Genomic DNA, 144,179 nt, shown 5'->3' on the forward strand with positions numbered 1-144,179 from the left:
TCCCATAGGGTGTAAGAAAAGCCAGTCTGTTTATAACAGGAGGCTTGAGGATATTTAAAGAATACAAATCATCCCCGCACCAGCATGATTACCATTCAGTACATCCCTCTAGTCTAGCACCAGATTGCATACCATTTTGATTCTTGCCTTTTTCTCGCTGGTATTTGACTGGTGTTCCCTCCTGTGTGTGCTGATGTCTTTTGACTGCGGCCTTGCGTGTGCCCTTTGTTGGGCACTCCCCTCCAGCCTGGTGGGTGGTAAAAGTCACTGGTTTGGGCAGATTCCTCCTATTCAGGCCCTTGTCTTTTCTCTTCCCTGTCCGTTTGTCCAACTACCCTCCTTTTTCTCCTGTCCCTCTGTTTCAAAGGCCTTTTTTTTTTTTTTTTTTTTTTTTTGGCCAACTAATCTTGATGTAAACCAACAAAGCCCTCCCCCTCGTTACTTTGGTCGTTTTGTGGGGTTTCCTCCCAAAATGCCAGATACGAAGATCCCATGGGCTCTAAAAAGCAGCCGGGCTGAGGAGGGGTGGTGAGACCACCAGCATGGCTTGGCTGTGAGACATCAGGAGAGGCCGGCACACAGGTTGGTGGTCCTGAACAGATAGATGGTAACCAGCACTGCATGGTACTGTGTGGTACTAGCGCAGCAGGGGATACCCTTGCTTCTCCCCTTGTCTCGCCGACAGGTCTCCACGTAATGATGTGTCCTCCTCTCTCTTGCAGGGTGACGGCTGGGTATACTTCAATCCGCTTTGGAAGGCACACTAATGGGTGGAGATGCAGAGCTTTCAGAAATGGTCCTGTTTTTGTAGGAATTAAAGTGGTACAGTATCAAGGTTCTTCTGGTATTCCCTGAGACCTCTTGCATTCAAGACATGGTACCTGAGAGGGAAATTATGTACTGTGAAAAATGCACCCCCAGACTCTACTATGGGATTGAATTTATTCAAGAGCCATTTGGGGCATGCGTGTGCACACGCGTCTGTGTGCAAGCTCTCGGCACACTGTTTGTTCACACGCATGCGCTATGTCTGCTGGATATTATTACACATGTAAATAGTGCACTTAACAATATTGAAGTGGGTAATTATGAGCTCCTTTTTATCAACGAGGTTTGAAGTTTTCTACTTTTCACTTTGCCAAATACTTTTGCACTCACAAAGTATTCTCCAGTTGACAACTCTTGTTCAAACAGAGGTGAACTGGCGTGGCCCTACTGCTGTCCATCTGGTGGAAGGTGGCTGTCATTTCAGAGTAATCGCTGTGCTTCCCATTCCCCTCGCAAGTCAACATTTGTTTGTCCGTATGTAAGACACATCAACTGCCATTTCCTGCTGGATGGGGAGCGGGCAGGAAGCTGTTAAAGGTTTATGCTGGAGCCTTCCAGGATGGAGCACCCCTGGGAGAGCCTAGAGCCAGGCCTACCTTGGAACGTTCCTCCCACCTCCTCGCCCCAGAAGCTTTCTGATAATTTCTCATGCTCAAAGCTCTAGTCATACAATTTTCAGAAGCTGCTTCTTTCATGGTAGAAAAAAGTCATATGGAGACTGCACTACTTTTATCTTGAAAAAAGGGCTTTAGAAATGAAATACACGCGTTGCAAACATGCAGTGTTTGCAAATATGCACCACCACAGCCTCAATCTTATATGTTTCGTTTGGGGAAAGAGAAAAGAATACCCTGTGGATTTTTTTTTAAAGTGCACCTCTTGTTTGACCCGAATTCTGCAAGGAAACCACTGTGATTAAAACATCCATAAAGCCTGCGTCAGTGTTTCATGGTTTCAGTTCAGTTTCAGTCTGCAGCCTTTACAAATGAGGTCAAGACATGACCAGAATTTAATAAAGCAAGGAGAAAATGAAGTATTTGATCTTTGCTCAATGCTTTATTTATTTTTTACTGTGCCACTCTAATGAGAATATTTATACAATCCAGTAGCATGAATGCTTCTCTGTAGTAATACTAATTTTGTGCCTTTTGTCTGCTTTCTTAAGACCAGTTGTTCACACTTTGTAGATATTAGACAAATATATTTCGATTAAATACTATACTTATCTGTGTGTCTGTATTTTATTTTTAGGGATTCCTAAGTTCTGTTGGAATTGGTGGCTCTGAGTGAACTCAAATTTTATTGATTAGTATTAATTTGATGTGAACAGCAATGATATTTTCATCAAAACATCATGTATGGATATTTTGTGACAAGGTCATAAGGTCACATCTAGTGAATAGTCTTGTTTTGAGAGAAGTGACTTACCAGGCAAAACCATAATGTAGGCTTGTTCTAGTCCATCGTCTTAAAACAGCCAGGAGAGTAAAGTGTTTGGAACCATTTTATTTCTGAGAGGGAAAGTGGAATAGGTGCTATTTTGAGAAGAAAATCCTCAGTGAGAAGACCGAAAAGTAATCACTGTGGTGTTTTTAGATTTTCCAGTCTTATACCAGAGTATAAACCATCTGGGTAGTAAAAAATGGAGAAGGCTCACATTTTTCTTTTGAGGGGGGGTTCATTTTGCCTTTTTAAAAATTGTGAAATATATAAAAAAGATGTACACGAAACATAATACTGTTCAAGAATAATTATAAACACCCATGTACCCACTGCTTAGGGAAAGAGACCTGTCTGTTCATACCTTCAGAGCCACCTTAATTGTGCCCCGACAAAATTCTGCTCCTGGACCCCAGAGGTAACACTGTCTTGACTCCTGGAGTAATCATCCTCTTGGCTTTTTTTTTTTTAATTTTTGAATTTTATTTACTTTTTACACAGCAGGTTCTTATTAGTTATCCATTTTCTACATATTAGTGTATAATATGTCAATCCCAATCTCCCAATTCACCACACACACACACACACACACACACACATACACACACACACCGCCAGTTTCCCGCCTTGGTGTCCATACGTTTGTTCTCTACATCTGTGTCTCTATTTCTGCCCTGCAAACTGGTTCAACTGTACCATTTTTCTAGGTTCCACGTACATGCGTTAATATACGGTATTTGTTTTTCTCTTTCTGACTTACTTCAGTCTGTATGACAGTCTCTAGGTCCATCCACGTCTCTACAAATGACCCAATTTCGTTCCTTATGGCTGATTGTATATATTGTAAATATTGCATTGTATATTTGTACCACATCTTTATCCATTCGTCTGTCAGTGGGCATTTATGTTGCTTCCATGACCTGGCTATTGTAAATAGTACTGCAATGAACATTGGGGTACATGCGTCTTTTTGAATTATGGTTTTCTCAGGGTATATGCCCAGTAGTGGGATTGCTGGGTCATATGGTAGTTCTAGTTTTAGTTTTTAAGGAACCTCCATACTGTTCTCCATAGCGGCTGTATCAATTTACATTCCCACCAACAGTGCAAGAGGGTTCCCTTTTCTCCACACCCTCTCCAGCATTTGTTGTTTGTAGATTTTCTAATGAAGCCCATTCTAACTGGTGTGAGGTGATACCTCATGGTAGTTTTGATTTGCATTTCTCTAATAGTGATGTTGAGCAGCTTTTCATGTGCTTCTTGGCCATCTGTATGTCTTCTTTGGAGAAATGTCTGTTTAGGTCTTCTGCCCATTTTTGGATTGGGTTGTTTGTTTTTTTAATATTGAGCTGCCTGAGCTGTCTACACATTTTGGAGATTAATCCGTTATCCGTTGATTCGTTTGTATTTTTTCCCATTCTGAGGGTGTCGTCTTGTTTGTAGTTTCCTTTGCTTTGCAAAAGCTTTTACGTTTCAGTAGGTCCCATTTGTTTATTTTTATTTCCATTACTCTAGGAAGTGGATCAAAAAAGATCTTGCTGTGATTTATGTCAGAGTGTTCTTCCTATGTTTTCCTCTAAGAGGAATACACACACACACGCACATACACACACACCACATTTTGTTTACCTGTCGATGAACATTTGGGTGGTTTCCATCTTTTGGCTATTGTGAATAATGCTGCAGTGTGCATGGGAGTGCAAGTATCTCTGAGTCCCTGCTTTTAATTCTTTCAGGGCTGTGTGTGTGTGTGTGTGTGTATAGTGTTGTATGAATATTCCATGTTTAATTTTTTGAGGACCTGCCATACTGTTTTCTACAGTGAGTACACCATTTGGCAATCCCACCAGCAATGCACAAGGGTTTGATTTTTTCCATATCCTCCCCAACACTTGTTATTTTCTCTTTTTTGTTTGTTTTTACAACAATCATCCTAATGGGTGTGAAAAGCTATCTCATTGTGGCTTTAATTTGCATTCCTCTAATGATTAGTGATGTGTTTATTGGCCATTTGTATATCTTCTTTGGAGAATGTCTATTCAAGTCCTTTGCACATTTTCTAATTGGGTTGCTTTATGTGTTGAGTTGTAGGAGTTCCATATATATATATATGATTTGCAGATTATTTTCTCCCATTCTGTGGGTTGCTTTTTCACTGTTGATAGTGTCCTTTGATATACAAAAATACTTAACTTTGATGAAGTCCATTCTTTTTAATAGCTTGCGCTTTTGTTGTCATATCCAAGAAATTATTGCCAAATCTAATTTCATGGAGCTTTGCCCCTATGTTTTCTTTGAAGAGTTTCAGTTTTAGCTCTGATATTTAGGTTTTTGATCCAGTTTAAGTGAATTTTTGTATATGGTGTTAGGTAAGTGTCCAACTTTATTACTCTGCATATCGATATACTGTTTTCCTAGGACCATTTGTTGAAAAGACTCTTTTCCCCATTGAATGGTTGTCTTATCAAAAACCATTTGACAATTCCTGGACTCCCTAGTCTATTCCATTGGTCTACTATGTGTGATTTTTGCCAGTACCACCGTTTTGATTACTTTTGCAGTAAGTTTTGAAATCAGGAAGTGTGAGACTTTGTTTTCTCTACTTTATTTACCTCTATGCTAATCTTTTTTTATTTCCTTCTGTTAGCTGTGGGTTTAGTTTTGTTTAGCTCATTTGTTTCTTAAGGTTCAAAGGTTGCTGATTTGTGAGCTTTGCAAATGTAAGTAATTATAGCTATATATTTCCCCGTAACACTGCTTTTTACAGCATCCCGTACATTTTGGTATGTGTTTTTATTTTCATTTGTCTTTAGATACGTTCTAACTTCTCTTGTGATTTCTTCTTTGATCCATTGGTTAAGAGTATGTTGTTTAATTTCCACATATCAGTGGATTTCTCAGTTTTCCTTACACTATTGATTTCTAATTTAATTGCACTGTGATTGGAAAAAGTACTTTGTATGATTTCAGTCTTAAAATTTACTGTTCTATGGGCTAACATAGGGTCTGTCCTGGAGAATGTCCCATGCACACTTGAGAAAAATGTGTATTCTGCTGCTGTGTGGTGGAGTGATCTGTGTGTGTATGTTAAGTCCAGTTGGCCTACAGTGATGTTCATGTCTTCTATTTCCTTATTGATCCTGTCTTGTTGTTTTTATTTGTTGATAGTGGGGTATTGAAATCTCCTACTATTATTGTAGAGCTATTTCCCCTTCAATTCTGTAAATGTTTGCTTCATACATTTTGGAGCTTTGATGTTTGGTGGATGTATGGTTATAATAGTTATATCTTAGTGAATTGATTCTTTTATCAATATATACTGTCCTTGCGTCTTGTAAGTTTTTGAGTTAAAGTTTAGTTTGCCTGGTATTAGTATAATCACCCTTGCTCTCCTTGGTCACTCTGCATGAAATATTTTCCCCATCCTTTGACTTTGAATGTACACCGTGTTCTTAGATCTAAAGTGAGTCTCTTATAGAGAGCATACAGTTGGACCTTGTTTTAAAATCCATTCTGCCAGTTTATGTCTTTTGATTGGAGAATTTAATCTATTTACATTTAAAGTAATTACTGATAAGGACTTACTTTTGCCATTTTATTTGTTTGCTGTGTGTCTTATAGCTTTATTGTCCTGCATTTCCTTCATTATAATCTTCCTTTGAATTTAGTTGATTTTTTTCTACATTTTGATTCCCTCTCATTTTCTTGTGTCTTTATTCTATAACCGTTTCACTTGTGGTTATTAGAGAGATTACACGTAACATCCTAAAGTTATAACAATCTATTTTAAATTAATACCAACTTAACTTCAATCACGTAAAAAAAACTAATCCTTTACAGCTTCACCCCCCCGCCTTTTTTTTTTTTTTTGCGGTACGCGGGTCTCTCACTGCTGTGGCCTCTCCCGTTGCAGAGCACAGGCTCTGGACGCGCAGGCTCAGCGGCCATGGCTCACGAGACCAGCCGCTCCGCGGCATGTGGAATCTTCCCAGACGGGGGGGCACAAACCCATGTCCCCTGAATCGGCAGGCGGACTCTCAACTACTGCGCCACCACGGAAGCCCTCACCTCTTTTTATTGATGTCACAAATTACATTTTTATATATTGTGTACCCATTAACAGGTCTATGGTTATTTTTATGTGCCTGTCTTTTAAATCATATAGAATAAGTTATAAAATTATACAAAATTGTATTGGTTTACATATTTCTCCGTGTATTTACCTTTATATTTTTATAGCTTTGAGTTATTGTCTAAAGCATTTCATTTTAACTTAAAGAATGACTTTGTGTAGTGGTAATGAACTCTCTCAGCTTTTGTTTATCCGGAAAGCTCTTAATTTCTCCTTCATTTTTGAAGGGCAGTGTTGAAAGGTATAGAATTCTTGGTTTACATTTTTTCTTTCTTTCAGCACTTCAAATGTATATTCCTACTGCCTCATGGCCTTCAATATTTCTGAGAAATCCACTGATAATCTTATTGAGGATGGCTTTTATGTGACAAGTCACTTTTCTCTTGCTGCTTTCAAGATTTTCTTAGCTTTTGGCTTTCAACAGTTTGATTATAAGGTGTCTCAATGTGGTCTGTGGGTTCCTTTGGGTTTAACATACTTGACATTTGTTGAGTTCCTTGAATTTGTAGTCATGTCTTTCATCAAATTTAGGAAGTTTTCTGCCATTATTTCTTCAAATCACATGGGCCATTTCTCTCTCTTCCTTCTGGGACTCCCATAATGTATATCAGTCCATTTAATGGTGTCCTGTGGGCTCTTTTCACATTTCTGCAGTGTTTTGTTTTTTTGTCTCTTGAGAGCTAATAACTTCAGTTGACCTGTCTTCATGACTTTTTCTTCCTGTTAAAGCACTCTACCCAAGTTTTCATCTTGTTTCAGTTCCAGAATTTGATTTTTTTCTGAAAAGATAATTTCTTAGTTGATACTCTAATTGTGTGTTTTCTTGAGTTACTTTAGTCCTTTGTGTTTTCCTTTATTTCTGTGAGCATATTTAAGACAGTTGGTTTAAAGTTTTTGTCTAATACATCTGATGCCTATTTCTTAAGGACAGTTGCTGTTACATTATTTTCTTCCTCTGCATGGGCCATGTTTTTGTTTTTTTGTTTTTGTATGCCTTGTGATATTTTGTTGGACATCAGGCATTTGAAAAAATAACCATCTCTCCCAGTGTTTTCATTGCTGCACCCCAGGGAAGACCTTCACTGATGTGCAAGGTGTCTGAGCCTTGGGATCAGCCCAGCGTGGAGGCTTCAGTTCCTCTCAGGTCTTTTCTGGACATGTGTCTTGCCTGGGGCTGTGTGCCGTTTTTTGATCCCCCCTTACACATGACTATTTTTTACATATCTTAATTCTTCAGCGAGTTTCCCTTCTGCTTCTTCTCAGGACCTTAGATATTCTCTTGTTCCTCTATCCATAATTTCTTGCCCAGGCATCTCCAGGTCTGTAGTCTCCCTGCAGCCTTCTTCTTCTTCTTTTTAATTGGAGTTTAGTTGATTAATAATGTTGTGTTAGTTTCAGGTGTACAGCAAAGTGATTCAGTTATACATATATCTATTCCTTTTCAAATTCTTTTCCCATCTAGATTACTATACAACATCTAGCAGAGTTCCTTTGCTGTGAAGTAGGTCCCCGGTGGTCATCCCTTCTAAATATAGTAGTGTGTATCTGTCAATCCCAAACTCCCAATTTATCCCCCCTGCTTCTTCCCTTTGGTAACCATAATTTTGTTTTCTAAGTCTGTGAATCTGTTTCATACAGAAGTTCATTTATGTTTTTCATATAAGCGGTATCATATGATATTTGTCTTTTTCTGGCTTCCTTCGCTTAGTATGATCATCTCCAGGTCCATCCATGTTGCTGCAAATGGCATTATTTCATTCTTTTTTATGGCTGAGTAGTATTCCATTGTATACCACATCTTCTTTATGAACATTGGGGTGCATGTATCTTTTTGAATTAGAGTTTTCTCTGGATATATGACCAGGAGTGGGATTGCTGGATCATATGGCAACTCTATTTTTAGTTTTTTGAGGAACCTTCTTCTCCATAGTGGTTGTACCAATTTACATTCCCACCAACACTGTAGGAAGGTTCCCTTTTCTCCATATTCTCTTCAGCATTTATTGTTTGTAGACTTTTTGATGATGGCCATTCTGACTGGTGTGAGGTGATATTGTAGTTTTGATTTGCATTTCTCTAATAATTAGCGATGTTGAGTATATTTTCATGTGCCTCTTGGCCATCTGTATGTCTTCTGTGCAGAAGTGTCTATTTAGGTCTTTTGCCCATTTTTTGATTGTGTTGTTTTGTTGATATTGAGCTGCATGGGCTGTTTGTAGATTTTGGAGATTAATCTCACATCATTTTCAAGTATTTTCTCCCATTCTGGGTGTTGTCTTTTCGTTTTGTTTATGGCTTCCTTTGCTGTGCAAAAGCTTTCGAGTTTAATTAGGTCCCATTTGTTTATTTTTGTTTTTATTTCCATTACTCTAGGAGATGGCTTGAAAAAGATATTGTTGCGATTTATGTCAGAGTGTTCTTCCTATGTTTTCCTCTCAGTTGTATAGTATCAGGTCTTTCTTACATTTAGAGCTTTAATCCATTTTGAGTTTATTTTTGTGTATGGTGTTAAAGAATGTTCTAATTTTATTGTTTTACATGTAGCTGTCCAGTTTTCCCAGCACCATTTAATAGAGAGACTGTCATTGTGTAGCCTTGCCTCCTTTGTCGTAGATTAATTGACCATAGATGCATGGGTTTATTTCTGGGCTTTCTATTCTGTTCCATTTATATTTGTGTTTTTGTGCCAGTACCATACTGTTTTGATGACTAGCTTTGTAGTATAGTCTGAAGTCAGGGAGCCTGATTCCTCCAGCTCTATTTTTCTTTCTCAAGATTGCTTTGGCTATTCGGGGTCTTTTGTGTCTCCATACAAATTTAAACATTTTTTGTTTTAATTTTATGAGCAGTGCTTCCCTCTTTCTGTAGCTTTCCCCAGCTATACTACTTTTCCCTGAGACTAAGTTAGGCGAAAAGTTTTTTTTTTCCCTTCAGGCAGCCCTAGACACATCAGAATTTTGCAGGTGAGTTCTGCTTTGTTCCCTCCTATTTAGGAGAGGTCATTGAGAGCTGGGCTGCTGCTTTCTCTCAACCATGCCACTGTGGAGAGGTGGGGCCAAGGGAAAAGCACTGTGAGATTTCATACTATTTTTTTTTTGTTTGTTTGTTTGTTTGTTTTGTTTTCTGTGGTACGCGGGCCTCTCACTGTTGTGGCCTCTCCCGTTGCGGAGCACAGGCTCCGGACGCGCAGGCTCAGCGGCCATGGCTCACGGGCATAGCCACTCCGCGGCATGTGGGATCCTCCCGAACCGGGGCACAAACCCGTGTCCCCTGCATCGGCAGGCGGACTCTCAACCACTGCGCCACCAGGGAAGCCCTCATACTATTTTTAATGTGACTTTTTCTTGATTGGGCACTCGATCAGTGCTATAGACCAGTGATTGTTTTCCAGAGCCCTTATAATGGTATTCTAGCCAGTCTCTAGTTTGTTATTTTGAGTGTTTCCATGAAGGAATGATGGCCTGGAGCTTCCTAGTCTGCAACTTTGCTCTCACGTGTGTGGTATAAGCACAGTGCAAAAATCTAGTGTGCAGTGTAATGAATTATTTTAAAGTAGAAGCAGACACATGTAACCACAATCCAACTCCAAAGAAACATTGCTATCATCACTCCAAAACGTTCTTACATGTTCCTAGTCAAATTCCCCATTATTCTCCCTCTACCCCCACAAAGTTGACCATTAATCCAAATTTGTGGGTGAATCACAGCCTGGTTTGCTTTATAGCTTTAACACTATGTATACATCCCTAAATGATACATAGTTGCCTGTTTTTGAACTGTATATAACTGGAATCATGTTATATATCCTTTGGTCTGGCTTTTTAACTCATTGTTTTTAAGATCACCAATGTTATTCCTTATGAATGTAGGTCATTCTTTTTCCTTCAATACTATTCCATTATATGAACATACTGCTATCAATGTTTATCTTAGCTGCTTCTGACAGACTTAGAATTGCTGGGACATGGGGATATGCATCTTCACTTGCATCAGCCAATGCTGAGCAGTTAAGTTCTCACCAGCAATATACACGTTTTTGTACATCCTCTCACGTATTTGCACATTTTAGCTAACCCTGGTGGGTATGTTCCTTTTCATATATTTATTTCCTATTTGGTTTCTTAAGGACTAATCAAAATCATCTCTGTTTTTTCCTAAGCGTTCTTTACCCAGTCTGGATATTAATCCTATGTCAGCTGCAGGTTGGGTGACAACACATCCTCGTTTGCCCAAGATACCCAGTGTATGCCTGTGGTCTCAGGGTAAATATTAAAAGTCACTGAACAAAGGTGTAGAACTCACATTACCCGAGTTGAGTTCAAGACTTACTGAAAAGCTACAGTTAATCAGTGTGATATTGGTGTTGAGGACACACACAGATCGATGAAACAAAATAAGAGAATTTTGGTCAGTTTATTTTCTACAAAGGCCAATTAAATGGGAGAAATAGGTCTTTTCTACAAATGGTGTTGGCCCAACTGGATATATAAAACTCACACCTCATCATACACAAAAATTAAATCAACAGATTACAGACCTAAAAGTTAATTCTGTGTAGACCAAAGATGATACGAAATGGGAGGTTTGCCCACTGACAAGTGTGTTTTTCATATTCCTGGCAGAAGGGAGGTGACAGAAGCTTGACTAGTGCCCACCTTCCTCATAAATAGCTAGGGCCATAAAAACATTAAAAAAACATAGATTATATGTTTATATATAATATATATTAAAAGATACAAAGTATTATTTTTTCCTTCAGCAGGATACAAGCCTGAGCTCTCTGATTCATGTTAATCTAGTTTTGTTAGAAGAGAGAGATGATGTTTCATCTATTTATCTGGCTTGTTTGAATAATTATGATAGTGTGCTGAGGTTACAATGCACTGTTGTCAGTCAGTCTGGCTGCAACTTGATCTTGAGTTTTCATTCAATCTCATTAGCTTCAGCTTTCACTGAAATCCAATTCAACAAAAGCAGACACTTGGTATTCTAATCAACCTGTCACCAGGATTTTAAAATAAGACGGCTCTCCAAGAATATTCCATATTCTCCAAGTAAATAAAATACTGAGATTGTGACTATGGGATGCACAAAATTTGGATGGCCAAAGTCTAGCTGTTACACAGCAAGACAGAGGTGAAAATGTTAAGAAACAAATACTATATCTGTTTTAGGATCCAAAAGACCACAGGTAACTTTGTTTCTAATATTCAACTTCTGACAGTAGTGGACTGGGGGAGTTTGGACCAACTCTTTGGCTAAGGACAAGTAGTAAAGCTGGACAAGAAATAACACCTGTTTTAAGACTTCACAGAACCAAGACATTATCACCACGCTAGAACCCAGGAGAAGATGCAAATCCTGAGAGAAAAGCTTGGCATTTGAAGCCATTTTCCCCTGGAAATTGGCAGAGACTGAACTGCAATTTCAGTAACCTTGCAGAACTAGGAGGACAAATGTTGGTATTGAAACCCGCATATGGATGAAGTCCTGGCAGGGTTTCAGCCTAGAAGTAATGAACCAGCCCTCACAGCGACGGCAGGCTAGCTCTGTGTATCATATAGCATCCCTTAAATTCGATTAATGTGACTCTGGCTTGCTAGTTTCACTAGGTACCTAGCAGAAACAAAATCTTCTAGAAAGGAAAATATCCTAGGCCTAAACTTACTTAAACAATTTCTTAAATATGTGTCCAGAGCACACAATCTGCCCCCTCTCTCCTCCACACATTAGGAGGAAACACACACCAGAAACAAAACCCACAAGAGCTGAGTTAGTGGATTATCAAACACACTTTAAAATAACTATGCTCATTGTGTTAAATAAAGGACTGTCAGTGGGCCAGCTGTAAACCATAAAAAGAAACAGCAGATTTGGCATGGTAAAAAAGATAAACTCCAAAATTGAAAAACAATAAGTAAAAAGAACTCAATGGATGGGTTTAAGAACAGATTAGCCAAAACTGATGAGAGAGCTGCGTCGAGAAAATACACAGAATGGAGAGGCAAAAGGAGAGAGCCAATAAAGAAGGCTTAATTAACTATGTTCAATTGGAGTCTTGGAGAGCAAAGAGCATGTGGGGCAGAAACAAGATTTAAAGAGATGATTTGGGAACTTAGAAAAAATGACGAAAACCAACAAGCTACAAGGCTGAAAGCCCAACAAATCCAAAATAGGGTACACTACAAGGATTAAAAAGATACATCATGCAAACATCTTAAGAATGTTGATATATTACTTACTAATCAGACAAAATAGGCTTTAACAAAAAGCATTACTGAAAATAAATCCTGATATTTCCAAAAAAATTGAAGCTTCAATTTACCAATAAAAGTTCTAAATATATATACACCTAATAATCTGGGTTCAAACAAAAAAAAATCAACAGTTCAAAGAAGTATAGGCAAACCTATAACAGTATACAATTTCAATACATCCTTCTCAGAAAATAACAGAACAAGCTTCAGGAAGATTTTACACACAAACACTTTGGACCACAGAGCAAATTGCAAACATCTTCAAAGGATTAAAATCAGAGTATCTGATTACAATACAATTAAGGTAGAAACTGGTAATAAAAGGATAACTAAAAAACCACCATATTTGAAAATCAAGAAATGTACATCTATATAACCCATGGTTCAAAGAAAGTACACAAATTATGCATTAAACTCAATGACAGTTCACATCAAAACTTGGGAGAATGAAACAGACTATGATTGGAGTAAATTTATAACTAAATTCATGTATCACATTAAGGTAAAAAAAACAACTCTCTTGCAAGCAAAGAGAAGTAAATTAACACTAATGAAATAAAAACACTGTAGAAAATGTCAACAAAGCCATAAGCTGGTCTTTGATAAAAAACTAAAGGAAAATGAGAAGCAAGGTAATGAGAGAGACAGAAATAGGGATGCAACAAGAAAAAAGAAAACCAGAAATAATTACTCCAGGAATGCAAATTTAGTTCAACAATGTAAACACAAAGTCTCTGTAATTCACTATTAACAGAATAAAGGAGAAAAATCAGAATCATCTTAATAAACAAAGGAAAAAATCACCTGATAAAACAGCACTCATTCATGATAACTCAGGAAATTGGGACAGGTATGTACTCAATCCGATCAAAGATACCTAAAGAAAACTACAGTAAACATATTTAAAGGAAAAATATTGAAAACTTTCTGTGTGAGACAGGAGCAAGACAAACATGTTACCTTTTCTATGCAGTACTATGCTGGATATCCCGACCAGTGCAGCAAAGGCAAGAAAATCAAATGTATAACCACCAGAAAAGGAGAAATAAAACTGCCATTATTCCCTAATTATGATGGCATATGTTTATAATAATCTGAATTATTAGGATGAGTTTAACAGGTTGTTCAGTACAACACATAAAACCGAATGTTCTATAACTGACAACTGGAAAATAAGTTTATAATATAGACAGTATGTATCAAAAAATATACCTTGTAATAAAACTTATGAAAATGTGCAAGACCTATTGAAAAACTACAATGCAGACATTAAAGATGACCCAGACCTATATAAATTGAAGGATATGCCATGTTCACAGACAGAAGACTCAGTATGTCAAAGGTGTTAATTTTTCCTAAATTCATCTATAATTTCAATGCCTAATGCCCAGTCAAGAGCCCAACAAGGTTTTTCTTTTTTTTCTTTTTTGGTGTTATTTAATAAACTGGTTCTAAAATTTATATGGAGAAACAAAGGGCCAGAAATAACCAAGCAAAGTCTGAGAAGGTGGGGATGGGAGACATTACCTTATTATCTTAAAGGACATTAAATCAATACAAAAAGGTAAGAAATCTATGGAATATAACATACAGCCCAGAAATAGATTCATGTATGGATTTACTGCAAAAGGAGAACTGCAGAACTTTAGGAAAAGGACAGTCTTTTCAATAAATGGTGCACAATTAGATTTGCATATGGAAAAAAAACAACCAAAAACCTAATGAACCCAAAACAAAACCCAAACAATTCACACTGTACTCAACAAATGAATTCCGGGCAGACTGCAAACCTAAATATAAAAGATAAAACAATATATTTCCTGGAAGAGAATACAAGAGACTATCTTCACACCACAGATTAGGAAAACATTATTAAAAAGGGTACACAGAAAGCTACAGTCACATGGAAGACTGAAAAATACAACAGTAAAATAATGAATTCCTAGGCAGTTTGCAACACAAATGATGAAGAGGTTATATACAGGATATGTAAACAACTCCTACTAATACAATTAAAAAAAAATAAAACCAAATCCTCATAAAAAGGGGATTGCCAAATGACCAACCTCATTAGCAACCTGGAAATGGCAAACTAAACCACAATGGAAAACCATCATTCACCCACCATAAAGGCAACATTAAAAAGCCTGACAAGGGCTGATTAGGATGTGGGAGTAACAAGAACCTTCATACCCTACCCAGCAATTCTACTTTATTAGGTAAATACCCACTAAAATGTGTGCATGTAAGCTCCATGTGAGGTGTAAAAGAAAATTCCTATAGCCTTAACTGTAATATCCTCCAACTGGAAACAACACAAATATCTATCAATAGAATGGTGTGTGTGTGTGTGAGATACACACACACAGGAATACTATATACCTCAATGAAAATAAATCTACAGCTGCATGCAACATTTGGAATTTCATAAAAGCTAAGCAAAAGCAGCTATATAAAAAAATACATACTTTGATTCCATTTTATTGTTCAAAGAACATGTACAATTAAATATGTTTAGAAACAGAAATTACTGTAAAACCCAGGAGACTGATTACCTCCTAGAGGGGCAAGTAGGACAGGCCGGTGACCAAGTGGGAGCATGAGGAAGCTTCTGGAGTCCTGGCAGTGTTGTTCTCTTGATCTGAGTTGTGGTTACAAAGTTGCTTGTCTTGTGGTAATTTGCTAAGATGTACATTTTTGTCTTCCCGGTGTCACACCTCACACCAAAAGAAGGATTACTTTTTCATTTCAGACACCTGCCATTTCTAACAGACAGCTGTTTCTACATTCATTCATGACCACCTACCTCAGTGAGGCCTGGGTAACAAGGCAGGGGGTCTGACAGCACCCACAACATCCAGCAGCACCCATTCCAAAGGAGGAAATTCGGAGAGGGTTGCACAACAACGTGAATGTACTCAACACTACTGAACTGTACATCTTTAAAATGGTTAAGATGGTAAATTTTATGTTATATATTTTACTACCATTTTAAAAAAGTGTGCAGAGGCTCCAGATTTCATCATCTTATGACCTTAAGCTATGGAAACGATAATACCCTATAGGCTGCTTTTACACCATCTAGTTCTCTGGCCTTTTGGTCATGGCCTGGGGACTCAAAGTTAAAACTCTACAAATGCAAACTCAAGTAAGTAGATAAACACGTTACGTTTGAAAAATAAACTTTATCTTTGGACTTGCTGCCTCACTGCCTTATTTATACTACAAAGCACTCAGCTTGTTCAATTCTAAGATGTGGAATAAAAATAAAAGCTGTTTTACTGTCTATAATTTCACTTTTCTGCTACAGTAAAATCTCAAGTGTGGTTACAATATAGTTTTTGCTGAGGCAATCCACTGAACCAAAATGGGGTTCCCTAAAACTGGAAAAGGTGAGAGATCATTCCTGCTCTTAATGAGAAAATTATACAAGACTTGGCTGATTAAATATCGGAACTTACAGAGCAGGGCTTTTTTGTTAGAGTCCTAGCCTCATTTACATGGAGATTAAATTCTTATTTGGCTAGGTGTCTTCCCCTCACTCATCCATAAAAAGTCAAAATGAAATTTTCACTCTGGGGTGGAAAGGAAGGCAAAATAAATAATAGATTAGTTCAACTTAGACCTTAGACCTAAGTTGAACTAATCTAGCACTTTTCCTACACGTGTTCTCTAAAACCTTTGTAAAAGTGAACAAGAAGGAAGTATGTGTTCAATACTGTTAGTCCTTTCAAAAATAAAAGATGTATAAAAGACAACACTTAACACAAAATTTGAATTAACTTTATTTTCCCTACAGTCAACAACTTCTCTGCACTGAATTTTAAAGCAACAAAGTAAAATAAAATCCTCCAAATGACAAGGTATCAGAAATCCAGATTTAGTTACACTTTTATTGTGAAAAGGTTCAACCATTTTATTGGTATGTAAAAGAACCATCATCTGGGTCAAAAATGGATTCTATAAATCAAAGAATATTCTACACTTTGGAAAAGAAAAAATCAGCAGTAACATTCTCAATGAATATTGTAAATTACACTTTTCTTCATAAAAGTTACATACTATTCTGCACTTTTCCACCAAAAGCAGTGGTGTAAATTATACTTGTTTATATAAAAAAAAGATATCCTGTGGCAGGAAAAACCCTTTCTCTTTCACTTTTACTAAACAGGAGAAAATTTTCAAGTCTATATAAAGTTGCCTATGAGACGGAAAGTGAACATGTTCAATCTCCATTTATATTTTAGTGCATTTTTTGGACAACTGTCACATTTTTAATAAAAATAAGAAATGCATATAGCATTAAAGAGTGTTTCATCAAATGCCTAAGGGATTAACAAAATATGTAGCAGAGGACAAAATCACTGTGACGGATGAAACTGTTATAAAAATGAGAGAAATCCAGGCGAACTTTACAAATCCTTTGTCATTTTGAAGAATCACACAAAATGAACTTTGGCTATCTGTCCACTTTAAGGGTTTCTTCCTTAATCTTTTGCATGTAAACAAAGTGCTAACCTCAGGACTAAGATACCAAACCCCATCCTGGTAATTAGCAACATCCCGTGCAGTTGCCATGATTTCCAAAGGATATAAATTTAGCCCTTGAATGAACAACGTATGAGATCTGCTCTGTAAGTACCTGGTGAAAACAACTGCTAACAGCAGCAATAACGTTTCAACATAAAAAAAAAAAAAAAAAACTATTTGAATCGATTAGTTACAGGTCCATCTTTGAAACAGCAGCTTCTTCTCAGAGCAAACAGTAAGCAATAGAAAATGTACATTTGATGAAACATTCTTTGCACTGGAGAAACATGAAAATAAATATAGCTCAAGGAAGTATAATTATTTTTCTAATACCTCTTTCTCAGACCGTACTAGTTTACTGGTTCAAGAAGCTTGCATCACATTTTGTCATTCGTATTTTACGTATTGCTATCTGGGTAATTCAAATAAAATCTTGTAAAAGAATAAAAACATTGACAAGTATGCATGTGCCAGGGACCAAATTAGAGGGTTCTTTGGTGCCATTAGTCCAAATTCTCAGATTTGAAGGATAACATGTACCAGTAAAAAAAAAATCTGCTGTTAGACATTTACAGCAGTGCTCTGTCTTGCTTCACATTACAAATCAAAAACAGCTGTTCTCAGTAAGCCAATTTTATTTTTTAAATCAGGCATTGCCAGAAAGTTTTGTACATTAACCTGGACCAGTGATGGTTCCAGTGATGGTTCTGTACCCTCCGTCGCTGTGAAACATGACATGAGCTAAAGGCAAAGACCGGTTCTCACAAGGACATCTGCTTCAAGTTAGGAACCAGAACAGTATATTTAAACAGTCTTCTTAGATATTTTCTTGCCTTTCTTAAAAACTAGTTTATTCTTAATGTAGCCACGCTTCCTTTTCGCAGTCTAAAAAGAAAACAGAACACATGGTGTTAGTGCAGGTTCCCTACGGATTAAAACTACAGATACACACATGGTTTACTGCAGAATGATGAAGACTGTCTTTATAATCCCTCAGATCTTCCTAGGGCTGGACTCCTTGAAACAGTCAATGAGCATCATGAACTGCTCTATGCCAAGGATGCTGAGATCCAAGATGAACTGGACTAGGTCCTCACCTTTAAGATGAAGGACGACCACAGCAGTCCTCAAATGCCTGTCATACATTCCTCACCATGAAGTGAATGAATCCCCATCTCCCCTCTCAACCACTAAATGCTCAGGTGTAATAATTACTCACATTTCCAGGCATGACAGAATATGTAACTAGACTAAGGATTCAGAAAATGTTAATGGTGCTCCTAGTTTAGTTTCCAAGAATTAGCTGTGTCAGAAATACAAATTAACTTAGTAACTCCTGGAGCCCCGATTTTCTTCTCTGTAAAAAAGGAGGATGAGTGTGTACCTATCTACAAAGATACAGAGAAACAAGGTCACTTGGCACGTTCTCCAATTTAGTAGGAAAATAAGCACCTAAATATTAAAACAAAACCCAAACACCAAGAAAAAAACAACCCATAACATTCCTTGAGCATCACAGGCCTTTAAAAAACTAAGGTATTTTTCATTTTTCTTAACACTTCAGGATTCCACTTAAAATACTGTCAACTGATGTCTGTGGTGTAAGAAATAAATTACTACAAATGTGGTGGTAGAAATTACTGCAAAAATGTTTGCTATTTTAGAGTCTCACAAAGATAAATCAATATAGGACATGGATCTGACAATCTGACATATTCACAGATACTGAAAAAAGCAAATTTCTTGGAAATTAGTACTTTCAGGCGTCAGTCAAAGCACTGGGTTAGCAGCAGGTCAAGACTCAGGAGATTGACCCCTCAATTCAATTCTCACATTTAAATACAACTTTTGGAGGTTTCAGAAACTCTGGCAAATGCTATGTCGTGTACCTATATTATGATGTTCAGTTTAAAACAATTGATAATTTTTTTCTAACAGTGACAAAAATACAAGGCAGAATGCAATCCTTCTTAAGGTCACAAAAATTAGCTATTGCTAACTTGCCCATGATATATGTTACCTTATTATTAACTTATTTTATTAGGGCAAAAAGTAAAGAATTTCAGAGGGCACAATCTGTAAAAATTCAAACCAGGCCAAGGAGTTGGTTTCTTTATCATCATCACCTACATTATTTCTAACTTGAAACCTTTTCTATGAGATCCTGTAAAATGCCCCAGGTCTCTGCACGTATGTATCTAGGTCCTCAGGGTGTTTTCTCTCTAGGAGCAGGTGAGCCATGCAGCCCTGGACTACAATTCCCAGTGTCTCAGCCATGTCAGCTTGGCAGTGGCAGGAAGTGGCTGCTGTACTCACTCACACCCCCTTCAACCCCCAAAATAAAAAATGGGCTGGAGAGAGGAAAGCAAAACAAATAAAAAGCATTCCTGCTAGTACAAAACTGTATAAAGCCATGGAAACCAGAAATACTAGATCCAGGTTGTTGGCTAATAGAATATGTTTTTGGCATACAAGACAGATGGATTTTTATTTATCCATTCACTTATTTGGGGGAAATGATGAGAAGACAAAGAGGTCAGATTAAGAAACTTCACTATCAACAGTTATACAGCAAGTTCAATGCCTTGTTTTCATAACTGGGCCATGTCTTAGGAGTGACTGCCTTCAGACTGGCAGCATTTGTTCTGACTTCTGCGCTGATGTGACTCATCAGTTTCTCCTACCACGTGCCTATGAGACACCAGATCACTTGATCTCTGTGACTTATTTAAATACGTTAGTCTAGATATGGTAACCTATTCCTGGCACAGAAAGTATTCAGTTAAAGTTTCTATTTACATACCATACAGTTAATATTCAGCACTTTATAGTACAAATTGAAATGATCTGTATTCTGAATATATCTGTAGTATATTTTAAGTAATACAAAGGGATAAGACAATTCCTTCAATGATTTAAAATAACTTATCTGAGCAATGTAAACCTAAGTATCTTTCAAGATTTAAGACTGAGATCAGTCTAATAACAATTAATATTATAAGGGTAGTACCTTAAAATACAATCTTAATATTTCTTCTAACTGCTCATTATTTTCCATCTCCCACAGAGGGCAAACCATATAAATACTCATTTTTCAGTAGCTTTTATAGCAAAGATTATATCTATTTGGCTTAAGTGAGCCATAATGACCTCCAATAGAAGACTTCATATCTTATTAAATATTTATTACAAAAGGACTGCCAATAGTCTCATCATAATTCTACCTACAAGCTTTGTCATGACAATTACATTTAAAAATAATTATCTTAAGATAAATGATTTTTTTTCATTCAAGACTCAAACCAACTCAAGTTTATTTTTTATTCAATGAATAATATAGTAACATCGTACTAGAACGGAACATGAAAATGCTATATAAATTTGCTTTGACCCAAAGATGATGAACGAATCACAACTGTTATTACCTGTTTGGCATTTTTACTTTCACAAAGGTTCAGAAGCCACAGACACATCTCACTTTACAAACACGTCTTACTAATGGGAGTGGCACAAGCTAAAGCCAGAATGCCGCTGGAAAATCTTAGCTTGGTTCACTGATAACCACTCTTCCCTATCGAGAACTATCCAGAACAGTTGCTGCTTGGGGTACCTGAAGTGCTCAGTTTGCAAGGACTGCCCTCAGCAGGTTGGCTTTATATCTACTTTGTATATAAGCCTTGGTCTTTATTCATCTGGCAAATGAAAATTTATTCGCAATTTTCAGTAATTATTTATCAGTCAAACCAACCAATCTTGAGTTACCCTTTTTTTCTTTTTTTTGAATTTTATTTATTTTTTTATACAGCAGGTTCTTATTAGTTATTCCTTTTATACATACTAGTGTATATATGGAGTTACCCTTTCATAAACATGACTTCATTTGGCACCCACCTTCTTTGACAAATACTTCTGTTTTGGGAAAATGTTGGTTACTCGAGGTTTGTGGTCTAGTGTCTCCCTGTTATCAGGTGCTTTCACTTTATATATCCTTACAAGCCAGTGCTCTGATGTAAAGGCCTCCTCCAAATGCTTGAATTTAATGTCCTTGTTTCCAATCTCAGCATTACGTGTTCGATCAAAACCTGGGGGTGTACGGAAATCCAACTGCAAAAGTGACATTAGTATTGGATGTTAACCATATTGGAAAGCTTGCAATATTAGAAGGTAGTAAATGTTAGCAGCAGAGTAAAACTTTCTCCTTTTAAACTAGGAAAACACAATCAGAGCAATATATTGTAACAGTTCTTATATGTTGCTAACCAGATAGGAAAAACTCTGCAAGAGAGAAACTAAATACATCAGAATTAGAGTTTCAATGAACCCTTAGAGTGGATGAACAGCCCACAGGCATAAAAAAACCAAAATAGCAAGATAAAATCCATTAAAGCCCTTCTTACACGTATTCAGAGAAAACACACAGAAGGGCCTGCTTTTCTGCCCCAGGGCCTTGCACTATACTATCTACTCTTTCAACCTCGAAGTTCTTCATTCAGTGATTTTGCATGGCTGGTCCCCTTTCTATCCTTTGGTCTCAGCCCAAATACCATCCCTTCAGGAAAATATTTTCTTGAGATTGATGGTTGCGAAGTCTCCTCCACTGATTCCTTATTCTTTTACTCTACAGTGTTTGCTGCTAAGGTTTTTATTTATCTTTAAAATTACCTATATCCTCCAACAGGATGTAAGCTGCATGATGACTTTACCTTATTCGGTGTGGCTCTATCTCACCAGCATTACTTGTTAAATCAATGCACAAGTAAAGCAGTGATGCTAACCAACCTGAAATTGGGAACTACAAAGGAAGTCAGACAAGCCAAACCATGGGAAGATTAACCAAGAATGAAAGGAGGAAAAAATGGAGGGACGGGAGAAGATTTTAAGAAATTCTCAGACTAAGTTTATATGTTGCCACACAGAACTTAAATGAATTCAACTTAAAAATAAATCCAAAAACCAAATCTCCTCCAGTGCGAGAATAACTTGCTATTGCACATCTATACAAGAGCAAAGTTATATACTTCATGTCTTAAACATATTATTCTCGAGTAGGGAAAGGCATCAAAATGAATGCATGCTACAGGCATGGCTTGGAGCTCTTGATAAACGTGACAGGAAAAAAAAGTCCTTCAATGCTCTCATTAGTGAACAGAGAAACTAATCTTTCACCCATTTTCTGAGGTAGCTAATTATTATGGCTTAAGTTGCTTCTTTCTTAGCATGAGTTTAGAGACCAGGCAGTGGCCTTCAAAGAAAACACAAACAAAAACCTAAATCTGGTAGTAAAAGTTTTGTCTGTTTTTTCAGAGTCACCTGTAGAGTAATTTCAAGCGAATAATGCCGAAACATTATCTCGATCCCTGGTATTTGTATAAAATTAAACAAGCAATTTTTCCTCTGCCATTGATGTAACCTTAGTATGAAGGTGTAACTTGGTATGACAGTCATGCAATCTGAGCGCTATGAAGAATCATAGAAGCCATCAGTCCAACCCCCATTATACACAGACAAGGAAAAAAACAAGTCCAGAGAGAATGTGACTTGGCCAAGGGTTATGTAACCTGACAGAGCCAGATCTGGAACCCAGGTGTTGTGACAGTCCATTATCTGTTCTTTTTGCCACGATGCCTCTTTGCCCATTCACTCATTTTTGTCGACTCTTAATCTTTTGTACCATATCATTCCAATTTTCTGGGAAAACTCTGACCCAGAGAGTCCTAGCTCTCTGTGGTAATGGAGAACAGGGAAACAGTGAATATATGAAGTGACTAAATAATTCATCTCTTTAATTTCAGGCTTTCCCCCACTAGGCAGTGAAGTTAAACTACTTAAGATCACACTGCTTCCCAGCTGGAAGACCTCTCCCTGGTCTTCCAAAAGCATGAAGTCGAAAAGTGAGATGGCAAGCAAAGAATGGATTTGAGCCTATGTTAATTAACAATTTTGGAAGGAAATCTTCGATCTAAAAAATACTTCCTCGTTTTTTACATACAAGTTTCAGAAATTAAATAGAGAAAAGAATCTTTAGATGAGCACATTTTTCTTTACAGCGCAACCAAAACATCATTATCCTGTTTTTTCGAGTCAAACAAGGCTACTTAATATTCCTTTGAATAAAGATTATAGAAAAATTGATGTAACTAACCTGCATTTCTCCAAATCTGTAGTATGACATTTTATACATAAGGCAATTCAACAAAGTAGGGGATCCTGCTTTGTCTACACGGAATTCTCCTTGTGGGGTGAAATAGTCACTTTCCTACAGGAAAGAATCCAGAAGTTTGTGTCAGTTTAATATAACCAATTCAAAGCTACAGGTTCCCCTTTTCATTTCCCCATAAGAACTAACTTTTGAGGTATCTTCATAAAGCCATATTTAGTTACATCTCAAAAAAACATAGTATCAGAAGATGAATTTATAAATTTAATGTCATCTCTTAAAAAACCCACAAAACTATCATGGGTGTTTTTTAAAGCTCAGTATAGAAATCATTTATAGGAAATAAACAAGAGTATCCAAAACACAGAGAAAAAGAACAATAGTCTGTTAGAGTGAGGGAGGGCGATTATTAATTAATTCTACCAGGTTTTAAACCATGTTATAATAAAACCTCAATAATTTAAGAAAAAAAAAGGTACCAATACCATGATTTAATATCAGGTAGGCCAACTAAATTTGTTTATTTTTCCATATGAACTTTTAAAATCAGTTCTTTAGTTCAGAGGGGAATGTTTAGAAAACTTCTGTAGGAATTTTTATTGGGAGTTCATCAAATTTATGAATTAACCTCTAAGAGGGCTAATCTGACACCATCGACAGAAATTCCTCATCTAGGAATTTATCCTACAGAGATGCTTATACGTGGGCAAAATGATGAGTGTACAAAGTTATTTATCGCACCACTGTTTATGAGATTAAAAAACTGGAATCAACCTAAATGTCCATTAACAGGGACAGGTTAAATGAATCATGGTGCACACACACAATGGAAGACACTATGCAGATATAAAAAAAAAGGAATTAAGAAGCATCCCCATAAGACCTCCATAATATATTGTGAAGTAAAAAAAGCAAGAACAAGGTGTATATTTTGCTACTAGTTACCTGCTTCAATAAGAATCATAAGAAAATAGTAAGAGACTACCATGGACTTTTTTCTTTTCCTTTTCTTGGGGTGGAGGGTGTAAACTTTTACTGTATATCCCTTTATATTTTATTTTTTGAACCATGTGAATGTGTAAATTACCTATTCACAAAGCATAGGAACTTAGGATTTTTCTCTATATAAATGGTTCAAAGCATATATCTGGATCTACCACATCAGTTTTAACACTGCTAAAGCAAATGCACAAATGAAAATTATATACTAGGAGGATTAAATTAAGACCCATTTAACACAAGGTAATACTGTTTATTAATCGTAGTTAAGGGGAAATGTCACAACATTTACATTTAAACAAGAAATCTGGGGCTTTACTCGACTTCATTCCTGTCACGTAAAACATATTCATACATTTTCCCAAAAGGTTCTTTTATTCTGGATCAGCTGTGAATCTTACTCTCATCTTTTGTGCCTTCACCACGTAAACCACAGTGCTGGGTGCCCAACCTCTCTGAGCTCACAGCTGAGTGGGAGAGATACAACAGAATCTACCTACAAACCATGCTGGATGTGATCTGGTAATGCACCAGAGAAGGGCTTCTGGAGAGGGGACTAATCTGTGGTAGGGAAGGTACTCCAAGAAGAAAACAGTACAAACACGTGTGTCAGATGAGCCAAGGAAAGAAACCACGCGGCAAGTTTCATGGGCTAGAGTAGATCGACAGAGTGGAAAAAGGTGATAGAAGGACAAGAGGCCAGCAAAGGAAAGTGAAGTATTAAGGGGTTGTGCATTCTGAGCTAAAGCGTTTGGATTTCATACCACTGCTTCATTATTTCAATCATCATTATGATTATTTCAAACCAGCCACTAGGCTGAGGCTTCATCTATGTTACTATAAGTTCTCATAACAGCAGTACAAATGAATTATTCCTGGCATCTGTTAGTGATCAACTGAAACAGCCGTAATCACAATTATAACACTAGAACCTAGAACAAGACCTAGTGCTCAAAGCATATAATGCTGACTGGCTGAAAAACAACTTGCCCATAGCACCAAGCTGACAGCGGCAGGGTTTAGTTCCAACTCATGTCTGTCTGGTTTCAAGGCCCCTTTCCTTAAACTAATGAAGGCTTAAAAAAAATTAAAAAAAAAAAAGCTGGAAAGTTACATGATCAATGTCATGTTAGACTGGGAGAGGGAACAAGACTAAGGCAAAGATAGCAAGTTCACGGCTACTGTCCTATTTCAGGTTTACGAGCATAGGGGTCAATGCCAGAGCGGAAGCAATGAAAATGGAAGGAACGGGCAGAAGTGACAGGCTGTAAGGAGTAAAGGCAAGAATTTTGACAAGGGATTGCTTTGTAGGGGAGAATGGAAGTACCAGGTATGAGTTTCCAAAGTTTTAAACCTGGGAAAATGCTTATGGTATCTTTAATAAACAGTAAAGTCAGACTGAAGAACTAATTTGGGGGATAGGATAATGAAAACAAACACAATGCAATTAACAAGGTAAGAGGGCTACTGGGAGCTGTCTTTCACACACCGAGAACGACCTAGTTTCTTACCCGAATGTCTTTTGGATGTTCCCCTTCAGCTATCCTAACCATCCAGAGAAATTTGTTGATATCATCACCAGAATACCCAATAACCCCTCCAAAAATAACCAAAACATAATCTACATCCAGACTCCTCATGATTTTATAGGCTGCTGTTTCATTTGAAGACATGGCTTTTCCCACCTACAGAATAAAAAATGAGAATGTGTGTACTTAGTCCCAAAATACACTAAAAATAAAAATGGACGCACATTTTTACTTTAAGATGGAATGCATCTCAAGAGTTTGATTTACATGGAATTCTTTTTATAAGAATGATTTGCTATGAATTCAACAGATTTACTGAGATTTATAAGCACCTCACTTACTACAACCAATTATAGCAGAAATGTCAAAATCAGAAATACATGCTCTAATATTTTGCTAATAATTAGGTCTCATGAAATTAACATTTTAATATGAAAGCAGGCAAGCTTAAAAGAAGCAGAACTTCTCATAACCTCAGGCCGAGGATGACCATCCATCTAGCTAGCACAAATACATTCTTCTCTTCAGTTTACTAAACATCTAATGATTAGTTACAACACTAATATAAAGAGAATTCATTTGGCTAATGCCCAGTTATCTATTTAAAATCTTTAAAGAACAGAGAGGTGATTACTTTAACGTAAATTAGTTATTTAATAGCTAGAGTGAACATAATTTGCATGCCCATAAAACACAGTGCATTTGTTATACATATTTGCAAATACTTTTCTTAACTTATGAAATGGAAAATACAAGACAAATATAATATTTTAAGTTTCAGATTTTGCCTACTCTCCAGCAAACAGCCTACAATTCTGAATGATACTTAAATTCTATTCTTAAAAGCAAAATAAGCATACCTTGAACTCACTTTATTGAATAAATATGTAGAGAAGTATGTTCAAAATTCAGCAAGCAAAGAGTACTTTCACCCACATTTTTCCTACTTAATCACAAGTGAAGTCTGATTGCTAAGTAGTGAATAAAGGTTTGTAACTTTTGATCTTTTGTTGATCAAATTCTTACCAGTGCTATGTGGCTGTTATTCCAGGTGTTATTATCCACCAAAGTAGTTCTATTAGCCATCCCAGCTATTTGATAGCCATAATCCCACCAAGACATCACTCGGGCATGTTCATCTGTATTTTGCCTCAGCCAAAAGTAAGCTTCTCTAAAATCATCTAAGATATTCCTGGTGCTGAAAACAATCACAATATTCTTTTAAATGATATTTTAGAAGTGTGAAGATGGTAACTTAAAACCTTGAGGTGCCAGGCCACTAAGTAATTTCATATTTTAAGGATGGTAGTTAAAAGCCTCCATGGCAGGGAGAAAAAAAAAAAAAAAAAAATCAATGAAGAGCTAGACTAGTGCTTCTTAGACTTTAATATGCATACAAACCACCAGGCCATCTTGTAAAAAAGCAAATTCTGGTTTAGTAGTTCTGGTGTGGAGCCTGATACTGGGCAAGTCTAATGAGCACCCAAGTGAAGCAGAAGCTGGAGTGGGAATGCAGGGTTGCAGTACATAAACCAGCTGTTCTTAAACTGTAGCTGTATCAGAATCACCAGGGGGGCTTATTAAACCACAGATCACTGAGTCTCACCCTCAGGTTTCTCATTCACACACTGAGGTGGGGTCAAGAATTTACATTTCAAAAGGATTTCCTGGTAATGATGATGCTCTGTGTCCAAGCACAACACTTTGAGAAAGACTAATGTGTATGTTATATATGCAAAGATATTTTGGAAAAGAGCATGAAATACAATGATTATTACCTACTTCTACCAAAGGGGACGGGCAGGGGAAAGGTCACAAGAAAAGCACAGCAGATTCAAATGCAGAGCCTCACAAACATCTTTGAATTCTATCTTTTGAGACAGGAAAAAAGGGTAGGTATAAAATCCTCTTGTAGTCAAGTTGTCTTCTTACCCGTCATGATTGTAAGAGGCCAGGACCACACTTGGGCTGGAGTAGGCATTGCTTGTGACCCAGGTACAGTGGACTGCAAACATCATCAACAGCATCAGCATCAACATGGTAACAATGCTTTTTATATTGGGACCTAATCCCTCTTCAGTTTTTTCCTGTTCAGTTACATGCTTCCTCACTTTACCTGCCTGAAAATGCAAATAAAACTGATGAGACAAATTCATCATTTGACTTGCTTTCATTAAGACACTCAAAAGGGAGAAGGTTGGGAGAATGCTATCTATCAATTTAATTCTTTCAGAAGGAAAATGTATAACCATCAGGAATTCTCGTGTGGGTCATACAACATTTTCTAAAAATTATCAAGGTGAATTCCAAAGTCAAATGTGAATGAGAAGGCTTCCTGGAACTAAACCCAATCCAGGAGCAGATTGCAGAGTAAAAAATCTCCAGTAAGAAGCTGCTTTCAAACTCAACTGTCCTTATGTTTTATGTAAATACAAAGGAGATAACCAAATGGTCTCATGCTGGCCACCCTTTTCTTATAAAAAATCTTAATTCCTCACCGTGAAAACAGCAATATCCAGCTATAATCCAGACCATGTAGGATTTTAGTATAGGAAAAAACTGCATTATCAGAATCAGTTTTCTAATTTCCAAACCCCAAACCAACAGACTTGTTAAAATCAAGATTACATTTTTGAAAACAAAACAAAAACCTCACCGAACAGAGAACAGGTCAGAGGTTCTAAATTGCAAGGCTAGTTATTAAGAAACCACAAAACAAAACAAAACAAACACAAAAGCAGGTATGTGCCTTATTAGCACTAATCTGCATGAATAATACTGGACCTATCATAGTAAAGAAAGAAAATTTCAAAATTAATACGTATACTGCGAAGCTCTTCATTGCTTATTGCTACTTAAAAATCTAGTTAATAAAGTTTACTATGTCATCCAAGACAAGTGCTCTGATTCTGAGTCTTTTCCACACTTGCACCAAATATAATCCTGCTCTGTTAGCTGAGAAGTTAAAAGTGAATTACATTATTATATGGGCCAGCCACCTAGTGCTAACGAACTGGAGACTTTTTTTTTAAGGCACTTATTCCCCTCGTGAATTACTATTCAGTCAACCAAATATTTTTAAAGTTTACAGTGAATATGGACCTCAAGGATAAGCACTTTGCACATTGTTTCAGAAGGATTTATAGCGCTAAATTTTATGTAATTTAGTAGAGCACCAGCTTTCTGAGTGAAAAGACCAACCAGGATTCAAAATTTGAGGCAAGCAGTAAAGACCAACTAGAAATGTCATAGTTTGCCTAAATTCTTGTTTAATCACCCTTCATAATATATATGTTCTTACTGTGGTGGAAAAATAAAACACGTAAAAATTTTAAAGGCCTTACTTTAGATTTCCCACCTTATCATACAAATTTCCTGGGTTTCTCTTGTCATCCTCATCACTGCTGTCCTCCACAGGTGGGTTTTCCCTTTTCATGTCATCCCCCAAATAATGCTCAAAAACATTTGAGAATGCAATTGCAGACAGCATACAAACGACTGGAGTCAAGGTCAACATCAGCCGCACCATCACGCCAGCAAAGTAGACAGCACTGATGGCATACAGAGCAACTGCAAAGACAAGTTCTCTCGTAACACTTCAGAAGAGAAAAGGGTCCCTGGAAACTCTACTGACTATTTAAAACTGTTTAAAACAAAATCTAAAAACAGACAAACATCTCATAAAAGGGCTGTTTTATTTATTTATTTACTTAAAGAGGAACTTTTAAAAAAAAATAAATTTATTTTATTTATTTTGTTTTTGGCTGTGTTTGGTCTTTTTGTTGTTGCATGCAGGCTTTCTCTAGTTGTGGCGAGCCGGGGCTACTCTTTGTTGCAGTGCACAGGCTTCTCACTGCGTTGGCTTCTCTTGCTGCAGAGCACAGGCTCTAGGTGCGTGTGCTTCAGTAGTTGTGGCACGTGGGCTCAGTAGTTGTGGAGCATGGGCTTAGTTGCTCCACGGCATGTGGGATCTTCCTAGACCATGGCTCAAACCCGTGTCCCCTGCATTGGCAGGCGTATTCTTAACCACTGTGCCATCAGGGAAGCCCTAATTGTTTTTAAATTGATAATGCTAACCAATTTAAAAGTCATATTTAGAAATTATAACTAGTGTTGACAAAATAAACACTGCATATCAACAGTTTAGAGAAGCATATCATGTTTCAAGTTTAATTATAGCTACTATGGGGAATGAGACAATTATTTGTCAACAGCATCACATATTAGAAAAATACGTTAACTGACAGATGAAAACATGTTTGGTGAATTGTATTATTAGGCACAGTAAGTTTTATAGAATCAAAGTCTATGAAAAGTCTGTGCCAGTATCTGGCATAAAGCCTGCTTTAAAGTAAGAATGGGATGAGAAGAATATAATTTATTACCAAAGGAGGAACTTATAAAGTTATTGCCAAGAAACTTAAAAAAAAAAAAAAAATTGGAAGTGATTTCCAATAGTCAAAGCTTTCCAGATAATGTGCTCACCACAAGGAAAGACTATCATTTCTGGCTAGAGGCTATATGACTTTACAAAGTTAATGAGTCATTTGAGTGCCTATCTCATTTGAAGCTAATTCACATTTTTTTCCTGACTAAAAAATACATTTATTATACCATATTGTTTATCTCAATGGATTTTTATATACGCACACACCTATGTAATTACCACCCATATCGAAATACAGAACATCTGTATACCTCCTCAGGAGAATCCCTCATGCCTCTTCCCAGTCAATAACTGCTCCCCTCACCCCCCACCCTTTTTTACCTTGAAAGTCCAAAAAGGTAATCACTATTTGGACTTTTAAAGCAATAATTTAGTTTTCCTTAAACTTCATAGTAATGAAATTATATAAAAATGTTCTCTTTTGTACTGGTTTCTTTTAATTACCCATGCTATTCTTTTATTAATTGTTGTGTTGTATTCTACTGTACAAATACATAAAAATCTCCTTATCCTACTGCTGATAACCTTTGGAATGTTTCTAATTCGGGGATATTATGGATAAAGTTGCTATGTATATACTCTTAAACATGTCCTTTATGGGACACACACACTTACTTCTCTTGGGTATATACCTAGGATTGGGACTGCTAAGTCATGAGTGGGCAATACGTCTAAGCTAAAATCTTTTTGAATGATGCAATATTAACATGGCCTTATCCAGAGTCCAGTGACCTATAGAAACCAGAAAAGAAGGAGTGTCATCCTTTGGTTAGAACCTATGCAGATGCTATTTTATCTCTCCTGACTTCACTCTGGAACAGTAACTTTTGAGTGTCTCTAATGGTCCAGGACCCATACTTGCACAAACTATTTGCTTATGTGACCCTGTGCATATTACAAAGCTTTTTCAGTTTCAGGTTTTATCAAATGCAAAACAGCCACAGCATACTTCTTGTGATGACTGAATTACATAAAAGTGTTTGGTATCTGTTTATTTTGTCCATTTATATTTTGAATGTCAGATCCTAAACACTGGCTTTAAAATAGTTTGTATATCTAAGTCTTTTAAGTTGGAAATTACACAAATTAGTCAAGAGGGTGTTACTTAAAGGTGATTCATATTCCATTACAAAATGTACTTTTGCACTGAAATTTGGATCATGGATGCCCCTGCAAACTTCTTCCTACTTGATTGGATTTAACTGAGAAAATAAAGTCAAGTCTATTCTGTCAACAGTTATAATTTCCAATTCTCAGCCACAGACTATAATTACATTAACCTCTCAGAAAACAATAAATTGAATGAAAAATTTATATACTAGTCCAAAATGAAAAGTTGTATATATAATGCAAATTCACTGAATTTTTCTTGGTTAAGCACTTATGCAAAGTAAGAGAGGAAAGTTTATCTTAAATATGCATAGAGTCAAGCAAAGAAAAACAAAACTTTAAAGTGTAGTGATAATCTCAACAAAAATAAATAAATCAAAGTATTTATTAAAAATCTCTTACCAAATACTCTTTCATCGTTGATATTTTTAATGCAGAACCACAGGCCTGCTGGGAAGGTACACACAAGAATATGTAGATCAAAGAAGAAAGATACCCAAGTTGTAGGTTGATGCTCAGACACTGATGCAATAATTGGAATGTGTATTTTTGCGTACCTGGTATTAAAAAAAGTTAACATTATTTAAAAGTAAATGATAAAACAGGAGTTCCTTTTAGATGACTAAACTTTCTCTGATTGTAGATATGGTTCCTATCCCTACCTCTTCTTGCTTAAAAGTATACTCCAATGTAACCAGCTAGAGTGGAAATAAATCTGATACACACTGGTAAAACCAAAACCAATATGCCCCTCCTAAAATCAGAATTATCTAAGGCCAGTTATAAAAGTGTTGGCTCTGACTTCTAACACAAAAATCTTTGCTCAAATAGGAGTTTGTTTTGCAGTTTTAACTTAGTACTTTTCTAAGTTTGCATCAACGAGTTTCACTATCTTCTGGACTTATTACTAGCAGAAATACCTTATCCGATAACATATCATATTGCCACAATACCTTTCTTAACAAGGAGATGGCACAGAGGCTGGTGAGGGAAATGGAAAAGACAGGACAAATTTTCCCTGAAATTCCAAAGTGGTCAGTTAAAGTCTGAAAGCAAGAATAAGTATGACTAAGAAAAATTTAACCTAGGATTTTAACCTAATCAGAAAAACTAACTTCTACAACTGGGGTTTTCCCTCAAACTCTGGTGATGCAAAGGCTATCTCTGGAAGTTTGTGTCTGTTAGCTTCAGCCATTCATACATAATTTGCTTATGCCCTTTAATTAGTCATGGGCAGGAGCCCTTTTGGTATCACACCAAAGGGCAGGCCTGTTCAATAAATTGTGGTAGGTTTTTTATTCGGCCACATGGAGAGTAACAAAAAAGATGGAATAGCAGAATCAAGGGAGAGAAGTAAATTATCACCAAGAGATATTTTCTTATCCTTAGGAAAACATTTCTAGAGATAAAAAATTATTGAGCTAATTTAAAACTAAATTTTTTTTACTAACTCTTTTTATAATAGCACTCTTAAAAAGCACAACAAATATTCTCTAGTATATTTGATAGGTTAAAAAATATCAAGAAACTTAGATAATGTGGTATTAAAAAGAAAGTTAAATTTTTCTTCATATCTACGGCATGCAGATGCTATAACATAGCATCTATCCTTAATGATTAAAAATTAAACATTACTAACAGATGGAAACTTTGAATACATTGGTAAAAACAAAAATCAATTACTAAAATGGTACACGTTACCTGAAATGTTTTAACAAATAAAACTAAAATAAGGAGTTGCCCATGAAGAGAAATGTGACTTACATAATCACACTAAAGATGAATTCCAAACAGGTATTATAACAGACAAAATACAACATTTACTGAACTAGTACATGCTAGATACTTTAGAAATGTTGCCCAGGTATTGACAGAGATACTAACAATAAAGAACAGACAACAAAAGGAAAATAACATGAGGGCAAATAACTTATCTGCACTTACCCAGTATCCCACAATGAGTAAAACCTGCCACTCCACGGTGCAATGTAACCTTGGAAGGAAAAATGTAGAGGAAATTATTCTGCCTTTTCACTGTTTTTATGTTTATTGATTATTATGGATTAATTTAAGCTAATATTAAAAGAATTCTTGTTTTTTAAAAAATAGGTAACAACGTATTTCACACAGCTGGCAGTCAGATAAAATAAAGTTAGGGATCAAATAAAAAAAATATCCACGGACATTACATTTTCAGAGAAATACAACAAGTTGACAGATAAAATTGTAGAATGTTTTCCAATTCTCTCTTAAACCTCTAGTTGACTAGTAAAATAAAGCTAAGGTATTAAGATAGCATTGGATAATTTTAAAAAGTGAGAGGTGTCCAGTATGCCAAATTTAGATAAATTACAATGATGATTTTAATTTTTAAAAAAATTTATCTTTTATTTATTTTTGGCTGCATTGGATTTCCATTGCTGCGCATGGGCTTTCTCTAGCTGCATCGAGCGGGGGCTAATCCTTGTCGCGGTACACAGGCTTCTCATTGCGGTGGCTTCTCTTGTTGTGGAGCATGGGCTCTAGGCACAAGGGCTTCATTAGTTGTGGCTCGCAGGCTCCAGAGTGCAGGCTCAGTAGTTGTGGCACATGGGCTTAGTTGCTCCACGGCATGTGGTATCTTCCTGGACCAGGGCTTGAACTTGTGTCCCCTGCATTGGCAGGTGTACTCCCAACTACTGTGCCACCAGGGCAGTCCACAAAGATGATTTTAAACATTCGTCCCTTTTATTCCTGTCAATTAATTCTTCATGATTTTATGACGTAGGCTGGTACATTAATTTGACATACCTTCAGAAAGAATTTGACTTATTTCTAGGGACTAATAAAGTCAGGATTAGAAAGTAACTCAGAATCCAGAAGCAGACTGAAACTGATCTGGTTGACTGTTTAAAATCAGGAGATAGAGTATATGTAAACAAGGGAGGGTAAACCTGCACTGTTAATACTGGAGGCTTTGAATTTTATACATTTTGGGCCTATTCATCCATCAAGAGAAGGATGTTTGAAAGTGGATTTATCAGAACCTGAAGCAGCAAAATTAAGATACTGTTAAAAAAAAAAAATCAAAATTTGTACTGCTATTCACATTTTAGAACCTTTGACTATTATTTTCATACAGTTTGTAAAGAAACCACAATATTTGACCTACTAGGATAAATGCAACATGTACAAAATTTGAAAAAGAATTACCTTTTGCAATAACCTAGAGACAAGATTCATATCCTACAGGTGATGACACCTACCTGTATAAGTCAAATAGATGACACTAAGGAACACAGCACCTGCAGCTAGTGATACACCCAAAAAGAACAGGGTCTGGAACTCTTGTTTTGTTAATCGGTCTCTCAGATACTGCAAGAAAGCATAAGCTTGCAGCAATGCAAAGACACCTAATTAAAGAAAAGGTTCATATAAGTAATCAACAAAGCATTTTTACTAAGGACATTTACAAACGTTAATTTGGAAGACCTTCTTAGAATACCTTGTACCATTCATATATCAGAGACTAGTCATTTGATCTGACATTTCCTTTGTCAAGTGACAGTTAACCAATTAATACATCCCAAAAATTCTGTTACATGTTTTTTTCAAAATGATCAGACTCCCCATACATGGACCAGGCAAGAAAAATCTCATTTCAGTAACTGAAGCCTATTCAGCACATTAAATTCCACCCTTTGTCCCATATTTTAGCAACATGTTTTCTAGGGAAAAAAATTTTTTAAATAAAGAAACATCATTAAAAAAATAATTCTCAGATTTACTGAAGGATACAACTGACCTGGATGAGAAGAATCCTGATATATGGTTACTGTTTATAGTTGGGTGGGGGATGGAGATGGTTCAAGATTCTTACTGAGAATCTGATGATAAAAGCTATGGAACATCATCTTAGAAAGTTAAATATACTGATATTTATAAAATGCTACAAACAAAATAACTACCCACAGACTTCCTATGGATCATGCACCTTGTGTGTAGAATCTCTGATAAAGTTTTATTCACAGATCTCCCACTGTATCTTGTTATTTGTGACCGAGATTAATGATGGCAAAATGCTCTGCTTTAGGGAGAGAAATTATATGACCTTATAATCAATATGAAAGCCATTAATTCCAGTTAGTAGATATGGATAAAATATTTTAGTGAGATGTATGGAACATAAAAATGAAATGTTCCATCTAAATTTGGTAAAATGAAAACTCAGTGATACAGTAACTCAGTGTACAGATACACTATTTAATTTATACAAAGCAAATGTTATTTAGTGGTTGCAAAAAAGGATGTTTTGCTTTTTCAAAACAGTCACAGCTGGCAAGATAAGCACTTTTAGGCGTACAACATCAGAAAGTCTCTATAAACTCTATGATATTCATATTTTATAGTGGTGATGTTTTAGAACCAATACGATGAAAATTAAAAACAACTACAAAACCCCAAAAGAACCCTTCATTCCACTGAAGATCGGCCAGTCATACCTTCACAGATTCCTTAGAAGAAAGAAAATAAATATTTTTCATACCTGCAGCTGCCATGTGTTCACTTGTTCTGATTGGCTGGAATCCCACAAAGGGTATCTGCATGGATAATATTAATCCCACAATATAGAAAGTGCTATATGCTATAAAGACAAAATAGGAAACAAGGATAATTTACTACTACCAATAAGTACTTCAAACATAAATATATACACAACTCATATATTTTTAGCAAAGTTTTAACTGAACTTATTTTAAGAATAGAATACTGAAGTGACTATTCTATTTGATACATATTTGATGGTTAATCATACATTATAAATTGTGAAATTCTTTCTGCCATTTTAAAAAATATTATTTTAAGGAGACTGGTGCTGTTTTACTCTCCTGAAAATGGAATCAAGTATTTTTTTCAATCTATCATTAATAATCAATGACATAACCCAAGAAGCTATGTAATATATAAGTAAACACCATTCCTATTGGCATTAACCCATAAATAAAGTATGCATGACCAAATGAATACTTAATTATGAATAGCTGCTATTGTCTCAGAAGCTTTTAAGTATTCACACCCTATTTATAGCCTCCTAACACTTTTGTACAGTACTTAACCAGTTAAAAAAAAAAATCTTATGTCTATCTGCTAAGTTTTATGTGATTAAAGAACAAAAGAACTAAGTACACAGAAGTCAAGCCATAAAACAGACTAGTTACTGAATTTATTAGGATCTAATAAAGGAAACTTATTTGCTCTTGGCACTGAATATACTATATAGTATTCTCGGCTTATATCAACCTAAGTGTATAGGTAAATTGGGGAGGGGCTACAATTTGTATAACAGACTTATTTTTGCATTTAGGTGTTCACAGATCACTACCAGACAAGCTGATTACAGTGAAAGTATTTGGAATCACTGTAATTAAAAATTATTTAGAAATGAAGTTAAAACTCATGTAAAATAAGTTAATGTGAAGATTATTCCATTTATAAAGCTTACTCACATACTTTATGAAGTACAGTCAATATTTAGTTGTTGGCAAATAAAATACTCTATTAGAAAAAAAACTGCAAGAGAACTGTTATAGCAGGCGTATCTGTATGCTACACACTGTACAGCACAGCATATGCTTCTCTTCACTCAACTCAGCTGAGAAAGAATGCTTATTTGCTTTTAAAAGAAATCCATTTATAGAAGGTAAATTATGTGTTAATGGTTCAAATGTTAAGTTGTCTTCCAAGCTGTCTGATGAGAGATGACTACAGTGTTAGAAAAAGGATAAGAAGCTTAAGTAAATGTAATAGGAAGGACCAATGTATAAAGTTTCTGATGACCTCAAGCTAATAGAGAACCAGTTGTCTAGAGGACGCTGCAGAAGCAACACATCCAACAATGTACTTTCCAGACATATTAGTGTTGGAATACGATTACCCTCAATAAGACAGCTGAACACAAATGCAATAAAAGTTAAGTAAATATAAATAAGAATTTCTATGTCACATATATTTGAACTGCCAACCAATCTGGTTGATGGGTTATCTAATAACAGTATGTTTCTTTAACAAATCAGTCTGTGTAGACACCCAGATGAAGAGTCACAGAGGCAGAATTAGAAAAAAAAATGGGAAAAAGGTCATTGTGTGACCTTGAACAACTACTTAAAAATGAAAGTTTGTTTCCTCACAACAGAATGAGGAGTTTAGACAAGACTTGTAGATCCCTCTCCTCCTCCGCCCCAATAATAATAAGCTAAGCTTCTATGATCAACAGGTCTCTTAGACACCTAGAGCTGAGAAATTAAACCCTGGAGAAATATTGAACACACAAAGGCACAATTAGAGGGGCTTCCCTGGTGGCACAGTGGTTAAGAATCTGCCTGCCAATGCAGGGGATACGGGTTCAAGCCCTGGTCTGGGAAGATCCCACATGCCGTGGATCAACTAAGGCCATGAGCTACAACTACTGAACCTGTGCTCTAGAGCCAGCGAGCCACAACTACTGAGCCCGTGTGCCACAACTACTGAGCCCGCGCTCCACGACAAGAGAAGCCACCACAATCAGAAGCCTGCGCACCACAACAAAGAGTAGACCCCGCTCACTGCAACTAGAGAAAGCTCGCGCGCAGCAACGAAGACCCAACGCAGCCAAAAAAAAAAAAAAAAAAAAAAAGGCACAATTAGAAAGGCCAAGCCTGAGAAAACCTTATGTCATTTATGTGTATTAATTATAGTTATGTCTACTTACATCCAAACACTACAATCACCTCTGAGGCTGGATTTCTCTTTCTTATAAACACAAATGAACACTGAATATTATATAACACTGTCACAGAATTTGGATTAGATATGACAAATGGCACATACTGAACAAAAAAGTAAAGTCTTTTAAAAAAAATTGAGGTCAAATTCACATATAATCATTTTGAAGCAAACGATTCAGGGGCACTTTGTATATTCTCAATGTTGTGCTACCACCAAACCTCTCTAGTCCCCAAACATTTTCATCATCCCAAAAGAAAACCTCATACTCACCCCATCCTCTCTATCCCAGAGCAAGGCAAACACAAATCTGCATCTGTTTCCATGGATTACTGGTTTGTTCTTTTTTGTTTGTTTGGTTTGTTCTTAATTGTAAAGGTAATGTATTGTTTAGAAAAAAGAAAACACAGTAAAAAGTGAAAGTCTCTAGCCCATTTACTTCCCGTTAAGTCACATTTTCCAGAAATAATCACTAGAAGGCATGGTCGGCACACATATACATGATGGGTACACACATCATACCGTCTCTTCAAATGGGCCTACACTGTGCTTGGTAATGTAAAAATTTCAGCAATCACTTGCCTGGAAACTATCAATGAAGTTTATTCTCAGGGATTTGCTCAAGCTCATTTCCAGGCATATCCAAAAGAGAAGACTAAACTGGGTAATATTCTCATTTCAGCGGTTTTATGCAACTTCACAGAGGCATTTATTGTCATTAGTGAAGAAGAAAACATTTTATAAAAAAGTAGGTGCACTAGGGCTTCCCTGGTGGCACAGTGGTTAAGAATCCGCCTGCCAGTGCAGGGGACACAGGTTCGAGCCCTGGTCCAGGAAGATCCCACATGCCGCGGAGAAACTAAGCATGTGCGCTGCAACTACTGAGCCTGTGCTCTAGAGTCCATGAGCCACAACTACTGAAGCCCACACGCCTAGAGCCCATGATCCGTAACAAGAGAAGCCACCGCAATGAGAAGCCCGCACACTGCAACGAAGAGTAGCCCCCGCTCGCCGCAACTAAAGAAAGCAACAAAGCACAGCAACAAAGACCCAACGCAGCCAAAAATAAATAAATTAATTAAATTAAAAAAAAAAAGAAGTAGGTACACTAGAGTTCAAGTTAATAAAAAGATGGAGATGAGTTCAAGAAAAAGAAATTCAATCTCGGCAAACATAAAAAAGGCCAGGTGGGACTTTAATTTGTAAACATTACTTTGTAAATATAGGTTAATGTCAAATAAATCTGAACTAACAGAAACAGACAAGTTCTCAACAATATTTTACCTATAAATATTCCTCTATCCAAATGAACCTCATTTATACCTACTTACATGCACCAATGATACAAAGCTGATAAATGTGCTATATGCAATAATCCAAAGATAACCATTTCCTTTTCAGAGAATTGGATTCATGTCTTCCCTATTTTTATCTTTTTTGGATCACTGATACTGAGATGTTTACATAGGGGGATATATGTTCTACTTCACAGCACTCTTTAACACACCAATATTTCCATTGTTAAAGAAATGACAGGCCCCAAATGGAGTCACCTGGGCTAAAATCAAAACTTAATTCATAACCTTAATTGCAGTCACAACCTTCCACAGGAATGCAATCCTAACTGGTCAATGTGGAATTTTCTGGTCAGCACCAATGAGGTAATTCTTTCTAAACCCCCCTCACCAAAGAAAGATGAGGTAATCTGACACATAGACCCTTCCCTCCCCAAAAGGTAGGTTACCTAAGCCTGAAAGGCATTTCTGTTTGTGAATTTCCTTGTCTTGCCTATAAAAATCTTTCCCTTTCTGAGGCTCTTTGGAGCTCCTTTCTACTTGGCTAGATGTGATGCCACTCAACTTATGAATCATTCATAAAGCCAATTAAATACTTAAAATTTACTCAGTTGAATTTTGTTTTTTTAACACTATTAAATTCAGGACTGCCTGCCAAGTAATATAAAATGTCACAAGCTCATCTTGCTTTTTTAAATACTGCCCTTCTTCTTGAACCTGTAAAATTAGATATACGTCTCCATACCTCAGTTTAAATCCCATTTACAAACCCATGTTTTAAAACAAAGAAAATAAGAATTAGATATACTTGAGTATTAAGAAACAGTGAAGTAACTTTCAATTCTTAAAAATAAACACAATCTCCACTGCAAAATGAAAACAAGTTTTTCTCCAGTCTTTATACCACAGCATCAAACAGTGTGTTTAAAAATTATCTCTTTAATTAATTCATTCAAATATTAAGTTTATGTCTATCATGGTCAAGACTTTCTAAAAATACAAAATCTTATTAAGATCAAACCTATCATCTAAGAGTTAGATATGTAATTAGGAAAATCAGAGATGTACACAAATAACCACAATACAATGAAGCAAGTACATGTGACATTAGTGGAAAAACCCCTGGCTCTATAAAAATTTAGAGGGAGAGCTCCTCTTCTTGACATGGGCATTGAAGAGGCAGTTGACAACACTCGTACCATTCTCTAATGTTCTCAAAAGACCTCAACACCACAAACACATGGCAATCATTCTCTACCAATTCTTCCTCCAGACTCTTTATGAAATTTGACCAAACTACTATCTACATCTATCACAACCTTCTATCCATCCATCTTAACCTACTTTTCTTACCCTTTAAAGCAGACGAATAAAGCTTTCCATCAAAGCTTTATTAAGCTCTAAGAAAAAGCTTAGTAAGCTCTAAGAAAACGCACAAGACCAATAATGTAGTAAATCATTTATTACATCACGACAATGTTTATCACACTGCCATCCTATGGAAGTACAGTTACTGGCCTTCACTACTGCAGACCATACTTCCAATGTGTCAGAATTCCCCCCAAATTACCATTAGGAAGATATATACAAGGTCTGTTATTCTGTTTGGTTATTTTTAACCAAAGGAAATCTCTTGGGTTTGGGACAAATAGTAATCTTCTGAAACAGAACCTAAACATCTTTTCACTCTTAAAGTACTTTATGTTTTGGGGGACTTCCCTGGTGGCGCAGAGGCTAAGAATCCGCCTGCCAATGCAGGGGGCATGGGTTCGAACCCTGGTCCGGAAAGATTCCACATGCTGCGGAGCAACTAAGCCCGTGTGCCACAACTACTGAGCCTGTGCTCTAGAGCCTGCCAGCCACAACTACTGAGCCCGTGTGCCACAACTACTGAAGACAGCACACCTAGAGCCCGTGCTCCACAACAAGAGAAGCCACTGCAATGAGAAACCCACACACCGCAATGAAGAGTAGCCCGCTTGACGCAACTACAGAAAGCCTGTGCACAGCAACAAAGACCCAACGCAACCAAAAATTTAAAAAAAATTTTTTTAAGTACTTTATTTTTTTTTTTAATCCAAGGGTATGGGGTGGGACCAGACTGATACAGAGAAGAAACAAACCACTGTCCTTGACTTAAGGTGTACAAATGAATTGTTCTATTAAATAAAAGGCACTGAAAGGCCTGATTCGAGTTCCAAAAGAATGTCAAGTTTTCAAGAAGCTCCTGCTGTTCCCCAAACTAACCTTTAAGTACCTTCTTAAACAACTTACCTTGACAGTACACTTCATGCTTTTAAAGTACTGCTATACTTCCTTTTACTTAAATAAAGTTAGAAAAGGTTTTGTGAATATTATATTCCTGTTAACTTTGATCCACCATTAAATCACCTTACCATTTCTGAGTTGCTTTATCTCCTGGGTGATAATGAAAGGGCTAGCAAAATATCCTTTGCCATCCCCTGTCTCTCTCAACCAAAACAGTACTAACCAAAAGAAACATAGTGAGGAAATACTTTAAAATTCAACCAATTTTGCTTTATTATTAACAAATATGATTAAAGGCTTGTAAGACTGTTGAAGCTTTTGACTAATAAAGATACTTTATTACAGCTCGATTACTTGACTACTGTGAATGCTGGTAAATAAGCAAGGTGAAAAATGCTAAGTAACTTATATGAAATTAAAGCTCACAAGATTCCCCCCCATGCCCCCCAAAAACTAAAAATTAAAAAAACCCTCCACGGATTCTTCTCGACCAGCAGAGAGAAATCCAGTGACTAACTTAACAGATATACATAATGAGAAAAATAATTTTTCTTTTTCCAGGATGCTGTTCATTGCAAACTATGTAGAGAATGAGTCTTGTAAACTATTATTTTATAAGCTCTATTTGTAAAAGCAGCAAGAAGTGACTTGTTCAAAACACCTGAGTGGAGAAACAATCACAACTTTTAAAAATAGCAAATATACTTCATACTGATACCTAAAATGAAATCAAGGATAGTACAGCAGAAAAAAAACAAGTAAATATAATTTGAAAGTATAAGATGATGTTCTTGGTAACTTCCAGAGCTAAATAGAAACAAGGAGGGCGGGGTGGAGAATTTGAACACCATGAAATTATCTACGAGTTTGCTAATCTAACTTCATACACATCCATAACATCCCTAACCCATTTTATTTTTCTTCCCTCTGAAAAGCGCTTCTAATATTCTTATATTCTCAAGAGCCAACCAAAGCAATGTTAACTGTATGCTTTTCTAAAGTGACCAGAGAAATCCTATTCATCAAATACAAGGTCTTTTCTCAACTCTCATCCTACTTGATCTTAGTGCTAACACTCAAGAGGACTTGGTCACTGTTCATGCTTTAAACTTTTATGTAGAAAATACTCCCATTTGACCTCTTTAACAATGTATTTATCTGGCTACTTCTAACTCTTCCTTTAGTTCTTCCTCTTCCTGATTCAGGGGCATTTCACGAAAGTCTATCCCTCAATCTTCTCCCTAACTCTTTTCTCCTGATCATTATATTCTCAGGACCCCAATTTTTGAAATTAAAGAAACTCTTAGTTCTTCCCCATAAGCATTTAACTTAAAATGTTTTTCCTTGTATAGTTCCAAAACAAAAGGCCAAGAGTTATTGTTTTATCTGTCATCTTCTTTTCTGGATTCCAATGATTGTTTACAGTGTTTTCAGGGTAAAGAGATTTATCATAGGTTGATATATTTCCCCAGTAAGGTATTTATTTACATGGCAGGCACACAGTTACAGTGATTTTTTTGCATTATGGGCTATGGAGCCAAAATATCTAAGTTCAGGCTTCAGCTCCATTACTACCTACATGATTTTGAGCAAATTATGTCTTCTGTTGTTTCCTCATCTGTAAAATGAGGATAGTAATAGTACCTATCCTCACAGTGTGGTTATGAAGACTAAACGAGTTAAATACATGTGAAGAATTTAGGACAGTTTGTGCTTATGTAAGAGTAACTTGATACATACAGATGTACTATTTCAGTGGTGATTATTATGAAGTATGCTGAAATGGCTATAAATATAATTAATATACTCTTTTAAAAATTGATATAATTTGTACTAACAAAAAAAACCTTATCCTTTTAAAATGTACCATTGAGTGGTTTTTATTATATTCACAAAGCTGTGTAACTATCACCACTGTCTAATTCCAGAACATTTCCTCACCCCCAAAAGAAACCCCATACCCATTAGCAGTCACTCCTCTACTACCCAGACCTGGCAACCACTAGATCAACTTCCTGTTTCTAATCTGCTTGCTGTCTTTATGGATTTGCCTGCACTGGACACTTCATACAAAAAGAATCCTACAGTATATGGCCTTTTGTGTCTGGCTTATTTTACTTAGCACAATGTTTTCAAGGCTCATGATGTAGCATGTTATCAGTACTTTATTCCTTTTCATTGCCAAATAATATCCCATTGCATGGATATACCACACTTTATCCATTCATCAGTTGATGGACATTGGTTTGTCTTCACTTTTTGGCTATCATGAATAATCAATGCTGCTATAAATGTTACAGTACAAGTTTTCGTGTAAATATATGTTTTTTCTTTTCTTTCTTTTTTTTTTTTTTTTTAGTTGTGGCCCACTGGCTTAGTTGCTCCGTGGCACATGGGATTGAACCTGTGTCCCCTGCATCGGCAGGCGAATTCTTAACCACTGGGTCACCAGGGAAGTCCCAGAGTCACAGTCTCCCTTTTAATATACCTTAAGCCCAAAGAATCCATGGAAAATTGTTACAGAAAATAAGACAATAAAATATTGTAAGGACTATAACAGAAGTATATAGTACACAGTTCATATAGACACATCCTAAGCAGTTACAAAGTAAATATATATTTTCAATTCTCTTAGGTATATACCTAGGAGTGGAATTGTGGGTCACATGGTAACTCTATGATTAAATTTTTGAGAAATTGCCAAACTACTATGTTTTTTAATCAAGTAAATAAGATTTATATCTTTTTGTTACTGTTTTCCAACATTATAATAATGGAATTATGTTATTTTACTAAGACACTGGTTTCAGATCATAACTTCTCTGTGATTAATTCAACCCATAAAAGTTCTGTCTCTCTCATAGAAAATGAGCTCTAAGATTTGAGACATCATCTATTACTAAGCATCTTATTCAAAAGATATGTTTTTAAACCTGTAGAGCAAATTAAAATCGTGTAGAGAAAATACTGAGTCTCTACTATGGTCCGAATGTTTGTTTCTCCCCAGAATTCAATGTTGAAAACCTAACGCCCAAGGAAATGGTATTAGGAGGTAGCCTTTGGGAGGTGATGAGGTAATGAGGGCTCCAAGGGAGCAGTACCCTTTTAACAGAGGCCCCAGAGAGCTTGCTCATTCCTTCTACCAGGTGGGGACAAAGACGGTACCAGCCGTGGAACAGGAAAACAGCACTTACAAGAATGTGAACATTCTGGTGCCCTGATTTTGGATTTTTTTAGCCTCCAAAGCTGAGAAATAAATTTCTATTGTTTATAAACTACTCAGTCTCTGGTATTTTGTTATAGCAGCTCGAATGGACTAAGACAGTCTGCTGTATATTATACAGAAAGAGCTTTCAAAAGTTTATTAAACTGTTAAGGATCCTTAATCTCTTACAGTAAGCTGAATTTGAATAATATGTATATGTGAATGATAGAAATGCCCATTCCCCCAAATTAACAAAAAAGGTTGACAAATATTAAATCTAGACTAATTTTGACAAAAACTCATTAAGGGAAAGTTGGTAACAACACACTTAGTAAAAATGCCTGACCCTCCTTATTAATGCAAAAAGCAAAATAACTCTAAAATTATTTTTACCTCCTCATGAATAATACTAACCTAACAGAAATGTCTGTTCAATGAAAAGAATGTATATGAAACACCTCTTAGAAGTGGACAGCTATCAGAAGTCAAATCACTTACCTATGTAGACTCTTTTGCTGTATCTCTGCATTAGTAACAACACAAAAACATGCAGTGGAATAAGGTTGATAATAAACACATAACCACCCCAAGCAGAGACCTATGAGTAAAGAAATGCTAAGTTAAATAATTTATATATTTGCTTTTTAAAATAGATAAGTTTTGTGATGACATGTCATGACAATCTAAACATATAATAAGCAAATATAAACACTAGGATTTTTAGCAATTTTGAGATGCTTAAAAATGGATTTGTAACCTACAAATAACCTATTTTTCTTTATTTTTATTGATAAGTAAAACAACACAATACCATAAATCCAATACACTTTTATATATTCACTGGAGAAATGGTCAAATTAAATTAAACTTATAAGAACACTGAGAACAATATAATTTGTGAATTGGCAATAAAAAGACTGTCATGGAGATAGACTTTTAGAATATAGATCATCAATTTTTTAAAGAAAAAAAACCCTTTTACTCCCTCCATTTTTGATGATAAATACACTGCAAGAAACTTCACTAAGAATAAGAACAATGGATGTTAGCATTAGTCAACAACTAAAAGGAATACTCAGATGATCTGGATGTGCTTTGTGATCCTCAAGACAAAAGGTGCTACCTTGGGTATATATTTCTTCCTACCAATGGATACAAATCAAGATCCCAGTTTAATGTTTAGCCTGTAGCACAAAATTAGAATAATTCTATTTACCAGACAATTGAGTATGTTATGTTCTGGTCTAAATCAATAAAGGTTCTAAAGATAATGTTTATTCCAAACCAATAGAATTTATTAAGTACATTCAGTAACAGGCAATAAGGTCTGTCAAGATCAAAGTTCTTGCATGTTCTCTAATAATTAAAAGCTTAAGAGAACCATTTGTACCAACAGTCACCTTAGGAGACTATATGTTAACATACATGTTCTAACAATGCTGCCCTTGTCTAAAACGTAGAAGAACAATTTATAAGAAACGGTCTTCAGTTTACAGTTCATATAAGAACACCAGTTTACTGCTTCAGTCATATGCTATTTTTCACCAAAGACAACATTACTTTGGTTGAGTTCCAGTTCTAACTGAAGGACTTCTGGTTATTTCCAAAATTTCAGTCTAAACTTGAAAGAATGGGTTTGCTATTATTGTGTACAACTGCACAGAATGTGCCCTAACCTTTAACCACTTTAAAAGGGGCATGGATAATATGGAAGCACAAATTCCATGACATTTGTTTAAGAAACAAAAAAAGTTACTTAAGATTATCAATAATTTTCAGCATAAGGCTACTATATAGGCTGTGGTGTGGGAAAGAAAGGCAGGAGATTAAAGAGGTAATACTGAACCCCAATTTTAAGTAATCTGTTGAAAAAAATTATGTTAAGTAGTTTACAGGTTAACCTAGAGAATGTGATCATTATTTAGGAAAAGTTGTACATTCGAAAGAAAAGTTTTTGTTTCACTTGCTGCAAGTATTACGTTTGAGGGGTTGAGTATTAACCCTCCCCACTAAAGCAAAAGTCCATACCAGGCCCTGAAGGTGGGAGTAGGGAAGAGAGTGGTAGTAAGGAAAGAGAATACGTTAAACAAAAGATCTTAAAGACTGCAGGAGAAACGAAGTGGGGAAGTAGCCCTGGCTGAGAAGGGAATGATGAAGAGTCACTGATCCAGCTGCCAAAGACTTGTTTGCCCTCATGTAGTTTCAAACACGAAATCTTACCATATAGAAATATGACAAGCAGCAGCACATCGTCCAAAAAACTGACCCAGTTTTTACAGATTTTACCTAAAAAACAAACAAGCAACTGATATAATAAAGTTTATAAATGTTCCTGCTGAATGAAAAAAGGTTAAATGTTTAGTAAACTTGTATTACAAAAAGCAAAGATTATTTTTAAAAAAGAGTAATGAGGTTATACAGATACTTGGATCCACTTAATATATATTACATTTATAACACTGGACAGTAGTCAGACATTTTAGGAATAGCTTTGATTTTTTTTTTTTTAGTTATATAGTTTTTAGTAAAAAGAATCATCTTAAAAGGAACAACTTCTATTTTTTGATTTGTTATAGTTTCTATCATAAGATGATTAATATCAACAAATTAAGATTTTTAATTTTTAACTAAAGAATAAATTTGTTCAGTAAGTCTACATTTTTATATGGTAGGTCTGCTTAGACATAACACCTTAATCTGTAGTTTTTCTTCATCTGAATGTGATCATCTATATCTCAATTATGAGCATCCATTTTTGAAAACTTATCATTACCTAGAAATTTTCAGATGCCATAACCGTATCTTCAATAAATTTATATTCTTAAAATTTCTAGAAGGCCTAATGATATGTCAGTAAAATTCTCAATTACTCTGAACTGGAAAGACAACGTGCAATAAATGAAGGTTCAAAAAGTTGACAAATCTATATTGTCTTAAAAAAACTAATCAAAGAGTTTACATGCTCATTTGAAAAATCAAAATATATTAGCACCTTCAGGAAACAGAATTTAAAATTCTAGAAACACAAGCTCTAAATACTTATGCCAAGAGCAAAGGGTCATCTTTAAGATGAACTGAGTAAGAAATGATAGATGTAAGTCCCATTATAGATAATTCTGTACTAAACATTACAGGTAATTCTGTATTAAAAGAGTTACCTCCATGTTCAAATTTAACAGTATGCTTTCTATAGAGCTTATTTCAAGGAATTCTTTACTTTCAAAATGGGCTTCTATTTCTGTTAGTACATTAAAACAAACTACAAGTGACATCCAATCTTTGGGGAAATTGTAAAACAAACAAACAAACAAACAAGGAAGGAAGGGAGGGAGAGAGGAAGAAAAGAGAAAACACTCGTAGTTTTACAGCACTTAGAGCTGTAAAAGACTTCTAACAGACTAGGAAACACTGCTTTGAATTCAATGTTACAGTGCACATGTGTGACAAAATACACTCCAATCTCCTCCCCCAAACCATGCCAACTTTGAAAAGGTTTACCTTTGAACAGGGTCAAATAACAAGGTGGGTCCTATTCTAAGATGTGAATAGGGGAGGGAGTATATTAAAATATTGAAAAATTTAAAAGTGAGAAAATTACAACCCTGGAATTTGTGTTATAACTTTATTCATAAACTAAAAGCCACTGAACTGTATATTTTAAAAGGGTAAATTTTATGGTAGGCAAATATTATTTCTCAAAAAAAGTCTGTGCAGTGCAGCTAAAACAGTGCTTAGAGGGAAACTTCTACCTGTAAGTGCTTATATTAGAAGAGATGATCTCAAATGACTAATTTATAATCTAGAAAAATTAAAGCCAAAACTGAGAAATAAAATAATGAAGAGATAACCATGTTCATGCATCAGAAGACTTCATATTGTTAAGAAAACAATTCTCCCCAAACTATGTATAGATTTAATGTACTCCCAATAAAAGTAGAAATCCCAACTCATTGGGGTAGATGTTGATAAGCCAACTTAAAATTTATATGAAGCAAAGGACTAGAAACAGCCAAAATAATTATGAAAAACAGGAGCAAAGTTAAATCACTCACGCTACCTGATTTCAAGACAACATGGTGATAGATATATAGAGATCTCAATAAAACAGAAGAATCCCAAAATAGACTGACGTGTATACAGTCAACCTATTCTGACAAGGCTATCAAGGTGAGTAATTCAGTGGAGAAAGGAGAGTCTTTTCAACAATGATGTTCGAATGATGGGATATCAATATCCTCCCCAAAGAGAACCTCAGCCCTTTTCTTGCACCACAGACCATAATCAACTTGAAACAGATAACAGATCTTAATGTAAAACCTAAAACTACTGAGTTTCTAGAAGTAAAAACATGAGAAAATGTTTGTAACTTTGTAGGCTAAGATTTCTTAGATGACACACCAAAAGCAAGATCCATAAAAGAGAAAATGGTAAAGTAGACTTGATCAAAACTAAAAATTTCTACTTAGAAAGATATGTTAAAAAAATAAAGACAAGCCACATACTGGGAGAAAATGTTTGCAAAACACACATCTATCTGATAAAGGATTATTTCCAGAATATATAAAGAACTCTTACAACTCAGTAATAAAAAGCCAAACAGCCCAACCAAAACATAGGCAAAAGATATGAACAGACATTTCACCAAAGAAGAAAAGGAATGGGAAATAAGTACATGAAAAGATAATATTAGTCATTGGGGAAAAGTAAGTTAAAACCATGAGATACCACTACAAAACTGTTAAATCTGAACAAACTATGTGCTGGTGATGCAAACAAAATAAATGCAACTCTTCATACTCTGATGAAGGGAATGCAAAATGATAGTCACTTGCAAAAACCATTTGGCAGCTTTTAATAAAATTAAACATGTAGTTATTTTACAAAACAGCAATCCCACACCTAGGCATTTATTCAAGAGAAACACTAATTTGTGTCCATATGAAGAACTGTATGCAAATATTTATAGCCTCTTTATTCATAATTACCAAAAGTTGGAAAACAAAATAAACTATAGCACATCCATACAACAGAATATTACTCAGCAATAAAATGTAACAAACTACTAAAACATGCAACAGCATAGATGACTCTCAGAAGTATTATGCTACATGAAGTAAGTCAGACACAAAGGGCTACCCCATACTATCTGCTTCTATAACATGGCATTCTGGAAAAGAAACTCCCAGAGACATACAGACAGAAATCAGATCTGTGGTTGCAAGTAATACGGGTTAAGGAGAAGGTTGATTACAAAGGCACAGGAGGAAACTTAAAAAAAAAAACAAACCCCACAACTATAGGAGGCAATATGGTAGTAAGTATTGTTCTAAGTACTATTCTATCTGCAACAGCTCTGTTTTTGGTGACAGTAACAACAGAAGTAATAACAAACATGTACTCATCACTTTCTGTGTTCCTACAATGTTCTATACCTTTACATGCATTAACTTATTTAAACTATATGAGGTAGGTACTATTATTACTTCCATTTTATAGTTGATGAAATAGATATTCGGGAGGTTTAAACAACCCTGAGTGATAGAACTGGAATTCAAAGAAACAGGAAGAAGATCCAAGAAAAACAAAACAGTGAAACAAACTAATATTTGAAACTATAATCAAAGACAACTTTCCAGAAATAAAAATTATCAATATACATGTTGAAAGGGGTCACCATTACCAGAAGTGTCAACTTTGGGATATATCCTAGGAAATTCATTAGACTTCAATGCTATAGAGAAAAAACTAATTATTACTTCAGGATAAAAAGATCATGTTTGTTATGAAACACATAAAATTAGGTTCTTGACAATAACAAGCAAAATGATGATAGTACAACAATTCCAAGAAATTCAAGTAAAGAACAAATGACCCAGATCTTTCTATCTAGCCAAACTCTCATAAATGACACTATAAAAAACAGATTTAAACATGTGAGGACTTCAGGAATATGATACTCATGGTCCTTCCCTGAGGAGTCCAATTAGAGGAATACCTTCATCCAACTGAGAGATACCATGTATAAAAAATGTATAAATAACATTAATATACAAAATACTATGCACTAATATATAGTATAAAATATATTACATACTTAATAACATGTATTACATGTTAATATATAACAAAAGCCATATATGAAAAACCCATAGCAAACATATTCAATGGTGAAAGACTGAAGTTTTTCCTCTATGATCAGGAACAAGACAAGGATGCCTACTTTCACCACCTCTATTCAACATAGTACTTGAAGTTCTAGCCAGAGCAATTAAGCAAGAAAAACAAATATAAGGCATCCAAATTGGAAAGGAAGACGTAACATCACCCCTGTTCGCAGATATGATCTCATAGGGAGAAAGCACTAGATTCCACATACACAAAAAACTGTTAGAGCTAATAAATGAACTCAGCAAAAGAGCAAGATAGAAAGTCAACACACAAAAATCAGTTGCATTTCTATACTCTAACAATGAACAATGCAAAAAGGAAATTACAAAAAAATTTCCAATAGCATCAAAAAGAATAAAATACAAGTTAACTAATGAAGTAAAAGACTTGTATGATGAAAACTATAAAACATTGTTTAAAGAAAACATAAACAAATGGAAATGTCTCATGGTCATTCATGGACGGGAGGATGACAATACTACCCAAAGTGATCTACAGAGTCAATGCAATCCATATCAAAATCCAATGATTGTTTTTTCTTTGCAGAAGTAAAAAACCCACCCTAAAATTCATATGGAATCTCAAGGGACCCCTAATAGCCAAAAGAATCCCGAAAAGAACAACAAAGACAGAGGACAAACACTTCTTGATTTTAAAACTTACTACAAAGCTAAAGTAATCAAACAGTGTGGTGCTGGCATAAAGACATACATATAATACACACAGACCAATGGAACAAAATAAAGAACCCAGAAATAAACCTTTGCATATATGGTCAAATGATTTTCAATAAGGGTGCCAAGTCCTCTCAATGGGGAAAGGACAGTCCCTTCAGCAAATAGTGCTGGGGAAACTAGATATCAATGTGCAAAATAATGAAGTTGGACCCTTACCTAACAGCATATACAAAAACTAACTCAAATACACCTAAATGTTAGACCTAAAACTATAAAACTCTTAGAAGAAAACACAGGGCAAAAGCTTCATGCCATTAGATTTGGCAATGATCTCTTGGATATGACACCAAAGGCACAGCAATAAAAGAAAAAATAGACAAACTGGACTTCATGAAAAATTAAAAATTTTGTGACTCAAAGACAATATTAACAGAGTGAAAAAAGCAATCCATAGAATGGGAGAAAACATTTGAAAATCATGTAACTTATAAAGGATTACTATTGAGAGTATATTGAGAACTCCTAAAACTCATCAACCAAAAACCAAAAAATCCAATTCAAAACTGGGCAAGGGATTTGAGTAAACATTTCTCCAATGATATACAAATGGCCATTAACCACATGAAAAGATGCTCAACCTCACTGATCACTACAGAAATGCAAATCAAAACTACAATGAGCTATCACCTCAAACCTGTTAAGATGGCTTACTATCCAAAACAAACAAACAAGTGGTGATGTGGATGTGAAGAAATTAGAACCCTTGTGTACTGCTAGTAAGAATGTAAAATAGTACAGTTGCTACAGAAAACAATATGGTGGTTCCTCAAAAAATTGAAAATAGAATTACCACATGATCTGGCAATTTCACTTCTGGGTATATACCCCAAAGAATTAAAAGCAAGGTCTTTAAGAGATATCTGTATACCTATGTTCATAGCAACATACTCATAATAGCTAAAGCATGGAAGCAACCAAAGTGTCCATCAACAAATGAATGGGTAAACAAAAGGTGGTATATAAATACAATGGAACATTATTTCAGCCTTAATAAAGGAAGGAAATTCTGACATATGCCACAGCATGGATGAACCTTGAAGACATTAAGTGAAATCAGCCAGTCACAAAAAGACAAAAACTGTATGATTCCACTTACATGAAATACTTAGAGCTGTCAAAATCACAGAGACAGAAAGTAGAATGGTGGTTGTCAGGGGCTGGGGAAAGTTAAAATGGGGGGTTATTGTTTAATAGATATAGTTTCAAGTTTTACAAGATGAAAAACTATGGCGATGGATGGTGGTGGTGATTGCACAACATTATGATCTATTTAACACCACTGGACTCTACACTTACAAATAGTTAAGATGGTAAATTTTATGTTACATGTATTTTATCACAATTAAAAAAACACACAAAAAAACAAAAGCAACAACCATGAGATACCACTTCATACCAACAGGCAAGTAAAACAAAAAAACTAGGAAAAAAAACAAGTATTGGCGAGGATTAGGAGAAATTAAAACCCTCGTACGTTGCCAGTGGAAATGTAAAATGGGGAAACCACTGTGGGAAACAGTCTGGCAGTTCCCCAGAAAGTTAATCACAAAGTTATCATGTCAACCAATAATTCCACTCTTAGGTATATATGGAAGAGAAATGAAAATATATGTCCACATAAAAACTTGTACACAAATGTCATTAGCAGCACTATTCATAATAGTCAATGTCATCAACTAATGGTGAATTTAAAAAATGTGGTACTGGGTTTCCCTGGTGGTGCAGTGGTTGGGAGTCCGCCTGCCGACGCAGGGGACACGGGTTCGTGCCCCGGTCTGGGAAGGTCCCACATGCCGCGGAGCGGCTGGGCTCGTGCACCATGGCCGCTGAGCCTGCGCGTCCGGAGCCTGTGCTCCACCAACGGGAGAGGCCACAACAGTGAGAGGCCCGCGTACCGCAAAAAAATAAAAAATTAAAAATGTGGTATTATCCATACAATGGATTATTAAGCCATAAAAAGGAAGTACTGATACATGTCAAAAATATGAATAATTATGCTAAGGGAATGAAGCCATACATAAAAGGTCACATTTTTTAAATGCGGGTTTTATTTACATGAAATGTCCAGAATAGGTAAGTCTTCAAACAGAAATTAAATTAATGGAGGAAAGGCGTAATTGGGAGGTACAAGGTTTCTTTAGGGGGTGATAAAATGTTCTGTAGGTACACAATGGATACTAAAAACCACTGAACTGTATGCTTTAAAATGGTTGAAATAGTGAATTTATGTTACATGAATTTTGTCTCAATTTCTTACAGTGAAATTTTTTAAAATGTTGAAAGGTAATTAACATGCCAGTTAAGGCACTCCTGCAATGATTCAGACTCATGCTATGTTAAAAGAATATAAAGAATAAAAAAACTATATAAACAATATCAGTTTTGCATTTCATAAAAGCATACAAAATTTTAAAAATATGACAAAATGCAAATGTAGTAACACCTGGGTGATGGCTTCTTTACATTAGTTTATGTTTCTAAATTTCCAACATACAGAATATATTATTTAAAAAATTTATTACAAAATGTTTCAAACATATAGAAGAGTAGAGAATAATAGCCATCTAGACTTCCAAATGCAAATACATCATATATTTGCTTTGGATGATTTTATTTAAAAAAAAAATTTTTTTTTTACCAACACAGTTGAATCTCCCTTCATACTTTCTTCCTCAATATCACCCACCCATACTCAGGAGTAACCACTGTCAAAGCTGGTATATATATGGATAAATGCCATATTTTTGTACTTTCATTACAAATAGGTATAAACAAACAGTACACAATATGGTCTGTACTATTTAAAATTACTGTATGTATTCTATCTTAACTTATTTTTCCATTTGGCATTATACTGTCAAGCTCCGTGCATTCATATGTATTGTCAGGACATATACTTAATATGTAATTTAAATACTAAGTATTAGTTAAAAGACCTCAAAAGGATATTCCAAATGTTAAGGGTTTTTCTCAGTTGTTTTTAAACATGTTTTGGTGAATACAACAGCATCAGCAGCATCCTGCTGCTTGTCATCATCTTTATCAGCATGGGTGCTTTTCTTTCTTCTCTCTTAAACTCAAGAGCAAGCAACTGTCTATGTTGATTGACTGCAACAATTCTCCTCTGAAATTCCTTGCCAAAGCAAAAATATCCACAAGCTAAAGAGCTTTAAAAGATGTAAAATACAAAAGAGAAAAATGCTACCATTCTGCTACCATTCACCTAGCTACCTAAAAATATATGAGTATTCATATATTTTGGAGCAATAAAAATTTGGAGCAATTTCCAACACTGAAAAAGTATGAACATAGGCTAAAATAATAAAGAAGAAAACAATTAAATATATGCAAGGTTTAAATTGAAGCTAGTACTAAGGAGCATCCTTTTCCTTGCAGGAAAAACATTAAGTTTAGATAGCTTAGCAATAAATAGACTTCTGGTTTCTGGTTCTACATGTAAGGAGCTTGGACGTCACCACTCAGTCCTAACAAGTAAAAAGCAACAGACTGAAAAATCAACAACTCTTCCTGGATCTGTGAGTGAGGGAAAGACACAGGACAAACTGCTGCTCGCAACAATGGAGAGACACACATGCAGGAATCAATACTGCAAATAACTGGGGGCAGGGAGGTGGGTAGGAAAACCTAAGTCTCAGTGTGGAGACTTAAAAACTCCAGGGTGGACTAAGTCATATGGTGGTCCCCACAATTATGCTGGACTTGCCTTGAGGATCTTAACCGGGTTTTCACAATAAATATATGGAAAAACAAAATCCCTTTGTTGCTTCTGGCACAGGGAGGGGAACAGAAACCATTTTGAAAAATGCAAAGGCATTCTGTTCTTAATAAGGACTGTCCTCAGAAGAAACTATTAACCAGAGCCTGACCTGCTGGGGTGTTATCAGAGCCTAACTGACCTGGGGAAGGGAAATACATAACTCCAGTCAGCTCTAGCCATCCTTTCCCACCTAAGTGGGGAGAGAGAAAAAAGAAACATTTGTAAAGTTCACAGTCCAACTTACTAAAAGACTTAGACCTAATCATAGGACTATACCTTACCTCCTGACTACTAAAGGCTTATTCACAGCAATTCCTCTTACCAAGTATATCATGTCTGGCTACGAAGACAATATTGCAGGGCATACCAAAAGGCAAAAAACCACAATTTAAAAAAACAGAGGAAGCATCAGAACGAGATATGGCAAGGATTCTGAAAGTATCAGACCAGGAATTTAAAACTATGATTAATATGCTAGGCGTTCCAATGGATAAAGGAGATAGCATGCAAGAATAAATGGGCAATGTAAGCAGAGAGCTGGAAATCCTAAGAACCAAAAATAAAACAAAACAAAAAACAAAACCAAAAAAAGAGGCTACAGGTGAAATGAAGGATGCCTATATTGAGTTTATGAATAGACTGGCCATGGCTGAGGAAAGCATCTCTGAATTAGAGGCTATATCAATAGAAACCTCCAAAACTGAAAAGAATGAAGACTAGAAAAAAAATAAAACAGAATATCCAAGGTCTGTGGAACAACAACAAAGGTGTAATATACATGTAATAGAAATACCAGAAGGAGAGGAGAAAAAGGAACAGAATATTTGAAATGATAATGACTGATAATTTCTCCCAATAAAGTCAGCCATCAAACTACAGATCCAGAAAGCTCAAACACTAAGCAACAAATGCCAAAATAACCAACCACAACTAGGCATACCTTTTTCAAACTACAGAAAATCAAAGATAAAGAAAAAAATCCTGAAAGAAGCCAGAGCAAAAGACACCTTGCCTATAGAAGAATAAGGGTAAGGATTAAATGACTTCTACTCAGAAATCATACAAGCAAGACAAAAAGAGTGAAATATTTAAAGTATTGAGAGAAAAAAACCACCAATCTAGAATTTTGTGCCCTGTGAAATTATCCTTCCAAGTTAAAGGAGAAATAAAGACTTTCTCAGACAAACAAAAATTGAGGGAATTTGTTGACAGATTTGCCTTACAGTAAATGCTAAAAGTTCTTTAACAAGAAGGAAAATAACATAGATCAGGATCTTAGATCTACATGAAGAAAGGAAGAGCATCAAAGATGAAGTAAAGGTATATTAAAAACTTTTACTTTTCTTATTCTTAATATATATCAAACAGATAAGTCTGTTGAAAATAGTAATACCAACAATGTATTCTATTATGTATGCTCATATAAAAGTGAAATGAGTGACAAGTTATGATACAAGGGACAAGAGGGAGGAATTAGGATTATTTTGTTATTATAAGGTACTCACTGCCTATAAAGTGATACACACAGACCTCAGAGATATTGTGGGTTTGGTTTCAGACCACCACAATAAAGTGAATATTGCAGTAAAGCAAGTCACACGAATTTGTTTCCCAGGGCATATAAAAGCTATGTTTACACTAAATTGTAGTCTATTAAGAGTACATTATGGGGCTTCCCTGGTGGCACAGTGGTTGAGAGTCCGCCTGCCAATGCAGGGGACGCGGGTTCGTGCCCCGGTCCGGGAAGATCCCACATGCCGTGGAGCAGCTGGGCCCATGAGCCACAACTACTGGAACCCACACACCTAGAGCCCATGCTCTGCAACAAGAGAAGCCACTGCAATGAGAAGCCCGCGCACCACAACGAAGAGTAGCCCCCACATGCTGCAACTAGAGGAAGCCCGCGCGCAGCAACAAAGACCCAACGCAGCCAAAAATAAATAAATTAAACAAAAAGAGTACATCATGCTTTAAAAAACCAACACATATACTTTAATTAAAGAGTACTTCATTGCTAGAAAATACTAACCATCATCTGGGCCTTTAGTGAGTTGTAATCTTTTTGCAATAGTAACATCAAAGATCTCTGATCACAGATCACCATAACAAATATAATAATGAAAAAGTTTGAAATATTGTGAGAAATACCAAAATGTGACAGAGACACAAAGTGAGAAAATACTGTTCGATAAACGGCACTGACAGACTTGTTTGATGCAGGGTTGCCACAAACCTTCAATTTCTAAAAAAGCAGTATCTGTGAAGTACAATAAAATGAGATATGCCTGTATAGTATTCTTTGAAAGTGAACTTGGATTAGCTGTAAATGTATGTTGCAAACTCTATGGCAACCGCTAAAAAGTTATAAAACAAAGTATAACTAATATGCCAGAAAAAGAGAGAAAATTGAACATATAAAATGCTCAGTTAAAACAACAAAAGGGGGGCTTCCCTGGTGGCGCAGTGGTTGAGAGTCTGCCTGTCGGGGCAGGGGACGCAGGTTCGTGCCCCGGTCTGGGGGGATCCCACGTGCCGCGGAGCGGCTGGGCCTGTGAGCCATGGTCGCTGGGCCTGCACGTCCGGAGCCTGTGCTCCGCAGCGGGAGAGGCCACAGCAGGGAGAGGCCCGCGTACTGCAAAAACAAAAACAAAAACAAAACGACAAAAGGTAGAAAAAAAAAAGAGTATAGAACAAAAATAAAACAAACAACTAGAGTTCCAACTAGAAGACAGTAACATATATGGTAAATATTAATCCAACTAATAACAGCCATTTGAACGTCAATGGTCTACATGCACAACTTAAAAAAACAAATTGTCAGGGTGGATCAAAATCCAAGACCCAACTATATGTTGTCTGCAAGAAACCCACTTTAAATATAAAGATTCATATAGTTTTAAAATAAATAGATGGCAAAAAATATACCATGCTAACACTAATCAAAAGAATGCAAGAGTAGCAATATTAATCTCAGACAGAGCCGACCTCAAAGCAAAGAAGTGATCAGAGATAAACAAGGGCATTACACAAGGACAAAAGGATTAATTCTCAAAGATGACATAATCCTTAAAGTGCATGTGCCTAACAACAAAGTGTAAAACTACATGAGGAAATACTGATAGAGCCACGAGGGTAAATGGATGAATCCACTACCATAAATGGAGACTTAAACCACCCCCCCAGATGGATGAATCCAGCGGGCAGAAAATCAGTAAGATTTTCATGATTTAAGAAAATCATGAAACTCAACACCACCACCAATCAACTGGATATTGGATATAATGGACATCTAAACTCGATTTCATCCAAGGACAGCAGAATACATATTCTTCTCAAGCCTACATGGAACATTCACCAAGGTAAACCACATCTGGGCCATGAAACACATCTTAACAAATTTGAAAGAATAAAAATCATGTAAGGTGTTGCTCTCAGCCCACAATGGAATTAAACTAAAAATCAGTAACAGAAAATTAACTGGAAAATCTCAAAATAAATGGGGATTAAACAACATACCTTTAAACAAATATATGGGTCAAATAAAAAAATCTCGAGAAAAATTTTAAAATATTGTTAACTAAATTAAAATACAACTTACCAAAATTTGTGGGATGTAGAGAAAGCAGTGCTCATAGGGAAATTTACAGCACTGAATGTATATACAGAAAAGATAGATCTAAGACAATTATCTAAGTTTTCACCTTAGGAAACTAGAAAAAGAAGGGCAATTTAAATCCAAAGGAAGCAGAAGAAAAGAAATAAGAATCAGGGCAGAAATCAATGAAGTTGAAAACAGGAAATTTATAGAGAAAAATCAATGAAACCACAAACTGGTTCTTTGGAAGATGAACAAAAATCAATACGCCTCTAAGCCAGGCTAAGAGAAAAGGAAGACACAAATACTAATACTGGAAATAAAAGAAGGACCATCACTACAGATCCCACGGACACGTATTAAAAGGATAATAAAGGAATACAATAAACAACTCTATGTGCACAAACTTGATAACCTAAATGAAATGGACCAATTCTGTGAAAGAAATCTCCCAAAACTCAAACAAGAAGAAATAGACAATCTGAATAGCGTTCTATTAAAGAAATGGAATCAATCAATAATTAATAACCTTCCAAAACAGAAAGCACCAGGCCAAGGTGGGTTCACTCGTGAATTCTACCAAACATTAAAAAAAAAAAAAAAAGCAATACTCTACAACCTCTTTCAGCAAACAGAAGTAGAGGGAATACTTCTTAACTCATTCTACAAGGCCAGCATTGTCCTAACGCCAAAATCAAAGACATTACAAGAAAAGAAAACTATAGACCAAGATCTCTCTCATTAACATGGATGCAAAAATCCTCAACAAGACATTAAGAAATCAAGTCTAACAACGTATTATAAGAATTATATATCAATATCATGACCAAGTGAGATTTATTCCAGGTATGACATTTGAAAATCAATGTAATTCATGACATCAAAAAGTCAAAGGAAATATATCATGTAACTACAGTTGACCCTTGAACAAGGCAGGGGTTGGGGCAGTGACCCCCTCACCCCCACTTGGTATCAAAAATCCACATATAACTTGACAGTAGGCCCTACATAATCTGTGGCTCCACATCTATGGATTCAACCAACCTTGGATCATGTAGTACTGTAGTATATATTTACTGAAAAACAAACCTGTGTATAAGTGGACCTGCAGAGTTCAAACCCGTGTTGTTCAAGGGTTAACTGTGTATCAATAGATAGAGAAAAAGCATTCGACAAAATCCAACATCCATTCATGATAAAATCTCTCAGCAAACTATTGACAGAAATAGAGTGGAACTTCTTCAACTTGATAAATATTACCTACAAGGCAAGGATGTTTCCTCTCACTACTCCTTTTCAACATCATACTGGAATTAGTAGCTAATACAGTAACACAAGAAAAGGAAATAGAAGGTATACAGATTGGGAAGGAAGAAATAACTTGGCAACAGTAAAATAATACAAGTTTCGCAAACATAATTCAATATCCTAAGCCACTGAACCACATTTCATTTTCTTAAGTATTTGACTCCTCTCTCCCTTACAAAAGAAACAAAAATCAAGAGCTTATTTTTTGATAGCCTCTTTATTGGAGCTATGACTTACTTGTTACAAACAGTAACAGAGTTCTCTGTATACAACTATAATTGATAAAAGACAAATGCTGCACAACAGCATTTCAGCAGGAAGTTCATGGGTATTAACGATAACAAAACATTAAGTTTTACTTACCCACAAGTAATATGTAAACTGAAGTGCAAAAATAGCAATGCCTTCATTATCAAAGGATCCAGCTACTGACCGAGAAATGTAACCTGGTACAATAGCAATAAAACAAGCAGCTAAAAGTCCTGCTCCTTGGTTCCAAAGTTCTCTGGTAAGCAGGAAAGTAGATATAGATGTAAGGCCGCTAAAAGTTGGTGCAAGGAACACACATACATCTCTTATGTGAACTGTTATGTTCAGTGTATTTAAAATCCAATGGATAAGGCCAGCTGTTATCATCAACCCTGGGTAAACCTAGGAAGAAAAAAAGAGGACAACTTAATTACATATAAAATGAGGTAGCTGAAAACACTAACATAAGCTCCTTTCTTTATTATTGCATATTGTTTATATTAAGTTTGAGAATAAGCTCTTACAATAGTTTGCCTTCACACATTACAAAATTAAATGTTCTTTTGGATTAGATACAAATAAACATCTGATATTCAGAGATACATATTTAAGCAAAAGAAGAAAGATCATATTGAATGAATGATTAAAAGTGAAGAGGTTTGACAATGAAAAACTAGGTAACTTTCTTATTGATCCCACTTATCTTTTCACTATAAAACAGGGTCCTAATCTAACATATCCTTAAGTTTGGAGTTTTAATGTGCTCCAACATTGCCTATACTTGTGTTCAAGGGACTGAGAAAAGGACAGAAGATGAAAGAAAGTTATGTGCAATATTATTTAAGTGGTATTTATAAATGATTTTTCCCTTCTTTCAAAGTCAAGATTTGGAAAGTAAACAATTCTAGCTAGGAAAAGAAGGACTAGTTAGTTGGTGAATTCAGATATAATATTTTCAGACTCCTGGAAGGTTAGACCTTTTTACACTTCTTTAAATATTTAAGGATAGAAAGGAAATAATAAACTAGAATAGGCCAGTTAACAGTTATATTCTTCACCCTCCCTCTAAAAGAGAACATAAAACATTAAGAGGATTCAAAGAACAAGAAATAGGACATTAATTCTGGGCTCTTCTTCAGTGATTAAAATGTGTATTTATATTTCCATCCTTATCTAAATCCTAAAAGATTCTTTTTCTTTTTCCATCACTGAAACTACAAAGAATGTTATAAATTTCCTTTCCTAGCTATCCTATTTAAACTTGCGAACTCCCCATGGTCTTTAACCCAACTCCCTTGCTTTTTCTCCATAGCACTTATCACCATTTCACATACTATTTATTTTACTTGTTTATTGTCTATTAACTAAACACCCTCACAAGAATATAAGCTCCAGAATAGCAAGAAAAATTTCCCCAGCATCCAGAGAACAATGATTGACACAAAATGAATGCTTGATAGAAGGTACAGAAGACGAATGGGATAATGGAAGGGGTTTTCAAAAAGTATGGCAGTCACCACCATTCTTAAAAATCAAAATTTTGTTCCATTTCATATACGATACCAGGCCTCAGTGTATGATTTTGTTAGCAATATTCAAAGAAAATGGAAATGAATTTGAAAATACTCTAAATATGGCAGACTGAACTGACATATGAAATACAGCCAAAATATGTATAAGTACTAGATGAAAGGACCAAAAAACTCTAAACAAACAAATAAAACCATCCAACAACAAAAAAGGCATATTTAAGCTCAAAAGGAAGGGAACCCTCCAGGTTCCAAACATAAAGAAGAAATTCAAACTAGGTACTGATGTCGTTGGAATCTAAAAAGAGACAAAGCAGGCTTGATTATATTATAGATACTCGAGGTTGGGCGGTAGTTACTACTCACCACAGGGATCAAAGAAAAGGCCTAATTCCCAGCACAAAGCCAGGGCCCGTTTATGAAACTAGACTAGACAAGTTCTACCCATCCATCAAGGGAAACAGTAAGGAATTCTTGCCTTACTTCCAAAGCTTTGAATAGAAACAAAACAAGAAATAAGAAACTCATTCATCACATGGGTGAATATGGGTTCCACATTTGTAACAACTTCATGTATAAAAAACCTCAAGCTGAGAAATAACCTCTAAAAACTGTCCTAAAAGCAGTAAGACCTCTAAGGGCTCCAGCAAAGGCAAATGAGAAAGATTATTTTAAGGATGGTCCCAAATACCAAGACACCAGGAGTCTCAGAAAACAAGCCTTCATTGAGGGTGAATTCAAGGTAAAAATTTATAAACACACCAGGAAACAAACTATAGTAATCAAAGACTAGTACAATGAAGTATATGATAGCATTCACCCCACAAGAAGTACAGATACAGCCATCTACCACATCTCTCACCATTCAATACCTTTCTAATTCACCCTAATTCATGACTATTCTCCTATACCTTTACCTCTGTTTACATCAAAGAACTTAATGTGTGACAAGAGATCCACTTGTCAGAAATGGTGGCTAGTACGAGGTAATCCAAATTATAAACACAGATTATAAACACAACATCTGACTACCATGGAGCATATTCCTTTCCAAACACAGAGGGAACATTTATAAAAGTTGGCTATATCTTAGGCCGCAAATCATGTCTCAAATAATTTCAAAGATTAAAATTACAGAATTTGTTCTCTAACCATAATATATTGGAAGTATAAAGCAAAAAAAAAGATAACTAGGAAATTCTATTATGTTTAAAACTTAAATACAACCCCAAGTAACCCATGAATCAGGGCAAATTATAGTGGAAATTAAAATACACTTTGACCTGAACAATAATGAAAATACTACGTATCAAAACTTATGCAATGTAGTTAAAAGTGATTATTGGGAAATTTAAAGCTTCAAAATGAATACACTAATAACAAAGAAATGTTGAAAATTACTGAGCAAACTGTATCAGGAAGACAGATAAAAACATCAAAACAAACTCAAGAAAGTGGGAGGAAGGAAATAAATGGAAATTAACATAAGAGAAAGCAAATATTTAATAATCAACAAAGTCAAAGTTTCTTTGGGTTAAGAAATCTACTAAAATTGATAAACCTCTGACAAAACTGATCCAGAAAAAAATACTACACATATATATTGCCCAAATAGGTGTCTTGTCTTTCATTTTCTCTTCAGGATTCTCCTTACATCCCAAATCCTAAAAATATTCTCTTATATCATCTTCTGGACATTATAATTCCCCATGAACTATGATTAACACTCAATTACCTCGAGTAATTGGGACCTGGAAAATTAGAATTATCTGATTCTTCTATATTTCTATTTCCTTCCAAAAATATTTTTTCAATGAAGTTGTTATAGAACAAAACAAAAACATACAAATAACCTGAACTTAAATGTGTGACAAGAGATCCACCTGTCAGAAATAGTGGCTAGTATGAGGTAACCCAAAAACAGGTTGGGGAGTGAGAGTGGGAAGAAGAGGGTCAAGAAAAGAGACTTAGCAAGTTAAATACTAATCAGCCACAGAAAAATGTGTTAGTTAACTATACAAAGCTTTCAAGAATTGCCACCACCTTAGTGATTAATGATTTACTCAAATAACTGCAAGATTTTAAGATTAACATAAATAACTGCAAATATACTTACAGTACCACCAACTATTCTTCCTAGTGGATACCATGCTCTTTCATCAAACCAATTTAAAAATTCATAGAACCCATGAGATGCAAGATGATGTGTTGATCTATAATTAAACCTAGAGAAAACAGGAAAAAAAGAAACGTTATACAACTTTACTAGAAAAAAATAGCTCTATATTTCTAATATTATACTTTATATTTAACTCTTTATATATAGCTCTATGGCTACATAAATACATCTTTTATAACAATTTTCCTTAAACCTAAGTAACACATTATTTTCCAAGAAATAGGCTAATACCTCTAAATATAACTAAAAACAAAGTCCCCCCTCCCCCCGCAAAAAACAACTCACCAAACCAGTAATGCTCAAAATTTGGCTACTGCCTGGGGTACAGATGGTAGACAGCTATGCATCTGAATTTTTAAAAAGTAAGGGTACATACAATTTACCAAATGGTCAAAGAAGTCAATGACTCTCAAAAGATTAAAAACCACTGACAGAAAATAGCATCAAAATGAAGGATGTACATTCAACATAATTGCCTCCAATCCTATAACTCTAAAAATTACAGAAATAAAGAATAAGTTATAATAGCACTAAAACCATGGGAGATGAACTGTAACAGCACTTTAAAACAAGAACATGACCTTAACGAATGAGAAATTTCATCAATGTAAGACAAAAAAACCAAATGAGAAGAAATGAGATGGAAGAAGCCACAGCCCAAACTGCAACCAGAAGTAAACTGCAAACTATGGTATATGTGTGTGTGTTGGGGGGGGTAGGGGAATGGGAGGAGTTTCCAGGATGTTCCATGTTTAGCATAAAGTTGTTATGGGGCAGGGGGGCAAGAGAAAATCCTGCAGCAATCCTCAGGGTAATGAGCATTAGGAACAGCAAGAGAGGTAGATCCCCTTGCCCTACCATTGCCAAGCAAGGAAGTGGGCCTCAAAGGTATCTGCAATACACGTAGACAAGTGATTCAAAAAGTGGAATAGTGCTTGACAGAAAGAAGAATAGGAATCCTCATATCCAAATTCAGCTTGATATATCCTTCCCAATAGCAAGCCATGACTGTCCCTCCCATAATCACTAGATACAAACACTGTATTTATAGACAGACTTGATCAAATACAAAAATAAGCACACATCCAAAAACCAAACATTTAAGAAAAGTAGACAATATGAAATCTAAGCATCGAAGTCAATGAGTGGAAGAACTAATACCATAGAAAACAGAAATAGGAATATCTTCAGAAATAAGATAAGCCACAGCAGCCTGAAAGGAAGCATATCCTAGAGATTAAGACTACGAGTGTTAGAATCATACTGCCTGGGTCTGAGTATCTTAGTTCCATACTTATTTGCTATGTGACCTTGGTTTGGCAAACAACTCACGGTCTCTCTGTGCTCTAGTTTCTTCGTCTGTAAAAAAGGGATAACAATAGTACCTATGTCAATAAGGTGGCTATGATAAGTAAACAATATAATGTCTCTAAAGCACTCAGAGGCTACTGCTACTATCACTGTGAAATGAAGATCTATGATAAAAGCACTATTTAAGTTTTTGAATGTCAAATGACTGTTAAGATAAACAAAATAAAGGATGGGCTAAATAGTAAAAAGGTCAAAGACACAAAGCAAATTAGTAACAAGACAGAAAGTATTCTGAGGGGTGGCATTAGAAAGATGGCGCAGTAGGAGATACCAGCCTTCATACCCCCAACAAAAAATAAGAAATAGACAGCTATCCATGAAGGAAAATATCCCCAGGAGGCTCATGCAGAACTGAGATCCTACAGCAGCACAATGAAGCAAAAAATGGAGATCAACCACACAGAAGGATCACTAGGGAGACAGGCTTAGCTGAGACATCTAGAGACAGCCAGGAACAAAGAAGGGTAGAGGCTATCAGTATCAGCCATGTGGTAGGACCACTGCAGTGCCCAGCGTGGTCTGCTCTGTGGAGGATCTAGGCAGGCTCTTCAACCGAGGACAATAGCACCCATGACAGCTTTCACAACAGAGGACCCCATAAGTATTCATCAGGACAAACTCCAGTGGCCTGCTCTGCAGAGGACAACAGCAGCTTTCACCAAAAGCCATCACTGCCACAGGGCCCCTGGAGAGGGAGACATTGCTCTGTCCTCAGCAAGAAAGAGCTACTGCTGCACTCCCCCGTGACCAGGGCTGCCACAACCCCCTAATCCCACAAATGCCCTGGACTCCAGAACCACTGTTGCTCTGTAAGTGTTTACACTTCAGACTCCAGCTCTGCAGCTGCTTTGTGTGTACCTGAGCTCCAGACCCTAGCTCCATGGCTATTCCATGGGCACTCATCAGTACTACCATGATTAAGAGGACACCTGTGAGCTGAACCTGGTGCCAAGAGAGATCCCCTTGGCCACAACAACTCCCTGTGGGAGAAAAGGAGACCAGAAGGTCCCCAACAGCCCTTAACAGCCCCATGGACACTTGCTGCCTTGGCCATTGAGGACCCCTGCAATCTTCACTAACACTGACCTCAGCTGTTGAAGCTACACAAAGACTACATCCCTGGATCTTCCCCAGAGTAAGAACTGCCACAGCCTATTCCGCTGGCACCCTCACACTTACCCACAGGTAAAGGTCTTTCCCGACCAAAACCACTCCATCAAATGGGCAGGCATAAATGCAAGGCTACAACAAAAGTGAAAAAAATCAAGGAAACATGACACCACCAAAGGAACCCAATTATTTTCTAGTAACTGACCACAAAGAAACAGATCTATGAACTGCCTGACAAAGATTTCAAAGTAATTGTTTTAAGGAAGCTCAGCAAGCTACAAGAGAACCCAGAAAGACTACTCAACAAATCAGGAAAACAATACATGATCAAAATACGAAGTCCAAAAGAGAGACAGAAATTACAAAAACAACAACAACAAAAAAACCAAAGAGAATACTGGAGCTGATAAATACAATGAATAAAATGAAAAAAAAAATGCAGCAGAGAATATCAACAGCAGACATGAACAAGCAGAAGAAAGAATCTGAGAACTAGAAAGAGGTTACTTGAAATTATCAGGGCAGAGGGGAAAAAAAAAAGTGAAAAATAGCCTACATTAACTATGTATCAAGGGTAATGACGGCTGCATTATGAGAGTTCTAGAAGGAGAGAAAGGGGTAGAAAGCTTGTTTAAATAAATAATGGCTAAAAACTTTCCAAATCTGGGGAGAGAAATTGATGGTCATCTAGGCATGTGATGTTCATAGGTACCAATACATATTCAACCCATAGAGGACTCCACTGAGAGACATTATAATAAAACTGTCAAAAATCAAAGACAAAGAGAGAATTTTGAAAGCAAGAGTAAAAAACTTATACATGGGACCCACATAAGGCTATCAGCAGATTTCTCAGCAGAAACCTTGCACCAGAATAGCATATATATAGTCAAAGTGCTTGAAGAAAAAAACTGCCAACCAAGAATATTCAGCAAAGCTGTCCTTCATAAAGACGTTCCCAAACAAACAAAAAACCAAAAAAACAAACACTGAAGGAGTTCATCACTACCACACTGCCTTATAAGAAATGCTAAAGGGAGTCCTTCAAGCTAGCATGAAAGGGCAATAATTCGTAACATAAAAACATATATAACAGTATAAAACTCACTAGTAAGATAAGTATGTAATCAAATTCAGAAGATTCTACTATTGTAATGGTGTATAAATCACTTAACTAGTATAAAGGTTGAAAGACAAAAGTATCTATAGCTACAATAATTTGTTAAATACACAACATAAAAAGATTATGACATCTATAACATAATTGAAAGGGGGGTGTAAAAGAATAGAGATTTTGCATGCAACTGAATCAAATTATTAGCTTAAAGTTGACTGTTATAATCATAAAATGTTTTATGTAAACCTCAGGGAAGCCACAAAGCAAAAACCTATAGTAGATATAAAAAGATAAAGAGAAAAGAATCAAAGAATACTGCTAAGAAAAACTATCAAATCACAAAGGAAGACAGCACAAGAAGAAAGGAACAAAGGAACTAGAAAACAATTAACAAGATGGCAGTTGTTAACTCTTTATCAGTAATCACTTTGAATGTAAATGATTAAATTCTCCAATCAAAAGACATGGAGTGGGTAAATATATTAAAAACACAAGACTCAAACATATGCTCACAGAAACTCACTTCAGCTTTAAGGATACACATAGGCTGAAAGTGGAGAGATGGAAAAAAAAATTCTATGCAAACTTAAAGCAGAAGAGATCAAGAATGGCTATACTTTTATCCAACAAAATAAACTATAAATCAAAAATTGTAACAGAGACAAAAGGTCATTCATTATAGAATGATAAATGGATCAACTGATCAAGAGTATATAACAAATGAAATAGACAGCAATGCAATAATAGTAGCGGGCTTTAATACCCTACTTTCAATGAATAGATCAGAAAGAGAGAGTATGAATAAGGAAATACTGGACTTGAACTATGCTTTAAACCAAATGGATCTAACAGAGAACATTCCATCTAACAGCAGAACACACATTCTTCTTAAGTACATACAGAATATTCTCCAGGAGAGATCACATACTGGGTCACAAAACGAGTCTTAACAAACTTAAGACAGAAATTATACCAAATATCTTTTCTGACCATAATGATATAAAATTAGAAATGAGTAAGAAAGCTAGAAAATTCACAAATATGTGGAAATTGAACAGTATTCTCCTGAACAATCAATGGGTCAAAGAAATAAAAAGAAAAATTTTTAAGTATCTTGAGATAAACACAATTGGAAAAACAACATACCAAAATGCAGCAAAAGCAATCTAAGACAGAAGTTTATAGCAATAAACACTGGCATTAATAAAAACCAGACCTTAAATAAACAGCCTAACTTTACCTCAACGAACTAGAAAAAGAAGAATAAATTATGCCCAAAAAACAGAAGGAAGGAAATAATAAAAATCAGAGCAGAAATAAATGAAATAGAGACTAGAAAAAAAGAAAAAAAATGAACAGTTTTGTTCAACTTTTTTTAAAAAACGATAAGCAAAATTGACAAACCTTTAGCTAGACTAAGAAAAAAAAAAGAAGACAAAATCAGAAATGAAAGAGGAAATGTTACAACTACTACCACAGACACACAAAGGATCATAAGAGATTATTATGAACAATTATACACCAACAAATTGGATAACCCAGAAGAAATGGACAGAGTCTTAGAAACATACAACTTACATCAAAGACTGAACCAGGAAGAAATTTAAAAATCTGAACAGATCAATAACGAGTAAGGTGATTGTTGGGGGGTTTCGATCACTGATTCAAAGAAAAGCCTAGGACCAGATGGCTTCACTGGTGAATTCTACCAAACATTTAAAGAAGAATGAATGTCAATCCTTCTCAAACTCTTCCAAAAAATTAAAGAAGAAACCCTTCCAAAATCATTTTACAAGGCCAGCATTACCCTGATACCCAAGTCAGACAAGGACACAACAAGAAAACGACAGGCCAGGGTCCCTGATGAACAAAGATGCAAAAATCCTCAAGAAAATACCAGCAAATCGAATTCAACAGCACATTAAAAGGATCATACACCATAATTAACTGGAACTTATCCCTGAGTCAAGGATGGTTCACCATACGAAAATTAATAAATGTGATACCAAATTAACAGAATGAAGGATAAAAATCATATCATCTCAACAGAGGCAGAAAGGGCCTCTGACAAAATTCAACATCCTTTCATGACAAAAACTAAAAAAATTAGGTATAGAAGAAATGTACCTCAAAATAATAAAGGCCATAGATGACAAGCCCACAGCTAGCATCACACTTCAATGGTGAAAAGTTGAAAGCTTTTCCCCTAAGATCAGGAACAAAACAAGAATACCCACTCTCACTCTTCTTTTCAACACAGTCCTAGCCTGAGCAATTAGGTAAGAAAAAGAAGTAAAAGACTTCCAAATTGGGAAGGAAGAATTTAAATTGTTTGCAGATAACATGATCTTATATACAGAAAACTCTATAAAGGCTTCACCAAGGATACAAGATCAACATTTAAAAAATCAGGTGCATTTCTATACACTAACTGAATTATCTGATAGAGAAATTAAGATAGCAATCCCGGGTTCTCCCACCGCCCTCGCTGTGGGTCCCAGCAGCTTGGACGGCAGGAGGAGTGGCAGCGGCCAGGCAGCCCAGCTTCACAAAGGCTCTCATCGTGCCGCGGCCCGCAGGCACCCGGCACATGCCCACTCCACTGCCACGATGCCCAAGAGGAAGGTCAGCTCCGCTGAGGGGGCGGTGAAGGAGGAGCCCAAGAGGAGACTGGCAAGGTCATCAGCCAAACCGGCTCCTGCAAAAGTGGAAACGAAGCCAAAAAGGGCAGCAGGAAAGGATACATCTTCAGACAAAAAGTGCAAACCAAAGGCAAAAAGGGGAGCAAAGGCAAAATTTTTTGGTACAACCAGAAAATACTGGGATATTGAATATGGGAGGCTTTGATTGTCTTGGGTGTCAGCTTAATATTCCACAGATGCGAGGGTAGCTTTTACATCTTATAATACAAAGCATACTAAATGGCAGTTTGGAGTCAGCTGTGCATTTAATGTCTTAAACACTTTAAATTACTTCTCTTCCCATGTTGTTTTTGGTATAATTGTTTCCTAAAGCAAACCACTCACCCCCTGGTCTTGGCTCTCCTGGGCAGAATTTTGTGCACTATGTAACATCTTTGGTCATGGTAGTCTGGTTCTTCTAGTAACTGTTAATGTGCTGTGAATGACTGACAATTTGAGTATGTAGGGTATATGACATTAAATTGTGAATTAGTGGGACTTACGATGTAACAGCATATCAATATTTGAAGATATTGGTATTTAATATCCTGTGAAGGAAAATTTGCCTCCAAATTTTAAGCTGGAAAGTCACTGGAATAACTTCAGAAAAGAATTACAACTACATGATTTTTTAGATTTTTTGGTACGTATGTTGAGAATTATGTACAAATTGAAATGTCTATGTACTGATTCTCAAAACAACCAATAAAATCTCAATTATGAAAGACTTTCTTGAAGCACATAAAAAGAAAAAAGCAATCCCCCTTACAACAGTATAAAAATCAATAAAATAACAATAAATTTAACCAAGAAGGTGAAAAACCTGTACACTGAAAACTATAATACACTGATGAAAGAAGACACAAATAAATGGGAAGATATTATGTGCTCACGGATTGGAAGAATTATCAATAGTATTGTTAAAATGTCCATATAACCCAAAGCAATCTACAAATTCAGTGCAATCCCTATAAAAATTCCAATAGCATTTTTCACAGAAATAGAAAAATAACCCAAAATTTGCATGGAACCCCCAAAGACACTGAATAGCCAAAGCAGTCTTGAGAAAGAACAACAAAACTGGACGTATCACACTCCCTGATTTCAAACTATGTTACAAAGTTATAGTAACAAAACAGTATGGCACTGGCATAAAAAAGACACACAGACCTTTGGAACAGAACACAGAGCCCAGAAATAAACCCACACTTTTACAGTCAACTAATCTTTGACAAGGGCACCAAGAACAAACAATGAAGAAAGAATAGTCTCTTCAAATAAATGGTATTGAAAAACTGGATGTTATTAATATATGCAAAAGAATGAAACTGGACTCTTCTCTTACACCATACACAAAAATCAACTTGAAATGCATATTGACTTCAATGTAAAATCTGAAACCATAAAACCCCTAGAGGAAAACAGAGAAAAATCTCCTTGACATGGGCCTTGGCAATGATTTTTGAGCATACGATGCCAAAAACACAGGCAACAAAAGCAAAAATGAACAACTGGGACTATATCAAGCTAAAAGGCTGTGCATAGCAAAGGAAAGAATAAACAATATGAAAAGGCAACCTACGGAATGAGAGAAAATATTTGCAAACCATATATCTAATAAGGGGTTAATATCTAAAGTACATAAGGAACTCATACCTCTCAACAGCAAAAAAAAAAGCCAAAAAACAAAAACTCTGATTAATAAACGGTCAAAGAACCTGAAAAGACATTTTCCCAGAGATATACAAATAGCCAGTTAGGTATATGAAAGGTGCTCAATATCAGAGAAATGCAACTGAAAACCACAATGAGAAACACCCTCACATCTGTTAGTGTGGCTACTATCAAAAAGAAAAGAGGTAACAAATGCTGTCAAGGATGTGAAAAAAGGGAACCCTTGGTATATTGTTGGTGAGGATGTAAATTCATACAGTCATTATGTAAAATAATGTAGAAATTCCTTAAAATTTTTTAAAGCAGAACTATCATGTGATCCAGAAATCCTACTTCTGGGTATAGAGTAGACCCTTGAACAATGTGGGGGTTAGGGGCATCAAGCCTCTGTAGTTGAAAATCTGCATATAACTTACAGTGAGTCCTCCATATACTTGGTTCCTCCACATCTGCAGTTCCTCTGCATCTGCAGATTCAACCAACTGCAGGTTGTATTTATCAGTGACAAATATCCACATATAAGTAGACCCATGTAGTTCAAACCTGCACTGCTCAAGGGTCAACTGTATACGTAAAGGAAACAAAATCAGTATATAGAAGAGATATCAGCACTTCCATGTTCACTGAAGCATTATTCATAATAGCCAAGACAGGGACTTCCGTGATAGTCCAGTGGTAAAGAATATGCCTTGCAATGTAGGGGATGTGGGTTGGATCCCTGGTCGGGGAACTAAGATCCCACATGTAGCGGGGCAACTAAGCCTGTGCGCCACAACTAATGAGCCCGCACGCCTCAACTAGAGAGAAAATAAACTACAGAGCCCACGCGCCACAACTAGAGAGAAGCCCACGTGCTGCAACAAAGAGCCCGGGTGTGCAACGAAAGATCCCGCATACTGCAACGAAGATCCCGTGTGCCACAACTAAGACCTGACATAGCCAAAAATTAAAATAAATACATACATAATAGCCAAGATATGTAAACAACCAAAGTGTCTGTTGATAGATGAATGGATAAAGCAAATGTCATTATACATTTATATAATGGAATACTATTCAGCCACAAAAAGGAAGGAAATCTTGCCATTGCCAATTTGTGACATGTATGAACCTGGAAGGCATTTATGCTAAGTGAAATAAGCCAGGCAGAGAAAGAAGAATACTGTATGGTATCACTTATATGTGAACTCTTTTTAAAAAAAAAAGTTTAACTCAGAAAGAGAATAGAATGGTGACTGCCAGAGGATGGGGGATGGGACAAATGGGGAGAGTTAGGTCAAAGGGTACAAACTTCAGTTATAACATGAATAAGTTCTAAGGATCTAATGTATGACAAGGTGACTGTAGTTAGTAATACGTACTGTATTGTATAATTGAAATTTGCTAAGCGATGAGATCTTAAGAGCTCTCACCAAAAAACAAAAAAAAAAAAAAAGAAGGAAGAAAGAAGGAAAGAAACTATGTGAGGTGACGGATGTGTTATGATTGTGGTAATGATTTCACAGTGTATGTATATCTCAAATCATCATGCAGTACACATTAAATATACACAACTTTGTCAATTATATCTCAATAAAGCTGAAAAGAAGTATGAAAAAATTAAGAGATCTAAAGGTAAATCCAGTTTTTACATTTAATCTTAATAATCATTATGCCCCACAGATGATTAGGAAAAAACACAAAAAACTACATACACCTCTCAATAAATTTCAAAACGCTAAGGATAAAGTGCAACTTAAAATCATTCATAGAAAATAAACAAATTTTCTCCAAAGGAATGTATCAGTCAACTGGAATCACTGAATGCTATAAAGGCAATGGAAATAATGTAAAGGCAATGGAATAATATACCAAAATTTCTGACTAAGGAAAAAGGATTTTAAACTCAGAACTTAAAACAACATTTGTTTTCCAGCAACAATTCTGGAAATCTAACCTAGAAATGCTACACACCCTCTAAAAGAAAGTACCAGAGCTAATTTTAAAAGCGAAACCTCCAAATGCTAGAAACAAAGTATTTATTGTACTTAAAGGCGGGACCATGGGAAGACTCTCCCTTCAGAGATGAAAAACAATGTATCCACCAGCATGAAAGTGGCTAAATTTTTCTCTTCCCCAGGGAAGAAAGACTCCCATAAGAAAGGTAAACTCTTAACCTTTGTACCACTGCATGTTAGTCTAAATTTACAAGGGATCTACAAATCAAGAAGTTAACACTAAAACCAAGGTCCAAAATCTTGGATTAACAGTAAAAGCAAAAACCAAAAATAACTTGAGACTCAAATGAGCTTCATAAAGGACAGTTACAAACTATAGGAGGTAGAGGAGCACCATTAGGAAGTTACACAACAGGAAAAGTAAGTAAGTAACATCCCCAAAACCTGTGAAAATAGTTCAAAGACAAAAGGCCTAGTATTTTAACAAGAATCAGGATTTTAAATTTTAAACGCAATTTTTCACTTAAAAAAATGGACTCCAAGAGATTAATATGTTCTTAAAACTAAGAAACATGGGCTTCCAACTTCATAATCAAAATTGTTCTGAGCGGTATTTTTAACTTTCCATTCCGCATAATTCTTGTCCTCTCCCTCTCTGTTCAATCATTCTCTTCCCTGGCTTCTATAACTACAATAGTCTCCTATTTTTTTTACCCCACATCTCCAACCCTCTTCTCTACTTTCTGTACAGGCAGCCTCCTCTACCCAAGATCCTCTCATTAACTGTAACTCTCCCCCAAGAGATGTCAGTCATACCTGGGCCTTCAATTACTATCAGTATGCCCACAATTTGCCAATGTTATCTCCCTGTCTACATTTTTTTTTCCCTTGAATGTCACAAAGGCATCTCAAACTCAATATTCAACTAAACTCATGATTGGACACCACCTATCCACCCTCAAAACAAATACCTACACTGTGTCTGCTTTTAGTATTTTCTATCTAATTACCACCTAAATTGAAAAAGCCAAAAATCTAGGTGTCATCCTGGAGAGCTCCTTCCCTCTCACATCCTATACACAAATCATAACCAGGTTATTTTACTACTTAAATATCCTTGAAATTTGTCCACTCTTTCCTACTGTGATACTAGCACTGTAATCCAAGCTATCATTTTTTAACTAGACTACCGCAGTAGCCCCTAACTCATCCCCCACATCCATTTTGCCCACATCCTAATTCTCCAATCTGTATACTGTTTCTCAACAAAGAACATCTTTTCAAAATGCAAATATGATCATATTGCAACCCCCTGGTGAACTATTCAAGGGCTTCATCTCTTAAAATTAAAAGGAAGGAAACTTCACTTAACATAATCAAAGCCACACACACTCTAGCTCTTACATAACTCTAGCCTCATCTCACACCTTACTATCTCCCTACTTTCCATATACCCATCCTTCAGTCCTCCAGACTCACCTTATCCCCTCCGACCTCAGGAACTTCAGACTGCCAAGTTCCTTCACCCTGGATCACTGCTATCTCCCCTCTTAGCCTAAATAACTCATTCTTCAAACTTCAGCACATTTCTAAGGGATGCTGTTGACAGAAAAGGCTCAATGTACTTTTTTCTTCTAGCACTTGCCACAGGTGCAATTTCACATTAGTTTACTTGATTAAGATTTACCACACTAGATAAATACTCCTATGAGGAAACCACATGTCTCCAACAACCTCGCACAGCACCTGGTACATAGCAGCCCTCAAATATTTGTTGAATGAATAACTGATTTCATAAATGTTTTTAAATGGGGATGAAATACACTCTAGATAGCTTCCCAGATAGCTACCTAACGTCAATTTTAAATGGTATCCCCAACGTTAAAGACTAAAACTAATTTAACTATACTTCCTGAGATCTAAGTCTGAAGGCAAAATTAAAGAGTTAAAACAAACAAGCAAGCTCATTAAGATTCTACTGAAAACCTAGTCAAAGTATCTAAAAACTAAACATAAATGGATGTAGAATGTGTTTAGTACTATTTTATCCCCAGGATCAAGTCAATCCTGGTATGCAAGGCTCCCACAACTCCCTTAACTTTATTTTTTTTTTTTGGCCGCACCATGAAGCTTGTGGGATCTGAATTCCCCGACCAGGGATCGAAGCCGTGCCCCCCCTGCACTGGAAGCACGGAGTCTTAATCACTGGACTGCCAGGGAAGTCCCAACTTACTCTTATAAACCCATTTATTTTGATTTTCAGTTAACTTCTTCCTGTCTGGTTTGCCGATCATTTTTCTATCCTATTTTCCAGCCCAGTTTCCAACCCAGCACTGTGAATAGTTTACTGAATGCCCTTATGGGTTTCCCTTCTTATCGCCTGGAAGTGAAGTAACAGGACTTTAGTAAAGGGCAGCACACTCTTATTTCACTGAGCACTTTGAAGGTAGTAGTAGTCACTATCTTCTTCTTAGGCCCATAATACAGTACCTCCCCCTATTCACCGCCCCCATACAACACACCACTACCACTAAACTAATCAGCCCTGACAGCTAAATGAACTGACTATAGAGATAAATAAAAGGTGGACACCCTACCCAAGAGTTCTTGCTGCTTAGTAACATTACCAACATTTAGGATTATCAAACAATTTTTGCCAACAATGGTAATTTGCATTTCTATGATGTCTTGTGAGGTTAACACTTTTCATGTATTTAATGGTCATTAAATTTCCTCTGAAGTATGTATTGAAGTACTCTGCACATTTTTTCTAGTTAATTTGACTAAGTTCTTCATATTGTTCTTTTGTCAGTTATGTGAGTTGTAAACTGTTCTCATTCATAGCTTCTCTTCACTCATGATGGTATTTTTTAAAGAATAGAAATTCTTGACATAAAACCTAATTTATCAATTTTTTTTTGCTGTGAGTTAGTGGTTTTTTTCTGGTTAAAAAAGTCTTTTACTGTCCCAAGGTCATAAAGATATTATTTTCTTTTTCATGATAATTTAGTTTAAACTTATTTAGGTATTTAATATACCTGGAATCAATTATTTTATATGGTGAGAAATATTTATCTATTTTTATTTCCTCTGTATAAATAATTGTTCCTGCATCATTTACTGAAAAATTATCTTTTCTCCATTGCTGTACAGTTCTACCTCTATCATATACTAAGAGTTCATTAATGTGCAGATCTGTTTCTGGACTCTATTCTGCTCAAGGGGTCTTTATGTCTATCCTTGCACCAATAATATGCAAACTTTATAACTAGAGCTTTAAATAAAATCTTGACATCTGGCAGAACATTCTAAAACTGTGCCTTGTATTTTGTCCTTTTGCATCTCCACATGAATTTTAAAATAAGCTGTCAATGCCACCAAAAAATCCATGTGGGGTTTTGACTAAAAGTCCATTAACTCCACACGCTGATTCGGGGAGAATTAATATCTTTACAATACTGACTCATCCAATCCATAAATAGAGTTTATCTCCTTCTTATAGGTCTTCTTTAATGTCTCTTCAGAAAATGAATAATTTCAACCTTAGAGATCTTACACATATTTGCTTAGATTTATTCTTAATAGTATTTTCATTTATTTTTTAAAAATCCTGTTTGACATACTGACAGGTACCTCTTTTTTAAAATCTTTATTGGAGTATAACTGCTTTACAATGTTGTTCTAGTTTCTGCTGTCTAACAATGTGAATCAGCTATATGTATACACATATCCCCATATCACCTCCCTCTTGCGTCTCCCTCCCACCCTCCCTATCGTACCCCTCTAGGTGGTCACAAAGCACTGAGCTGATCTCCCTGTGCTATGCGGCTGCTTCCCACTAGCTATCTATTTTACATTTGGTAGTGTATATATATGTCCATGCCACTCTCTCACTTCTCCCCAGCTTACCCTTCCCACTCCTCGCGTCCTCAAGTCCATTCTCTACGTCTGCGTCTTTATTCCTGTCCGGCCCCTAGGTTCTTCAGAAGCATTTTTTTTCTTTAGATTCCATATATATGTGTTAGCATATGGTATTTCTTTTTCTCTTTCTGACTTACTTCACTCTGTATGACAGACTCTAGGTCCATCCACCTCACTACAAATAACTCAATTTGGTTTCTTTTTATGGTTGAGTAATATTCCATTGTATATATGTGCCACATCTTCTTTATCCATTCATCCATCAATGGACATTTAGGTTGCTTCCATGTCCTGGCTATTGGAAATAGTGCTGCAATAAACATTGTGGTACATGACTCTTTTTGAATTATGGTTTTCTCAGGGTATATGCCCAGTAGTGGGATTGCTGGGTCATATGGTAGTTCTATTTTTAGCTTTTTAAGGAAACTCCATACTGTTCTCCATAGTGGCTGTATCAATTTACATTCCCACCATCAGTGCAAGAGGGTTCCCTTTTCCCCACACCCTCTCCAGCATTTACTGTTTGTAGATTTTTTGATGATGGCCATTCTGATACCTCATTATAGTTTTGATTTGCATTTCTCAAATGATTAGTGATGTTGAGCATGCTTTCCTGTGTTTGTTGGCAATCTTTGACAGGTATTTCTTGATATTTTTACATTGATTTTATAACCAGAAATCTTGCAAATGCTTATTAATTCTAATAATTCACCACTAGATTCCTTCAGACTTTAAATTTGAAAATCAATAAACATCCCTGTGACTATGTTAAAATGAGAGAGATGTCTCAAAGACTACTTGACAAACTTCCAAGTTTTTAAAGCCCTGTTATCAGAGGTAATGTTTTGTTCCCACATCATTCTATCCCATTATCTATCCCTTATAATTGCCAATCTTTTCAATTATACAGAAAATACAGATAAATATTAACTTCTTTCAAAGTAAAGACATTTAACTGAAATACTTAATTAAGATATATAATATGAAATTCCAAAATGAAATAAGCTACTGCATTTCAAACGTTAAAGGCTTGGAACCTTTATTCAAATAAAATCTTCATAAAAAAATAAAGGAAAAATAAAAGTATTTTTTAAATAGAAATTTAAGCCCAAATTTATAACATTTATTAATAAATCAATCAGTAAGAAGAACAACTAGGTTCTTTCAGTAAACACAGAGTCTTAAACTCGAGGTTATATTTCATAGTTGCAAAGATGCTAAACATCATCTAATTTATTTTGGTATTTTGTTTTGGTTCACAAAATTGTAAAATATTTGACTCAGAAGTAACCGCCAAACAGTCATCAGTTTTTAAAAAGTTTTTCTTGCTGTTAAAGATATTGCTCAATTAAATGATGCAGAAGTTTGTTTAGAGCCTAATAGAAAATTTTAGTAATGCTTGTATTTCTCATTGTTTGTATATAAACACACATATATAAATTAAACCAGAAGCACCCAAATCTAAATTGGTAACACTGTGTTGCAGATTCAGTTGTTACTACAAGTATACTATAAGTATAGTCTGGTTATTTACTTTTATGTGAATTCCCATGAAACCTCAGTTGAAATATTAAACACCCAATCCAAACTGATTCAGACATTTTCCCAAAGGAAACCAAATACCAACAGGTACATGAAAAGGTGCTCAACATCCTAATCACCAAGGAAATGCATAGAGGTTATCACCTCACACCTGTCAGAAAGGCTATTACCAAAAAGACAAATATTGGCAAGGACGTAGAAAAAAGGGAACCCTTGCACACTGTTTCTGGGAATGTAAATTTATGCAGCCACTATGGAAAACAACATGGAGGTTCCTCAAAAAAATTAAAAACAGTACAACCACATGACCCAGCAATTTTACTTCCAGGCGTTAATCCAAAGGCATTAATCCAAATCACTATCCTGAATAGGCATCTGTACTTTCATGTTTGTTGCAGCATAGCCAAGACATGGAAACAAACTAAGTGTCCATTGACAAATGAATAGATAAAAGAAAATGTGGGGTGTACACACACACACACACACACACACTCTCTCTCACTCTCTCTCAGGAATATTATTCAGCCATAAAAAAGAAGGAATTCTGCCATTTGTAACCACAAGCATGGACCTTAAGGGCATTATGCTACGTGAAATAAGTCAGAGAGAAAGACAAATACTAGACGATCTCATTTATGTGGAGTCTAAAAAAACCCCCCAAAACCAAAACAAACCAAAAAACCTAAACAACTCAGATACAGAGAACAGACTGCTGGTTGTCAGAGGTGGGGTTGCAGGGGTGGGGGAAATGGGTGAAGGTGGTCAAAGGGTTCAAACTTCCAGTTATAAGATAACTAAGTTGTAGGGATGCAATATACAACATGGTGACTACAGTTAACGATACTGTATTATATATTTGAAAGTTGTTTAGATCTTAAAAGTTCTTATCACAAAGGAAAAAAAAGGTGTGGTAATAAATGTTAATTAATTAAACTTATTGTGGTAATCATTTCACAATATATACATATATGAAATCATTATGTTTTACACCTAAAATTAATACACTGGTATATGGTAATGATTTCTCAACTGAAAAAAACAAAAGAACCCGGGGCAGGGGGGTAAGTTAATAACCAGGGGAAACAAAAAAAACCAATCCAAAACAAATATAAAAGGCATTTAGATTAATCATACAACTACTCTTTTCCATTACAGTAAATAACCAAAAAAAGAATTGTATCTATTAATCTTTTGTCTCACCTTCTTATTGAGCAATTTTAGCATGGTCTTTCCTAGCTCTTTGTTCCATCTACATAGAAACACACCACAGCCATGCATTTTATTCTCCTTTCTTCCTGCGATCCCCTCAAACCTGAAATTCATTCTTGAAGAAGCCTTCTCTAATACTCCATCCTCCCCTCCCCAGTCCACTTGAATTTGTGCTTTGAAAACATCACGTTGGAACCTCCATTCTAATTTACCTGACAGTGGAATATTTTTCTTAGTGACTTTTGGATCCTTGAAGGTATCGTATAGTTCCTGGCACTTCACTTATGAGGGTCAATTAATGCTTTCTGGCATACTAGTAATGAGTAGTAACACTGACTTAAATTTTGGCTTCTATTTTCTTCTTCATTAAATGCAAGCAATTGTGTGCACAAAAGCAGTCTTCAATTTTAGCATGTCCAATATACATATTAAAAAAATTTAAATAGCTGGGGAGGGTGTTATAGATGAAACAAGATGGACCATAAATTGAAAACTGTTGAAGCTGGGTGATGTATACACATTCGGAGGTTCATTACAGTATTAACTCTACTTTTGCTTAGGTTAGAAATTTTCTACGATACTGCACGTGTGCATGTGTATGTATACAGAGTTTACATATACATGCACACATATCTATATATGCAATTATAATACTTACATATACATAGATGATCTACATAATTATATATATGAGTAATACATGTTGTTAAAAATTAATAAACTTCAATTAAATAGAGTTGGGAGACCAGAAAAGGGAGCTCTCATGCCCTGCAAGGACAGCAGAGCCCAACAGGAGGAAGAAAGGTTCCTCTCTTCTTCCCTGGCAAGGACTCAGCAGCCAATGAAAAGCCATAGACTCTGTTTAGCCCCTCCAACTTCCTTTTCCTCTCTATAAAATGGCATGCTGGGACTGGCACATGGCCTGCTTTGGTTGCAGATCCCGAATTGCAATTCTCTGCTGATCCCGAATAAACCCATTTTTGCTGAAGAAATATCTGACAGTCTATTTGTTTCAAGTTAATTATATGTAAACTTTATTATGGAAAATTTCACACACACACACACACACACACACACACACACACACACACACACTCATACATACAATTTACAGTTTTCATCAAGTAAAACTAGGTGAATTGACTGAGAAAAGATGTATTAAAGGTTAGGAGACACCAAAATAAAACTGAAATAAAAGAGAAAACACAAGTGGTAAAATAATATCTAACTCAGTCTGAGAAAACTACCAGATTTTACATATACTTTTATTAATATTGTCAGAACTTTTGGTATTTTAAATTCAATAAAATGATTTGTTTTGAAATAAGTGTGAAAAAAAGATGCTAATTATTGAATACTCTGTATAGTAGATACATGTGATTCATTGTGGTCTTCTCTACTTTTGGTTTATTTATTTTTCATAAAAGTTTTCTAAAAAATAAATGAACGCCTTCCCCCAAATTCTCTCAACCCAATCTCTAGAGCCAACCTGAAATTCCAATGTGGGAGAATGACTTATTAAGACAGACAAAATAATTCTCACATGAACTTTTTCATTCTAAAAGGGGCATATAAATAATTTTACTGCTTTTCAGTAACAAGCAAACTGCTTCAAGATGTAAGGAGAAACTGGGGATCACAGGAAAATGTGAGTTTTAAATCTGATAAAGAGAAACAGCCATATTACAAATTAAAAGAGGTCTTAGAGACCCACCTTTACAAAGAAGCTAAGATACATAAATTTAGTTTTCTTCTGCAATGTATATTCCTAAGACCTCCGTGTCCTTTGGCTATTCAAAGACACCGCATTTTATAATGGCCCTTCCCGATATCTATAAGAGACAAATGAAAAGTAACAAGATAGGAATAAAACACTTGCTTCTGAAAGCCACACAGTTGTTTTTAATCCTTATAAATTCTGTAGTATTAATTCTTCTTCATCCCAAGAAACCCTTCGAAAGCTAAGAAAAGTCTATGTGCTTGAAACAACCTCTTAAAGCAGCAAGATGAGATTAAATTATGGAAGCCCATTTACGGAAAAATGGTTATACCTCTTGGGTTCTAATAGAGATTAGCACAATACTTGAATTCAGAACATTACAGCTTAAACAGAACTTTATAAATTGGTTTACGTCTTATTCAACATATACCATATTGTTTCCTTAGGAAAACAAACACTCAGTACCAACCCATTTGTAAACTAGGCCTGCTCTTCTGAACAAGGAGGGAAAGCGCTACCTCTGCATTTTCCTTCTACTGATCTTGTTGGAGACCTAACCACTTCATACATTTCGTTTTAGGTTTGTTATTTCACCTTATGTTATACTGAAACACTTAATGTACACTCAAAAACAATAACGAAATCTCACGATTATGTACTGAAGCAAAATACAATATACCCTTAGTCTTAAAGGTTAAAAAAAATTTATACCTCAGCTCTAAAGTTAATGAAAGGCTTTTCTATCTTCAAGAGGAAATTTTTGAGGTGGGAAAGCGTTTTGTATGTTTAATTAACATTTCCAGTTCTCTATAAAAATACGGCACTGTATCATAAAAAATATTAATTGGAAGATGTCTAGGAATAAGTAGAACAGTATATTCTTAGCCTTAAAGCTATGACCAACCTGAAGTCATCTAAGACCCCTGTGACTAGCTTTCGTAACAGAATATATGGTATGTGTAGAATACGAGCTAGAAAGGCTGAGAAATAAAGGTCTCAATTTATAGCTAAGAAGTAAAGATAGAGAAAGTTCCAGCCTAAAGAAATGGGCTAAGGCAGTGCTAAAAGTAAAACACAAGCAAGTCTCCCAAGGGCCAGTTCCGTCCTCCTTTTCCCTAAACCATTACTTCTCTAAAACTATCTACCAAATGCATATAACTATAATTAAACCTTTAACTGAAGTTTGCTAATTGACATTTTCCAGGGCCTATGTCACTGCTTTTTTGTAAGACTGGCATCAAAATGACTCTCTCAAAATAAGCGCTTGCTGTAATAACCCCTATTCTTTACACTTCTATATTAAATTCTTATACAGATTCAAGATTAACACACTTTTAGATGAACACAGTTGAAACCTCAGAAATTTAGAAACCAGGCTTTACATAAATAGATTCAAATTAGGAAGTAACCGAGAAACAATAGAAAAAGACTGCTTTTGGCAATTAAAGAGCAAGATAAACACAGAGGGGATGGGAGACAAACATGTCCCACACCCCACAAATGTACAGTGCACCAATCTAATTTCCATAAGACAACACAAGTCTAGTTTAGCTTAGCCTTTGCAAATAAAATCTAAAAAGCAGAAGAATAAATCAGAAACAATGGAGGAAACAAACAAAGGAAAGGCAAGTGGCTTTGCTCCATGATGGTGATAAAGAACAGCAAATATAAGTAGCAAAGAAGGGAAGGAGAGGAAAGAGATAGGGCAAAAGGGAAGAGAGGAAGTGGAGCTCTGTATCAAGTACTACCACATCTCAACATTCCCCTTAAAGTCAAAGCCTTGAATCATTCCACTATTTTATTTTATTTTATTATTATTATTATTTTTTGCGGTGCGCGGGCCTCTCACTGTTGTGGCCTCTCCCGTTGCGGAGCACAGGCTCCGGACACACAGGATCAGCGGCCATGGCTCACGGGCCCAGCCGCTCCACAGCATGTGGGATCTTCCCGGACTGGGGCACGAACCCGTGTCCCCTGCATCGGCAGGCGGACTCCCAACCACTGCGCCACCAGTGAAGCCCCATCCCACTATTTTAATTTGCTTTGTGGTGAAATACCAGATTAACTGAAGTTTCTATCAAAAATAAGGATATGTGAGGGCTCATAGTTGTCTCCTATGAATAGAGAACCTATGTCAATTTGACAGCACATCTTTCAAAGCTTCCCCAAAATTCATGTCTGTCAAGACATTATAATATGTGCCTCTAAGGATAGCTATTCTACATTGACCATTAGTATGGTTTTCATTTTTAAAAGGTAATAATCATTTACCATTTTTTAAAAAAAAATTCTAAGCAACTAATGTGTCCCAGGTTTCCATTCAGCACTAGAAAGAGAGCAGTGAAAAAGATAGGCAAAGTCTCTCTCCTGGAGCTTAAGTGCAATAAACACAAACCAGATAATTATAAGTTGAAGCAACAGCTTTGGAAGACACTAAAGGGATGAGATAAAAGAGTGAAATAGGAAGAAGGGGAGGAAGGGGTAAAGATGGCTTTAAGCAAGGTATAAATGAAGTCTTCTAACATTTGTGAGACCTTAAGGATGGGAGCAGCCAACCATTCCAAGAGGTGGGGAGAGCTGTCCCTAGGTAAAAAAACTAGCAGTGCAAAGACCTTGAGATTGGAGAGGTTAGCGTGTTTAAGGAGACAAAGGGGTCCAAGAGGGGTAGTAGTAAAGAGAGGCATTTTTAGCACTATTTATTTAAATACAATTATTCTTTTTTTAAAATTTTTATTTATTTATTTTCGGCTGCGTTGGGTCTTCGTTGCTGCATGCAGGCTTTCTCTAGTTGCAGCGAGCAGGCTTCTCACTGCAGTGGCTTCCCTTGTTGTGGAGCACGGGCTCTAGGCGTGTGGGCTTCAGTAGTTGTGGCATGTGGGCTCAGTAGTAGTGGCGCATGGGCTTAGCTGCTCTGCAGCATACGGGATCTTCCCAGACAAGGGCTCGAATCCGTGTCCCCTGCAATGGCAGGCGGATTCTTAACCACTGTGCCACCAGGGAAGCCCATAAGTACAATTATTCTTTTAAAAAATTGTTAACAGTTGTCAGGTACTGTTAGTTAATCATCACAAAAAAAAGAAACCTTTGAGGTAGGATACTACGCCCAATCTATCAGACTAAAGCACAGAGATGTTAAATACTTATCCAAAGTCATACAGCCATTAAGTAGTCAAGATGGGATTTGAACCAAGTAGCTCTAACTCCAGTGCCTACATTCTTGAGCATGATCACAAGATGATTCCAAACAGCAAGAGAGTAATAAATGCCAGTAATAATTTGCATCACCTTCCGGGCACTGTGAACCTTATAAGTGGATCTTAAATCATTCCCTGTACCTCAGATTCCAAAGAACTCCTCTCATACTACCTTTTCTGACAGGAGTGGGGTATACATTTTCAAGCGAGTAGAATATATACTTTTGAAGGGAAGAGGGTACCATCCCATTTAATCCACACTTATCTGTATATTAGGCTCTTGTGTAAACTCTCATTTGAAGAAAGGGTTCAAGAGCTAAAACAAGTGTTTAAAAAACACTGGCGTATGTTTAAAATTATATAAGCAAGACCATTAGCATAGTTCTCTTAAGATGTTTTAAGATGCAGCTTTGAACTTTGAAGCTTTTGCTCTTTCTTAAAGTTACTTTGGAAACAAAAGGACAGAGAAGTCCAATATACCTCTGACTATATCATTTCAGATTTCAACTCTGTGGTACAGATATTACCTTTTAAACAACTATGGCCCGAATAGTCACTACCTTGAATGTTGCAATCATTCTGCCAGAGAAAAGAATTTTGGAGGTTTAAGCACAACAAATTTTCAGGTGGAAAGAAATACACATCATTTACACTCTTGATTCATTGGCTAGTACTAGTCACATGGCCCCATCCATGTGCTGAGAAAAGAGGGAAACCAGATACTGGTGAATAGCACTATCAGCTACCATATACGTCATGCTATTTTGTAGATGAAGCAGAATTCATTAGTCTGTATAGTATGATCGTATTTATGCCAAAAACCTAAAGGTTATGCGTGCGTGTACACTTACATAAATTTCAAAAACTGTGTATCCTTTGAAGAAATCCTAGCAGAATATATAACAAGCGGTTAATAGATTACGCCTCATTCTTTGATTTTTTTTAAACAATGAGCAATTTTTAACAAAAAAAGAAGAAAAAAAAGCAAATCCAAAAAGGCTAGGCAAAGAAAAAAGAATCATAGCCAGAAAACTTCATTAAGTACTGCATGACCAAAAATAACAACCATCACTACTACCTACAAGCTTCACACATAATCTATAAAATGCTTTTATACCAAATCCTCCAACAACTATTAACTATTACTCTCACAAAGGAGATACAAAGCAAGTGGTCCCCATCTCTACCTCATATTTCTCCCCTTCTTGGCACCTTTCTCATATTTAATATATTAACCAATTCAACCACCACTGTCAAGCTCCAGATAACCACTCTTACCAGTAAGCTATACTTTCTAATCTTTACTCCCTCAAAGTTTATTTCTCATCTTATAAAGGTATGTGTAAACCTGGGTAAACTTCCTTTTCAAAAAGACTTGAAATCCCTCCTTCCACTTCTACCCAGTACAGGTTTGCTTTACCCAAACCAGTCTTCCCATCATAGACAAGCTTGCCACATAAATGTTAAAGAACTATTTTGGGATAATGTCTCAATGATAACATGACATTGATGTCTGTTATCATTTGCATATTCAATGTCTCAGAAAGGAGAAAGGATGAGAAAAAAGGTTTTCTCATGCAGAAATTTTCCTTCATGCTTTTAAAACTCTGTTTACAAAAGAGGGAACTAGGAATTTCTATTTGATCTTAAAAAGCCAGTTCACTTTTACAATATACCTGTTATACATGGATCAAAAATATATCTGATAGAAAACAAAGTCTCAGTTCTCATGAAAAGAATGCAAGACAGACTTGTTAATAGGTTGCATCTATTGTCCATTATTGCAGCATCTTTCAAGAGATGTATACAACTTTCAGTATTATCACCACAATCATCTATCAGCATTTTGATTCGAACAAATTACTTATGACACTTAAAGTTTAACAATTTATTTTGAATCTCTTCCTCTTTCTCCTGTTATCAAGTATTTTCTAATTCCACAGGACTTTCAAATATAGTTGTTTCTCTTCCTTTAATGAATTTAAAAATCACATTTTACTCTTTATCCCATTTTTTCCTTAAATCTTTAAATAGTCTGGTTACTGACAAGTGAGAAAATTATTCATATACCCATTTCAGAAATGAAGTCTATGAGACTTATTCAGTCTGTCTTAAGAAGTCATTCTCCCTCTCTTCCTGAGGAAAAAATACCCAAAATGTGTAGGGGTGGGTAATTTTAGCTCCTTGTGACTTTAACTCTTAGATTATTCAAGTAATATATTACACTACCGAAAAGTAGAGTCTCTACCTTAAATGAAACAAGGGAAGCTCACCTTCTCCATTACATACTTCTAATACTTTACTTCAATTAGTCTCCTTTCTCTCTTGCGTAAGTCTAGGTCTTCTATAAGAGAAAAAGACTTTTCCTGTTTCCTCAAATATAGTAGTAAAAACTGTAATATGAAAACATAAGAAGAAAAAGCACTGTCTTCTAAAAAAGATATTGGCTTTATGGAAAAGATCTATTTTTCTAATTTCAGAGTTCCACATTGCTTCCTAAAGAACCCTGCTCAACCACCATCAGCTTTATTAGAGTAAGAAAATCTATGCTAAGCTATATAGAAGCTTCATCTGTCCTAAGGGAGACCATCTGTACACCAAAATTCCAAATGAGACACCCCTCACCAAAGGCAAGCATCTCAAGGTTTATACTGTAATTTCTGTCCCTAAAACTGACCTCTGTCCACTTTTTTCCCCTTCTCATTAATACTGACTTTTCTGCTCTATTTCATGCTTTAGAATTAGTAGGAGGGTGTTAATAAAAATTTTTAGACTTACCCTCACAAATATCTCAGGATATATATTAGTTCTTTCAAGATAAATTTGCTACATTCTATCTGTTTAGATTATGATCCAACAAATAAATTCCTGAAAACTCAAATTCTCAGAAAGAATCATGGAGCTTCCTCTGTGACATCTCCATGACAGATACCTGATTTGCTCTCTTTGGGAGAAAGGTCAGTATCTCCACATGAACATTGTGAACTGTTCTGTGCCTTCATTTGGAAACCTAGAGATTTTTATACCTCAGGGCAACATATAGGGACAGGTGAGTGGTATGCTTTCATTTTGTAAAATGGGAGATGCATGACTGTGCAATTAGAGATAGGGAAAGTGAATCAGTATGATGCCTGGACCTCAGTTGTAAGAAAAAGTACATGAAGAAGCTAAGAACGTGAAAACTTATTCTCTTCCAAGGGCCCATTCCCCTAAGTCCCTTAGATGAAAAAAAATTTTTGTGTACCATATACATTGATTTTCTTGGTCACTATGCTCCAAAGATTGATGTCAAGAGTCTGACTGATGCCAGACTCTTTTCACTGCTACCTCTCCTCTTTCCCTCATCCATTCCCTGAACTTTGACTACCATGGATTATTCCTAAGTACGCAATTCCTTTTTCTAAATTCTAAATCCTCACATTGAACAGCCCATCAGAATAGCTGCTGAGATGTCTTCATGGGCACATCATACCTAAAACTGAACTCATTTTTACTCTGCTCTCCACTAGTAAAGTTGCTTGCTATCTTAGTTAAAAACTTTACCATTATCACAGAGAATCATCTTAGACTACTCACTCCCTAAACCCAGCTCCTAAAATTTCCCAATAAGAAGTCCTCTTCATATTCTACCTAGACTATTTCACTTGTCTCTACTGACTCCTCACCACCTCCCAATCCATCCTCCATACAATTCTCTCTTAAATGAACTATTAACCATACTAATCCTTCACTGTCTCCCAAAATCTATAGGACAAAGCCCTGATGTTTTTGAGACTCCCTTCCCTATCCCCACCCTGAAATGTCTCCTCCCTACTTCTTTCTCACCTCATATATTCCAAACTTTTTTTCCCTAAATATATACTATTAATGCTTTTTCATACTTCTATACCTTTGCACAAGCTGTTTTTGTTTCCTGAAGAGCAAACCTTCTTCCATATCCTCTAACACTTGCCCTTCAGGACCTAACTCAAGAGATACCTCCTCCTAAGCCTTAACTATCCTTTTCAGCTAAGGGCTGGCACTCCCTCCGTTATGCCTCTACTGGATCTTGCACTTTGCATTTTATCTCTCTCCAACCAACATACTAAATAGCATAAATTTACCTATTAGGCTCCATCGTAAGTGAATAGTAACAAAATTAACAAACAGTGAACATTTAATAAGTGCTTATTATGAATTATATACTGTTCTAAGTACTTTTATTTGTATTAGTTCATTTAATCTTTATGGTAACTTACTGAGATGGGCACTATTGTCATCCCCAATTTACAGACGAGAAATCAAATGCAAAGAGGTTAACTTTGCTCAAAGCCACTCAACTAATGAATAGCAAAGCCAGGTGTCACACAATTTGGTCTCTAGGCAAAGATGAATGAATAGATCTTCCTACCCATACCACCAAGCACCCAACATATAGCAAGTTCAATAAATGTTAAAACACCTCTGAACATTTTATATATGATCCAATTTTAAAACATTTTCCCACGAATGTCACCTGGCTAAGGTGATTTAATGCTAGTGTGAAGTTATGAGTTGTATAAAATGTTTTAACTCCCACTCCAAGGTAAACTATTCTTTCTATAGAAATATACCATTCAGGTAGAAGGAAATAAAAATAGTGTAACTGGGTTAATCAAATTTTCATTGTCTGAACACTCCATAGTCAATGCTATTTCGGTCCCTCTTCATGTTCTGGCCTCTAAAGTCTTTCATCCATCCTTTGTATCACCCACAAAACCATTCAGTATTATATACAGAAATAAAAAACATCTGCTACAGCCAAATTAACTTCTGCTCCACTTATTTTTTAAATTCATCTGAATAAGGGTTTAACTCCCACAATTACCAATCTCTGTACTTGATCTGGCCTTATCCTATCCCTATCTACATTATATCCTTTCTCATTATATCCTGGCCATAGGGGCCTTATTTTCCTTCAGCATGCCAAACTTGTTCTTGCTTGGAGAGATGGTCTTAATTCAGATCTTCACAGGGCTAGCTAACTCCTTGTCATCCTGGTCTTAGCTCAAATATCACCTCAAAAGGGCCTCATTCACTTCCCTCTCTGAAGTGGCAGGCCCACAGCCACATCCTGGACACTAGCTAGCATGTTACTTTATTTTTTCTTTTTATTTGCTTACATCTTGCTTGCCAGAAAATATGCTCCATTACAACAGAGACCCCTGTACACGTGGTACAGTGCCTGGCACATATTCAATAGTTATCACACAGTAAATATTTGTTAGGTAATTTGAACATTGAAGGTACCATTTAGTACTAAAAGCACTTGCTCTACTATAATTCAGATATGCAATCAAAGCCTATGGGGGGAGGGGGAGAAAACTCAAGTTCTAAGATCTGTAAGACGCCTTAACTTATCACCTTTTTGTTCCACAAAAATACATAATAAACTAAAAGTAACATAGAAAGATAAAAGACATGAGAAATATAGATTAAAAAATTCAAGACTAGGTAAAAACATACCAAAATGTAAGTCATAAGGGCCTACAAGTTCAACTTTAAATCTGACTTCATTTCCCAGCAGTCAAAGCCAAATAGGAGAGGCATGAGTAACATAACTCAACAGAAAGGATAAAAAAGGTCATTTCCTCAATCAAATTAAATTTTGATCGAACATATATCAATATGACAATGTTTTTGAACTAAGATAGAATACAGATATCAAAATGCAGTAACTCTAACATGAAATTTTCTTAAAATATGAAACTTATCCTAATTAATTTTTTGCAAGAATCATGCTATTATAGGTTATTATAGCTAGGTACCACCTCAAGGATAAGAGTAACAAGATTAGAAATAGGAGAGTCAGGACAGAATAAATTAACAAGTGACAGAACATGCATGTAGCCACAGATTTAGATTTTGACATTCCTGAACATCTTGCCAAGAAGTATATATTTTCCCGCAAAAAACTGTTGTTATAATTAAGAACAAGCATTTCTGACCAGAGATTCCCTAACAAAAATCAGGTTTACTAATGGAAGTATTTCTTTTTCATCATTCTTACACCTATATCTGGGATGGTTTGGAATGCAGAAGCGAAGAGGACAGTCTGTGGAACCCAGTAATTATGATTTAGTTGTGCAACCAAAAAGGTAAGAAAAACAGTAAAAACAATGAAGAAATGAAGGGAACCACCAGACACATAAAATACTACACTTTCACAGTGTTCAGTACAGGTGAACACTCAATACAGAGTAATTTCTTGCCAACTTAGAGCTGGTTATGTTTCTGAAAAGTTGGCAAAACCATCAGCTGGCAATGAAAAAAAACCTCATAAAAAAAGGAGGGAAAGGCAGGGTTTTTAATCCTTCTGGATGAGAGCCTCTGAGAATCTGATGAAAATATGGATTCTCTCACCAGAAGAATGTGCATAAAAATTTTGCAGAATTCTGAATTTATTTTTAGAAGACCCCCAACATATAAGTCACAATAGAAAGTCATTTCTTTCCAGCACTGAAAAACCTACTCTGAGTTATCTTCTTCAAGGGTTCAGAAAAACTACACCTGTGATCTACCAGTTTTGGGAAATCGAGAGTACACTTATTTTTCAAGTTTCTGACTCAGCCATTAAATCGTTTTAAATTTACTGTTATTTTCATCAGGGAAAAAAATAACACCATGACCACAAGGGATAGCACCAGTTAGGCAAAGTGCTATGTAACCACCTGGTTCTTTTTCAAATTACTGTGGTGCTTAAGGGCTTTTTGTATCAAAACAGTAAAATAGTGTCTCCATTCTTTGCTCCATCTCAAAAAATTAAAGAGAGGTGGCAGAAAGAGGAGAAAAAAGAATATTTAGTTTTCATTTAAGAGGAATATAATAAACTTCACATTCACAAAAAAGATCTGATTTTTAAATTTTGGTATATAAATAAAGCACCGTGCTATCTCAAACTGTGGTTGGCAAAGATGTAGTTGGAGCGAGATTACTCTACCAACACTTAAAACAGATGTCTTTTGTGCATCCTAGAAAAGAAAAAACTAGAAGCTACATAAAGAAAAAACACTGAATACAAGATTTTGAAATAATACAAATATTTTTCTTGAAAAAATGTAACCATGAAATATGGATACCAACGTATGAATAAACTATAGTTCACAAATAACTTTTCACCCAGAGCCAATAAGCCTGGGCATTATGCATACAAGTACACAATTCTAACTAAGAACCAGAGGCAAACTTGGTCCCTGACCTCAGGAAGCTGACAATCTTTGACAATCTTACAGGAGGGATAGTCAACAAGCAAATACAATCAGAGAAAAGAACACATAGGATACTAAAGAACATCTGACATTTTTTTCATTTTTAGAATCTGAAGTATAATTTAATGCATTAAAATACACTTATGTTATGTTTGATTCAATGCGTTCTGACAATTTTATAATCTCATCAACCATAACTATCACCCAAAACCATCACTGCAGAAAGTTCCCACATCACCTTTAAAGTCATTTCCCCCTCCCACTTTCTGAGTTCTTTCATCATAGATTAATTTTGCTTGTTCTCAGATTTCATATAAATGGATATTTTATTCTCTATAGGTAGGTGTCTGGCTTCTTTCACTCAACATAATGTTTCTGATATTTATTCTTGTAGCAGCAGTTTGTTCCTTTTTTCTTGCTGAGTAGTATTCCATTTTATGAATACTACAACTCATTCTCCTATTGAAGAACATATGGGTTGTTTCCATTTGAGGCAGTAATTAATAAGGCTATAACATAGTTTTCATAATGCTAATAGAAAATAAAGCTAGATCAAATTTTGTGATGGCAAGAATATACTAAAAAGAGAGAGAGAAAAGCAACCTAGGAAGAATATTTTAAAAAGTTGAGTAAGTCCTAAAGAGATACTTGGTGTTTCATTAAGTCTGTTAGATGCTCTTGTGGTATGCATCTTCACAGCATTTGCCATTCTAAACTGTTTCAAACCTGTCTCCCCCACTAGACTAGAATCATGTCTATCTGGGTTCACACCATTGTATCCACAGCACCTGGCAAATAGGTAACATTCAGAGATGGGAAAGGTTTTTTTAAGGGTATTTGTATTCGTTTTCTATGGCTGTGTAACAAATTACAACAAACTCGATGGCTTAAAACAACATATATCATTATCTCATGGTTTCAGGGGTCAAGAGTCCAGGCACAGCTTAACTGGATCCCCTGCTTAGTGTCTCACAAGGCTGCAATCAAGGGGTTACCAGGGTTGGACTCTCATTTGGACTCAATTAGGGAAATAATTCACTTCCAAGCTCACTTAGATTGCTGGCAGAATTCATTTCCTTGAGGACCCTGGTTTCTTGCTGGCAGTTCTCTGGAGTCTCATAAGGGTCTGTCTGCAGTTCCTTGCCACATGGACTTCTCCAACATGGCTGCTTAGTACTTCATAATGCCAACAAGGAGAGTCTCTGGTGTGAGTCCAGTAGTAAGACAAAAATCTTATATAACGTTAACATAATCATGGAAGCTACATCCGAACTGCCCAAACTCTGTCCACCACTCTATTCTTCAAAGACTATCAATAGATAAGCTCTTTCAAAAATAAGTCATTCTGTGAAAAGATTCACAGTCAATTATAATTCTAAGAGGTTTTTTTTGCAAAGTGTAGCATAAGATTTTACAAAATTGGCTGGGTTAACACGTATTCACCTCGTAAATGAGAAGGCAACCAGTGCCACCAACAGAAATGATCAATTATGGATGCCAACTGTAAGCATAAGAGAATCGAGAAATAAAGGAAAGGAACAGAATTTCACAGAGATAATAAAAGTGAAAACCAAAGTGTTAGAACACCAATGATTACATCCAGGATTAAAGGTTTTCTGTTCCTTCTCTTTACCTTGTCTAAGAACTTTCAGGCTACACAAGGTACCAGATCTACATAAATCCCACTAGTTAGGAGACTACATATATACCCAAAACTCACACTTAAGGGAATAGAAAACAACCAAGGCAAGGGAAGAATACAAAGCATCAGCTCAAGCTGGCATTTCAATCTACCTTTTATTATTCCTGCCATCTAGTGGCAGGATCAAAAACAAAAGCATGCCACAATGACATGCTAATAAATAAGTACATGAGAGGGAAAAAACCCCAATTTACTAACACTATTAAAATGAACAATCTAAATCCAATCCTACCATGTGATACATATAAACACTGTTTATATAATCATATTAAACACACAGCCAATTTTATAACTATGGAAACTCATATGTGAGGATATATTCAAGCCTAATACGATTATAGAGGTTCATACCAATATTTAAGTAACAACAGCAAAACAATAAAATTTCAAAGGATTACTAATGATATAGAATTAAAAAGTCATTGTTTTTTTGTTTTTGTTTTTTTTTTGCAGTACGTGGGCCTCTCACTGTTGTGGCCTCTCCCGTTGTGGAGCACAGGCTCCGGATGCGCAGGCTCAGCGGCCATGGCTCATGGGCCCAGCCGCTCCGTGGCATGTGGTATCTTCCCGGACCGGGGCACGAACCCGTGTCCCCTGTATCGGCAGGCGGACTCTCAACCACTGCGCCACCAGGGAAGCCCCAAAGAAGTCATTTTTTACTATTTTATTATTACTAGGTCAATTCTGAAGTTTGAAAAGACCCACAAATGCAGACTGACCACTACCACACCATCAAATCATGACTCATTTATGTAAAAGCAGTTGCTACTGGGTCATAAGAGAACTCTCACTAACCTCCCTGGCTCTTACAGCTGATGGGTGGGTCATTTTGACTCGAGGTCTTCCATAAGCAGAGAGCATGCTGTATGTATCAGATGGACAAACTACCTGTTTCTCTACTCCTGAGCAACACATGGAAAAAAAACAAGGGTTGTTCAAAAGCTGGAAATGTCCTGCAGAACTTCTCTGTACCATCCCACTTAAGGTGAAATGCATTACAAATGAAAAAGATATCAGCTCTCACAAGAACACACAGAGCAAAACTACTTTCAAACATATATTCATATTTTAGTTCTCTCTCAACTTCTGCCTTAACTGGCAATGAGAGCTATCAGTTTTCTTAAGTATCCATGTGAAACAGGAGTATGTTGTGCTTTATAAAGGACACTTAATAAACCGAAAAAAAGGAAACAATGATGAGAAGCTGGCACCAAAAAATTATATCAAAATAAGTATCTTAATGCCGTTTAAAAAATCTAAAAAAAATTTCTAGGATCACATATAAGAGAGTGTATTTGATAAATTAAAATTATCCAATGATACCTTTTGCTCAGTTAAATGCAATACAGACTGAAATCTAAAAAACCTACACGAAAGGCAGATGCACACGCCTTCATGTATTCTTTCTCCCTACGTGTATGTGTAATACACATTTTAGTCAGGCACACATTCATATATAATTGCAACAAGATCTCCAACAAATGTTATATACATAAACATGTTGATTTACATTTATTTATTGTTATTAGATATTATCTAACATTGCCATTATATAATCATTATGTAATATACTATATAAATAAGATTTCCAGCTAATAAGCATTTGATATATAAATATGTATTATAATACATATATTTAAGTCAAGACACATATTCATATACTATAGAAATAAGATTTCCAACTAACAAGCACTATCTATAGTAGTAATATCCCATGACCCACAATTTGCTGTGATTAAAGAACCAAAGTGGTTTTGGTCAACTAATAAATTCAAAAGCTAAGCAAACATTCAGGGAGAAAACAATACCAAGAGATAAACTAAAATAAAACGGCCACTCAAAATAAGCAATGTATACAGGCCTTCTCTGGACATCTTAATTTTTAAGACCTAAGGGAAGGCGTATTCATAAGCTATATTGCAATGTTAAAATCTGACAAATTTCCAAGTACTGAAGAGCTGGGTGTCAAAATACTCAACTTAGTCACCAAGACAAATCGGGGTGATGGTATAAATGAGCAGATACTTGTTTACTTATGAAAAAATATATACGCTCCCATTATAATGTGGATATACTCGATGTTCACAATACAGTAATTCTTTCAAACCTGCAAGCCTGTCAGTCCTAGTTGTAGCTCTGTGACTTTGAGAAAGTCACTTAGTATCATTAGGCCTCAGGTTCCTCATCTATCAAATAAAGCAACTAGATCAGTCTTTCCCAAACTGCATTGCACTGAACACTAATTAAAAAGCTACAGTGATTCCTAAATTAAACATGTAAACACTGTATTAAATAAAACCAATACTGTGTTCAAGACTTCTCAGATTTTAACATGCATTGTTAAATAAGTGTATGGGGTATTCAGTTTTTTCCAAATTTAAATTATCATAGGTTATTTTGTTTTGAACTACAATTCCTGGGACATGTGTTCTGCAGAATACACTTTGGGTAAGTACTCTACCAATTTCTGTGTTCTCTTCTAGGTATGAAGTTCATTCTACATTCCAGAGGGGGGAAAAAGTGATCTAGTTTACCTAGTTTTAGTCACCCCATTTTCAAACAAAGTGTCAGCAAACATACTCAAGCAGTTATGAAAGAATAAAAGGAGAGTGATTCAATTTTCTCCTCCCTTTTGACCCACATTTCAGGCTTGAGGAAGAGGTGCTAGGAAATAGTGGACTATAAGTAAGTTTTAGTATCCTTCACATATCAAAGGTAATTTTATTAATTTCTATAAACTAATAACATGTATTGAACTCCTCAGAGAACAGAATGTTTTTGGTATACTCTTATTTTTTAAAATGTGTTTATTCTGAGAATTACAAATGTTACAAATGCACTTATTGAATTTTAAATGAACTTAATTTTTTCCCTCTTTTCTACAAATGGTGTTGTACTATACTCAACCTGGTGGAATCTAGCTTTACACTTTTTGCCAAATTACCTGACACCTACACTTTATCATGGGAACATTATAGCAAATGTTATATGTCAGTTTACTTCTTGAGGAAGGGTAACTAATTCTCATGCAGGACACTGGAATTGGAAGAATATGGGGCTGGGAAAAATAAAAATGAATGAGAGGCTCAGCCTTGTGATGCTGGTATCACTGGTGGAAAAAAACACTTTTGCCTCAAAGTCCAAAGATGCTCTGAATTCCACTATATGTCAAAAATCCCTCCAGTTACGTACAACTACTATTATCACTTTCATTTCCGCCTTTGAATCTTGGACCCAAGAAACCTGAAGTGACATGAAAGTAAGTCATGCTGCCTGAAGCATTGCTTTTACACTGGAGAGCTGTACTGAGGTGTCTGTCTTCAACATATAGAACTGTAATGATCAGAAACTGGACTTGTACAAAGAACAATTTCCCTAAATTTGAGGGTTGGGAAGAAGTGTCTACAAGTTTATTTCTGTATACTGTGCATTTGCTCAGGCATGAGAGAAACTTGCCTCATTTTATTCAAAGTCTTACATTGTAGAATTCAGAATTGCTCTGTGGCATTTTCAGTTTTAAAGCAACTCAGCTGCGCTTGATGCGTGCCTACAGCGTTCTTTTTAAAGTACATATGGCAAATATTTGAATATTGTGAATAGCTTTATTAGAATTATTATTAAACATTCTTACCACAACACTTATGAATCTTAATTTTCATGATAAACTTTTTAAGTAGGGTTAGTCAAGGAAATCTCCAATATCAGCCAATTCCTTTCCACTGTGTTCTGAGAACTCCAGCAAACCCTTAAAGTGAGAGACTGAGTGCAGAACTAGTTTGGCTATCAACACAAGTGTTTGAAATGTACTGGCAGATCGTGAATGAATGATCCAACTGAATAATTTAGAGGAAGAAAAGTGAGGACTGGGGAAGGCAGCAAGACTAGAGAACTTGGACCTGAATGTACTGGTTCCAGCTCCGTCACTCTGGCATCACCAGGCCTGTTTCCTAACAAAAGCCAAACTTTATCTAAAACATTATAATTGACCACAAATGAATTTTTAAAACCTGTAAATTTTTCCAAGCGTCAATCTTTTTTTTTGGGGGGGGGTGAGGTGTAACAAGCAGATTGATGTCATTTCATCATGCCATTTCATAATTGTACATGTTTGCATATGCTATTCTTTTCTTTTTTTTTTTTTTTGCTGTATGCGGGCCTCTCACTGTTGTGGCCTCTCCCGTTACAGAGCACAGGCTCCGGATGCGCAGGCTCAGCGGCCATGGCTCACGGGCCCAGCCGCTCCGCGGCATGTGGGATCTTCCCGGACCGGGGCACGAACTCGTGTCCCCTGCATCGGCAGGCGGACCCTCAACCACTGCACCACCAGGGAAGCCCGCATATGCTATTCTTTATACCAAAAATATCCCCTGAGTCTGGCTGACTTAAAGGCCTACTTTCTTAACATACTAAGCAGTACTGACTCTTCTCATCTGTAAAATGGGGGTAATAAAATATCTATCTCACAGGACTGCTTAAGGACCAATAAGCCACAAAATGCAAAAAGATTTGCAACAATTTTAACCTAGACTTAGTATCACCTCCCCCTCACACACCAAAATACAAAACAACCCAGTAAAAAAACTGACCAAAGACATAACAGATATTTTACAGAAGAGGAGATAAAAATGATAAATACACTGTGGTAGCCAGTGTCCTAAGATGGCCCAAAACAATTGTCCCTACTGGTATATGCATCTTCTCCCTTGACTCAGAGATTGGCCTGGCAACTTCCTCTCTCGGGCCACTCTTTCTTTGAACCCAGCCACCACGCTGTGAGGCAGTCCTAGCAGCCCCCCCACCCCAGGTATATACCCTAGCAAACATGTACACATATGCATCAGAATATATAGTTTTTAATGCTCACAGTAGCATTATTTATTCATAAAAGCAAAAAACAGGAAACCCAAATGTTAATCAACTAGAAAATGTAAAAATGCAAGTCAGAGAAGCTTATATGTAGGATACTATTTTTTAAAGCTCCAAACAAAGCAAAACTTAGGAATATACTGTCTAGAAATACATACATGAACTGTTTTTCTTTTCCCCAAAGGAAATGTTAAATAGAACTCAGGATGATTGTTTCCTAGTGCTAAGAGGAAAACCAGGAGGATGGGCTAGAGAAGCAACATGAATAGATGTGAAATTGATAATGTTTTATTTCTATAGTTGGGTAAGGGTTTCACAGGTGTTTATCATTATGTTCATAATTACATATATGGGTATATATTGATACATTCTTTTATATGCAAGTTGCATTCTCAATATAGTTTGATTTACAAAAATTTTATTTATAATATTGTGGCCAATTCATATCGCACAATTATGACATCCAAAACTTATTACACACTTTTTAAAAGTGTAAATGATTATTTCAGAAGGAAAATCTTTTTTTGTTGTTGTTTTAAATTGTTTATATCATACTTCATTTAAATGCAGTAAATTATTTTAACAACCAAAATAAAGTATCTTGGGAGAAAAGATCTCCCTTTCTAATGAAGTGACTGACTCATTTTTAACAACCTTCATAAAATATCCTTATATTTAAAAAGATTTTAGGGCTTCCCTGGTGGCGCAGTGGTTGAGAGTCCGCCTGCCGATGCAGGGGACACGGGTTTGTGCCCCGGTCTGGGAGGATCCCACATGCTGTGGAGCGGCTGGGCCCGTGAGCCATGGCCGCTGAGCCTGCGCATCCGGAGCCTGTGCTCCGCAACGGGAGAGGCCACGACAGTGAGAGGCCTGCATACCGCAAAAAAAAAAAAAAAAAAAGATTTTAGTTGCGCCTCAAGTCATTTTTCTACTTTGAACAAATGACTGGGCTTTACACAGTTTTTTTTTTTAAATTAATTAATTTTTGGCTGCATTGGGTCTTTGTTGCTGAGCGCGGGCTTTCTCTAGTTGCTGTGAGTGGGGGCAGCTCTTCGTTGTGGATCACAGGCTTCTCATTGAAGTGGCTTCTCTTGTAGCAGAGCATGGCCTCTAGGCACACAGGCTTCACTAGTTGTGGTGCGTGGGCTCAGTAGTTGTGGCACATGGGCTTAGTTGCTCCACAGCACATGGGATCTTCCCGGACCAGGGATCGAACCTGTGTCCCCTGCACTGGCAGGCAGATTCTTAACCACTGTGCCACCAGGGAAGTCCTTTTACAGTTTTAAGATTACAGTTCATCTGCTGTTCATTGTTTCATTATCCTGTTCTTTCAAGTGTCAGAAAGCTGCTTAGCATATTAAAACAAAAGTCTTCTTTAGCTAACTAGAATAAAAATATTAAGATTGAAATTAAACTTCCATGAAGCAAGTTTATTAAATTTTTAAATTTAACATATTCAATAGTTTAATTGTCAATTTATTCAACAAACCCTACTCACTATAACAGATTTTTTTTAAAGGCACACTAATGGATGAAGGCTAAAAAAAACATTTTTAAGCAAAAACATCTTGTGAGATCATTACAGCACATCAGGTTTAGGACTCACAGGAATGCTGCTATTATTACATGGAATAATAGTATAATTAAAGAGCTGATTAGTCATTTTGTTAGAGCTCAATCCATAGTAAAAGAAGATAAATATATATCTTGGTTTACTTAACTCTTAAGATCTACAATATTCAATGATCCTCCCAATGACTAGACATAGACAAAACTATTTCCACTGCAGACACTTTAATGGAGACAAGCAACTTATTTCATCCCTAGTGAGTATTTTTATTTAGTATCCTTTAACCTCTTATGGTAAAGTTTAAATGAGATCAGAGCTGGGATGGCTTCCTAAAATGTTGCTTAATTTCCATATAAATTACCTATTATCATAAAGTTAAGAGCCAAGAAACTAAATGGATCATTCATCTAATCCCACCCAAACTCATCATTTGTATGATTTAGTATATTCTAACTAGTGCCTGTGTATACAATGATCATTTCTATTCTTCCACATCAAGATATTATTTCTCATGTTCAAACAAAACGCCAGCTTGTGAATTTTACTTCGGTTGCTGATATATTTTTCCTTTTATCATCTCAAAAGTTAACAACACTGGAACTTTTACCATTCATATGGTTATTGGATATTAACTTGTCTGTCTTTTCTTATTCAATGTTCCTTAACTAGTGAGTTAAAACTTGTGACAGAGCTTTTACTCAAGAGTTGTTTGTATCTGGAAGAAATACTTCTGTAACTAAAATCTCCCTCCCTTAAAGTTCTTCCTAAGGTATCCATCTATCCAACTAACAATCTCTCAATTGCCGATGGCAATCACTGATGCTCACATAAACTACTTCTATAAGCATTATCACCTCCTTTCTTCAACTCTTTCCTTCTTAAGATTAAAATGACACTTTTATTGAGAGCAAGATTTTGATGTTCACTATAAGAGGTTCACCATAGCAATTCTAGTGTGTGTGTAGGGGCTGGGGGTGGGTGGTGTTTTTCAACACCACCAAGCAATTCTCTGACACCATCTGCATGTTCTACAATTCAACTGACACTATCTACCTGGAGAGAGCATCAGATCCCACAGGTTAAGGGCTCAGTCCTGCAAGACTGTGCACCCCATCAACTTCAGATGCCAATCAGAAGTCCACGTTGTCACCTGTGCTTCTAACCAACTGGCTACAGATGGGAGGTCCAAGAACCCCTTGGGTTGGATTAATATACTAGCTCACAAAATTCAAAGAAATATTTTGTTAAGTAGATCACCGTTTTATTATAAAAGGGTATCAGGAACAGCCAGATGGAAGACATGGTATGTGGGAAGGGGTGCGGAGCTTCCATGCCCTCTCCGAACCCACCACTCTCTCTCAATCTCCACATGTTCACCAACCTAGAAGCTCTCCAAACTCTGATCCTTTTGGTTTTTATGGAGACTCCATTACATAGTCATGATTGATTAAATTATTAGCCACTGGTGATTCCAGTGATTAAATCACCTCCAGCTCCTCTCCCCTCCCCAGAGGTCAGGGGGTGGGACTGAAATCTCCAACCCTCTAATAACTGGGGTTGGCTCCACTGGCAACCATCTCCCATCCTTAGGTGACCCAGGGGCTTTCCAAAAGTCACTCATTAACATAACAAAAGACACATTTAAAGCTCTCAACATTTAGGAAACTCCAAGGGGGATTTAGACCAAATATGTACTTCCTATTAAAAATCACAACATCCCAACTACACATATGATTTTCCCAACAGCACAGTCAAGTCCAAGGTTTATCAAGGTATTACACAATAAGCACTTCCTGTACTATTACTATCATCACCAAAACATAAAATGTGGTTATCATTAAGGATAAAGGATCCATGTTAATATAAATTGAACACTCACTAAGTTCCCAATATAATGTAGTTATTCTGGGAAGAAAATTTTCTTGAGGATCTTCCGTTTGTCTTTCTATAGTAACAGTAACAATAAACTGTTGTTATTATTTTTCATTAGAGGGGGAAATGAGCACCATATCACCACAACAGTATCTTGCCAATTTAGGCAAAGAACGCCAATTTAGGCAAAGAACAAATAATAACTTAGTCTCCTTGAGTGTTTTTACCTTACACGTGTTAGAATCTTCTTCAAAATGGCTCTGGCCTATTTAGTTAAATGAACAGTCATAAAATTTAACTGAAGTAAGTCTACTTTATACTGGGATTAATAAAACTTGTACCTATACCTCACGTAAAGCAGATAAGCTATACTGGATTGTTATTTCTGAAAGAAATATGCTGGGCATGTTTCCTAATAGTTAATACATTTCAGAAAAATATCCCTACTTCCCTGAAGAAGTCACACAAGAGTAATACTAGGTGTGTTAAAATAGCTTAAATCATTAAGTTGGACCATTATCCAAACAGAGCCTAATTCAAAGTTTCTCTCTGGCATGTGGATTTGGGGGAGAAAGGGTAATAAGTATATCTTCCTTATGATACTTGATTTAAATTTTAAGTTTGAATTCTTTAGAAATATTGATGGACTACATTGGAAGTTTGAAGAAAGACAGTCCTAGATTTAAATTCTTCTTCAACTAATAATGAACCAACCATACAGTCTTTTATTTGTTCACAAACGAAATCAACGGTTATCCATTCAAGTAGCATGGGTTCCATAGTAATGCACAGCAGAAAAACACCAACCAATTTGATCAAAATCATTCTGACTAATAGATAGAAATGCATTAGAAGCATTCATGTTTATTTCACTTAAGAACTGCTTTCTAATTAAAAGCTCATAAGCTGGAATCACGTTTCCAATAGTATCTTTAAATCACGTGCTAATATATAATGACGAATTCTCATATCCTAATAGATTCTAAGTTCCTACCTAAAGATCAATGACCTTTTACCATTCTTTGAATACAACTTTTTATCCCCTCAAGACAGTTTCTGAAAGGATCCTACTACTATCACACCTCTCCTATTCTTCCTGAAGACTAAGACAACTACTAAATCAATAAAGATATTGAGACAGGCTGGGACCCTTTACTGCAGTGCTTGCACCTGGACAAACATCTCCTGGAGCAACAGAATACAAAGAAACTGTAAAGGACTAAAAATAACGTGTGCATACTCAGTTGGGGCCAATTATGAACAACATGATACAAAACAGCCAAAACCCAGCTGCCCTTTCTGAGGTGCCAGGACCAAAATCAGGTACTGCGAATAATCCCTGCACACAGCATCACCAAGGGGGTAGGAAGACCCCCTAAGCCACCCCTCTGGCCCGACCCCAATCAACCCTACCGTCACCCCTAAGGGACCAGCTCGGGGAGCAAGGACGAGCAAGCTCCCGCTCAGGGAGCAAGCAAGGGATCCCGTTACTTATTTTTGCTCCCTCCTGCTGCAGCACAAGTCCCAGTAAAGTCTTGCCTGAATTCCTCATCTGGGTCTGGCCTTGAACCCATATCTACTGATTAAAGAGGCCTCGTATCAATTTCTACTGATTGAAGAACCCAGGTCGGTAACAATATGGGAAAAGAACAGAAGTGGTGGCCAAGGAAGATTGGAAGAAAGCAACAGGAAAAACAACATTCAGAGAAACGAAAGCTATTCAAGAGCCCATGATATCAACACAAACAAAATCACACACAACCCAGGGTCAACAATCCTCTACAAAAATACCAATACATTAAACAGTCCAGTCTTAGGGTTTTCCTAAATTCCTATAGTTCAGATCCCCTTTCAATATTCTCTTTCCTTCTTTCTTTCAAGAACTGACTACAGCAACTCTTTTCCTTACATAAATTTTAATATATATTCTTTAAAACAAACAACAATTGGTAAAAGCTACAGTTTAAAATCCAGTAATTTTGCATTTATGATTACTTGATTATCATTTGGCTCTTGAAAGTGATGTCTCCTCCCCGCAACAACCCTCTTCTTTGCAGTCTGTGTCTGTTGAAAGATTTCATCTCTCTGGCCAGTTAGTACCTTTAAAAAACTTGTCAAGATTATCTAGAGACAAGGTTGATTAGAGCTCAGTGTTCAACCATGAGACAATCTTTTTATCTCAAGTGAAGACAAGGATGCCTTCTCTTTCTAACAGATACTTCCTTCCTGCTGCAAAAGAGCAGGCAACCTCCTCAGTGAGTGAGAAGCCTGGTTAATGAAATTATTGCTAAACCTTATTATCCACATACACTCAACAACCCTTGATCAGTGAAGATGAATCTTAAAAACAATGATGAGCAAAAAAAGCAAGACACAAAAGCCACAAGTGCGTTTTTCTAAAGTTTTTAAATAGGCAAAACTAAATTATATTACTTAGGAATGCACTCAGAATTATACCACCTAGGGGAAAAAGCAAGAATGCAATTATTGTAAAGTGTGTGGCGTGGAAGGGGATGGATTGACAAAGCACACACCAAGAATTCTGAGGTCATGGCAATTTTCTTGATTACGTGAGTGATGGTCACATGGGTGTTTATTTTATAATTACACTGTATATTAGGTTTAAATACTTTTCAGAATGTGTTATATTTCACCATAAGTGAAAAAAATTTTTAAAGGCTAAAACTGAACATCTTCTCACTAATATAAAGCCTCTGTAGAATACATTTCTTTTCTCACTTATGTAAATATTTAAGACATTTTCAAAGAATAACTCAAAAACTACAAGAGTGCTACCTTCCAATAACTCTGTACTCCATTATTTTTCCTGTGGATTACACAAGATCGTATAATTTAGTTTAACAATAGAAACTTCTTAAATAGGGTGTATTTTTCTTTTTTTTTTTTTTTCTGGGTGTATTTTTCTTTACAGGAGTTACTGGTGTTATAAAGAATAAGAATGAACTGCTAAGAGAGTAGATCTAAAAAGTTCTCATCACAAGAAAAAAAAAATTAGGGGTAACTATGTTAAGGTGATAGATGTTAACTAGACTTACCCTGGTGATCATTTCAAAATGTATACAAATATTAAGTCATTATGTTGTATATCTGAAACTAATGTTATATGTCGACTCTACCTCAATAAAAAAAAAGAAAGCATTATGGTCACAAGTGAGTTTCCAGGCATGATTCTTTTCACCAACTCCACTCATCTGGCCAGCAACAAACAATAATTTCAGCTGCGCATATACTGGCACTTTAGAAATTAATTATGAATTAATATATTTTAATTTTTTAAATAGTATAGAAAACAGTATGTGCTGTAGTATTATCTATCCATCTATCTATAGAAAGAGAGAGAAGTCCAATAATTTAAGTTTAAAAACCAAATTCACTTGAAGTCATTTGCAGGTTGGAGAGTTTGCTAGATAACATTAAAGAACAGAACACCCATAGTATGAAGAAAAATCTTTACCTGAGAATAGCTAATAAACCTTTAAGGCATGAAAAAGATATTAAAAGGAAACGCCAAAAGAAACATTACCAACTTGGTTATCAGCAAATCGCTAATACTTTACTAAGAGAAACAAAATTTCTTTGTTTTTATGCATTAATATTTCCCTTGGGATAAGAATGAAGAAAAAATTAAGAATGAAGAAAAAAAAAGTCAAAAAATAAAAGTTTGAAAAGTTAAACTGTGGAAACTATTAAGTTATGGAAATTACAGATAACTGATGCAGTTTTTAAAATCACTAGTTCTAAAGAATCCCAACTTCACACAAAAGCTGTTTCCAAGACTAAACTTGAATTGCCAGCATCTCCCACACTGTCAATTTCAAGTGAACGGTAGGGGGCTTCCCTGGTGGCGCAGTGGTTGAGAGTCCGCCTGCCGATGCAGGGGACATGGGTTCGTGCCCCGGTCCAGGAAGATCCCACATGCCACGGAGCAGCTGGGCCCGTGAGCCATGGCCGCTGAGCCTACGCGTCCGGAGCCTGTGCTCCCCAACGGGAGAGGCCACAACAGTGAGAGGCCCATGTACCCCAAAAAAAAAAAAAAAAAAAAAAAGAATAAAGTGAACGGTAGGGACTTCCCTGGTGGTCCACTGGCTAATAATACTCCTCGCTCCCAATGCAGGGTGCCCGGGTTTGATCCCTGGTCGGGGAACTAGATCCCACATGACAACTAAGAGTTCACATGCCACAACCAAAGATCCCACACGCCACGGATTTGATGACCTAAGACCTGATGCAGCCAAATAAATAAATAAGTACTTTTTAAATAAAGTTATCTCTAAAAAAATAAAGTGAATGGTAGACACTAACTTCCCCTCATCTTCTTAAGTAACAATTTTCAAACAACTTCTCAAAAACTTCCTCTAATGCAAACACAGGTGCAAAGAAAATAGAAAAGAATCTAGCCAAGCCACAACTGTACCACCTTAGAAAAAGTACTTCACCACTCTGGCAATCAGCTTCTTCACCCAGAAAACAAGCCAATCCAACCAACATATACTCTAAAAGTCCTTTAGTCTATAGAATTCTGAGTCTACTCCAAAAGTTTAACTTCCACCCCACAATTCTCTTAACTCAAATGGCTTAATATTTCCAACCTCATTACTCTGAACTTTTTACGGACAAATGTAAATGAAAACAACATGCAGCTGGATTCAATCATCTTTCCCTCTCATTCAGCTATTCCCTTAAAAGCCCCTCTCTGAAAATTCCCTAGTCATTCAGGTATAACAACTTTAAGCCACCATCAACTCTTCTCTCTTCCCTACATCAAAACAAACAAAGTAATTAGCCATCATCCAACTAATGAGTGTGGTTAGCTTGAGCAGGGACTGTGCCCAGGGCATTTTGATAGGTCAATGTGTTAAGACTTAAATCAGGGCCGCTGATTAAAAAAAACATTAAATTAAATGGAGGACACATTCATTTAAGCCTGCCCTGGAGGCAGAGAATGCAATAAAAAGGACATAGATTTTGTAGAACAGGCGGAGACATAGATTTTGGAGAACTGGTGGACCTGTATTATTCAATCCTTGAGAGGAATACTGAATTGAAATATTTTTATCTACAGAAATAAAAGATGTTACCTGATCTCTTCAATTCTAGGATCTAAAATCAAGTTATAAGACAAGGTAAAAAACTAAGTATCTACCACTATTTAGAACACATGTTAAAGTTACCCTGCCAACACTAAGTTCCAAAGAAAGAAAAAAGTCACAGATGATATGGTCAAGTACCAGTCACAATTTTCTAGAAATTTGTTTTCCTAAAAATAGTACAAACTTCTCTAACAAAGACACCAACTTACATACAGGTTATACTCGAAAATATGTTTAAATGTCTTTCATTTAAAACTATGAAAGCACTTTTCCAAAGAAATAAAGCTCCAAATAGTAGTTAGGTTTCCTGGAATGTCTACAAATGCCAGTTAACGTACATTTATCAATACTAAAACATGAGAGCCTCGAGCAGTTGCTCCTATTTCTTCCAACCCTGACCTAACAACCATTTTTTTTTTAATCTTATGATAGTGACACTTTCTATCAATTTCTAAATCCCTGGAAATTATTCATGTAAGAAAAAGGTAAAGTAAGGACACAGAAACCTTCTCAGAAAAGAGTAAGAGGTTTAAAAACAAAAAATGTCCACCAGAATAAGGTAAAGCAAATAAAGGAGTGAAGATGGAGTAGCAGGTTAACCATTTACATTTTTTCCCTTTCAATAGTATTAATTTGCCCATATAGTATAGTTGTGGGTCCTACATTATTTGAAAATGTTTTCCTATCTTCCTATTTACTGTAGGGACTGACAGAAGCCACTTTTGCAATCATACATAAAACTCCATTAAGCAGGGCTTCCCTGGTGGCGCAGTGGTTGAGAGTCCGCCTGCCGATGCAGGGGACACGGGTTCGTGCCCCGGTCAGGGAAGATCCCACATGCCACAGAGCAGCTGTGCCCGTGAGCCATGGCCGCTGAGCCTGTGCGTCCGGAGCCTGTGCTCCGCAACGGGAGAGGCCACAACAGTGAGAGGCCCGCGTCCCGCAAAAAAAAAAAAAAAAAAAAAAAAAAAACTCCATTAAGCATTCCATGTGGATAAAACATGGCAAAGAAAGAGCGTAAGACTCATCACAGTAAGCAACAGGCTGACCAATAAAAGGCTTCTAATAATTCAAAAGAGTTTAGGAGTTCCACATAAACTAAATCTAATAAAACCAACATCAATATCTTTCTAATAACTTCAGTTTCTCCTGAGACACCAGATTCAACAGTCATTTAACAGACTTGGGCTCATGCAATGACTTATGATGTAGGTTAGGTAAGTTACTAACCAAAACCTAGGATGATTGAATCTGGTTCTAACCTGCACTCCAATCAAAGACGATATATAAACAGTATTTATACTCATTATATTCAAGTATTATAGAAAATAAATGCTACCCAGAAATAAGAGCTCCTCTTTATCATGGAGTCGAGGAACAAAGATAACATTCATTACGTTACAGTGAACAGTACACTATCGGTATCCTACAAGTAAGATTTAGAAACAGTAATGGACAGATAAAAAGATACGATAAAGCAAATAAAGTAAATACTAACCGTAGAATCTACATGTTCAGTATGAGTGTTCATTGTAAAAATCTTTCAACTTTTTTGTATGCTTGAAAATTTTCATAACAATTAGCATTATACAGGTCTACTGAATTGTAGGGTGCTTTATAATTCAAGTTAACTGCAATATTGTCTTTCTCTAATAGCACTAAGTTTGCAAAGTAAACAAATTGAGGAAAAAAATATGATTCAGTCACTGGAGAATATTAATCTTTCCGTTATTTCTGAGAGCACATATGCACTGATTAATAAGATATCACAATGAAGAGAACTTTTAACATTTTCTCTCATACCCCAAAGCACCCAAAACTTGTCGAGAGCATAAAAATCAGACAGATCATAGGCAGACTATTAAGTTTCCTCATATTCATAATAACTGTGTCAGAGCCTATAATGCAATCCTTATTCTAAGTTTCTACGACCAATGTTGTCTTTATGCAAACTACTCATGGCAGTATGTGGTGTGCAGTATTATTCAAGTTAGCCCTCAAATTATGAATACTCTAAAGCAAGAAAAAGTTCCAAAGTGGTTGCTGACAGAGCCTAACTCCCCCAGGACACGCCTCAGGAAACCCAGGATTACTACCTATAGGAGCCACCACACTCACTCAATGGGAGGAGGTCCAATCCCATCATCCAACCCAGCAGCTCAAGGCACTCCTTTCACCTCCTCCCTGAGTGTTCCTACAACATAGAATGATCTCAAGAGCTCAAGGCTAGAAAAGTTTTAAATTACAATGAAATCAGTGACAGTATACAGTAAGTCCCCTACATATGAACAAACAAGTTCGTTCCTCCAAGAGCACGTAAGTCTAATTTGTTCCTAAGTCCAACAAAGTTAGCCTAGGTACCCAGCTAACACAATCAGCTACATAGTACTGTACTGTAATAGGTTTATAATACTTTTCGCACAAATAATACATAAAAAACAAACACAAAAAATAAAGAAAACATGTTTAATCTTACAGTCCAGTACCTTGAAAAGTACAGTAGTACAGTATAACAGCTGGCATACAGGGGCACGTTCCCAACTTGAAGGTTCGTATGTAGGGACTTACTGTACCTATTCTGAAGTGCATTTGGACTGCTGTTGCTAATGATTCCATAAAGTGCCTTTTTAAGATTTAGGGATGTTTCTGAGCTAAAATTTGTTTTGTTACCCATTTTGTCTTCTTCAGAACTGAGGTCAATAGCCTCTTTTTGTCATCTGCAAAGTGAAGAAAAACATGGAGACCTCAAAGTACAGGAAGTAGTCCCCAACTTACAAACAGCTTATGTTCCAAAGGTTTATCACTCCTTTGAAAACATGTTTGTACTAATTAACCTATTTATACCATAGTTTCTATGAAAAATTGCATCCCAATTTTCAATTCTAAATTGCAGCTTTCTGCCCTGCAAAAAGGCATCTGCTGCCGTTTTACAGCTAACTGCAGCCAGAACTCAAAGCTCAGAGAAGTCTCCTTCTAGGGCTCCAAGGAGAACCCCCTACAACCTGTGCAGGCAGGGAAAAATGCAACTCTTTTATAGGGAGCTTTTCCATCGTCTCTGTGGGAAAAGCTACCACAATTTAACAAGATAATGGTTATGGGAAAAGCACCTGGTTAATATGAAAGTATTAATAGTTACAACAAAAATAAGTAGGAACTACATTCTGCTCCAGATAAAAAGAAGATAAAATTAGGTGCTGTTAAACTAGTTGGTCAACCAAATGTTTGCCAAGTACAGACAACAAATTCTCAAACTGTGTCCTCATGTCTGATCAAGTCAACTGATAAGGGAGGAAATCACTAAAGTGAAGTGGTGGAGATCATTACCAAAAATGCGACAAAGTTCTAAAAAAGTGCAGTGTACTTTAAAATTCAATAAATACTGTTGAACATCACATACCAACCCTTATAACAACTGGTAAGATTTATAAAATAACTTGAATGACAAACTTAAAAAACAAGTATAACTTTGTGACAATGAGTCACCTTTGGCAGCTAACTAGAGTCTTACGCAATTTAAGTACTAATGTTAAAATTTACAGAAATAACTCACAATCAAACAGAGAAAGTAAACTTTTCACTAAAAAGATTTCATAAGTGAAGCCAGTACAGAGACATGAGAAAAAGGGATCAGGGAAAGCCAGAATAAATTGGTTTGTGGATACACAACCTGAGAGGAACATTTAAACATTATTAAAGGTTCATGTTACTACTACATGTTAAAACAGTAATCTGAGAGACTCCCAAGATAGTATAACACTAGAATGCTTGTAGAATCAAAGTGCTGGTACTATTAGTAGCTTTGACGGAAAACCACTTTTAAAATTCAAATTTTTCAACAGGAATGGATTATAAAAATAAGAGGCCTAACTGAGATCTTTGAAAGACATGAAAAGAAAAACATAAGTGAGCAAACACGGGATTTTTTTTTTTTTTTGACTGAAAATTCTCTCATTAAGTCACCTGAATTATACTTAAGACATTAGATTTATACTGGCAAATCTCCATTCACAATAAAGGATAGGGACAATTCATTTTTATAAAAGGCTATTTACTACTAGTCAGAATTACCTAACATTATGAACATAAACACATAAACAGAAGCCTACATTAAGTAGGTCTTTAAGACTGAAGAGGTTTATATACCTTTACAGTGTATGAATTAAAATTCGAATGTAGAATGTTATTCGTTCTACTAAAGGATGTTTCTGAAATGTGTTTTATACACATAAAGATGCAAACAAATATTTGTGTGAGTAAAAAAGGGTTATACTCTCCAAGCATATTCTTGAAACTAGAGAAGAAATCAACTTTTAATTTTTTTGCCATATTGAAAAAAAAAAAAACTTATCTGTGAAGCAACCCGATAAGACTTTTCATGATTATAATACTCAATTTTAGTAGAAACTCTTTGGCTCACCTGATGCAGATTTCTAATCTTCCTTCAAAATTAGGAAAAATATCAATCATCTCATCATTCAGTTGTGAATTTTTCTGCAATCCTTAATTTAAGCCTCAATGCTACTACTAAACATTATGCAGCCTTCTGTTTATAAAAATGATACTCTCCAGAAATATTATTCACAATTTTTGTTACCCATAATGTTTGGTCAACCATGCACTTCTGCTCTTGTAAACTGAAAAAACACAACTTTCTCTTTTTACATGTTCAGCAAAACATTAGCAGTTTTCATTTTCTGGTTTCAATTTCATTTTTATCTAATTTGCTTATGTGTTTCAAAGCTAAGACTAAGAAAACTCTGTCTAGTTCATAAGCGTCACAGTAATTTATTTTCTTCTGTGATTCCAAGTAACACAGAAGTTGTTTTTTTAAAAAAAATCAAACCTCTAAAATGGAAAGGAAACGTTTCATGGAAGCATGTCACAGCTGTTAACTGTCTACCTAAATTGGATTCTCCAGAAGTGGACCCCTCTGGTGTTCAACAGATGATGCACTACCAATTTTTCTATCTGTAACAGAACTTCAATTGGTATTTTAATATATGGGTAACTCACTCCCCCAAATATTTATTATCCATATATTTAGTAACTCTCAAGAAGACTCTCTCTCTGTACTTCCAATGACAAAATACCCTCAAGTTTAGTTGGGCCTAATTATAAGGAAGTAAGATGAACTCAAGGGTGATGGGTCAAGAAGATGAATTAAGTCAGTTTAAAAGGCATAGACTAGGGCTAAAACAAAAAACAAAGAAAACTTAACCCAGGTTGGTCAAGTTGGAAAAAAAATAAATAAAGCACTCTTCCTATCTAAATAATTCACAGACCAGTCAATTAAGTTAGCTAAATTAGCTAGTGCTCTTTATGTGGTAATTTCCTAAAACATTCTGGTCAGTCCCTGATACCATGTGAAACTTCAGTATTACAATCCAGGGCTCCCCATCACTATGGTACTGTTTGTTCTCTAATCCACAAACCTTCCTGCAAAGACCAATGAAGGAACTAATGCAACGCTTTCGGATATTGTGCATAACATACTGAGGGTGACAGTTTGGCTCACAGAGTAATGAGCCTGCTCTAAAAAGTAGCCCAAGATAATTGTGGACCGGTGAGGTGCAGAGTGCACTTAAAGGCTTGAAAATAAAGCCACTCTTGAAAATATCTAACATTAAATAAGCGTCCCTAGCTTTCAGATCACTTTTAGGGTTCTTATTTCCTCTCCTCCAACACCTCACTCCTTCGCTTTTGCCCTTCCCGTCTGAGAGCCAAGAGAAACACGATAAAAGCGTGCAACCGCGAGGCTGCGCCGACGAGACTCCTGCACATCTGGACTCACCTCCAACTGCAACAGGGCACCCCCTGGGCGAGCCCATCCCAACCGGCCGACAACGCGCGCGAGAAGCTGAGTGCAGGCGAGAGCCGCGGGCGGGGAGGCGGGTAGTCCGCCGCCCGGCGCGGCGGGTCGGGCTCCGCGGGCCGAGGCGGCTACGAAGAAAAGCGTTCGCCCTCCTGGGAGTCTGCAGACTCGCCCGACCCGAGTCAAGGTCCCGCTTGGGCCCCGACGCCCCGCCTCGAGCGGCGCGGGGGAAACTTCGCTTGCAGGCGGTGGGCGCGCCCGCAGCTCGGGACCAGGGCGGGTCCGGGCAGAGCGCGGGGGGGTGGGGGGGGGAGGTAGGCGCCGGTCCCGGTCCCGGGCCCGCGGCGGGGGAGGGGCGGCGGGCCACTTACCACGGGTCGAAACTCGTGGATGATGCTTTCGAAGCGGATGACGGCCGAAGAGGGCGCGAGCTGAAGCCAGCGAGCCAGGCCAGGAAGAGGATGGTGAAGGAGAGCAGCGACTGCCAGCCGGCCGGCTGCGACAGCCCCCCGGACAGCCCCGCGGGGGCGGCTTCGGTGCCGCGCCGCCCGCCGCCTTGTTGCGCGACACTGGGCCCCGGGCCCGTGGTGGCCGTGCCGGCTGTTCCCCAGGGCCTGAGGCCGCTCCACGGGGATGAGTTGAGGGACGACTTGTGATTGCTCTCCGGGGCCGAGGGCTCCGCCATGTTGTGCCCGGCGGCGGGTCTCGCTCCGCGCCGCCGCCGCCTCCTGGTCCGAGGGGTGCTGGGCGGGGACCCGCAGGAGGAGGAGGAGGAGGCAGGAAGAAAGAGGAGAAGGAGGGAAGAGAGCCGCGCGCGCCTGCCCTTAGCGCCCGCGAGGCCGGGGGACGGGGGGTGGAGGCCGGCAGCGGGGAGTCTCCGCTTCAGCAGCGGCCGCGACCGCCGCTCTCTCAACTCGGATGGCCCCTGCGCCCTCTAGCCATCCGTCTTCCCAGTGCAGTTGCGGCAGCGGCGAAAGCCGACGGGACGAGGGCGCCAGAGGAAGAGCAGGAGCAGACGGAGGCGGCACCACGGCTCGGAGCAGCAATGACATTCCCCCCACACCCGCCGCCCGCCCCGCCGTGAGAAGCAGGAGGAGGAGTCCCCCGGAGTCCGGGCGGAGCTCAGGCTCCCTCTGACTCCGCCCCCGACCCAACAGGAACTGGCCCCTACGCCTGTCACAATGCGACAGGTCCGTTAGGGGGCGGGCCCAGAACCGCGGTGCCGGCCAATGGGAGCGCGAGCTGGGGCGGGGCTTGGCCCCCACCGTTCTCCCCTCCCCCTCCCGGCCTCGCGCTCGTTCGCCCGGAGCGGCCTGGCTGCGCGGTTACTGTTTCATTGTCAGTTGAAAGACGCAGTTTCTCGCGCCCGTATTGGCGGCCAGGAGGGGCGCTAGGCGACTCCGCGCGTTGCTTTGAGCTGAGCCGGGCCAAGGGGGCGGGAGGTGGTCGAGGACAGACGGGCGGCCTCCTTAAGAACCGGTTTAGGGAACGCAGGGAGCGCCGCGCCGACTGGCCGGGCGCTCGCGGGCGCTCCGAGGTCGTGACTTTTAACCCGCTTTGCGCGGAGCGCCCGTCACGTGACCGGGCGCGCGGGCGCGCAGGCGCGCAGTACTAGTGCCCCGCGCGTGGGTCTGGCGCGTAGGGATCTGCCGCCTGGGGCTCCCCGCTCCCGGCGCAGCGAATCACCAGCCAGCGGCCGCGCCACGACCAGCCCAGCGAGCTGCGCCAGGCGGCCTGCCTCCGAAGTCCCGGGCGAGGGCACGTTTGCCGGCGCTGGGAACTGGTCGGAGCCGGCAAACAAGCCCCTAGCTCGGGAAGGACCTCGTGGGACAAGCGAAGTGCGAGCTTCTCCGGCTTTTTTCGCTTCTTGTATTTTCCTGATTGCAAAGATAACGTTTGTTCACTGGAAATGTGGGGAAATGTAGGAAATTGTTAACAGTTGCATACATTCCGTCAGACGAGTGAACCTTTCTGTGGACTTTAAGCTGTTACCCAATCCTCTCTTCGTTAGGTGATAGCGAACTGCAGATCCCTGTACACGAATTTTTGCACGTCTAGTTTGTATTTTTACACCTTTCTCCCCCTTTACCCAGTCCCCTGCCCCCCAAAAGAAAGTGCTACCCGGTAAACTAAACTCAAAGCAAAATGAGTTTAAATATAAGTGGAGTAATCAACTTTATTTCAATAAAAATTTATATATAATATATAGAGACTAGAAGTGCTCTGATACAAGCCCCAGGAAAGGCACGGAGCTTTCAGTATGATCAACACTCCGTAAATACTTGATTAACTTTTCATGTAAATTAATATTTACGTAAAATTGTCCATTTTGTTAGGTAAATAACATCTGAACTTAAAAGCGTGTATTCGCGTAATATTATAAAGGCATTCAATTATTAAGTCATTAAAAAATTTAGTAAAGAAAATGTAAACAGATCTAGAAGTTGTGTTTAAATAGTAGGTCTTTTCAAAATGTTAGCTAAATGAATAAGTAGCCTTAGTTAGCGGCTGCTCTTTGAAACAACTGGACCCAGCTACATACTCAACCTGCTAGGTGATTAACTTTTCTCTCATTTCCTTACAAAAATAAATAAATAGTCTCATTAAGGAAAGGATGAAAAGGTTTCCAGAAATAGACTTTCCCACTAATGATTTAATAGCCGACATTTATTGAACATCTAAATTTTAATGAGAAGTATGATAGAATATTAACTGAGTCCTGTTGTACCAGAATTCCAGGTGACTTGCTCTATGTCAGAGCCCAAACCTTCTAGGCTAAAATGCCAGCATTTAGAGAACTTGTGCCCGTGTTCCATGAACCAAAGTTCTATCAGCCTAAAATAAATCTTATTTTGTATTTTTATTTGGATATCTCTCTTTTATTGCCTTTTGTGTAGATACTGCCTATTAAGTTGTACGTTATCTTCTTTTGCTTCCTTTTTGGTTGTTTAATGGCCAGAGCCCTGGTCTGAAAAGTGACAAAGCTTGGTTCTAGTCCCACTGTTTTGCTTACTAGCCGTGTAACATTGGACAAGTCACCTGCATGGGTTACCATTTCTACTCTTCGAGTCAATTGTTAATATCAAATTAGATCGCTTATCTGGAAATATTTTGAAAATTTGTTAAGGTACATATGCAAATACAGAGTAGCCGTGAGGGTAAAAGCAGCAGGGAAAACTCCTGTTATTCTTTTCTTTTCCCCCCCATTTAACATCTTTTTTGGAGTATAATTGCTTCACGATGGTGTGTTAGTTTCTGCTTTATAACAAAGTGAATCAGTTATACATATACATATGTTCCCATATCTCTTCCCTCTTGCATCTCCCTCCCTCCCACCCTCCCTATCCCACCCCTCTAGGTGGTCACAAAGCACTGAGCTGATCTCCCTGTGCTATGCGGCTGCTTCCCACTAGCTCCTATTTTACATTTGGTAGTGTATATATGTCCATTGGTAGTGTATATATGTCCATGCCACTCTCTCACTTCTTCCCAGCTTACCCTTCCCACTCCTCGCGTCCTCAAGTCCATTCTCTACATCTGCGCGTCCTCAAGTCCATTCTCTACGTCCTGCCCTTAGGTTCTTCAGAACCATTTTTTTCTTTAGATTCCATATATATATGTTAGCATATGGTATTTGTTTTTCTCTTTCTGACTTACTTCACTCTGTGTGACAGACTCAAGTCCAACCACCTCACTACAAATAACTCAATTTGGTTTCTTTTTATGGTTGACTAATATTCCATTGTATATATGTGCTACATCTTCTTTATCCATTCATCTGTTGATGGACACTTAGGTTGCTTCCATGTCCTGGCTATTGTAAATAGAGCTGCAATGAACATTGTGGTACATGACTCTTTTTGAATTATGGTTTTCTCAGGGTATATGCCCAGTAGTGGGATTGCTGGGTCGTATGGTAGTTCTATTTTTAGTTTTTTAAGGAAACTCCATACTGTTTTCCATAGCGGCTCTATCAATTTACATTCCCACCAACAGTGCAAGAGGGTTCCCTTTTCTCCACACCCTCTCCAGCATTTATTGTTTGTAGAGTTTTTGATGATGGCCATTCTGACCGGTGTGAGGTGATACCTCATTGTAGTTTTGATTTGCATTTCTCTAATGATTAATGATGTTGAGCATTCTTTCACGTGTTTGTTGGCAATCTGTATATCTACTTTGGAGAAATGTCTATTTAGTTCTTCTGCCCATTTTTGGATTGGGTTGTTTGTATTTTTGATACTGAGCTACATGAGCTGCTTGTAAATTTTGGAGATTAATCCTTTGTCCGTTGCTTCATTTGCAAATATTTTCTCCCATTCTGAGGGTTGTCTTGTTTATGGTTGCCTTTGCTGTGCAAAAGCTTTTAAGTTTCATTAGGTCCCATTTCCTTATTTCCATTTCTCTAGAAGGTGGGTCAAAAAGGATCTTGCTGTGATGCACATATGGTCACCTTATCTTTGATAAAGGAGGCAAGAATATACAGTGGAGAAAAGACAGCCTTCAATAAGTGGTGCTGGGAAAATGGACAGCTACATGTAAAAGAATGAAATTAGAACACTCCCTAACACCATACACAAAATAAACTCAAAATGGATTAAAGACCTAAATTTAAGGCCAGACACTATTAAACTGTAAGAGGAAAACATAGGCAGAACACTCCATGACATAAATCCTGTTTATTCTTTTTTTTTTTTTTTTTTTTTTTTGCAGTACCCGGGCCTCTCACTGCTGTGGCCTCTCCCGTTGCGGAGCACAGGCTCCGGACGCTCAGGCTCAACGGCCATGGCTCACGGGCCCAGCCGCTCCGCGGCATGTGGGATCTTCCCGGACCGGGGCACGAACCCGTGTCCCCTGCATCGGCAGGTGGACTCTCAACCACTGCGCCACCAGGGAAGCCCAATCCTGTTATTCTTGATCTTCACTCACTCACTCACTCGCGGATTCATTCAAGTATTCATTGAGCTCCTCCTTTATGCCAGGCTCTATGTGGATCATGGGATGCAGGAGAGAACATGAGGGATGTGGTTCCAGCCCTAGGGAGGTGGACATTGAACCATCACATTACTAAGTACCAAAAATGGAATGTGGCAAATACAATGGAAGGGAGATACACAGGGGATTGATCTTCAGAAGAGGAGAACATTACCCTTAGCAAGCAGCACTAGGGCTGAGGACTGGGGGTGAGAATGAATGGACCAGGGGAAGAAGAATGGAAAGAATTATCCAGACAGAGAAGCACATGCAAAGGCCCTGCAGTGGGGCTGGGTAGGCAAGTACAAGGAACCCAGAAAAGGGCCAGTATGGCTGCAACACGGTTAGTGGAACAATATGGGATAGGAGTTGAAGAAATGGCCAGATAGTGTGGATCATGTTAAGAGGTGTCTTTTGTTTTGTTGTAACTGCAGAGTAATACGCAACCATGAAGGGCTTTAAGCAGGATGTGGTGTGTGTGATATGGCGTGAGAGATGATCATTGTGCGGTTTGAAAAGATTACTGGTGTGCAATGTGGAAAGCACCTCGGAGAGGGGACCAGTGAGAGATCTCATCAGTCTATGAGGGCCAATATCTGAGATTTCCGAGGTTCCTTCCGTGAGGAATGCATTATTGAAGAACTACTAAGGAACCCATAGACATAAATTGCAACACGGTTCATTCTCAGTTTCCAGCTCACCAACATAGAAAAAATGGTTTCCAGTTTGTGCATGAAGCTTGGGTGTACTGTTTTGCCTCTCTGCACTTAACTTCTTGATCCTGCTAGGTGCTTATAATGTCCTCACTGAGTTCAAATCTCCGAGGGGTTAGACAGTCAAACACAAGTGGTACAGCGTGATGAGTGGAGTGGTGAAATAACAGGAGCAAAGCAGAAATTCGCCAAGACACACCAGGCAGAGGGATGCAGGGATTCCAAGCAGAAACAAGGAAGTCCTTGGAAGTCATACTCAAAATTCAGTATTAATGAAGGTGCGTTGGAAGATGAGGCTGAAAGGGAGATAAGAACCACATTATCAATGATTTGTCTGCCTGGTTAAGGAGTTGAGATATTAACCTTTAAGCAGCTGGGAGTCACTGAAGCATTTAGAACAACAATAAAACCATCGGACTTGGTTAACGGAAAAAAATGTTTGACAGCAGCGTGGAGAGTATACAGGAAAGGATGAGAGTAGAAGGGTGGGGTCCAGAGAGGAAGTGCTAGATTGGAGAGGTATCAAGGGAGCAGAATCCAAAAATTGATGGTGGAAGTCAGGGTTAGGATGAGCCTGGGGTGGGAGGTGGTGTCACACAAATGGGGAGCACAGAACAAGGCACAGGTTTGGAGGGAAGATGATCAGATCAGCTTTGAACATGTCATGTTTTAAGTCTCTTTAGGATACGCAAGAGGTGTCTAACATAGAGACACATAGATAAAGAGATCCGATGCTCAAGAGGTAAACGTTTTTCTGGGGATAAAGGTTGAGGACTTCTTGGCCGTGGATGAAATTTTGGTGGAACCTAATTTAGAGAGAATGATAGAAGGGTTGAAGACAGAATCCTAAGGAACTCCCAAATTAAGAAGATAGAAAATGAGCCTATAAGGGAGGCGAGACAGGAGCCAAAGAGATGGAAGAACCAGCAGAGAGGGTGATGTCCCAGCAGCTAAGTGCAGAAAGGGGCAGAAAACGAGGCTAGCAGTGGCACAGAGTGGAGAGAAGTGCAGTGTGACACTGCTGGAAAGTGTGCCGAGTTTGGCAACCAGGAGTTGGCCAGTTCCTTTCGCAAGGCCGGTGTAGGGAAGCAGCAAGGAGCAGAAACCAGATGGCAGCGGGTGAGGGGGGATCGGAAGCAAAGGACGCAGAGGCATGGAGTGTAAACCACCCTTTTTAGAAGTCTGGCTTAGGAAGCACACAGAGGATCAAGTCAGGTTAAGAAAAGACAAAATGACTGATCCTCAGGGCCTGGCATTTCCTCTGTGGTCAAGAAAGACCTAAGTGATGATTCTGTGTCTCGGGAGTGGCACAGGTCTTAGAGGAGTTTTCATCCTTCCTAGAGGAACAGAAATGGCATGACACACATTCTTGTACTAAACACACCACAGGAGGAGGTGGCCAGAGCCTGGTATTTAATTGGCATCTATAAATATTTGGTGACTGAGGGACTTCACTCTTACATCATCCCCTTCTGATAAGCATCAGTCAGAGTACCTGTCTGGTGACCTGCAGCCCCAGAGGGGAGAGGGAAGCAGAGAGGGAGAAATGTGGGAGAAAAGTGATGAGGTTGTGAGCTCCTAGCTGGGCTGCCTAGAAGCAGTGTTACGTGGTGGTTTAGAGAGCACAGGCTCTGGAGACATCCTGCCAAAGATCAAATCCCAGCTCGACTTCTGAGTCACGTGGCCTATGGCAAGTTTCTTCACCCTTCTGTGCCTTGGTCTCCTCATCTGTAAAGCATGGATAAGGATTGCACCTTCCTTTTAAGGGCCTAATGAGGAATAAAGGAAACAATCCAGGAGAACTTGGACCAACACATAGCACAAAGGAAGCATGAAATCCATGTTGGTTTTTGACACTATTACTGGGACTATTTTTATATCTAGAACAATGACAGATGGGCTGTGAGACTTACCTCTGTGGATCTCCTTAAAATAATCCCCCATGACCTGAGCCCATCTCAACCCTTCTCTGTTTCTTTAAACTAGGAAGTACCTGCCTCAAATCAACCACCACCTAGGAATGCTGTTTCACTGAAATACCTGCTAGATAAACTAGTGGGGAGCTAAGGTGGCAAGAAAACCTCAGAGGGCAAGTGTGGTAGGCAGCTTCTAGTGATCCTTGATTTCTGGTGTTCATACCCTGTGAATCTCCTCCATCGGGTATGGGCTGGATGGAGTGACTACTTCTAAGCAACAGAATATAGCAACAGTGATGGGCTGTTGCTTCCAAAATTAGGTTACTAAAAACTAGTCTCTTCTTCTCCTCCCCCGCTTCTTCCCCCCTCCCCCTCCCCCTCCCCTTTTCTCCTCCTTCTTTCCCCTCTCAGGAAAGCAAACAATAGTACTGTGAGTAGCCCGGCAAAGGGGCCCCACATAGCATGGAACTATTGTCTCTGGCCAGCAGCCTGCAAGTACCTGAGGCTGTGAACAGCCACAAGAGTTTGATTAGCAGCAGATACTTCCACAGCCCAGCCTTGAGATGGATGTACCCCCAGATGACACCTTGACTGCAGCCTAATGAGATACCCTGAGCCAGAAGACTCAGCTAAGCTGCACCCAGATTCCCGGCCCACAGGAACTGTGAGAAAATACATGTTTATTATTTTAAGCCTTGTGTAATTTGTTACACAGCTATGGATAACTAATACAGGGGAATGATAATGTTATCAGCAATCTTTTGCATAATCTTCCTAAGAATGTACCTAAATAACCTGCAAAGATGAAAAGAAACAACCCTACTGTCACCACTTAACCACCCAAAGAATATTCTAAGGCACACTCATCCCATAAGATACTTTGGGAGAAAAAAAAAGTTTTCCCGGTCAAAATAACCAACATGCTTTATTTCCCCCTTGGAAATTTATGATAAACGTTGCCATACTCAATGCTCTGGAAAGTTCTGCAGTAACTCAATTTTACCTCTGCACTGCCCACGCCTATTTGACCTGTTTCCTCATAACATCTTTTAACAGGCTATGAAACATCCAGTCTTCAGACATAGTTTGGAAAACACTGCATGAGATTAAAGTTGACACTTCAACCTCAGCTCTAGAACTACAAGCACCTTTCGTATGGAAGAGCCCTGGACAGGCAGCTGAGAGTTAGTTGCATTCTGGGTCAGGTCTTACCAGTAAGTCAAGTGACCTTAGGCAGGTCACTGAAGTTGCCCACAGGCACCTGTCAAATAACTAGAGCATCAGCATGTTTAACTCACCACAGCCCTGCAGGGTTGGTTTTCATTCTCTTAACTGCTGTCTCACTATCATAAGATAGCTGCTGAAGCTCCAGACATCACATCAGCATTTGAGGCAGAATGTCAGGGGAAGAGGAAGTGTCAATCATGTATGTCTCCCTTTTTTAGGAAAACAAAAATTTCCCAGAAATTACCTTAACTTACCTTCTCTTAGGTCATTGGCAAGAACCCACTACCACCCCCTCCACCCCTGTGATCACATTGAGTTTCTATCGCCCCAGGGCTCCAGCGTCACTTCTTCAGGCATGTCTGGCTATGCTGATAGCTCAAACAAAAATCCTGGAATTGGGTTTCAGTGGGTCTGATTGGCCTGACTTGGATGAAGTGTCAATTCCTGACCAAATGCCTTGGCTAAGAGGATGAGAAACACTCACTGATATAAACAAATGAGGTGGCTGTGTTCCAATAAAACTTGATTTATCAAAACAGGTGTCAGGTCAGATTTGGTCTGCAGGTTGTAGTTTGCCAACTCCTGAACTAGAGTATTCCTTATCCCTGAAATGATGCAAACTGGAGAGCTTGATTTATTATTATTATTATTACTACTACTACTATTACTGAATGCTTTACAGAGGTAATACAGTTATATGAAGACTCTGCCTCCCTCTCTTTGTCCTGAAGCCAAATTCCTTTCTTTTCTCCCTATAGGTAATCATTTTTATTATTTCCTTTTATATCCTTTCAACATCCTTTATGAAAAGGCAAGCACATATGAACATGTTTTCTTATTTTTCCATTCTTTTTACATGCTCTACACACTTCTCTCTGTCTTGATTATTTTTTCTAAATATTTATCTTCAAGATCTTTCCACATCAGCTCATAGAGAAAATTTTTATTCCTTTTTATGGCTGACTGATATTCCATAGGATGGAAGTATCATATTAATTTAATCAATAATCCATTGGTGAGTGTTTGAGCTGTTTCCAATCTTGTGCTACTACAAACAAAGATACAATGAATAGACTTATAAGGAAGCAATTTTTCCCAAGTGCAAGTGTGTGGGTTGGAGAAATTACCATACATGAAACTTGGTATGAGTTTATTTGTAATTTCAATAGATAAATTGTCCTTATATGGGCTTTTATCTATTGCCTTACCACAGTGTGTGAGAGACCCATTTCACAGGGCTCACCAACAATGTACGTTAAGAAACGGTTGGTTTTTTGCCAACAAATGAGATACAAACTCATAGTTTTAATTTGCATTTCCCTTATGAGTAAGGCTGAGGGTACTTGATTTTATATTTAAGGCAATCTTTTCACATCCTCAATGAGGCAGAATTGCCATCACTGATTGTGTACCTTTAAGCATACTTATTGGGGTAGTAGCTCCAATATTATGGAGACCATTAACAGGTATAGTTTTATTTGCTGGTTGCTCAGAAAACGAGGCCATCTACAGTGAATTCATGCAAATCTGTTCCTAAACCACCCCCGCCCCAAACTCTTCTACTGTTCAATTTAGCATATCCTCTAGAATATCTATTCTACATCATGTACTTCATGAAAGTACCCCTGAGGTAATGACGGGATTTTTTACGGTGCATTAAGAAATTCAGATAGAATTTTTCTAAAGAACAAGTAACTGTTTGCAAATGCCTCCCCTGAAAGAAAGATGGTTGTTTCATTTTGTTTTAAGGTCAGGAAGTTTTGTGCCTTCCTGATATGTAGCTAACTGTCCACCTCTTCCTGAGAGTCTTATAGGAGCAGATGAGTAAATAGTTTACTTTAGTAAAAAATATTTTCTTTTAATGTATTTCAGGTAAAATCACAGTGATCTGATCACCAATCCTTATACACTGGGGATTTTTTTTTTTTTACATATTGTAAAATGATCACAGAATCAATAACTGCATTATATTTGTAAGACAATGTATTATATTCTTATATAAAGTAAGTCAGAGTGATGTTCAAAGAAGTTTATAAAATATGAAGTTGCTGTTATTTCACCCTACAGGAAAACAGGAAAAATTGACATAAGGACTTTTTCTTGCTTAACCAGAGAATTTAATACATATTGAGCTGCAGAGTTCATGTATTCATTTTTTTTAAGTCTCCCCACTTCTTTCTATTGTAAATTGTTCATATCTCAAACATTTAATTTTAAAATTAGGTACAATAAATATTATGCTGAAGAAATGTCTTCCACTTAATAACTACACAAAACAAACTCATTTACCAAGGAGTTAGAGATTTTGTTGGTTATTAAATTAGTGACATAATGAAGAATGGAAGGCACATTAGCTGGAAGTTATAAAATTGAAAACTACATTATAATTTGTATAACAAAAACAAAATTAAAAGGAGCTTAAGGGATATATTAATTGTAAAAATATTCTGAACATCTAGAGCATTATAAATGCATTTACGATTGGGATGTTCATTTCATTTCTGATAATGTGGGTTTCTTAGGCTCTTTCAAGTTTTCAAAGAACAGAGATGTATTTGGGTTCCGGGTAATGGAACTTATTGAAGGGATGCACAGAGGAGTAAAAGAGAGACAGGAAGACTTCTCTGCAGATGCACAGCCAGCCTGCAGAGAAAACAATAAGTTAGTTTGGAATGCACAGCAATTCTAGTGTCTCAACAAAACTCTGCTAGGCCAGTCATATGACCTGTCATCTTCCTTGTACCATGTCCATATGCTGACGCCACTGTTCTGTCTTGGTTTCCATTGTGCTGCCTTTCCTGTATTTACCCTCTAACACACTCACTATTCTTGTTCTCAAAGACACTTACTCATGCTTCCTTATGGCTCCTATTGCTTTGCCCTCTCTTGAACATCTTTCCTTTTTTATTTTTGAATTGTATTTTATTTATTCTTTTACACAGCAGGTTCTTATTAGTTATCCATTTTATACGTATTAGTGTATATATGTCAATCCCAATCTCCCAATTTGTCACAGCACCACAACCACCACCCCCGCCGCTTTCCCCCCTTGGTGTCCATACGTTTGTTCTCTACATCTGTGTCTCAATTTCTGCCCTGCAAACTGGTTCATTTGTACCATTTTTCTAGGTTCCACGTATATGTGTTAACATATGATATTTGTTTTTCTCTTTCTGACTTACTTCACTCTGTATGACAGCCTCTAGATTGATCCATGTCTCTACAAATGACCCAATTTCGTTCCTTTTTATGGCTGAGTAATATTCCACTGTATATATGTACCACATCTTCTTTATCCATTTGTCTGTCGATGGGCATCTAGGTCACTTCCATGACCTGGCTGTTGTAAATAGTGCTGCAATGAAAATTGGGGTGCATGTGTCTTTTTGAATTACGGTTTTCTCTGGGTATATGCCCAGTAGTGAGATTGCTGGGGCATATGGTAATTCTATTTTTAGTTTTTTAAGGAACCTCCATACTGTTCTCCATAGTGGCTGTATCATTTTACATTCCCACCAACAGTGCAAGAGGGTTCCCTTTTCTCCACACCCTCTCCAGCGTTTGTTGTTTTCTGATGATGCCCATTCTAACTGGTGTGAGGTGATACCTCATTGCACTTTTGATTTGCGTTTCTCTAATAATTAGTGATTTTGAGCAGATTTTCATGGGCTTCTTGGCCATCCTGTATGTCTTCTTTGGAGAAATGTCTATTTAGGTCTTCTGCCCATTTTTGGATTGGGTTGTTTGTTTTTTTAATATTGAGCTGCATGAGCTGTTTACATATTTTGGAGATTAATACTTTGTCTGTTGATTCATTTGCAAATATTTTCTCCCATTCTGAGGGTTGTCTTTTCGTCTTGTTTGTAGTTTCCTTTGTTTTGCAAAACCTTTGAAGTTTCATTAGGTCCCATTGGTTTATTTTTGTTTTTATTTCCATTACTCTAGGAGGTGGATCAAGAAAGATCTTGCTGTGATTTATGTCAAAGGATGTTCTTCCAATGTTTTCCTCTAAGAGTTTTATAGTGTCCGGTCTTACATTTAGGTCTCGAATCCATTTTGAGTTTATTTTTGTGCATGGTGTTAGAGAGTATTCTAATTGCATTCTTTTACATGTAGCTGTCCAGTTTTCCCAGCACCACTTATTGAAGAGACTGTCTTTTCTCCATTGTATACCCTTGCCTCCTTTGTCATAGATTAGTTGACCATAGGTGTGTGGGTTTATCTCTGGGCTTTCTGCCCTGTTCCATTGATCTATATCTCTGTTTCTGTGTCAGTACAACATTGTCTTGATTACTGTAGCTTTGTAGTATAGTCTGAAGTCAGAGAGTCTGATTCCTCCAGCTCCATTTCTTTCCCTCAAGACTGCTTTGGCTATTCAGGGTCTTTTGTGTCTCCATACAAATTTTAAGATTTTTTCTTCTAATTCTGTAAAAAACGCCGTTGGTAATTTGATAGGGATTGCATTGAATCTGTAAATTGCTTTGGGTAGTATAGTCATTTTCACAATATTGATTCTTCCAATCCAAGAACATGGTATATCTCTCCATCTGTTGGTATCATCTTTAATTTCTTCCATCAGTGTCTTATAGTAGTCTGCATACAGGTCTTTTGTCTCCCTAGGTAGGTTTATTCCTAGGTATTTTATTCTTTCTGTTGCAATGGTAAATGGGAGTGTTTCCTTAATTTCTCTTTCAGATTTTTCATCATTAGTGTATAGGAATGCAAGAGATTTCTGTGCATTAATTTAGTATCCTGCAACTTTACCAGATTCATCGATTAGCTCTACTAGTTTTCTGGTGGCATCTTTAGGATTCTCTATGTGTAGTATCATGTCATCTACAAACAGTGACAGTTTGACTTCTTCTTTTCCAATTTGTATTCCTTTTATTTCTTTTTTGTCTCTGATTGCCACGGCCGGGGCTTCCAAAACTATGTTGAATAATAGTGGGGAGAGTGGACATCCTTGTTTTGTTCCTGATATTAGAGGAAATGCTTTCCATTTTTCACCATTGAGAATGATGTTTGCTGTGGGTTTGTCATATATGGGCTTTATTATGTTGAGGTAGGTTCCCTCTATGCCCACTTTCTGGAGAGTCTTTATCATAAATGGGTGTTGAATTTTGTCAAAAGCTTTTTCTGCATCTATTGAGATGATCATATGGGTTTTATTCTTCAGTTTGTTAATATGGTGTATCACATTGATTGATTTGTGTATATTGAAGAATCCTTGCATCCCTGGGATAAATGCCACTTGATCATGGTGTATGATCCTTTTAATGTGTTGTTGGATTCTGTTTGCTTGTATTTTTTTGAGGAGTTTTGCATCTATATTCATCAGTGATATTGGTCTGTAATTTTCTTTTTTTGTAGTATCTTTGTCTGGTTTTGTTATCAGGATGACAGTGGCTTCATAGAATGAGTTTGGGAGTATTCCTTCCTGTGCAATTTTTTGTAAGAGTTTGAGAAGGATAGGTGTTAGCTCTTCTCTACATGTTTGATAGAATACACCTGTGAAGCCATCTGGTCCTGGACTTTTGTTCGTTGGAAGATTTTTAATCACAGTTTCAATTTCATTACTTGTGATTGGTCTGTTCGTATTTTCTATTTCTTCCTGGTTCAGTCTCGGAAGGTTGTGCATTTTTAAGAATTTGTCCATTTCTTGCAGGTTGTCCCTTTTATTGGCATAGAGTTGCTTGAAGTAGTCTCTTAGGATGTTTTGTATTTCTGCAGTGTCTGTTGTAACTTCTCCTTTTTCATTTCTAATTTTATTGATTTGAGTCCTCTCCCTCTTTTTCTTGATGAGTCTGGCTAAGGGTTTATCAATTTTGTTTATCTTCTCAAAGAACCAGCTTTTAGTTTTATTGATCTTTGCTATTGTTTTCTTTGTTTCTATTTCATTTATTTTGCTCTGATCCTTATGATTTCTTTCCTTCTGCTAACTTTGGGTTTTGTTTGTTCCTCTCTCTCTAGTTCCTTTAGGTGTAAGGTTAGATTGTTTGAGATTTTTCTTTTTTCTTGAGTTAGTCTTATATTGCTATATGCTTCCCTCTTAGAACTGCTTTTGCTGCATCCCATAGGTTTTGTATCATTGTGTTTTGATTGTCGTTTGTCTCTAGGTATTTTCTGATTTCCTCTTTGATTTCTTCAGTGATCTCTTGGTTATTTAGTAACGTATTGTTTAGCCTCCATGTGTTTGTGTTTTTTCCGTTTTTCTCCGTGTAATTGATTTCTAATCTCATAGCGTTGTGAACAGAAAAGATGCTTGATATGATTTCAATTTTCTTAAATTTACTGAGGCTTTATTTGTGACCCAAGATGTGATGTATCCTGGAGAATGTTCTATGTGCACTTGAGAAGAAAGTGTAATCTGCTGTTTTTGGATGGAATGTCCTATGGAATGTCAATTAAATCTATCTGGTCTATTGTGTCATTTAAAGCTTGTGTTTCCTTAGTGATTTTCTGTTTGCATGATCTGTCTATTGGTGTAAGTGAGGTGTTGAAGTCCCCCACTATTATTGTGTTGCTTTCCTCTTTTATAGCTGTTAGCATTTGCCTTATGTCTTGAGGTGCTCCTATATTGGGAGCATATATATTTATAATTGTTATGTCTTCTTCTTGGATTGATCCCTTGATCATTATGTAGTGTCCCTCCTTGTCTCTTGTAACATTCTTTTTTTGAAGTCTATTTTATCTGATATGAGTATTGTTACTCCAGCTTTATTTTGATTTCCATTTGCATGGAATATCTTTTTCCATCCTTTCACTTTCAGTCTGTATGTGTCCCTAGGTCTGAAGTGGGTCTCTTGTAGACAGCATATATATGGGTCTTCTTTTTGTATCCATTCAGCGAGCCTGTGTCTTTTGGTTGGAGCATTTAGTCCATTCACGTTTAAGGTAATTATTGATATGTATGTTCCTATTACCATTTTCTTAATTGTTTTTGGTTTGTTTTTGTAGGTCCTTTTCTTCTCTTGTGTTTCCCACTTAGAGAAGTTCCTTTAGCGTTTGTTGTAGAGCTGGTTTGGTGGTGTTGAATTCTCTTAGCTTTTGCTTGTCTGTAAAGTTTTTGACTTCTCCATCAAATCTATGAGATCTTTGCTGGGTAGAGTAATCTTGGTTTTAGGTTCCTCTCTTTTATCACTTTAAATATATTGTGGTACTCCCTTCTGGCTTGTAGAGTTTCTGCTGACAAATCAGCTGTTAACCTTATGGGAGTTCCCTTGTATGTTATTTGTCATTTTTCCCTTGTTGCTTTTAAGAATTTTTCTTTGTCTTTAATTTTTATCTATATGATTTCTAGGTGTCTTGGCATGTTTCTCCCTGGGTTTATCCTGCCTGGGACTCTCTGTGCTTCCTGGACTTGGGTGGCTATTTCCTTTCCCATGTTAGGGAAGTTTTCGACTATAATGTCTTCAAATATTTTCTCAGCTCCTTTATCTCTCTCTTCTCCTTCTGGGACCCCTATAATGTGACTGTTGTTATGTTTAATGTTGTCCCAGAGGTCTCTTAAGCTGTCTTCATTTCTTTTCATTCTTTATTCTGTTCCGCAGCAGTGAATTCCACCGTTCTGTCTTCCAGGTCACTTATCTGTTCTTCTGCCTCAGTTATTCTGCTATTGATTCCTAGTGTATTTTTCCTTTCAGTTATTGTATTGTTCATCTCTGTTTGTTTGTTCTTTAATTCTTCTAGGTCTTTGTTAAACATTTCTTGCATCTTCTCGATCTTTGCCTCCATTCTTTTTCCAAGGTCCTGGATCATCTTCACTATCATTATTCTGAATTCTTTTCCTGGAATGTTGCCTATCTCCACTTCATTTAGTTGTTTTTCTGGGGTTTTATCTTATTCCTTCATCTGGTACATAGCCCTCTGCCTTTTCATCTTGTCTATCTTTCTGTGAACATGGTTTTTGTTCCACAGGTTGCAGGATTGTAGTTCTCCTTGCTTCTGCTGTCTGCCCTCTGGTGGATGAGGCTATCTAAGAGGCTTCAGCAAGTTTCCTGAGGGAGGGACTTGTGGTGGGTAGAGCTGGCTGTTGCTCTGGTGGGCAGAGCTCAGTAAAACTTTAATCCTCTTGTCTGTTGATGGGTGGGGCTGGGTTCCCTCCCTGTTGGTTGTTTGGCCAAGGTGACCCAACACTGGAGCCTACCCAGGCTCTTTGGTGGGGCTAATGGCGGACTCTGGGAGGGCTCACGCCAAGGAGTACTTCCCAGAATTTCTGCTGTCATTGTCCCTGTCCTCACCGTGAGACACAGCCAACCCCCGCCTCTGCGGGAGACCCTCCAACACTAGCAGGTAGGTCTGGTTCAGTCTCCTATGGGGTCACTGCTCCTTCTCCTGGGTCCTGATGCGCACACTACTTTGTGTGTGCCCTACAAGAGTGGAGTCTGTCTTTCCTCCAGTCCTGTTGAAGTCCTGCAATCAAATCCCGCTAGCCTTCAAAGCCTGATATCCTAGGAATTCCTCCTCTTGTTGCCAGACCCCCTGGTTGGGAAGCCTGAGGTGGGACTCATAACCTTCACTCCAGTGGGTGGACTTCCATGGTATAAGTGTTCTCCAGTTTGTGAGTCACCCACCCAGCAGTTATGGGATTTGATTTTATTGTGATTGCACGCCTCCTACGATCTCACTGCGGCTTCTCCTTTGTCTTTGGATGTGGGGTATCTTTTTTGGTGAGTTCCAGTGCCTTCCTGTAGAAGATTGTTCAGCAGTTAGTTTTGATTCTGGTGTTCTCGCAAGAGGGAGTGAGAGCACGTCCTTCTACTCTGCCATCTTGAACCAATCTCTTGAACATCTTTCTGCTTCTCATAAAATCTTTGTACATGAATTTTAGATCCGTTTCCCAGGAAGAAGTCCGTGAGATGGGCTTGTGTGTGATTTACTAAGGAAGTGCCCTCAGGAGAAATTGGCAAGGGAGGGAAAGGTCAAGGAAAGGGAAGAAGCCCAGCAAGGACGCAGCTAGAAAAAAAAGACCTGAGTGCAAAGGCAGCAGCCAAGCTAAACTGTGAAGCTAAAGGTGAAGGACTGGTTGAAGAACGTCATCAAGAGACTGACGGTCAGCAATTGTGTTCCAGACACAGTGCAAGTGTGTGTTTGGTGAAATGCTGACCAGTTCAGCACTGCATACTTGGGCCATGTGGTATACTTGGGCCACGTGGTATGGCCAGGAATGCTGTCCTTGATGTAGGATAATCTGAGCATATCCATGGAATTTTGAAGCATTACTTTTGACCCAAGTGAGAATGCAGGAATCAGATGGGACTGAAGTGCTGTTATATCCAACTTGTAATGCAGACCTCGCTTGTCAGGACTTGGAACCAGACTTCCTGTGTTTGTATCCTGGCTCCTTTTACGTGCTGTGTGCCCTCAAGTGAATTACTCAACCTCTCTGTGTATCAGTTTTGTCCATCTGTTAAAGAGAATAATAATGATATTAATAATAGGATCTACATAAGAGGGTTGTCAAGATTAAATGAGTTCGTTGAAGTAAAGCATGAGGACAGTACTTAATATGGTGAGCACTCAATAAATCTTGTCATTATTATTACCAAACCACTTTGCTTTTCCCTGAGAAAAACTGTTTCCCAGCTGCAACATCTAACTTCAGCCAGAAATTTTGGACACATGTGCACTGGGTCACAAAGGCAAACCACATGAGAGGGAATAACAATGCAAACCTCAAACCACTCTTGGAAAAACAACTCAAAGGTCACGTTCAGTTGAAAGTGGTCGGGCAGTGTGGTATTTAGTGGCAAGAGCGAGGGCGTGTGCGTGCAAAGTACAAAATGTCAAGCAGCGAGACGTTTGAGAAACCACACATGAAATTAAATCTTGAGAGTCCCTCCTCATGTATCCTGTACATAATATAATGTGTTTAGACAGGGTCTTGTTTTTTTTTTAATTTATTGAAGTATACTGCATTTACAATATTGTGTTAATTTGTGCTGTACAGCAAAGTTGACTCAGTTATACATATATATACATTCTTTTTCATATTCTTTACTATTATGGTTTATCACAGGATATTGAATATAGTTCTCTGTGATATACAGTAGGACTTTGCTGTTTATCCATTCTATATATCATAGTTTGCATCTGTTCATCCCAAACTCCCAATCCATCCCTCTCCCACCCCAACTCCTTGGCAATCGCAAGTCTGTCTTCTATGTCTTTGAGTCTGTTTCTGTTTCATACAGAAGTTCATTTGTATCACATTTTAGATTCCACATATAAATGATATCATATGGTATTTGTCTTTCTCTTTCTGACTTACTTCACTTAGTATGGTAATCTCTAGCTCCATCCATGTTGCTGCAAATGGCATTATTTCATTCTTTTTTATGGCTGAGTAGTATTCCATTGTCTATATGTACCACATTTCTTTATCCATTCATTTGTCAATGGACATTTAGGTTGTTTCCATGTCTTGGCTATTTTGAATAGTGCTAATAGTGCTGCTATGGACATAGGGGTGCATGTATCTTTTTTAATTATAGTTCTAGACAGTCTTGTATATTCATGAATCAAGAATTAAAACTAGACTAAAACTATAGATTTTACTTAACTGACTCTCATCTCACACACACACACACACACATACACGAAATGTATTCGATCTCTCCTTGGCTACTGAGACTGGAGAACATTCTAGAAAACCCCAGTACTTCTTGAACTTTTATTCCTTCTTTTCTAGACTGTCTCTGTGGGGAATGTGATTTCTCAGTGACTCTGTGAAGGATTCACAAGCATGATTACATCTTCACTTTCTCCGCAGGGATGTGAGACTGAAAACAAGCTACCAGGAGTTTGCCCGCCCTGCCGGGGCAAACTTCTCCCACCTGCCGGCATCTCCTGGATGCACTCGACTCCCTTTCATTTCAACACTGAGAACCCAAACATCTGTGAGAATAAAATCTTATTCAGGTATACCAACAAAACTGGAGCATTAACTTTAAAACTAAATTCACTTCTGGTTGAATTCACTTTTTTTTTTCTCTACATCGACAGTACTCATTAAGTGTCTGCAAGCTTACTATGTCACAGAGATAAGAAAAACACTCAAGAGTCTGAGTACACTTCAAAAAAGTAAGTAATTTTGAAAGAAGACATTCAAGTCTCCTTCTCTGTACATTATTTAACAAAAATCATGAACGGTTAATGGTAACTTCTATGAGTATAATGAGAGCTTAATTTAGTTTTCTATTTTCCCCTATTCATCTTTGTGCTCTTTAAATAAAAGAGATTTATTTTATACTCTACACATAATTATGGTTTTGTGCCTTGTATTAGTAGTAGGGAATGCCTTGTTCCATCTCTACTTAAAAAGAAGGTTTTATAATTTTAGAGAAATAAATAAGCATCTTAAAGGCAGAGCATGTGAGCACAGATTATAAAGTAGACACTGACCCAATACTCTTGATATTAAGATGTAGGCAGAAATTCATAATGCTCAGGGTAAGTAGCAAGAAACAGCCCTGAGAAGTCTCAATAAGTTTAAGAGGTTTTTAACTCTGCAGACCAGGATAAATGTAAGGAATATATTCAATGAATATTTATGCTCCTCTCTACCAGGTACAGGGCATTTCCACCAAGTCAATGGCACATTTATTATTCTAGTTTTGTTTGGGTTCGGGTTGAACTATTCATTTTCCAAACAATAGCCTATAAGAATGAACTCTATTCTCTCTTTCTTTCTTCTGTTTTTTAATAACTGTTTCTGGTTCTCCACATCAATTTCCTTTGCCATGTTGTGTACCTGATCTATATTTTAAAAAGTGACTTCCTCTCCAAAAAAACACTAATTTGAAAAGATACATGTATCCCCATGTTCATAGCAGCACCATTTACAATAGCCAAGATATGGAAGCAACCTAAGTGTCCATCAACAGATGAATGGATAAAGAAGATGTGGCACATACATACAATGGAATATTGGCCTTAAAAAAGAATGAAACTTTGCCATTTGCAGCAACATGGATGGACTTGGAGGGCATTATGCTTAGTGAATTAAGTCAGACAAATAGTGTATGATAACACTTGTATGTGGAATCTAAAAAATACAAGAAACTAGTGAATATAATAAAACAGAAGCAGACTCATAGATTTAGAGAATGCACTAGTGGTTACCAGTGGGAAGGGGGAGAGGCAATATAGGGGTGGGGGAGTGGGAGGTACAAACTATTGGATGTAAGACAGGCTCACAGATATATTGTACAACACAGAGAATGTAGCCAATATTTTATAATAACTGTAAATGGAAAGTAACCTTTAAACCTTGTATACAAAATTTAAAAATTTTTAATGATTTCCTCTGAAGTTATAAAACCTGCTTCAGGTCAAGAAGGCACAACACCTTGGGCACATTTTACCCTGGGCTGAGATGCTGTTGTACAGGTTTAAGTAGAGGGATGAATTCTGGGTGGAGTCTGAGCACCACACACCTACAATTTTGAAGGAGTGGGGGTGGGTTTTGTGTTTAAAATACAGTAACACACCGGGCCCCATTGTTTCTCTTACCCTAGTAGTTCCTGTTCAACCTTTCTTAGAAATTTGGCCTTTGGAATTTAAATTATACCGCAGCACCATTCCATGTGAGGAAGAGATGCGAAGGGAGAGAAAAGAGGAATGGAAGGGAAAGAAAGAAGTGATGTAGTTATGGGAGCAGCTGTTGGAGAGACAGAAGAGAAACTTCTAGGGAGTAGGGAACATGGAGTCGGGGGGGAACATCTCATATAAATGCTGTTTTCAAATAATCATAGTAACTAAGAATAAAACCACAGCTAACTCTACCTGTGAGATGTCAAATGACTGAAAATAAGAAATTTGTGTGCCAAGGGAAGCAAGGCAGCCCAGGTGCTGACACAGCAGACAAGCTTGGGCAGCAGGGGAAGCTGGGCATAGGACAGGGAACCATAGTGTCACATCATCCATGGCTTTCTTTTACACCTTGATCAACATTTTGTTATTTTTCCACTATTGCTAATGGATAGAATCAAAGCTTATTTTTCACAAGAGGTGATTAATGTACTTTAAAATTTATTTGTATTTATTTATTTATTTTAACTGAAGTATAGTTGATTGACAATGTCATGTTAGTTTCGGGTGCACAGCAAAGTGATTCAGTTATATGCACACACAAACACACACACACACATCTCTATTCTTCAGATTCTTTTCCCTTATTGGTTATTACAAAATATTGAGTACAGTTCCCTATGTATTTGTATTTATTTTTTAATTTTTTATTTGGAGATTCCAGAAATGTACCACAACAGAGTTCCCATATGCTCTTTACTCAGCTTCCCCTGATACTAGCATCTTACATAATCATAGTACAATGATTAAATGAGTTCATTTGTACCATTTTTTAAGATTCTACATACAAGCGATATCATATATTTGTTTTTCTCTGTCTGACTTGCTTCACTCAGTATGACAATACCTAGGTCCATCCATGTTGCTGCAAATGACATTATTTCATTCTTTTTTATGGCTGAGTAATATTCCATTGTATATATGTACCTACTGTATAGCACAGGGGACTCTTCTCAATACTCTGGAATGACCTATATGAGAAGAGAATTTTTAAAAAGAATGGATATATGTATATGTATAACTGATTCACTTTGCTGTACAGCAGAAACTAGCACAACATTTAAAATCAACTATACTTCAATAAAAATTTAGAAAAAATAAAAAACAAAGGAATGAACGTTGGTACCTGATTATCACTAAACTAGAGACTTTCTTTGGATTTCACCAGTTTTTCTATTAATGTCCTGCTAAGCCTATCAGAGCCCTGGGTCACAGTGATCAGCTCAGGGATTGGCCTGTGACCCGATCAGAGCCACCAAGATGCTTAGATGCATCTTTGGGCTTTTGAGGAAGAGGAAGGCATAGTATCCTATGGGGATTTACCTCACAGGATATAAGCCTGGAACTGTGGTAAGCATTCTGCTATGTGTGTTAATTAATATTAGGTTTTGCTAAGAGACAGAAATCTCACATTTTCAATAATCTAAACAAGATAGGGATGTATTTTTTTTCTTACATGAATGAAGTCTGAGGTAAGCAATTCAGGGTGGCTCAAGGTCAGCAGGGAGTGGTTTCTTTCTTGCTCTGTCATCCTTGATAACATGGATGGTCCCAGATGGATGCTTGAGCTTCTAGGCTGCAGGGAGGAGGAAAGGGTGAAGAGGGAGCCTTCAAAGACACTTGCTGGAAATTGCCCATGACGCTTCTTCTGCTTGTATCCTATTAGCCATGCTACTATGCATAACTGCAATAGAGGTGTGGAAAATGTGGTCTTTACCTCAGGAGACTGTGCGCCCAGCCACAGGTGAGAGGTTTTATGATAAAGGAAGTAAAGGGAAAATAGCTGTGGGTGAACAGTGAGCTTTTTCTGCTGCTCTTTCCACCAACCAAGAGCCTGACTGAGAATAGAGCCTGTCCTGAAGGAGCAAAGTTGAAAGATGAAAATAAATCAATCTTACCCCAGTAGTATCTTTGAACCTCTGGATCAAACTGCACCTGAAGACAGACCACCCCTGCTACTTAAGCTAATAAATCTCCTTCCCTTCCCTCCCTCCCCACTTCCTTCCTCCCTTCCTCCCCTTCCTTCCTTCCTTCTCATTCTTTTTTTTTTTTTTTAACTCTGAAAAAGTCTCGATGGGTACAGAAAGGAGGATTCTCCCAAAGAGTATTTAAAGTCATTTTTATTTCTTTGTCCTCTCAAGCTCTCCATTCCCCTCACAGTTGCTCAGAAAAACAACTGAATTTTCCCTTATATCTCCTAAGGGCCAAATTATGCGTCTCCATGCTCTATTTCCTTTCAGCCTAAAGGAGAAGGAACTGCTGGTGTTTCCTAGAACTTGCCTTTTTGGATTTGATTAAAAATTTCAAAATATGTTGGCTTGTAAATCTCTACTAAGACTTGTAAACTGGAATTCTCAGCTGGACCTATTCTAGGTATATTTACATATCTTTATCTTTAGCAAATGCTTCTTGGAATTCTTTCCCTATTCAGTAAAAACTCCTCTGTCCAATAGCTTGGCTACATACATACACCTCCTCTTTCTCAGTTCTGACTTTTGCTAACATTAATAGCATCTGGTGAGAATTAGAGCTTAATGGATTTCTTTCTGTTGATCCGAGAATCCTGCCATAATAGATCTCATTTTAAAGGATTCCAAACAATTGGTCAGCAGTCCAGCTTTTTTTTTTTTTTAAGTAACTTTGCTAGTAGAATCAATTTGCCCAGACTGTTTCCTTGGCATCTTTTTTTCTGGGTCTTTCCTTTGAAGCAGAAGATCTAAAATATTGGGTTTGGAAGTTTTCCTTTCAGATTCTGAAAGCATGGTTTTCACTTAAATTATTATGCTTCTCTGTCCCTACTTATAACAGTAAAGTGATTAAGAGTGTCTACCAACTGCAATTCTCAAGCTCTGAAATTTGGCCTTTGGAATTTAAATTATACTGCAGCACCATATGGCAGAGGAAAAAGGAGTGCTCAGTTTCTTGTCTAACAAAGAGCTTCTCTCAAGCAAGGGGTATTGCGGTCACAGTCCAAGTTTCCCCGGCCCTCTGAGTCTTAGCATCTCCTGCTGCTTCTCAAGGCACATGTGCACAGGATTTTCTAAAGCAGCTGTGAGAAAAGTTGCTACAAACCAGAGAGATGAGTAAGAGCCCACCTGAGTCCACCATCACCCATATTCCCACCACTGATACTGACACAGCCATGAAGCCAAGCCCTGGAAATGGGAGAACTCTAGGTGTCCTTCACTTATATGCATTAAAAAAAACGTATTTAACTTGAGGCATATTCAGAACATCATTCCTTTCCCTGAGGGCATAGTAAGCAGTGGCTACCAGCCTAATGCAATTTTGCTTGGGAGCACCACGGAGACCCCTAAAGCTTCTGAAGCCCAAGGTCAAATGCTACAGAAGTCCAGGTGTGTGGGGCGGGGAGGATGCTGCTAATTTGTGATTATGGAGACTCTTCTCTCTGGATCTGTCACAAGTAAATGGGACCCAAGGAGCTACACATCCTCTTTAGGATTATAAATGGGATCCTGACGTTTTAGACTCACTGCCACCTTTGTGACTGAGTGTCCTTTCTCTCACTCCCGATATTAGGGGGCACCTTACCACTTACTGAGATGGTGAACTTGTACTTGCCTTCTCTCAAGTCAGTGTCAAGACTGTTCAGGATTACCCAGGGGTGGAGATCGCTCTTGTTTAGTTTGCATAGGAATTGAGCAAGATCTTCTCATATGCTGGTGGCACTGGATATCTGCTCTTGTCCTACAGACCTGCTCTGCACATGCGCTCTGCTCCTGGTGGCTGACCTGGATGGGTGACATCCACGGGGCCCTGCCCTTCGGCTTCTAGTAGGGGTGTCCAACAGCGAGTACACGCAGGGAGGTTGGGGTGCTTGCTTCCCTGGCCCCCTTTCTGTGGGGTCAGCAGTGCTGACACACCCACAAAGCTCCTGCCACGTGGCCCTCTCCTCTCTGATTTCTGGTAACCTCTCTAACTGCCTGCCCCTCCGGGCTCTGAATCTCCTCCCTGCTGTCACTAGCCCTGAATAGTAACACCATCCATGGTGGTCTCCCTGATCCTGCCCACACTTTTATAAATAATCCATTTCTTAAACTCTCTCCAAATTTCTCAATTCCAGTGTGCCTCGTGTTTCTTGCTGTAACCCTATGTGTTGGAACAGCGTTGTCTTGATTTATCCGTTTTCCCTTCTGCCTCTTCCACATGCTCTGACTCAGTCTTTCCTCTTAAGTGTCTGTAAAAGACCACCATCTTTGTTTTCTTGTGCTTGCTTACTTCATGCACTTTTGCCTTGCCTGATTTCCAGAAGGATGTGATGATGTGCCTGTTGGCTGATTGTGCCCCAGCGCTGACTTTCCTCTGCCCATTTTAAAACGCACTATATCGGGCTTCCCTGAGGGTGCAGTGGTTGAGAGTCTGCCTGCCAGTGCAGAGGACACGGGTTCGAGCCCTGGTCCGGGAAGATCCCACATGCCGCGGGGCAACTAGTCCCGTGAGCCACAACTACTGAGCCTGCGAGTCTGGAGCCTGTGCTCCGCAACAAGAGAGGCTGCGATAGTGAGAGGCCCGTGCACCGCGATGAAGAGTGGCCCCCGCTTGCCGCAACTGGAGAAAGCCCTCGCACAGAAACGAAGACCCAACACAGCCAAAAATAAATAAAGAATTATTCTGCCTTCCTCATTGAATTACTTATTTAAAAAAATGCACTATATCTTAGGTCACCCACACAGTCTTTTAAAGAAACTCGGGGAAAACCTTCAAACTGGCTATTCCCTGTCACGAAGACAACCTCTAAAACTAGATTTTATTGAATTCAGTCCCTTAAAATAGAATTTGATTGACCCTTTTGGAATGGATATAACCTCAGAAATATAATATGCACTTGTCTGGTAACATTGAAGTATGTCCTATTTCGGTTAGCACAGATGTCACTTTGATTCTTTCGAGATAATTGTCTTCTTATAGAAAATGGAAAATTATTTTCTTAGGTACCCATTGCCCTATCAGAAAAAAAAATGCCAAGAAAAATAATGCCAATGTATCACACTTGTGATAAAAAATAATCCAGATATGGGTGCTAATTTCTAGGTTACTCAAAATCAGGATAGGTTATTCAAGACTCAAGTAGACACGACATAATTTGTAGTACAAGAGAAGTATATGGTGCCTTTAAATAGTGGTAAAATGTTTTGAATCCTAGATATTCTGATGATGGCTTTGGACCAGAACGTTTACCCAAATGGGAAAAGGAGATGTGGCAGACGCTATGAATGGCCCACTCACCTCCCCGTCACCCCTCCACCCCCAGACGTCACCTGCTGCTTCCGTGGAGAATCCCTCTACTTGCACAAAGCTTCCTCTCGCCTGTATCTCTCTGCCATTGGGATGTGCTGGGCCTGGGTGAGGCGGATGCCCCAGTAGCAACCCTCAAGTGTATAGGGACAGGAGCTGCAGGATAAATATCCACATACCTTTATCCATCTGGGAGAAGGGACAATTCTGAGATGTGCTCTATGCAGGCCCTAGTGGATCCCCAGCAGGACTGAAACCCTGTTGCCCACGGCAGTAACATCTTCATTAGCATACCCTTTATTGGTTTTCCTCCCTTTCCTGTCTCACTTCGCTACTCTCTCTGTGCTTCTTATGATCACCTCCCAAATAAACGACTTGTACACAAAATCTTGCCTTAGGGACTGACTTTTGGGTGAACGCATTTAGGACAGGAGACTTCAGAAGGACAGTGAGAGGAGAACTACGGAAGATGAGATCAGGTCATTCTTAGCTACAAGAGAATCATCGTCTTTTATATTCTTCTGAATCATCTCTGTCTTTAGATTATAAACTATTGAGAACACCGGCTGTTTCTTATCAACTCTATACATCTCTACAGTCTATGTGTGCAATGAAGAAAGACTCGATAAATATTTGATAATAATGACAATTCTAAGATCATGCTATTTATGGTAGCCATTACCCCAGTGAAGGGATATAATTATTGCAAAAGAGCAAATTGAATTCTGCCTTTTATAAAAGGTAACTGCTGTCAGCTCCCTTTGAGTCATCTCTAGAAGCTAAAAAAAATATAATGTCTTCCTCAGATGAGAACTGTTAGGGGGTGATAAGTTTATACAGTTGTGTTCAAGGCAAACTGAATTTCTCCTCAGGTAGCTTGTCAGTTTTTCACATTCCTCCACTCATGTTGCACATAGAGTGATTGCAACATCTCTGCGTAGTTCCTTAGACAACACAGCTTCACCAAATGCACATTGAGGGTCTGTATCTGCATGCACAGCTCAGTCTTAGCATTTAGAACTGGCTGCAGACCTTTCTAAATCTTATTGGAAGGAGCCCAATCCAAACACAAATGGCAGAGAATTCAATGGAGAAAACAATAATGAAACAAGAATTATGTGCATTATTTAACTCTCAGCAACTCCCCAAATTCTGGCCTTTATTCTTTGACTTGTCATCCATCCACTTATTCAATGATGTGAATAATGTTTTCTGCATATTGTTTAGGAGTTTTTTCCCATAAATTACTCACCAGCATTGATCATATAGTAGAACAGTGAAGAGTCACACCCAGGATGGTACCAGACAATTTCTTCATCTAGTTAATATTAAAGAAATTGAATAGGCTCCCACAAGCCGCATGGTGCAGCCAAAAAAAAAAAAAAGAATTGGAATACTGGAATAAAGTTAATTGGTCAGCCTAAGGGAAAGTGAACCTAGGTGTGTGTTTGATTACCCTTGAGACTTTTCTGTGAGTTTGGCATTTTTCAACGCAAAAAGTTGGAGAAAAAAAGATGTGATTAGCTAAATAATCACTAAAAAATTTGGTGGAATTAACTGGAAACAGTTAAAAAAAACCAAAGTGAATTGTGCTTCAATACTAAATTAACTGCATAGCACAGGGAACTATACTCAATATTTTGTTATAACCTATAAGGGTAAAGACTCTGAAAAAGAGTATATATATATATAGGTACTGAATCACTTTGCTGTATACCTGAAACTAACACAACATTGTAAATCAACTATCCTTCAATAAAAAGTACTAAATTAACTAATTAATTAGTTAATTGAATAAATGAATGAACGATCTGATCTCCAACCTTTTCGTTTTTATTTAGAAGAAAATACTGAAAGTGAGAACTACCAGATGGAGAATTTGTTACCAGGAAGACTTCAGAAAATGGAGGAGTTGGAGACTAAAATGAAGCTTTTCTTCTTAGTTGCATTGTTGAAACTTGCAACCAATTAATTTCCCCAAAAGCTCCCCATTCTATATTAACCTCTAAATAGAAAACCTGTTTCTGCTTTCATTTCCAGTTAACCCTCCATTGTACAGTAGACAGGGAGCAATACTGTGGACCAATAAAAGCAGCAAGAGGACAGACCACAAAAGATACCAGCTGGTTGTGCTGTTCCTTTCTGGTTACCCTCAGAGCCCACAGTCCCTTTCTGCAGAGGATTTTACCTATGAAACCTCATTCTCTGTATCACGCGCCCCTGCCATCCAGGCCACATCCTACTGGAGTAGTGAAGGGGCCCAGGTTCAAAGATGGCCAAAGTTCAGCAATCTTCCAGGTGGCCTGGATCTATCTTGTTTTGTGGCTGGCTTCTCTGAGGATGTTGGAAGATGAGACACACACAGACATACAGCAGGAGGAGGGCAGCACAGAACCAGGGAGGTAACAAAGAGATGCCTCTAAGTGTGGATGCTGTCAGGGGAAGAGAAGTGAGTCCTTAGACAATGGCTGCAGCAGTGGAAGCAAAAGCAGAAAATTATTTGTCAAGATTCTTGTCCCTTGTTTTCAAGGGACAAAAACCCAACTTGAACTTACTTAGGCAAAAAAGGGAAATTTATTGGCTGACATAGCCATGAAGATTGGGTATGTGGGGTTTCCCTGGTGGCGCAGTGGTTGAGAGCCCGCCTGCCAATGCAGGGGACACGGGTTTGTGCCCCAGTCCGGGAAGATCCTACATGCCATGGAGTGGCTGGGCCCGTGAGCCATGGCTGCTGAGCCTGTGTGTCCGGAGCCTGTGCTCTGCAACGGGAGAGCCCACGGCAGTGAGAGGCCCGCATACCGCAAAAAAAAAAAAAAAAAAAAAAAATTGATCCCAAGCAGAAATTACAGTCTTTGTCTTGTAAGCTTGTTTCCCTTGTGTCTTGTGTGTTTTATTTTCTCTATTTGTCAACAGGCATCATCAATACAGGGAGAGGGGACATGACAGCTGTAACACTAAAACGTTTTAGGGAAAGGCTCTGATTGGTCCTGCTTAGGTCATATAACCATCACTGGACAAATCAGTGTGGCTAGGAGGGCTATGTACTATGGTTGACAGTTTTCATGGTTTGCACAAGAGAAAAAACAGACCTTCAAGAGAAAGAAGGTAAATTTCCCAAAGAAGGGGAAACTGGGTAGAGTAAATCATTGATACCTACCTTAGTAGCCATAATGGCAGAATGTTAGAGAAGGAATCAGTGGACATCTATTTCGGAGCACAGTAGCACTTATGATTTGGTTGTGTCATCAGAGCATCTCCTAATCTCCTAAGGCTACAGCTGTTCACATGTATTAGCCAGCTATTACCATAATAAGCTGCATAACAAACATTCCAAAGATCTCAGTGGCTTACCACAACAAACATTTATTTCTCATTCATGAATTGGGGGT

General features: G+C 37.3%; 2 protein-coding genes across 8 annotated transcripts in view; one reads left to right on the plus strand and one right to left on the minus strand.

Moving 5' to 3' along the window:
- OSBPL10 (oxysterol binding protein like 10) overlaps nt 1-2,053 on the plus strand; it is a 373,396-nt gene extending 371,343 nt beyond the window's left edge. For all 6 annotated transcript variants that reach the window (XM_032647860.1, XM_032647862.1, XM_032647863.1 and 3 more), the window contains one exon: nt 723-2,053. In XM_032647860.1, the coding sequence (XP_032503751.1) occupies nt 723-767 (45 nt within the window). In that variant the 3' untranslated portion in view covers nt 768-2,053. The remainder of the gene's footprint in view (nt 1-722) is intronic.
- Nucleotides 2,054-16,418: 14,365 nt separating this feature from the next.
- STT3B (STT3 oligosaccharyltransferase complex catalytic subunit B) lies at nt 16,419-115,241 on the minus strand. 2 transcript variants are annotated; one of them, XM_032648222.1, is made up of 16 exons: nt 114,488-115,241; nt 64,419-64,527; nt 60,888-61,175; nt 47,159-47,224; nt 45,437-45,536; nt 35,955-36,053; nt 34,675-34,821; nt 33,374-33,422; nt 31,832-31,986; nt 29,231-29,442; nt 27,805-27,992; nt 26,899-27,070; nt 25,855-26,028; nt 23,330-23,443; nt 21,079-21,291; nt 16,419-18,072 (listed from the first exon to the last, which is right to left on the minus strand). In XM_032648222.1, the coding sequence occupies exons 1-16, from the start codon at nt 114,799-114,801 to the stop codon at nt 17,992-17,994; spliced, it is 2,481 nt and encodes an 826-aa protein (XP_032504113.1). In that variant the 5' UTR covers nt 114,802-115,241; the 3' UTR covers nt 16,419-17,991. The 2 variants fall into 2 exon arrangements, with proteins under 2 accessions (XP_032504113.1, XP_032504114.1); XM_032648223.1 differs by lacking the exon at nt 114,488-115,241 and adding an exon at nt 114,096-114,308 and having other exon boundaries at nt 16,427-18,072.
- Nucleotides 115,242-144,179: the final 28,938 nt, after the last annotated feature.

This window comes from Phocoena sinus, chromosome 11 (assembly GCF_008692025.1).
Source record: "Phocoena sinus isolate mPhoSin1 chromosome 11, mPhoSin1.pri, whole genome shotgun sequence".
Lineage (NCBI taxonomy): Eukaryota > Metazoa > Chordata > Mammalia > Artiodactyla > Phocoenidae > Phocoena > Phocoena sinus.

Coding starts and splice junctions, on each gene's coding strand:
- STT3B (XM_032648222.1), bottom strand. CDS start 114,801: ATGGCGGAGCCCTCGGCCCCGGAGAGCAATCACAAGTCGTCCCTCAAC. Junction 34,822..35,954: donor TGAACACATGGCAGCTGCAG/GTATGAAAAATA, acceptor TTCTTTAATTAG/GTGTCTTTGCATTGCTGCAA. Junction 33,423..34,674: donor CATCTATTTGACTTATACAG/GTAGGTGTCATC, acceptor TTTCCTTCCAAG/GTTACATTGCACCGTGGAGT.